The 137,222-nt window shown below is 61.1% G+C and overlaps 2 protein-coding genes across 5 annotated transcripts in view; one reads left to right on the forward strand and one right to left on the reverse strand.

Moving 5' to 3' along the window:
• The first annotated feature begins 20,366 nt into the window (after positions 1 to 20,366).
• SRCIN1 (SRC kinase signaling inhibitor 1) lies at positions 20,367 to 89,082 on the forward strand. Of its 3 annotated transcripts, XM_062216540.1 has the most exons (23): positions 20,367 to 20,827; positions 44,168 to 44,469; positions 47,689 to 47,787; positions 54,069 to 54,092; positions 58,089 to 58,284; positions 58,677 to 58,875; positions 59,161 to 59,254; positions 59,717 to 60,570; positions 61,329 to 61,421; positions 61,615 to 61,658; positions 61,964 to 62,151; positions 63,072 to 63,247; positions 67,575 to 67,705; positions 67,827 to 67,974; positions 68,255 to 68,501; positions 69,308 to 69,542; positions 70,903 to 71,057; positions 71,336 to 71,488; positions 71,921 to 72,043; positions 75,103 to 75,639; positions 76,398 to 76,544; positions 80,807 to 80,914; positions 81,217 to 81,564. In XM_062216540.1, exons 1-23 carry the CDS (start codon positions 20,680 to 20,682, stop codon positions 81,304 to 81,306), a joined length of 4,491 nt encoding a protein of 1,496 aa, XP_062072524.1. In that variant the 5' UTR covers positions 20,367 to 20,679; the 3' UTR covers positions 81,307 to 81,564. The 3 variants fall into 3 exon arrangements, 2 of the variants coding, with proteins under 2 accessions (XP_062072524.1, XP_062072525.1); XM_062216541.1 differs by lacking the exons at positions 75,103 to 75,639; positions 80,807 to 80,914; positions 81,217 to 81,564 and adding exons at positions 88,105 to 88,243; positions 88,806 to 89,082; XR_009868486.1 differs by lacking the exons at positions 76,398 to 76,544; positions 80,807 to 80,914; positions 81,217 to 81,564 and having other exon boundaries at positions 71,921 to 73,182; positions 75,103 to 75,189.
• A 1,430-nt stretch (positions 89,083 to 90,512) lies between these two features.
• Positions 90,513 to 137,222, reverse strand: part of ARHGAP23 (Rho GTPase activating protein 23) — a 71,073-nt gene continuing 24,363 nt past the window's right edge. The window contains exons 3-24 of one of the 2 annotated variants that reach the window (XM_062175696.1): positions 135,355 to 135,382; positions 134,331 to 134,426; positions 134,087 to 134,165; positions 133,894 to 133,948; positions 130,405 to 131,572; positions 128,409 to 128,564; positions 128,142 to 128,253; positions 127,919 to 127,976; positions 126,715 to 126,858; positions 121,266 to 121,583; positions 120,121 to 120,182; positions 119,774 to 119,904; positions 118,211 to 118,332; positions 117,819 to 117,974; positions 114,295 to 114,373; positions 107,544 to 107,617; positions 107,303 to 107,392; positions 106,617 to 106,742; positions 100,209 to 100,250; positions 99,763 to 99,859; positions 97,997 to 98,028; positions 90,513 to 92,793 (exon numbers count right to left, since the gene is read on the reverse strand). In XM_062175696.1, coding sequence (XP_062031680.1) covers positions 91,798 to 92,793; positions 97,997 to 98,028; positions 99,763 to 99,859; positions 100,209 to 100,250; positions 106,617 to 106,742; positions 107,303 to 107,392; positions 107,544 to 107,617; positions 114,295 to 114,373; positions 117,819 to 117,974; positions 118,211 to 118,332; positions 119,774 to 119,904; positions 120,121 to 120,182; positions 121,266 to 121,583; positions 126,715 to 126,858; positions 127,919 to 127,976; positions 128,142 to 128,253; positions 128,409 to 128,564; positions 130,405 to 131,572; positions 133,894 to 133,948; positions 134,087 to 134,165; positions 134,331 to 134,426; positions 135,355 to 135,382 — 4,221 coding nt within the window. In that variant the 3' untranslated portion in view covers positions 90,513 to 91,797. Of the gene's footprint in view, positions 92,794 to 97,996; positions 98,029 to 99,762; positions 99,860 to 100,208; positions 100,251 to 106,616; positions 106,743 to 107,302; positions 107,393 to 107,543; positions 107,618 to 114,294; positions 114,374 to 117,818; positions 117,975 to 118,210; positions 118,333 to 119,773; positions 119,905 to 120,120; positions 120,183 to 121,265; positions 121,584 to 126,714; positions 126,859 to 127,918; positions 127,977 to 128,141; positions 128,254 to 128,408; positions 128,565 to 130,404; positions 131,573 to 132,486; positions 132,583 to 133,893; positions 133,949 to 134,086; positions 134,166 to 134,330; positions 134,427 to 135,354; positions 135,383 to 137,222 lie in introns of those variants that run through there. The other variant, XM_062175697.1, reaches the window with a different exon arrangement.

A 137,222-nucleotide genomic window follows, 5' to 3' on the forward strand; every position in this document is an offset into this window, starting at 1 on the left:
CCCAGACCATAGCAGAGAGCTGGATTGGAAGTGGAGCAGCCGGGTCTTGAACAGGCACCCATATGGGATGCCGGCGCTTCAGGCCAGAGCATTAACCCACTGTGCCACAGCGCTGGCTCCAATAGTTTGTTGTTTTCTTAGTAAAGTTACAGATACAAAAGAAGACTTTCTATAAGTGGGAGTTAAATAAAACAAATATACAAAACCAGTTGCTGGGGGCTGGTGTTGTGGCACAGCAGGTTAAGCCACCACCCACGGTGCCAACATCCAATATGGGCACTGATAAAGCTCCTGGCTCCTGGCTTCAAGTTGGCCCAGTCCAGCTGTTGCTGCCATTTGGAGAGTGAGCCAACAGATGGACAGTCTCTCTCTGTCTCTCTGTCTCTCTGTCTGTCTGTCTCTCTCTGTAACTGCCTTTCAAATAAATAAATTGATCTTTTTTTTTTTAAAGGCCACACAAAACCAATAGTTTTCTTTTTCATTATTATTTTGTTTTCATATTAGAGGAGTGGGCATTTGGCCTGGCAGCTAAGACACCCTCATTCCACGTTGGAGTACCTGGTTTCAATTCCTGGCTTGGGCTCCTGGTTCCAGTTTCCTGCCCACGCAAACCCTAGGAGGCAGCACGAGGGGCTCAGGTAATTGGATTCCTGCCCCTGACATGGGCTCAGCGGACAGAGTTCCCAGCTCCTGGCTCTGACTCTGGCCCCGTCACTGTGGGCATTTGAGCAGTGAGCCAGCGGTGAGAGTTCTAGTGTGCTCGCCCTCTCTCTCTTTCTGTCCCTGTCTCTGCCTTTCCAGGAGGTAGAAAATGACAAAATGTTAGAAAAAAGTGATTTAATTCATAACAAAATATGCAGGAACAAACTTTATCAAGGACACACAAGATCTGAAGGCGGCCGGCGCTGTGGCATAGCAGGTAAAGCCCCCGCCTGTGTTGCTGGCATCCCATATGGGTGCCGGTTCTAGTCCCAGCAACTCCACTTCTGATCCAGCTCTCTGCTGTGGCCTGGGAAAGCAGTAGAAGATGGCCCAAGTGCGTGGGGCCCTGCACCCAAAGTGGGAGACCCAGAAGTGAAGAAGCTCCTGGCTCCTGATCTGCAAAGCTCTGGCTGTTATGGCCATCTAGGGAATCAACCAGTGGATGGAAGACCTCTCTCTCTCTCTCTCTCTCTGTGCCTTTGTCTCTGTAACTTTGACTTCAAATAAACAAATAAATCTTAAAAAGAAGAAGAAGAAGAAGACCTGAGGGCCTGACACTGTGGCATAGTGGGTAAAGCCACCGCCTACAGTGCTGGCATCCCATATGGGTGCCAGTTTGAATCCCGGCTGCTCCATTTCCAATCCAGCTCTCTGCTATGGCCTGGGAAAGCAGTGAAGATGGCCCAAGTTCCTGGGCCCCTGCATGCTTGTGAGAGACCCAGAAGAAGCTCCTGGCTCCTGGCTTCAGCCTGGCCCCACTTCGGCCACTGCAATTGTTTGGGCTTGGAATAACCAAGTAAACAGATGGAAGATCTTCCTGTCTCTGCCTCTTTCTACATCTCCTTTTCTCTATATAGAACTCTGCCTTTCAAATCAATAAATAAATCTTTTTTTAAAAAGAAGATCTGCAGCTCTTTGCTATGGCCTGGGGAAGCAGTAGAAGATGGCCCAAGTCCTTGGGCCCCTGCACCCACGTGGGAGACCCGGAAGAAGCTCCTGGCTTCTGGCTTCGGATGGGCACAGCTCTAGCCATTGTGGACATTTAGGAATGAACCAGCGGATGGAAGACCTCTCTCTCTGCCTCTCTGTAACTCTGACTTTCAGATAAATAAAAATAAATAAATCTGTATTTAAAAAAAAAGATCTGAATAAGTGGAGAACTGTATGCCATTTTCCCAAATGAAGAAACTTCCTGTGATGAATCTGTCAGGTTGCTCCAAACTGCTCTACAGATTCCACACAATCACACATCAAAACTCCAGTGGAAGCCTTTCACTGAAACTAGAAAAGATAATTCCGAAGCTCATCTGGAAGAGTAAATGGATACCAAGAGCAGAAAACAAGTTTTTTTAGGAGCCAGCGCTGTAGCATAGCAGGTTAAGCCTCTGCCTGTGGTGCCTGCATCCCATATGGGTGGGCTTGGGCCCCTGCACCTGCATGGGAGACCTGGAAGAAGCTCCTGGCTCCTGGCTTTGGATCGGCACAGCTCTGGCCATTGTGGCCATTTGCGGAGTGAACCAGTGCATGGTAGACCTCTCTCTCTCTCTTTCTGTCTCTCCCTCTGTTTCTGTGACTCTGCATCTCATTGAAAAAAAGAAAACAAGTTTTTTAAAATAAAACAATGAACCAGAGGGGAATTACTTTCGTTACAACTATAGCAGAAAACATTTGGGATTACAGTAAGAAGAGGCTTTACCTTCACACAGAGCAGGTATTTTGCAAACGTGTGTGGAATAACCAAGTAAACAGACAAACAGAGCAATACAGCAATTTGTTCAGAAAGAGTAACAGCAGTATCTTTCAGATAGCAAATGCCTTTTTAAAGTTTTTACATTCATTAGTTAGAGAGAGATGACGAGAGCGCCCATCACTGGTTCGCTCTTGAATGCCTACAATGGCAGGGACAAGGTCAGGCAAAAGCCAGAGCAAGGAGGTTGGTCCAAGTCTCCTCTCTCACTCACGAGGGTGGCGGGAGCTTCATTACTTCAGCCATTCTTGCCGCCTCCAGTGATTGGAAGCTGGAGCCTGGAGTCCGAGCTTAGGATCTTAGGATGTAGTAGGATATAGGTGGTTTTTTGTTTTTTGTTTGTTTGTTTTGGACACAGGCATCATAACCACTGGGCTAAATGTCAATTCTGGTTTTATTTTTTTAATTAATTATGTATTTATTTGAGAGGCAGAGAGAGAGAGAGAGAAAGGAAGAGAGATCGTCTATCCACTGATTCCCTCCCCAAATGTTCACAACAGCTAGAGCTAGGTCACACTGAAGCCAGAAGCCTGGACTCCACCCAGGTGTCCCACATGGGTGATAGGAACCCAAGTCCTTAGACAGCATCTGCTGCCTCCTGGGTGGGAAGCACAGGTGCAGCTGGACCCCGGGTACTCCGCGTGGGGGATGTGGACATCCCAAGTGGGTGGCTTAACCTGCTGGGCCTCAGTGCCTGTCCGTTGCACCCGTGTTGGAAATTGCATCATTTGTTTTATTTATTTATTTATTTGACAGGCAGAGTGGACAGTGAGAGAGAGAGACAGAAAGAAAGGTCTTCCTTTTCCGTTGGTTCACCACTCAATGGCCGTGCGGCCAGCACACCGCGCCGATCAGAAGGCAGGAGCCAGGTGCTTCTCCTGGTCTCCCATGCGGGTGCAGGACCCAAGCACTTGGGCCATCCTCCACTGCACTCCCGGGCCACAGCAGAGAGCTGGCCTGGAAGAGGGGCAACCGGGACAGAACCGGCGCCCCGACTGGGACTAGAATCCGGGGTGCCGGCACCACAGGCGGAGGATTAGCCTCGTGAGCCATGGCGCCGGCCGCATTGTTTGTTTTATTACTGAGTTTTGGTGGTTCTTTGTAGATTCTGGTTAAGTGTCCTTTACCACACGGATGCTTTGCAAAGACTCCTCTCTAACCTGGGGCTTACGTGCTCATCCTGTTCGTGGTGTCTTTCAAACAGCAGAAGTCCTTAAATTTGATGAAGTCCAATTTTTCAATATTTTCTTTCATCTAAGAAATCTCTGCTTAACCCAAAGTCACAAAGATTTTCTCCTATATTTTATTCTAGAATTTTAAAATTTGTTGGCTGTATATATAGATCTGTGATTCACTCTGAGTTAATTTTTATATGTGATAGGAAGTATTTGATTTGATTTTATATATAGATACCCATGGGTTCCAGAACCATTTGTTGAAAAGCCTATCCTTCATCTACTAAGTTGCCTTTTTTTTTTTTTTTAAGGTTTCTTTTATTTCCTTGAAAGGCAGAGTAACAGAGAGAGGGAGAGAGAGAAAGTCTTTCATCTGCTAGTTCACTCCCCCGATGACTGCAATGGTCAGGGCTAGGCCAGGCCAGGCCAAATCCAGGAGTCTGAAACTCCATCCAGTCTCCCCTAGGGGTAGCAGCGGCCCGAGGACGTGGGCCGTCCTCAGCTGCTTTCCCTGGCCTTAGCGGGGAGGTGGCTCTGAAGCAGAGCAGCCGGTAGCGCCTCTGGACGGCCTTCCATCTGCAGGAGGTCAGCTGAGGGGCGGGCACCTGGTGCGGTGGTGCCCTTTGGGACACCCACATCCCACACCGAGTGCCTAGTTCAAGTCCCAGCCCGGCTCTGACTGTGAATCCAGCTCCCTGCGTAGGGGCACCCTGGAGAGCAGCAAGTGATGGCCCGGTAGCTGTGTTGCTGCCACTCGAGTGGGACATCTGGATGGAGTTTCTGGCTCCTGGCTTCAGCCTGGCCCAGTACTGGCTGATGCAGGCATTTGGGGAAGAACCAGCAGATGGAAGATCTCCCTGTGTCACTATTTCTCTCTGTTTTTAAAAAATTAAATAATCTTTTTAAAAAAGAAAGATCTTGGGGCCAGCGCTGTAGCACAGTGGGTTGACGCCCTGGCCTGAAGTGCCGGCATCCCATATGGGCGCCGATTCAAGTCCCAGCTGCTCTTCTTCTTCTTCTTCTTCTTCTTCTTCTTTTTTTTTGACAGGCAGAGTGGACAGTGAGAGAGAGAGAGACAGAGAGAAAGGTCTTCCTTTGCCTTTGCCGTTGGTTCACCCTCCAATGGCCGCCGCGGCTGGTGCGCTGCGGCCAGCGCACCGCGCTGATCTGAAGGCAGGAGCCAGGTGCTTCTCCTAGTCTCCCATGGGGAGATGGAAGAGGGGCAACTGGGACAGAATCCGGTGCCCCAACCAGAACTAGAACCCAGTGTGCCGGTGCCGCTAGGTGAAGGATTAGCCTGTTGAGCCACGGTGCCGGCCTGCTCCTCTTCTTATCCAGCTCTCTGCTGTGGCCTGGGAAAGCAGTAGAAGATGGCCCAAGTCCTCGGGCCTCTGCACCCACATGGGAGACCTAGAAGAAGCTCCTGGCTCCTGGCTTTGATTGGCACAACTCCGGCCATTGCAGCCAATTGGGGAGTGAACCAGTGTATGAAAGACCTCTTTCTCTCTCTCCTTCTCACTCTGTGTAACTCTGACTTCCAAAGAAATAAATCTTTAAAAGTAAATAAATAAATAAATCTTTTTTAAGAAAAGAAAGTTAAAAAAAAGGAAAGATCTTTTCCTTTTAAAAAAAGAAACTAAATTGGCTATATTGTGTAGGTCTATTTATGATTTTTCTATTCTTGTTCTCTTGATCTATTTGCCTGTCTTGATGACAAAATACCACTGTCTTGATTGGTATAGCTCTGTAATAATCATTAAGTTAAGTAATATCAGTCCTCCAATTTCTCTCCCTTTTTGTTCTTTTTTACAATCTTTAAACTTTTTTAAAAATTTTGTTTATTTATTTATTTGGAAGGCAGAGACACAATCATACACAGAGACAAACCCACAGCGATCTCCCAGTCTCTGGTTCCCTCCCCAGATACCCACCTTCGCTAGGGCTGGGCCAGGCTGGAGTCAGGAGCCCTGCACTTCATCTGGGTCTCCCTCATCGGTGGCAGGGACCCAGGTACTTGAGCCGTCACCTGCTGCCTCCCACAGTGTCCTTTAGAAGGAAGCTGGAATTGCAACTGGAGCTGGGACTCCAACCTAGGTACTCTGGTACAAGATGTGGGCATCCCAAGTGGTGACTTTTGTTTTTAATTAATTTATTTATTTGAAAGGCAGAGTTAGAGAGAGAGAGGGAGGTCTTCCATCTGCTGGTTCACTCCCCAAATGTCTGCAATGGCTGGAGTTGGGCCGATCTGAAGCCAGGAGCCAGGAGCTTTTTCCAGATCTCCCACGTGTGCACAGGGGTCCAAACACTTGGGCCATCCTCTGCTGCTTTCCCAGATGCATTAGCAGGGAGTTGGATCAGAAGTGGAGCAGCCGGGCCCCGAACAGGCACCCATATGGGATGCTGGCCTGTAGTTAGCAGCTTCCCCCATTATGCCACAGCACCGCCCCCCCCCCCCAGTGGTGTCTTACCCACTGCACCAGTCACCCTTTCCTCCTTCTCAAAGCTGTTTTGACAATTCCAAGTCCATTGCACTTCCATATGGATTCCAGGGTCAGTTTGTTAGTTTCTACCAAAAAAGTCCACTGGGAATTTGGGGTTGTATTGAACTGGGTCTATTGACTCCTTAACAGTATGGAGTCTTCCGATCTGAGAGACCAGTGTATTTCCCCATTTGTCGGGGTCTCTTTAACGTCTTTGAGCGGTGTTTTGTCATTTCCTGTTACAGGGCTGGTATAGCCTTTGTCAGACTTAATCCTAAGTATTTCATATGTTTGATGTTATTGTATAAGTTATTTTTTAAGGTTCCCATTTCAGTTGTTCATTTTCCAGTGTGTAGACACAGAACTGATTCCTGTGCGCTGACCTTATACCCTGTAGTCTTGCTAGACTCACCCACCAGTTCTCGTAGTCATCCTTAGATTCCATCACATTGCCCACTTGGAAGTTCACGCTGTCTGTGAACTTTCCTCCTTTCAAAGCTTTTTCAAATCTTTGCTTTGTCGCCCTGGCTACAGCCTCCAGGACGGTACTGAAAAGGGACCGTGAGGGTGGACACCTCTGCCTGGCTCTGTGCTTGTCAGGAAACCTAAGGTCCCTTCAGGAAATTCTTACTTTTAGTGGAGCCCTCCTCTTCTCTGCTGGGTTCCGCCATCCATATAACCTCCCGTGCTTTGGAACTCCTATGTGCCTCTTCTCCATCGTTTCAAAGGGTTCCCAGGAAGCCTCGGTAGCCATCTTCAGTCAGGAGTTCAAGGCCAGGCAAGTGTAAGCACGGAAGACCGAGGGTGGGGAGCGGAGAGGATCCCGTAAGTCAGGGATTCTGGGAAGAGCAGGGGAGGAAGTGAAGATGAGAGAGAGCAGGGGGCGAGGTAATGGGCAACTGAGGACACTTGTGTGAGGACTCGCCGGACAAAGGGAGCAGAAGCAGCAATCAGGGAGGAAAACCTGGGCACGTCCGGATGGGGCGAGGCTTGCGAAAGTTGCAGGACCGAGAGGTTGGGATGTGGGAGTTTCCCAGGATGCACTAGGAACTAGGATGCCAAAGGAGAGGTAGTGCTGGCTGGTGAGGGGCAACATGGATGAGGGGCTGGAGGGTGGCCCAGCTGGCCCAGGAGGCTATAAGAGGTTGTTCTGGATGCAGCAATGTGCAGCTAAGAGAGGCTCGCTCCTACCTCCCAGCTCCAGCCCCGTGTCAGGACCCTGAGGTCTGGGCTGAGAGAGACAGGGCTGTTGCCCCAGAAGCCATGACAATGACAGAGGCAGCAACAACCATGACCATAAACTTGGGGAGGTGTAAGGTTCTTCCTCCCCAGTTTATGGCCCCAGCTCCCCCCCACACACACCTAGTGACACGTGGGGCCTGGAGTCCAGCCGTGGTCTGGAAGTTGAACGCAGGCAAGGACCCATAGGACCAAGATGGAGATGAGCAGGGTCTTGGGATTTCTTGGGTGACTCCACTTTTTTGTGCCTTGGTTTTCTCAGCTCTGAAATGGGATTTTATACACATGGATTATAAATAAATGATTATAAACAATAATAATATAGTTATAATAGTAAATATCCCAAGTGAATAAGTAATTATAAATAATAATTAATAAATACTTATAAATAAATAAATCCTAAATGCTTAAGAATGGCCCCCTCTGCCAGTGGTGTGGTGTAGAGGGTAAAGTCGCCACCTGCAGGTCCGCCATCCCACATGGGTGCCGGTTCTAGTCCCAGCTGCTCCACTTCCGATCCAGCTCTCTGCTATGGCCTGGGAAAGCAGTAGAAGATGGCCCAAGTCCTTGGGCCCCTGCACCCATGTGGGAGACCTGTAAGAAGCTCCTGGCTCCTGGCTTTGGATCGGCCCAGCTCCGGCTGTTGCGGCCAATTGGGGAGTGAGCCAACGGATGGAAGACCTCTCTCTTTCTCTCTCTCTCTCTCTCTCTCTCTCTCTCTCTCTCTCTGCCTCTCCTTCTCTGTGTGTGTGTATAACTCTGACTGTCAAATAAATAGAGACTTGGAAGAAGCTCCTGGCTCCTGGCCTTGGTTAGGCCCAACTGCAGCCTTTGTGGCCTTCTGGGGAGTGAACCAACAGATGGAAGACCTCTCTGTCTCTTCTCTGTCTGCAATTCTGCCTCTCAAGTAAATAAACAAATCTAAAAAAAGAAAAAGAAAAAAGAAAAAGGCCCCCTCTGATTTCCTGTCTCTCTACGAGGAGGCCCTTGGTTTAGTCCAGAAGCTCACCCCAACACCTTCGCTGATCCAGGCTGAGTCTGCCCCACCCCTTGAAGGTGAGCAGCTGGAGGTCCCCCCACTCAGGGCAGCGTGAGGGTCTCAGTGGTGTCCCCTGAGCCCCAGCTTTTCCACCCCCTGTAAGATGAATAAGATAGATGCTGCTTGGGACGCCCACAGCCCGTATTTGGAGGTGTGGGTTCAATCCCAGCTCTGCTTCCAAATGCAGCATCCTGCTCATGCGCACCCTGGAAGGCAACAGGTGATGGCTCCAGTGCTTGGGTCTCTGGCACCCACAAGAGAGACCTGGACTGAGTTCAAGGCTCCCTGCTTTGACCTGGTTCAATTCTAGCTATTGTGGGCATTTGGGGACTGAACCAGCAGGTGGAATTTCTCTCTTTCTCACAGTCTGTCTGCCTGTCAAAACAAAACAAAACAAAAAGACTAGCATCAGATTCAGGGCTGGACCTGGATGGTTGGCCATACAGTTGTTAGTCTGCAATGGGACAACGAACAGAGCCTGTGGGTCCCGGGAAGAGAGGGAACATGAAGTGTAGTGTGCACCTTCATCACCCGGTCCAAGCCACTGGTGCTACCTGGCCAGACATGGCCAGAGAGCTGGGGCCAGTGCTGTGGTGTAGCGGGTAAGGCCATTGCCTGCAGTGCCAGCATCACGTGTGGGTGCCGGTTCGAGTCCCGGCTGCTCCACTTCCGATCCAGCTCTCTGCTATGGCCTGGGAAAGCAGTGGAAGATGGCCCAAGCGCTTGGGCCCCCGCACCCATGTGGGAGACCTGGAGGAAGCTCCTGGCTCCTGGCTTCAGATCAGCTCAGCTCTGACCATTGCGGTCAATTGGGGAGTGAACCAGCGGATGGACGACCTCTCTCTCTCTCTGTCTCTCCTTCTCTTTGTGTGTAACTCTGACTTTCAAATAAATAAATAAATCTTTAAAAAAAAAAAAAAACTGTTAAAAAAAAGATAGGGAGCTGCGAGCTCTCAGGAGGCGGCGCCCAGCTGAGGGCTCCCTCCTCTCGGTCCTCACCCTGTTCTCGGGGGGGGGGGGGGGGGGGGGGGCTCGGTTTTCTTCCTGGTTACAGTGCCACACCCAGAAGGCGCTCTGGCCCCCAGCGGCTGCTCAGCAAGCGTTGCTGAGTTGAGGCAGCATCAGGCACTTCCCCAAGTGATCGGTGAGTGCCCTTGTGCTAAGCCGCCCAGGTCTGTTCACAGGTGAGGAGACTGGGAGCCAAGGGGTCCAGGGCCTGGGGAGGCAGAAGGCCGTGTGCCCGGGGTGAGAAGGCATCTGGGCCTGGCGCCTGCTTCCTCCACGCTATGATTTGGCTGCAGACACATGCAGATGTCTGAGCCTCAAAGTCCCAAATTCTACCCTCCTAAGAGGGTGGAAACTTTTTTTTTTTTTTTTAATTTTTTATTTGAAAGGCAGAGCAATGGGAGAAAGTGAGAAAGAGTGATCTTCCATCTGCTGGTTCACTCCTAAATGGGCACAATGGCTAGAACCAGGGGCCTGGAACTCCACCCCAGTATTCTACATGGTGGCAGGGGCTCAAGTACTTGGGCCATCTCCCACTGTTTTTTTCTTTTTTTTTTTTTCAGATGCACTAGCAGAGAGCTGGATTGGAAGCAGAGTACCCAAGACACCAGCCAGCACCCCGGTATGGGATGCTGGCATTCATTCCCCAAGTGACAGCTTAGCCCATAACTGGGGCCACAGCCCTGGCTCCCAGGAGAATCTCTCTCTCTCTCTCTCTTTTTTTTTTTTTTTTTTTGACAGGCAGAGTGGACAGTGAGAGAGAGAAAGACAGAGAGAAAGGTCTTCCTTTTTGCCGTTGGTTCACCCTCCAATGGCAGCCGCGGTAGGCGCACCGCGCTGATCCAAAGGCAGGAGCCAGGTGCTTATCCTGGTCTCCCATGGGGTGCAGGGCCCAAGCACTTGGGCCATCCTCCACTGCACTCCCGGGCCACAGCAGAGAGCTGGCCTGGAAGAGGGGCAACCGGGACAGAATCCGGCACCCCAACCGAGACTAGAACCCGGTGTGCCAGCGCCGCAAGGTGGAGGATTAGCCTGTTGAGCTGCGGCGCCGGCCTTCTCTCTCTCTTTTTTTAAAATATTTATTTATTTATTTGAAAGTCAGAGTTACACAGAGAGAGAGGAGAGGCAAAGAGAGTTCTTCTATCCACTGGTTCACTCCCCAATTGGCCACAATGGCCAGAGCTGTGCCAGTCTGAAGCCAGGAGCCAAGAGCCTCCTTCGGGTCTCCCATGTGGGTGCAAGGGCCCAGGGACTTGGGCCATCCTCCACTGCCCTCCCAGGCCACAGCAGAGAGCTGGATCGGAAATGGAGCAGCCGAGTCTTGAACCGGTGTCCATATGGGATGCCAGCACTTCAGGCCAGGGCGTTAACCCACTGCACCACAGCACGAGCCCCAAGAGAATCTCTTGAAATGCAACCCTCACACCTTGAGCTTGGGCTTTTCAAGTGGGTTAGGCACTGAGACACCCACGGGGACTTGACTTCTCACAGTGGTGCCCTCCTAACCAGGAGAGGTCCCCTTGCCAGCCAAGCGGAGGTCAGGAAGCCTGGGGTCTGGAGGAGAACCCTCCCCCACCGCACCCCTCCCCCTTCCTGCCCTCAACCACAGGCTGGATCTTAACCAGGTCACCTGCTGTGTGCCCCAAGCACCTGAGCAGGTACTCTGGGTCCACAGTGTGTCCAGCCCCGGCCCAGCCCACCCAACCTCTTCTGCCGCTGTGGCTCGGTCAGTCCTCCGACCTCTTCCCACCTCCGAGGCCTTGCCAGCTCCAACACAGCCCGAGCTGGCCCTGGCCTATGCAACGGCTTCCCTCAGCCAGGAGCAGCCTCCTTCTCTTCTTCACCCAGCAAAACCCCACTCCCCTTTTGAAGCCTCAAGTCAGATCTCAGCCGCCTCTCCCATAGAGTTTGTAGCCCACTTCCCCAGCGCCCTCCTTGGTGCTGCCCCCAGCCCGGGTGAGCCTGTCCTGAGGTAGGGGGTTGTGGGCGCAGCCTCCAGTGGTCCCCCTCCGGCTCCTCTGGGAAAACAGGCTGCTGTCCTGGACAGCGCAGTCCAGGCTGCTGGGCGCTTGCCCAGTGCCCTCCGGGGTCCCCACGCCTGTCCGCAGCCCCAGAGGTAGCAGGTGTGTGTCTCAGCCAGAAGGCAGGCCCGGGCTCCACCCTGCTCGTCTGTGCGTGCGCAGCTCGCATGCAGATGGGGATGTTGAAAATATCCGTGACATATTCAAACTGGCCTACTTTCCTGCCACAGGAGCCTGAGACAGAGATGGGCGAGGACAAGTGAGAGGGGAGTTTGGAACCTGCTCCCACCGCCTTCCTCCCCAGTTCACTTGCTAGACACCAGAGCGACTGGCAGTCTTCCCCACAGGCCCCGCCCCATTCTGCAGCAGTGTGGTGGGGGCCTGGGTCCCCATGAGGAGCTTCCAGCCCAGGAGTCACCTCCCTGGGTGCGGTGACCGAGGCCCGGGCTCAGGTCCTGGGGAAGGACTCCAACAAATTTCTTGTCTTTTCTTTTTCTTTCTTTTTTTCTTTTTTCTTTTTTTTTTTTTTTTTTTTTGACAGGCAGAGTGAATAGTGAGAGAGAGACAGAGAGAAAGGTCTTCCTTTTTGCCGTTGGTTCACCCTCCAATGGCCGCTGCGGCCGGCGCATTGTGCTGATCTGAAGCCAGGAGCCAGGTGCTTCTCCTGGTCTCCCATGCGGGTGCAGGGCCCAAGGACTTGGGCCATCCTCCACTGCACTCCCAGGCCATAGCAGAGAGCTGGCCTGGAAGAGGGGCAACCGGGATAGAATCCGGCGCCCCAACCGGGACTAGAACCCGGTGTGCTGGTGCCACAAGGCAGAGGATTAGCCTGTTAAGCCACGGCGCCAGCCTATTGTCTTTTCTTTTTCTTAAGATTTATTTATTTGATGGCCGGCGCCGTGGCTTGGGCCCTGCACCCTCATGGGAGACCAGGAGAAGCACCTGGCTCCTGCCATCGGATCAGCGCGGTGTGCCGGCTGCAGCGCCAGCCGCAGCAGCCATTGGAGGATGAACCAACAGCAATGGAAGACCTTTCTCTCTGTCTCTCTCTCTAACTGTCCACTCTGCCTGTCAAAAAAAAAATTTAAAAAAAATATTTATTTATTTGAAAGGGGGGTGGAGAGAGGAAGAGACAGAGACCTTCCATTTGCTGGTTCTTCACTCCCCAGATAGCCACAATGGCCAGGGCTGGTCCGGGCTGAAGCCAGGAACCTGGAACTCCACCCCGGTCTCCCACGGGGGTGCAGGGGCCCCTGCATCTAAGCCATCCTCCACTGCTTTCACAGGCACATTAGCAGGGAGCTGGATCGGAATCGGAGCAGCCGGGGCTTGAACCGGTGCTCCTATGGGATGCTGGCGCTGCAGGCGGTGGCTTTACCTGCTGTGCCGCAGCACCGACGCCCAACAAGTTTCTGAACTTCCGTGGGCCTCAGTTTCCTCAGCAGTAGAGTCACAATCCTTTCCTGCCTGCCTCTGAGTGGTCACAGGGTGGCTTTGAGGACTGGAAGGCTGGGCCCTGCCTCCCTGGTGCGGCTCTTAGCCTTCTGCCCTCACTGAGGCTGCGCCCTCGCAGGGCGGCTCACCTGCTCACCTGCTCACCTGCTCCGGCCTCTGCCTGCCAGCGGCCCTGGCTGGACCTCCACCCTCCGTCCTGCTTGGTGGTCTCTGAGTCAGGAGTCGCCCAGAAGTGTCCCCTGGTGCCAGGCTGCCCCACCCCCTCTGCGTGCCCAGGAGGGTCGCCCTCTCTGCTGAGCTGCATCTCCCGCTGGCGCCCTTGGCCCCCCTTGGATGCTCCCAGCTCGTCCCCATCTTCATGCGACAGGAGTTGCTGTGCTTGCCTCTCCTGCTCCAGGCGAAACTCACGCCCTCCTTCCCTCTGTGCCTTCTTTCTTTCAGGTCCCTTGTCCACCTGTAGGTTCCCGGAGGCCTTTCTCTGCCTCAGTTTCCCCAACTGGCACACAGCTAGAATAGGGGCAGTGGCTGGGAAAGTCACCTGCTATGGGTCGAGGAATCCGAGCAAAAGAAGAGATAATGACCCATGAGCCAAGCACCTCTCAGGCCCGTGACCTTGAAGCAACTTCAGGAACTGATTCCACCGAAACACCTCCCCCCCCCCCCCCCCCCGTGTGAATGAAGCAAAGCAGCCACCAGCCCATCGCCTGCACTGGAACAGCCCCACTACCCATCACCAGGGCTCCTTTCCTTGCCATGCGGCAGAACAAGCCTCAGCCTCTCCTGGTGAGTGTGTGCCAGACGCGCCTGTGCATGGATACCACGATGCACAGAAAATGCCGGGAAGGGGGGGGAGGGGTGCTGGTCCAAGCCGCCCACATCCGTACTGGAGTGCCTGCTCTGTGTCCAGTCCAGCTCCCTGCTAACGCGTGTGCTAAGGCAGCCAGGTGATGGCTCAAGTCCTTGGGTCCCTGCCACCCATATGGGAGACCCAGATGGAGTTCTGGGCTCCTGGCTTCAGCCTGGCCCAGTGCTAGCTATTGTGGCCATTTGGGGAGTGAACCAGCGGATGGAAGATCTCTCCACTATATCTCCTTTTGTGCCTTTTGAATTTTGAATCACACATCACATGCGAATAGGATTTCTGTTGAAAAAAAATTAGTCCTGGCTGGTGCCGCAGCTCACTAGGCTAATCCTCCGCCTGCAGTGCCGGCAGCGTGCCAGCCGTAGCAGCCACTTGGAGGGTGAACCAACAGAAAAAGGAAGACCTTTCTCTCTGTCTCTCTCGCGCTCACTGTCTAACTCTACCTGTAAAAAAAAAAAAAAAGTCCTTAATATGTTGCATGTCGCCAATTTTGGCCCTAGTCCTGTGCCAGCCGTGACTGCTGAGAAAGACCCCCAGAAAGGAGGGTGACATGAGGGGTGGGGCAGGGGGGTATGCAGGCCTTGCTGAGGTGGACATGGAGGGCCACTTCAGGACAGTAGACGGCCCATGCACGCACAGGGCTGGCTGCTTGTCCTCTCTACCCACCCAGGAGGAGAGAGCCGGCCATAAGGAAAGCTGAGTGGGCGTTATGAAAGCCCAGGCAGGAGGGAAACTGAGGCAGAGAGGCTGGGAGTGGGGGGAGGGCAGTGGTGGAGGTTGGGAGGGCTTTGCTGAGGAATCTGAGCTGGGCCTCCAAGTGGGGACTGGGTGTCGGCAGGTGCAGCGGCAAGAAAGGACAGTCCCAAGATGGGGAACAGTATCAGCAACAGCCTCAGGGCAAGGGGGGGATACATGCACGTGTGTGCAGGTGCACCTGCATGTAGGTGCACGAGGTAGCCAGAGACAAGGCTGGGGGGCTGGGGGCAGGGCCACAGTTGGCCTGGACGGTTTACAGAGGTCAGGCCTCTCCTGAGGGGAATGGGGTGATGCTTCTCAAACTGTCCGTGACGGAGGCAGGTGCTGTGGCCGGGTCTCCCACGTGTGTGGCAGGGACTCAGTCACTCAAACTATCACCCGCTGCCTCCCAGGGTCTACACTGGCAGGAAGCTGGAAACAGGACTCAAACCCAGGCGCTCCAGAGTGGGCCAGCATCCTAACCAGTAAGTCAAATGCCCACCCCAACCATTTAAACATTCTTCCAATCGTCAGCGCACCCAGAGTTTTGTAAAATGCGCTAAAAATGGCCTTGTGTTCAGACGTGGTGGCAACATCAAATCACCATGGAAGTTTCTTGCACGTACTGCATTTCCGTACTCTTGCTTATTTTACTTTTATCTTTTGTTTTTGTATTTGAAAGGCAGGATGAGAGAATCAGACAGACAGACAGAATGAGAACACCTATCTTCTGGTTCACTCTTTTTTTTTTTGACAGGCAGAGTGGACAGTGAGAGAGAGACAGAGAGAAAGGTCTTCCTTTTTGCCATTGGTTCACCCTCCAATGGCCGCTGTGGCCGGCGCATCTCCCTGATCTGAAGCCAGGAGCCAGGTGCTTCTCCTGGTCTCCCATGCGGGTGCAGGGCCCAAGGACTTGGGCCATCCTCCACTGCCTTCCCGGGCCACAGCAGAGAGCTGGCCTGGAAGAGGGGCCACCGGGATAGAATCCGGCACCCCAACCGGGACTAGAACCCGGTGTGCCGGCGCCGCAAGGCGGAGGATCAGCCTGTTAAGCCATAGCGCCGGCCTAGTTCACTCTTCAGATGCTCACGATAGCTGGAGCTGGGCTGAACTGAAGCTGGGAGCCAGGAACTCAATCCAGGTCTTCCACATGGGTGGCAGGAGCCCAAACACTTGGGTCATCACTGTGGTCTCCCAGGGTCTGCATTAGCAGGAAGCTGGAGTCAGGAATCGGAGCTGGGACTTGAACCCAGGTACACATCCCAACAGGAATCTTAACCACTAGGCCAAATGCCTGCCTTGTGTACTCTTGCTGTGACTAGTGGCTGTCTGTCCCAGAAATCACGCCTTGAGAAGCTCTGTGCTTCGGGGCCTCGGATGGACTGCAGACATCGGGGGCCCACGTGTTTCTGGTGGATGGCACGTGTGTTCACTCACCTAGGCGGAGAGAGCAAAACTCTCCCCAGGACCTCAGCGAGTTCAGGGTCTACAAACTCCTAATGCAGGGAGCAGGGAGGTCTTGGAGCGCAGGAGTCTCCCAAGAGTTTTAGAGCTACAGAAGAGGCAAAGAGTGTGCCTGGTTCACCCTGCACCCTGAGCAGCCAGCCCCAGCCCCGGGCACAGGGGGACAGCCTGGCTGCACTGTGAGATTCCAAAAAGCAGCAGCAGCAGCAGATCCACTTAGGGGATGGGGAATAAAAACAACTAGAGGGCTTTCAGAAGCTGAGTGGGGTGCAAGACACTCAAGGAGGGGCGGCTGCCGCTGGGCAGATGGCAGGATGGTAGGTGAAGACGGAAGCCGAGCTCCTGAGCCGATCGCACGTCTGCCACCTGCTCAGGAGGCGGGAACCTGGAAGGCAGGCGCCCGCCCGTGCAGGAGAAGAGGCAGCGGCAAGCATTTTCCCGGGCTTCAGAGCGGGTGCCCCGTACCCCGGGGCTCGGGGGCAAGGCTGAGACGCATAGAGGCACAAGCTTCCCATTCCCAAGAAGGTGGCCTGGAATTTCCAGAGGGGCCAACTCCAGAACCGCCCCTCCCCGCAAACTCCTGCTTCCATCATGACTTTCATCTGTATTTGTTTTTAATGTTAACTGATCCATCAAAATTGGACGTCCTTATGGGGTTCTGTGCAAAGACTCCAGGCATATATACATGGAGTCATGTTCAAACCAGAGCAAACAAATCAATGCTCTCAAACACTTATCATTTTTGTAAATGGTGAAAACACTCACAATTCCTTCTTCTAGCTTTAAAACAATTCTGTTTTCTTTGTGAGAAAGACAAAAAAGGCTCCCACCAGCTGGGTCGCTCTCCCAAATGCCCACAATGACCTTGGTCTCCCAAGTGGAAGGCAGGGACTCAACCACTTGAGCCAGCCCCTGCAGCCTCCCAGGGCACACATCGGCAGGAAGCACACAGTGTGGGACCCTGCCACTGGCTGCTTTCACAGCTGACCCTGTGGAGCACCGGTCAGTGCCCATTCCTTTTCACGGCTGCATAGTATTCCATTGCTCAGATGCTCACCTGCCGAGGGACATTGGGCTGGGGGACGGGGTGGTCGTTTTCTGTTTCGGGACCTGCCGGGCTGTTTCCCATGGGTGCTGAGCCGGCCTGCAGTCCCAGCTCCTTCCATCATTACACAGACAGCTACTCGGCAGGCGGAAAACAGATCAGCGAGGCCTGCCCCACGTGCCCCCTGGTTCACCACAGCTTAGCAGGCTGCGTGGCCGGGCTGGGAAGGCAGCTAGCTGGGGCAGGAGGACAGTGTCTTTCCCTTGTCACCATGACATCGGAGCAGATGATGGGACTGGAGAGCGGAGCTGGGTGTGGCCCCGGGAGCCCCTGTGTCCACTTAGGGGGGTGGATGCTGGCTGCCTTCCTTCTCCCCTCTGCCCTGGCCTCTCTCCTCTCCTCTCTGTCCCGGCACCCCCACAACCTTCACTCCTCTGTTTCCTCTCCCCTCCTTATTCCACCCCGTGCCCTCCTCTCCCCTCTCCTTCTGCCTGCGCATTCCCACGCCCACGCCCTCCAAGGCTGCCATTTGCTTCCCCGATGGAGCTGCGCGCGGGCTGCCGGACTCCCGGGCGAGCCCCTCTCTCAGCTTAGGGCCTGGCCGCCACCGCTCCCTCCTCCTCCTCCTCCCTGAGGAGGACCTGGCACCCAGCAGAGGCCCGGGAGCTCCAGTGGTGGCAGGAACCGGCCTGGAGCCCGGAGGGGGCTGAGGGGAGGAGGGGAGAGCCGCCTTCAACCGTGCCCGGAAGTCTTCGCGGACACTGCCATGTGCCGGGCCCTGCTACCCCTGCCAGCGACGCCCCAAGCTGGCAAAGCGGAGACGGCCCCCACACCTGTGTGCTTCACCGGGCAGCGGCATCACTTAGGAACTTGCTGCAAACCCAGACTCTCGGGACCTCCCTCAATGTACTGCCAGAAGCTTGGGGCAGCGGGGGAGCAGTCCCGTTCCAAGCCCCTCTGGGAGCTCTGCTCTTCCTGTCGGTTTCACAGCCACGGCCCTGCCACGAGGGGGCGCCCTCGCTCAGCGAGGGAGGCGTGCAAGGTCTGACCTTCGCTATCTGACCGGGAGGTCGGCGGCTCTGGCTCAGAAAACACCCCCGAGCAGGGGATACACGGGCTTCTCACCGCGAGCCCCTCCACGGGGTCCCTCCCTACGGAAAACACCAGCATGAGGTCCTGGGGAGGGGGCTGGCTATGGTTCAGAGCCCTGAGAACCCCCCTCCACTTTCCCCATTCTTCAGAGGCAGGGTTTGATGTGCTAATGAGGACATCAATTATTGAGCGCCATTAGCATTCATTACAATAACAAGTGGGGGAGGGGCCACAGGGACTAGAGGGTCTTTTGAAATGTCCTGCCACTCACTCATCCCCTGTGGAGTGGAATGGGGAATGGGAGAGGGAAGAATGTGAGGGGAGAGGTTTAGGGGCCCTAGGAGAGGAGGCTGTGGTCAGAGCCCAGATGCAAGCCCGGGGCCCTGGGGAAGCACGCCCTCCCTCCCGCTCCTCCTCTCCATCCTCCCCCCCACCCAGCCCTGCTTCTCCGCCAAACGCCAATCACTGCGCTGGCCCCTCCCTGGAGTAGGACCAGATCCCCGGCTGCCCTTGGCTTGCCCATCCTTGGTGGGGTGCAGGGGCCCAGGGAGTGCCCTGGCAGACAGAGGCCCTGCTAGCAAGGGGGCCTTGGGAAATGGGGGAGCTCCCAGACAGCAGAATGCACCATTTGGGGTGTCCCAGCCAGAATTCCCACCTCATTCTTTACCCTGTGCCTCCCTTCACCCCACCAACGCCCCAAGAGGCTCCCACACTCCTCTCTGGGCCCCCCAAGCTCCAGCTTCCTCTTCCTGCCCAGGTGCTTGCCCAGGTGCAGCTCCTCTTCCGACTGCATCTTGGAGAGAGAGAGGCAGGGCTGAGAATTCTCACCTCCGGGGAGCTCTCCCAGAGCCACCCTCCTGCAGGCCCCAGGAACAGGCAGGGGCCTGGGCCCTGGTCTGGAGAAGCATAAGGAGGAGGGTTAGGATCTGCCAGCCACCCCGTCACGGGGGAGGAGGGCCAGAGGGAAGAGACCTGTTGAGGAATGAGAGTGGGGGCGGGCTGGCACCTGAGGCGTCTCAGGTGGAGGCAGCTGGCACACTGGTTGTGCCCGGGCACCATGCCAGCTTGCAAGAGCAATGCTCGTTTCTCCACTGGAGCCGTCATACCTGTGCTGCTCGGATCAGGAAAGGGCATCCCCGGCCTCCCCCAGCCCAGGAGGCCTCCTCCGAGGATCTGAGGGGAAGGGAAGAGGCACCTACCTCCCTGGGCAGGGGGCAGAGCAGAGGGGCAGGCAGCTCCAGGAGGGGCTGACGGTGCCAGGACAGCTGCCCCCTGGACCACTATGGGGCCTGTTCCTGTCCCTTCTCACCTCCTGTCCGTGGGACCCATGGGGTCAGCTGTCGGGGGGCGGGGCAGGATGAGGTATCTTTGGAGAGTTGAAGATAAGAGGGAGTCCAGAATGTTCGGGACTTGTCATTAAAAAGTGAGCAAGACAAAGGAAAATAGTGCCCTGACTTAGGCTCCTCACCTTGGAAGGGGCTCACCTTGGGCGGGGTGGGGCGTGGGGGTAAGGACAGGACCAGCATTGCTCCAGCTGTCCCCTAGCGGAGAATGCCCAGTTACTTAGTGCCCACATAACCACACGCCTTAACTCTCAGCCACATCCCTGGTCTCAGCTCCCCGGGACCTTGTGTGCCAGGGACTGGTCCCTGCTGTGGCAGCCCCTAGGGTGATGGGAGGTGACAAAAAAGAGGCTGGGAGCTTTGGCATCAGGCAGGTCTGGGTTTGAATTTCACCTTTGCTGCTCTTGGAGTGGGCAGTTGGCTCTACTTTTCTGAGCTTCACCTGCTTTATGGCTAAAAGGAGCTGAAAACGCCTACCAGTGTAGGGTTGTTGAATGGATTAAATGAGGGATTATGGGTAAAGCACCTGCTGACTTCCTTCCCCCCCACCCCAGGCGGGCACAAAAGTGAGAGAGGCAAGAGGAAACTGAGCTGGAGGAAGGCAGTTGAGTGGGGAGCTCAATAGAGGAGCAGGTGTACCCGAGCCTGGGCTCCAGGAGACTTGAGAGCTGGTGTTGGCTGGCTGAGGGGAAGCTGCCCCTGCTGGCTCTGACCCCTCCCCTACACCCGGCCTGCTGCCGTCCATGCCCATCCTGGGCAGACAGCCAAGCAGGGAGCTGGACAGCTGCCCACTGTGTGCTCAGAGGCCAAAAGATGGGCACCATCCAGTTGGCAGAGAGGCAGCTGGCCCAGGAGAGGAGAAGTCAGGGTGCTGACTGCTGGGGTCGTGTGCCCAGACGGTGTGTCCGGGGCACAGCTCTTGGCTGCCCTCCTGAGCTGTCCACTGGAGCTGGGCAGGGTCTCCTCCTCCTCCAGCCCTGGCCCTGCCACCCGAGTTACTGCAGCTGGACGTTGATCTCGAAAGGGCATTTGGGACCTTGCCCCTGAGCTGGGCATGTGGCTAGCTCAGGGGCAGGCCTGGGGCAGGCAGGAAGGTGGAAGAGCCCAGATGAAGGCTGCAAGCAGGTAGATCAGGAAGTGGAGAAACCGGTTTGTGTTTCGGACTACTGGGGTGGGGTCTCCTCTGCTGGGCTCCCTGCCTGCCAGCCTACCGCGAAGAGATGCGCCGTGCCCCTTCCTCGCTCACCTGCACTGACTTGGGGAACGCCAACGGTAATGAAAGGGGCAGCCGGATCAGCCCACCTTGTACTCCCCCCGGAGAGGCTTGGAAAAGAAGGGACCGGCCTGCGAGCCGGAGAGAGGGAAGGAGGCGGCGTCCGGAGCCTGAGGAGGGGTCAGCGCGGCTCTGGGCCAGAGCCAACAGGTAAGCCAACCAAGGTGGGCAGAAGAGGTGCGGGCCAGGGATGCGAAGGAGCCAGCAATGGCGCCGCCCAGCGACGCGTGAGACGGGGCGATGGCTGGAGCGTCCTACTTTGGGGTCCCTGTTGGCAGATGAGCGCCCAGTAGCCTCGCTCGCGGCACGCGCCCCTGCAGTTCCCGCAGACACCTGCAGGCGGGGCCGAGACGCCGTCCAGCAGGGGGCGCCGGGGAACCGGGTGCAGGCTGAGCCTGATCGGAGAGGGGGAAGGCGACCCGGCTCGGGGGGCGCGCGGACTGGGACAGAGGAGGGCCCAGATTGTCCCCGCGCAAGGAGGCTGAGCTTTCCGAGGTCACCTTGGCTGAAGAGGGGCCCTCAGCCTCCCCGCCCCGCCCCCGCCGCGAGCGCTTCTCCATCCCGCCTGGGCGTGGAGACCCAGGGGTCCCCACCCTCGAGCTGCCCCCCTCTGCCCCGCGCCTCCTCTGATGCCGGAACCCCCCCCATCAATGTATTTGTCTCCAGGGTGGCGCGAGGACGGCTTGGGGTGGGGGGAAGCAGGTGGAGTAGGGAGGGGTGCGTGAGCGCGCCCCGCAGCCCCGCCCGGCCGCGCGCCGCGGGATCCCGCGCTGCTGCCGGAGGGCGCGAGGAGGCGCAGCGCCCCCTCCCCTCCCCGCTCCCCGCCACCCCAGGCGGCCCTTTGTACCACCCGGCCACACGCGCGTGCCCGCGCCGCGCGCGCCCCCGCCCGCAGTGACACACCCGCGCCGGCCCGCGCGCGCTCGCACACACTCACACACAGACTCACTCACTCGCTCTCGCACACTCGGTGACACGCCCGCGCGCGCGCGCACCCACACGCCCGGCCGCCGGCGCCCTCCCAGCTGGTCCACCCCGGCGGGGCCCGCGCCCCCGGCCCGCCCGCCTGGCACCGCGCCCCGGGGCTGGGGCCGAGAGAGGAGCCCGCGAGGCGGCGAGAGGGCGAGCGCCAGGCAGGCCGGCCCGGGGCCCCCGCCCCCCGCGCCCCCGCCCGATGGGGAACGCTCCGTCCCAAGGCATGTCCCTGTCTCTCTCCTCCCTAATGTGCCTCCATGCTTAAGTGGAAGGTATTTCTGTTTTCTTTGTGTGTTTTCCCCTCGGCCGGGGGCGGGGGCGGCGGCCGGGCCCGGGAGGCGGCGGCCGGCGGGGCTAGGGATGCTCGGGGCGCAGGTGCGTGGGGACAGGGGGCCTCGGAGCACCCCGGCGGGAGGCAGCGCTGGGACCAGGAAGGGGGCTGGGATGGGCGAGGCTGGGGCCTGGGCGGGGAGGGCCTCGCGGTGCCCGGGGGAGGGGGCCTGAGGGGTTAAAATGTGAAGGGCTTGGAGTGGAGGGGGAGGGGTGGGAGAAGAAGCAGGGGGGCGGGCGGTGAGAGCGCAGGGGGAGGGGAGTGGTCCATCCGAGCTGGAGGAAGAGGGGGATGCAGGGCCGGGGATGGGAAGTGAGAGGAGCCCCGGAGGCCTCTCCGTCTCCAGCTCCCGGAGTCGGGTGCCAGCGAGGCACCGGGGTGGTGGTGGGAGCCTCTCTCCAGCCCCCCAGGGAAGGAGGGCAGGCGTGCGTTCTGGGGCCGGCGGCGTTGCCGGGAGACAGGCCTGTGTTCCACACCCCACCCCCTGCACGCGAGGCCCTGGCCCTGGAGACCTCGGAGGCTCGGCAGCAGTTGTGGAAACTGGGGACCTGAGCCCCGCTCGCCTGGCGGCCGGGAGGGCCCGGGAGGGAGGGGCCGAGGGAGGGACTATTTGATCTTAAGCCCTCCCCCTGCGGAGGCCAGAGGGCAGGGGAGGGCGCCCCCGGCTGGGGAGGGAGTCTGGGGTGAGTGAGGGGGTCCGGGCTGCAGGAGGCTGAGGGGCAGAGGGCGGGGCTGGGGAGGGGACGCGGCCCCCCCCCCCCCGCTCCCACGCACCCCCCTGCTACGTCAGAAGCTCCCGGGCCAGCTCCGAGTCCTGTCGGCGGGGGCAGCAGGATGCTGGTGGAAGCAGAGGGGGCCGGCCGGGTGCCTCCGCAGCTCGGCTGGCTGGGCCCGGCGGGGCGTGAGCGGCTGCTGGCGAGCGCCCCCCGCCCCACGCCTCCCCATGCAGCCCTGGCAGTGCCTGCGGCGCTTTGCCCTGGCCTGGTGGGAGAGGACCGCCGAGGGCAGAGGCCGCTCTCCCCGGGAGGAGGCTGGACCGAGGGACGCTGGGGGCCGCGGGGAGCCAGGTGAGAAGGAAGAGGGGTGTTACAAGAAGGGGGTCCAGGATCGTGCTGCCCAGCCCCTCTCCTCAAATTCTGCGGCCCCAACTCTAACGGATGGCGCTCCCCTCGCTCCGGGGTTTCTGGCTGAAGCCACTGTGTAAGGCGGCAGGGGAAGGGGGGGGGGGCTGGCCTGAGTTCCGGGTTGGGGGGTCTCAGTGGCCCTTTGGGTGGGCTTTGAGCACTTTTGGGGAGAGCTTAGGGTGCCTTCTTCCGGACTCTGAGTGGCTTGGTCTGGGTGACCTTGAGCCAACTGCTTGGCTGTCAGAGTCCGTGCCTCAGTGTCTCTCCTTCCCGTCCCTTTCTCCGTGACTGGTCTTAAAGAGCTGACGATGCGTGTGGTGGACTGTCACTGGGAGCGCGCAGGGCTCTGCCATCCCTGGTGGCGGCCGTGACGGCGCGGTCTCTGGCTGCTGTGTGTGCGTCTCTGGGGGGGCAACCGTGGTGCGGGTGTGCTGAGGGGTTTCGCCGCTTCTGGTTGGTCCTGGGGCCACTGGTTCACACGGGAAGGAGTCGTCCAGGGAGCTGTTGTGGGGGCAGAGACGTAGCTGGTGTCCTGGTGTAGAAGCAAGGGATGGGAGTGAGGGCTCTGGGCACAATGGGACCGGGCTCCAAGAATAAGATCCCCCACCCCACCCCCCACACTGCTCCCCACCCAGACTGCCTGGCACCCAGGCACCGTTGGCAGCAAGCGCAAAGGCATTGCCCTGGCTCCCTGCCACCCTGCCGTGGGGACAAGAGGGGCTTTGTCCAGTACCCCTCCTCACTCCTTCCGCCCTTTCCACGATGGCTGGTTCTCTTCGATGACCCTCAGGGCTGGGATGGAGACTTGATGGGTCCCCTTCTGGCTAGCACTGTCTGCGCTCTGGACATCTCTCTGGGAAAGGCACTGTGGTCCTCAGACAGTGCTGGGAGGACAAGGCCACTCCCCTGGGGCAGAAGACCCTAGACTGAGCTCCCGCCCAGCTATTTGCCTCCTGGCCTAGCACAGGGGGCCTGGGGTCTTCACGGCCTGATTCAGGCTGGGCTCCAGACTTCTTGATGTACAGAGTCCCATGTCGGCCACTGGGATGGGGCCACCTGATACGCTCCCAGTCTGGCCAGGGACCCACCCTGGAGAAAGGGTTTAATTAGAACCATTGATTCCTTTGGCTGCGGGCATGGATTTCAACAGTGTGGTCAGAGCTGGGGGGCAGGGGTGGTCCGGCTGCCATCTGTCCCAGTGCCAACCTTAGTGCTGTCTGCTTTGGAGGGAGGGACCCGGCTCTTTGAGGCACCTGTTCTGTTTAACCCTGCACCCCCACCGCAGCTTAGGTCTTGGGAAAAGAAGGGGAACAGAGCTTAGGATTTGAACCAAGGGAGCTGCACTTGGGGTTGGAGGAAGAACAGCTCACGGTGTCTCCCGTCCTGAGTAGAGGGCCCGTGGCCCCTGAAGAGGCAGCTGTGGTGGGGGGAGGTCCTGCCAGTAGGCTGTTCCGAAGCAACTGAGGGGACCTGTAGGTGCTGGGGCGGGAAGGGAGCTCGGGGAGGGATCCAGGGCTTGCCATAAAAGCTTCTCTTTCGAGGAATCTCAGGCACTTGTCTTCTCCTGGCCCTGGCAAGGAGATCTGTCTTCTTCCTTGTTTGTGTCCTCAAGGCCCAGAGAGGGACAGAGACTGCCCTGGAGGCCCAGTGGGCCCCTGGGCCTGGCTCCCTGACCTGGTGGCCCCTGCCTGGGCGTGAGGTGCTGCTGAGGATGAAGCTCCTGGCTGCCCAGGCTCTGGGGGGTAGGACTGGGCGGGGGGGACGGCTTGTGCCCCCCGAGCCCTGGCTGCCTGCTGTGGGTGGGCCTGTGCAGGTGCAAGCTTCAATGAGGCACTCAGACGCTCTTTGAAGAATCACTCGTTGCCTTCCCAGGGCCCATTCGAGCAAAGATAATAAAAATCTGGCCGTCAGCGGGTTTGAGGGCTGCACTTGCTTCCCCTTCTTTCATTCCAGCCTCTGAAAAGCAGAGATGCAAGGCTTTGGATTTGGCTGGAAAGCATCGCTTGCCTGCCCCCGGGGAGGGAGGGAGGGAGGGAGGGAGGGAGGGAGGCAGAGAAAGGGGAGGACTGATTTCCTGGCAGCCAGGGGAGCTGCTGGGGAGGTGGGCATAGCAGCAGGGCCAGGGTCTCGACCCCTGCCAGACAGCCTAGACCCTGGGCTCAGGGCTCCAGTTCCCAGCACCTGGGCTCCAGTGTAGCCGGCCCTGCCCTGCCGCTGCCCCTACCGCCCCCCCCCCCTCCTCTCTGCCGTTCAGCGTCCTCCTCCCACCCTCTTCACCCTGGTCTCTCCTTTCGCTGCCCCTCTATTTCTCCGCTCTGCCCTTCTTCCTTCCCCCCTCTCTCTGCCTCCCCCCCCCCCCCCCCCGATCTGTCTGTCCACCTTCCTTTCCCCAGCATTGGTCCTGCTTTCTAGAACTCTCCGGAAGGTTGAGAAGCCGAGAGGGTGGGGGGTTGAGAGGCAGCCAGAGCCACAGCCTTGGAAGGCCAGGCCTGGGCTGACTATTATGGTCTGTCAGGTGCTACAGTGATCCGAGTCGAGGCAGACAGGGCTGGTTGAGCACTTAGGGGGGTGTGTGTGTAGTGAGGGTGCGTCCCTGTCCCCACATCCCAGCGGGCACCTTGCCTTCCCTTTGGACTCTTCCTCCCCTTCCCCGCCCCCTCCCCCCAGACACCCCTGTTACTCTGCTGGCTTCCTGGCTTCCGCCTCCTTGCCCATGGTCTTGGGTCACTGGCTTCCCCACCCCTGCCGTCCTCTGGATGTGTGCGGCTTTGCACACGGTTCCCTGCCACCCACCCACCTGTCTCCAGGCTCAGAGTGGGAAGGGAGGGATCCAAGGAGCCTCTGCTGTCCGTCGGGTCTCTGATGGGCCCGCCTGGAGCTCCATGCAGGCCCCGGGCCCCCTGGCCATGCTGTCACCCCCTAGGAGAAAGAGTGCTGGGCTGAGTTAAGAGTCCTCCGTGCCCAAACGCCTGTGTGACCTTGAGCAAGTCCCTTCCCAGCACTGCCTCGTTCCTCACCTGTGAAATGACGGGCTGGGGGCTGGATGGTCTCCAAGGTCTCTTCTGACATTCCAGCGACGTTGTGTCTCTCTTCTGGGTGATTTGCATATGCTTTGCATATATTAATGGTGCCGGCTTGAAGAGGGGGAGGGCGACGCCCACACCCGGCCCAGAGTCCCACCCACCGTCCTGGCTCCCCTTGCCCATTGGCCCAGGCTTTCCGTGCTCGGATTTCCCAGAGGGTGAGGGCAGAGGCCTGAGCTTTGCTAGGGCAAACCCTACCAAGGCCCGATCCCACAGTGGGCACAGGGTTGCAGGGTCTCCCTCACGTCTTCCAGGGCCTGAGCACCGCCATCTATGGAGCAGCTCAGCTAGTGCCAGAGTTCCTCCTCTGGCTTCAGCTCCTACCCTCAGTCCACAAGTCCTACTATCTGGGCCCCTGCCCAGGCCACAGAGCCCTGGGTATGTGAGGGCTGGAATGTGGGCTCAGAGGTGGCCACTAACAGAGCCCGGGTCATTCCCTGCCTTGTGCTGCAGGTGGAGCCCCAAGCTGCTGCGCACATCACACACCTCATCAGTTCTTCAGTGGTCATCAACCCAGCCCGACTGACCTCACTGGGACTTCCCCCAGGGCCGCCTTCCCTGCCACCTGCTATGCACTCAGTGTCCTGGACCCCAGCCTCCCACCCCCACCCAGCGGAGTCCCTTCCACCCACACCTATTCCAGTACGTGAGGCCAGCAGGCTGTGGTAAAGGGTGATAGCCTGGGGAAAATGCTGTAGGGCCACTGAGTGAAGATGCAAATCTCTAATGACAGGAACTAAGTCACCCTCCACCAACAAGGAGGACGGGGCCAGGGCAAACGCAGCAAGAGGGCGCAAGGTTAGACTTGGTCGTAGGGAAGGACTGTCCTGGGGGGCAGATTAGTTTCTGATCATGGCACTGTTGTGGAGATGAAATGAAATAACACATGGGAACACCCAGCGTAGTGCCTGCCCCATTGTGACCCCTCCCTGCAGGGCAGGGGGGAGGGACAGATGTCTCTGAACCCAGAGAGGGTCCTCCCCTGAACCCCGTGACCCAGGATTTTGCAGGGGCTGAGGGGTTGGAGGACAGTTCCTGGAAGAGTCCTTTCTCCCTCACTCAGGCCGCCCCCACCCTTCACACCCCACGCAGGTGCTGGGCTTGGGGCTCAGCCACCCTGGGACACCCTGCACACATCCTCTGGGGGGGGACGGCAGACAGAGAGTCTGGAGGCTGGAAACCTGCTCCTCCCCCTCTCCCATCTCTGCACAGGACAGCTTGAGAAGAACCAGGCCCACGCGCGGAGGGAGGTTAGAGGGGAGGCACAATTCCCCATGTGTGTGCGCCGGCCACTGCTTCCAGAAGGGAGAGGGCTGGCTGCCCTCAAAATAGGCCAGTGTTGAACCCCGGGGCAGGAGACTGGTCAACTTGACCTTTCAGATGACCTTTGGGCAGCCTGAGGAGTCTGGCTATAGCGGTTGGAGGGACGCAGGGGCTGTGATGGAGAGGGGTCCAGAGCTGCCAGGGAAGAGTGGGCAGGCAAGTTCTGATGCACCCCCAGGCAGCAGGTGCAGGGCAGTGCCCTTACCGCCCCCTCTGTCTCCAATGTCCTTGGTAGAAGGGGAAAGGGTGGGACTGGAGGATCTTCTGGCTCCCTTCCAGCTGTCCCAGGTTCTACCCACCTCCTCGTCCTTAGGAGGATCTATGCCTTGCTATGTGGGGGGCGGGAGGAGGAAGAATATTTTCCAGCCTCAGCTAAACCAGGGAAAATGGAGATTTGGCCCAGGGGACTATCGGGCATACGCAGGTCTGTGCATACACCACCCCCACACACACACACACATACATCTTGCACACAGCCCCTCCTGTTCCAAAGACACACCTTGTCTGACTCCGTCCTCCCAGCTGGGGGTTTCAGCTGCGCTCTCAACCCTGAACTCCCGTGTCCCTGCCACCCACACTCCATTCCACCCAGGGGCTGTAATCCAGTCCGTGTTTTCCTCACAAGGCTCGGCCAGCTGGTGGCTCCGCTCTCACAACCCTACCCTGTTTCGCCGGTAGCCTCAGCCACCTGGCTTGGTTGCCTGCATGTCCTGGCCTGGAGCATGCCAGGACTGGAGAGGAGCTGGGTGCCTGCAGCCCCCGTTGCTGTCAGAGCAGCACCCTGACTGCTTGTCCATCCCAGCCAGAGCGTGCTGCAGACCCAAGAGCCAGGGGCTCCCAGAGGAGCCCTCAGCCTCAGTCTCCAGAGAGGCCCCAGACCCAGAGCCTCCACAGAAAGGCAGAGCGTGGGAGGGGCGTGCGTGTCCTGCTGTCTCTCCCCACCCCCGGGGCGCGTGATAATTGCCGACGCAGCAGGCATCCCTGGCGTCACCCCAGGCACCGGCATCTGCCTCATTGGGGGAGAATTAACGATCCCGGCTCCCTGAGAAGGCAAGCGTGGCTCCTGGAAGCATCCCTGCTTCTTCCAAGGGAAGAAGGGGCCTTTGAGGGGCTTCCTGGGGGCTCTGAGAGGCAGGATAAGGGCTCAGAAGCCCTGTCCCGCACCCCGTCTGCTTCCAGCCAAGGGCGAAGCTCAGGGAATCCTGCATCTGACAGCTCATGCCCCTCCCCTGGGCCGCCTGGCACCCCAGGGTGAGAGCCACTTCCTGCCACCCCCAGGATGTGGCAGAAAGAGACAGAAGAATTCTTCTCCCCCACGTTGTTGGCCTTAGGAAAGAGTTTATGCCAGAGCACTCAATGGGAAGAGATTAGACTTCAGGCAGAACTTCCCAGAAGGAGCAGGTCAGCGGGTGGGTCAAGAGCTCGGGCTCTCAAGTCAGACAGATCTGGGCTGGCATCCCAGCCCCGACATTCCTTTGCTTTGCGATGCCGGGCAAGCTGCCCCACCTCTGTTTCCCCATCCGTAGACTGAGCGTATTAACACTGGCTTCTTCCCAGGGTGGGTACTGGGATTGAATGAGGTGACTTAGGCAGAGTCGGCACATTGTGAGCATGCAATGAGCTGATCTTGTCTTCCTCCTCCAGCCACCTAGAGAAGAGGGGAGTCCCGGCCAAGGAAGCAGGGGCGAGCGTGGGAAACTTCTGTAGAGTTTGCCTGAGCCCATCTGGGGCTGAGTCCCTGGAGCTACCACTTCGGGCTGGAGTTCTATGGAAGCTGGGTTTCCTGTCCTCACCCCTCGCACCCTGTGCCCTCTGACCTCCCAGCCCCCAGCCCCCCACTGCCTCATCCAGGAAGCCTTCTGGGGCTGGATCCGCTAGTGAGCATTCTCAATTTCTTCCCCTAGTCAGTGGCCCAACATCTGCGTATGACAGCTGTTTCTCCCTGGGACGTCCGCGTCTTGGGTAATCGGTGGGAAAATTGGAACCATGAGACTGGCAGGGGGCTCTGAGAGGCTTGCAGCCAGACGTGACGTGGGTGTGGATGGGTCTGAGCCATCTAGGTGAGGGCTGCACCCCGGTGAGTGCCAGCAAGAGGGACCTCAGTGCTGCGTGCCCCCCCCCCCCCGCCATGGGGGGAGGAGGAGGCTGTAGATGGGTCTTGCAGCAGGAGGGAGATAAGGTAGATTTAGAAAGGACTTCCCTGCATGCTGGACAGGTGCAGGGGACCCTGCTGTGGCGGTTTGAGGCAGGAGCAAGGTGAAGGGTTTCACCCAAGTCTGGGCAGGGGTGCCAGGGTCCTGCACAGCCCCCGGGTGAATGAGCGAGTGCCTGTGGGTGTGAGATGCCTGCAGCCTCTGAGGCAGGCAGGGGAGGGCCAGGCAGGCGGAGCAGGTGGGGGAGGGTCAGCAGGGCCAGGATGGCCGGTGCCTCCGACCTGGGACCCACCCACCTTCCAGACCGGGGCTGCCTTGGGTGGGGGAGTGGATGGGCCCTGCAGGGGCTACCACTTGGGATCTCGTGTGGGCGGCACCCAGTGGAGACCGCCCTGGTGTCAGGGAGGACTAGTCCTAGCTTGGCTGTCTGTCCTGGGAACCCGATTCTGGGGACCCCACGTTTTCCGTGTTGTCCTGCTGTCTGTCCTCTTGTCTGTCTCCCACCGGTGTCTCTGCCCCCTCCGCCCCCGCCCCTCCCCCAACACCCAGCCTCTATCCTGCCCGCGCCCAGCTGCGGGTGACCACTCAAGGGACGGCTGCTGAGGCTCTGCCTTGCCATCCCTGTCCCTCCTCACCGTAGTCCCAGCCCAGCCCGCTCTGGGAGCCCTGTCCTGTACCCCTCAAGGGACGGCTGCTGAGGCTCCACCTCGCCGTCCCTGTCCCTCCCCACCGTGGCCCCAGCCCGCTCTGGGAGCCCTGTCCCGCACCCCGTCTGCTTCCTCTCGTCCTGGCCCGGGGCCTGCCATTCACTGCTTTCCTCCTTTCCTGTGCCTCACCCAGGGCTCCAGCGTGCAGCGGGAGGGAAGCCTCCAGGACTCTGTTCCCTCTGTTTAAAGTCTCCAGGTTAGTAAGCGGGAGGGCGGCTCCTAGTCAGAGCCCCTCCCCAGCCTGCAGGACCAGAGGTGGGGAGGGCGACCCTGCTGGGCGCAGGCCTTTGCAGGGGAGGGCACCTTGCCTGGCAGAGAACGGTGTCTGTGCGTGCATGTGAGTGTGTGCATGTCCACGCGTGTGCGGGCTGCAAGGCCTTGTAATCTGGGGCGGGGGGGAAGGGCGGGGCTGGGGGCCCTCGTCAGAAGGGGAGCCTCTTCCAGGAGGGGGCGCTGCAGCCCGGAGCTGCGTGGACCTCAGGACCGCTGAGTCCCGTTCTCAGGTGCTGTGAGCCTGGGCTCCCACTTCATTTTTTCCACCGCTTCCTCGCCATTCATCTTCTTATTCCCTAAAGGTTTACTGAGCTGGGCTGGGCCCGGAGTCCGGGCGGATGAGGCTCCTGCACTCTTTGTTTGAGTGGTGAGCACATAGAGGTGTAGGGGTTGACTGAGGTTGCCCGCTGTGGGGCCTCAGGCTGAGGCCAGGCCAACCAGCTGTAGAGGCCCTGCCCCCCCTCCAAGGGGTGACTTTATGTCCACTCGTGCCTGCAGCTCCCTCGTCCTTCATGTCCCTGGTGAGTGTCCACCCATCCCCAAGCAAGCAGTGACCTGGGCCCTAAGTCCCTGGTGACCTGGGGGGTGTGGGCGGCACTGTAGAGCTACCACTGAGGTCACCTGGAGGAACACACGGAGCCCAGGCTGGGGGAGGGTGGATGGGCAGGAGAGCCCATCCCAGACCTGCACCCAGGACCAGCAGCCTGGAGCACTGGCCTTCAGGGTCAGCCCGACCTGGCTTCAAAACTCCACGTAAAACATTTCCTAGCTGTGTGGCCTTGGCCAAGGCTCTTGCCCTCTCTGAGCCTCAGTGCTCTTGCCTGTGGAGCGGTGTAAGAGCACCTCCCAGGCAAGGCTGTTGAGCAGAGTGAAGGGAAGGCAGAGGCTGGTCCAGACCCTGGGCCCGTCCACACTGCTGCCGGGCCCTGGGGTCCCCTCTACAGGACTCTGGGCTGTGGCTCTCTGAGCCGAGGTGCCGCCCCAGTCCGGGAGGGCAGCTGGGGGAGGTGGCTCTCCTTGCCACCCAGGCGCCGCTGCCTTGATGGCTTTTTAATAACTTTGCTCGGAGACGATCGGCAGAGCGCTCTCGTCTGCCTCTTAATTAAAATTACCGTTTTCCTAAAAGAGCAGCGGCGTTGCTCCCTCCCTCCCCTACCCCTGGCTGCTGCTGCGGCTGCGCTGCGGCTGCTGCCCTTCCCTCCCACGCCCCCCCCCCCCATTCCCACACAGACACAGAGGGGCTGGGCTGGGGACAGGGAACCCGGGAAAGGACCCTGGCCTGCAGCAGGGGCCTGAATGCTCTTCTCTTTCTCCCACCGCTTTCTGGAACACCCCCAGCACCGCACCGGGGACCTCAGAACCGGTTGACTGTAACTTCCTATATCCGTCGGCAGGTGGCGCAGCCCCCGGCTGGAAGAGCAGGTGTGGCTGTGAAGGATTGTCCCAGTGTGGGCGGGGCTGTGGGCGCCCCTGTCTGAGGGCAGAGGCTGCTGGCCAGAGCGTGCGGGGGCTCATCCAGTCCTGGCTGATTGGTTGTTGGTGTTTTTAAGATATATTTATGTATTTGAAAGGGAGAGAGGGATAAAGGGAGAGAGGGAGAGAGAATCTTCCTTCTGCTGGCTCACTTCCCAAATGGCCGCAACAGCCAGGCCTGGCCAAAGCCAGGAGCGTGGAACACCTCCCAGGTCTTCCATGTGGTGGCGGAGGCCTGAGGACTTGGCCATCTTTTGTGAGCTGGATGGAAAGTGTGGAGTGGCCGAGACTCGAGCTGGCGCTCCATTATGGGATGCTGGTGTCGTGTGCAGCAGCTTAAGCCGCTGCACAACGCCCAGTCCCCACTGCGGGTTTTGAAGGAAGACATCCTCCCTGTAATAGGGAAATAGTAATGAGCCAGGGTGAGCTCTGGTCACCTTAGTTCCTCGCACCCTCTCAAGGGTCCTGGCAGCTCCGCGCTGTCTCTCTTACCAGGGGTGGGGGGGTTGGGGGCGGGGAACAGAGAGAACTGAGGGTGTCAGTAATGTGCCCACGGCCACACAGATAATCCCAGCCCCTGTACCTGCACACCCCAGATCAGATGTCTGGGTTCCAGCCTCAGCCGCAGCCGCAGCCCTGCACCTTCTTCCGGTTTGCCTTCCCCACCCCAAGCCTGTCTCGGGTCTAGCCCAGGCGTGGGCAGGGTGCAGGGTGCTCCCCTCAGCAGGGTCCCGTGTGGCTCAGCACTGGGATTGCTAGAGGCCCCTCCTCCCTCCTCCCTCTCCAGCCCTGACCTCTGAGACAGAGGGGCCAGGTGAGAGCCCCCCAGGCACCACCCTGTGAACTTAACCTTTGCTTCTGCACTTCTCCCCTGGGCACACCCTCCCTCCCTCACCTCCCAGTCCTGCTCCTCCCTTGGCTTTGAAAATATTTCACTTAATTCCATTTTATTTGAAATGCAGATAGACAGACTTCCCCCACCCCCCACCCTGGTTCATTCCCCAAATGCCCCCAATAGCCAGGGCTGGGCCAAGTGAAAACCAGGAGCCCAGAACTCAGCCTGGGTCTCCCATGCAGGTGGCAGGGACCCAAGTACTTGGTCCATCACCTGCTGCCTCCCAGGGTGTACATTAGCAGGAAGCTGGAATTGGAAGCAGAGCTGGGACTCGAACCCAGGCCCTCTGATATGGGGTGTGAGCATCCCAAGCCGCATCGTCATCTCTGTGCCAAACACCTGCCCCCCGTTCCTCCCGTTACCAGGTCTGTCCCCGAGCACCCCTGGGCCTGGCCCTCTGAGCTCCCAGAGCTCCGTGCAGTCTCTCCCAGCTCCCGAGCTGTCATGTGGTCTGGTCATAACGGAGTCTGCTCGTCAGCCTTTGCTCTCGGAGGCAGCACACTCAGTGTTTCAGGGGTAGAAACTGAGGGAAGCAGCGGATGAGGACAATAGGGAACGGTGGGGATTGAGGCGAGGAGAGGGCACACTTGCTCCTAAGAGGCACTGAAATTCAAGGAAAGGGGCTGGCATGTGGCATAGCTGGTAAAGCTGCCGCCTGCAGTGCCGGCATCCCACATGGGCGCTGGTTCGAGTCCCAGCTGCTCCACTTCAGATCCAGCTCTCTGCTGTGGCCTGGGAAAGCAGTAGAAGATGGTCCAAGACCTTGGGCCCCTGCACCCACATGGGAGACCCAGAAGAAGCTCCTGGCTCCTGGCTTCAGATTGGCCCAGCTCCGGCTGTTGTGGCCAATTGGGGAGTGATCCAACGGATGGAAGACCTCTCTCTCTCTCTCTCTCTCTCTCTCTCTCTCTCTATATATATATATATATATATATATATATATATATATCTGACTTTCAAATAAATAAATAAATCCTTAAAAAAATTCAAGGAAACAAGACCAAACACAACCAACCAAGCAGAACGCCTGTGCCCAGTGTGGTCGCCAAGCTTATCCTATCTACCTGCACACACTGCCTTGTACTTTGGAGGTGTGTACTAATTGTTGAATGAATATATGGCCACACACACCTGCCAGGCACAGTGCTAGACACTTTACAAACCTATGATCTTCCCAGGTAGGCACCGTTTTTCCCCCTTGGGCCACTGGGGACAGCGGTCTGGAGAAGTGAAGTGACCGACTCAGGGTCACACGTGCGGGAAGTGGCTGAGGTGAGATTTGAGCCTTGGCTCACTCTGTCCTTGCACCTCCTCTCTTTGGCCATGGGTGACACATGACACCTGCATCTAGTACCTGCCCCAGGGTTACAGGGAGCACCTGAGTGGCTGGTGGCATTGCTCGGCTTACGGGGGCGGGCAGGCGCCCTTCACCCTGCACGCCCCTCCTTCTCAGCTTCCGGTCCCAGCCTGGGGATGGCGGCGGCGTGGTGACAGGTGCCGAGCTGAGAGATGACAGTGCTGCTGATTCCCCCATAATTACTGTCTGATGAGACGCCAGAATTAGCCACTGCGCAAGCATGGGATGCAGACGTGGGGCACTGCAGGGAAGCAGCTGGGGGTGGGGGAGCCTTTCTTCCCAGGCCTCAGTCCTCTGGCAGCAGGGCAGGGTCAGCACGGGGAGGAAGAAGCAGGTGAGCAAGGAGGAAGCGCTGTGTGGTTACTATTCATTGGAGCTCACTGTGTGGGCTTGTGGTTTCCCAGTCCTCAGGGTGGCTGGGCATCCCCCTGAGATGCCTGGGTATCCAAGGCCTCAGGCCATAGCCAGAGAATGATAGCCTGAGCAGGCCGCTCAGACACCTGCGCAGCCCTGCTGGTAATGAGCTGGAGCTGAGAGGGGCGTAGGTGTGAGGAGGAGCTCTGGGTCAGAGCAGACTCCTCAAGCCACAGCAGCGAGTCCAGGAACCCAAAGGCAGGTGGAAGCTGAAAGCCACCCATAGCAGGCCGAGGAGTCCGCTGGGCCCCCAAGGTCCGAGGCTGAGTGAGGCCTCCGGGTAGGGGCAGGAGGCAGGGAGGGCGTCTGGTTTCCCAGGGGCGGCGTGGGGTGGGGTGGGCAGAGGCAGAGTGCGCTCATGTGGACAGCTCAGACCTCACCGGGAGCAGGGGAGCAGCTCAGAAGGCACCAGCTGGGAGGGGCGGCCACTCCAGGGGACTCCCCCACCGCAGGGCTGTGCAGATGGCCAGGGCGCTGGGAGCAGGGCCGCACCGCAACAGCTCCAGAGAGAAGGTTCAGGTCTTAGGCTCTGCCCTCCCCCCAGGCCCTGTGAGGGCCACGGGTACAGAGTCTGGCTCATTTTAAGGAAGGTGGAGCCCTGGCAGCTCACTGGTGCCAGTGGAATGAGTTCGCCGTTCCTGGAGGCAACCAAGTGCCCGAAAGAGGGGGGGACTTGCACTCTCCCTGCGTAGCCTGTGGCAGCGGGGGATGGGGTGGGAGGTGGGTGCTGTGTCCCTGGCATGGGCTGCTGTGCTCCCTGGTCCTCCTCCCACCTCTGACCCCATCCCTTTAGCCCCCACCGTGGGGAGCAGACCCCCCAGGAGGGTGCAGCTGAGGGCCTGTGCCCGGGTGGGGGGTGCGAGGACCTCTGGCTCAGGGGCTGGGAGGCCTTGGGGATGACGGGGCAGAGTGGGGGTGGGGCCAGGGTCGCCTGCAGTGTCCCAAGTCTGCTATTGTCGGGGGTCCTTGAGGGTGGGATCCTTGCACAGCCGGTCTGTGCGCCCCACGGCATTTCAGCTGGGCTAAAACCTCGCTCCGGTTGGGAGCGTGGATCTGGGAGACCGGGTCAGAGGAGCCCTGAGAGTCTTCAGCAGATCCCAGGGGAGCCTGTGTGTCCCCCGCTTTCCAGCCTGCACGCCACCTTCCCTGTGTCTGCTCCACCCTGTTGGGAAGGCTCAGGTTAGGCGGCAGGCAGGACCCCCGTGCCATGCCTCTGCTGTCCGATGGGGTGGCCTTCTTGGGTTCTGGGTTCCCTCTGGCCTTCTTGGGACCACCCACCCCCCACTCCAGACTCTCACTAACCTTGGCCTTCCTAGAGAGAGAAGAGAATGGGAACAGCCAACTGGGCTGTGTGCCCGTGGAGGAGTGAGCACAGAGCTGGGCTGGAAGCTGGGGCCGAGGCCGCCCTGCCCCTGGTGTAGGCACCGGGCTCCTGGACAGGCAGAGCGGGGACCAGGGCTGGGCCAAGCTGAGTGGAGAATTTGGGGTACCCATCAGGTTTCGGTCAGAGTGGGGTGGCCATGAGGTCGTACCTGTGTTTCAAGACAGAATGGAAATGCTTAAGCAAGGAAACCCCACGCTTGGCCAAGCAGGAGGGCACCCAGGAGGTCGTGTCCAGGAGGAGGCCCAGCCGGACAAGGTGGGCAAGTGGGGGTCCCCATGGCCTTTCCCTGTAGAGGGAGATGCCCTGACCCGCACCGTGATCCTGCCAGGGTCCTCCATGGACATGGTGTGTGCGGGGGTGGGCACTGAGCGCCGTGTGTCCACGCGGCGAGTCAGGGCTGCGTCTGTGCGGTGCGTCTGGTCCTGGCTCGCTGCAGGTTGCTGCCCCTGGGGGAACAGGTGAGGCGGACTCTGCCGGACACTTGGGCGTGTGCTGGGCGCGGGGCACTGCGTGACGGCAGAAGCGGCAGCCTGTGGCGTGTGTGTGACGTGCGATGTGCGGGTGACAGGACCCCGATCTTTCCTGTGGCTGAGCACGCGCTCAGGATGCTGGGGCTGCGGGGGCAGGGACGTGGCCTCCCGGGCCCTGACCCCATCAAGGACAGTGTCTCTGAGGAGCCGTCAGGGGTCTGGGCCAGGCGGGCGGGGTCTTCTGCCCAGTATTTCGGAGGCCCAGGGCAGATGCTCGGTGCAGACTGGACTTCCGGGGTAAGAGGATGATCTGGGGGCTTCTGCTCATTTCTGACATATTGGGGTTCTCTCTCTGGAGCACGAGACACCCCTGTAGCCATGCCCTCAGCCAGGCTGCACCAGGAGCGCCCACACCTGCGCCCAGGCCGCAGTGCTCCTGGGTGGACAGGCGCTCGCCTCCCTCTCTTCCCTCCTCCCTCCCCACCCCTGCGTGTTCTTTCCTCCCTCCCTGCCTCTGTTCCTCTCTGCTGACTCTCCAAGGAGACACAGAGCTGACAGGACACCTTCCCCTGGCGGGCGGGCGGGTGAGATGCCACCAGGAGTTAGCTTGCTCGCACAGCTCCGTGTGGGCACACACCAGGGCTGTCCCCAGCTTTTCCAGCTCACTTGGCTCCCGACTGGGGGTGGGGGGGTGACAGCTCTCCACGTCTCCACCCCCTCCCTCCCCAGGGAAGCCAGCTAGCCTGATCTGCAGCAGCAGCTAAACATCAGAGCCCCCCAGGCCTGGCAGTGGAGTGGCCGGAGGCCGAGCTGCGGGGCAGACCAGGAAGGTCCTGGCCCCTGCGCTGCCGCAGCTGCCTGTTCTTGTGCAGTGCACAACCTGCATGCCTGGCTGTGTTTAGCATAAAAACAAAGAAAAAAGAAAAGAGAGAGGTCTGAGACTCAGGGAGGCCCCTGGTCCTGCTTAGGGTCACAAAAGCAGGCAGTGACAGAGCTGGGTCTCAGCAGGTCGTCCTCACCCTAATTGAGGAGTTTGTGGTGACATGGTGGCGGCAGCGGTGTGTCGGAAGGTCAGGGCCGGGAGGGGCGTGGATGTGTGCAGATCTGGCTTGTCGGCCCCTTGGCAGGGAGCGGGGTGGGAGGAGGGGGCTCGTGCGTACAGGAAGCCGGACTCCTGGGTGGGGAGCTGCCCACTGGCTGGGCAGGGCAAGGCACCTGCGTGCTGCTGGGCTGTGACCCCAGCTCTCCTCGGGTTTCTGCCTCACTGCTGTTGCCGCCCCAGGAGGTTGCTGTGCTGTGTCCTCCGGGACCTGGGGCCTGGAGAGGAGCTCCCCTGGCAGACGCTTTCTGGGAAGCAGCAAAACAGGCTGGAAAAATCGCATCCCTGAGCACTGCCACGGGCCGGGGCTTCATTCTCGGCTCCACCTCCAGCTCCTGTAGGGCCCCGGCCCGGCTTGCTCTCTGGGCCTCGGTTTCCTGCCTGTGAATGGTGTCTGTCTGCCCCGAGCTGGGTTAAGCAGAGGAGCACCCTGTGACATCACTCCTCCCGCCTAAGAGGCTGACCTGGCCAGGTGTGGCCCTGGGGGCCCTGGGAGTGGGAGAGCCAGACAGAAGCAAGGACCCCACAGGTGTGCAGCTGGGGCAGCCGGTGGAGGTGGCACCGTGGCCAGGCCTGGCACTTCTGACTGTCCCAGCCCCCACCCCAATCCTGAGGTGGTTTGTGAGTCTCCGCCTCCCACTTTGTTCTCTGAGATCTCCCACGCTAGCTGGGATGGCTCCTCTGCATCAGGAGACCCCCAGTCCGAGGGAGGAGACCAGGCTCTGGGGTCTGATGGGGGACACAGGGGTCTGGTCCAGTGTATGCAGGTCCAAGGCAGAGCCGCAGCTCTGTCCAGGGCCCACGCCCCATCTGAGCAGAGGACGGAGTGAGAACTGGAGTCCTCCATGCATGGGTGCAGGGGGGGAGCTGGGGAGCAGCTGCTGGGGGCAATGCCCCCACCTTGGGAGCCTGCCACCCTCAACCCTGCTCTCCCAGCAGAAGGCCCTGCCCCACCCTAACTGCTCCTCCCAGGCAGGTGTGCTCTCTCGCACCAGGCCCTGACAAGGTCCTTTAATTAGATTCCGACTCGTTTACCAACTAAGTGGCCTTTGGTGGGTTTTAAATCTGCACAAATTGGTTTGTGTTTTTCTGCCTGCGTGAAGCTGTGACTGGCAGCACCGTGCACCCCGCCCCCTTACTACCTGCTCTGCCCTCGCTCCCTCCTGGGCTCTGCACCCTCCCCCAGACCCCCACCCTGGCCCGGACTCCCAGCTTCCATGGGGCAGGGACAGGGAAACAGCAGAAGGGCACCCTGGCAGAGGGGGAGACGGAGGCCAGCACGGGTCATGGACCTCGGTCCCGGGGCAGCAGAGAGACCCTGGTCTGGCTCTGCTCCCTGGCTGCCCTCTGAGGGTCCACCTGCTGTGGGGCTCTCTGCCAGGGGCAGGGAGCGTCACCTTCCCTGCCACTGCGGTGCCCACGTGGTGGGAGGGAGCGGGCTCCACTTGATCTCGTTCCTCTCCTTTGTCCTCCATTCCATACCTGGGGGGAGGGGAGCTGGCCTTGCTTGGGGGCCCAGTGACCGCAGCCTGCCTGGACCTGCCCACCGCCTTGGTGCCTCTGTCCCAGGTCAGCAGGAGGTCACCCTGCTTGCCTGGCCGTCTGCCCTGTCTGCTCCCTCCCCTTTCCTGCTCTCTTCCCTCTCATCCCAGACAGGCTTTCCCAAGGGAGTCTGCGGGGGGCAGGTGCGTGGGGTCCTGTCCCCAGCAGGGACACACAGCAAGTCCCTGCCCCTGCTCCTTAGCCCAGCTGCCTCCCTCTTCCCCCGCCTCTCTGAGGTTCTTGTTGGAGTGACAGGGAGACTCAACAGGGCGCTGGGCATTAGCAATTTGGGGGGATATTACACAGGAATGTTTACAGAAAGGCAATTGCCCGGAAAATGACTTTGGTTGCTGTGGGATGGGGCGGAAAGATGGCTTTAGAAAACAGACACAGAGGGGCTTCTGTGCAGAGGCCCACAGACAGACAGCGGGGACCAGGGCACGGGCACGGGGGCAACACAGAGCCAGGGCACCCAAGACACATGCTGCTTCCTTCCCTGGCTGCAGGTTTCCAGAGCCTCTGCCAAGCTTGAGACATATTTGGCCTCTTGTCGACCTCTACCCTGTGGCCTCCGACCTCCAAGCATGGTGCACTTTGGTACTGCAGCAGGTGCCCAGCAGGATGGAGTCATCAGGCACAATTGCTGGTGGCAGCGCCTCGGGGCTGCTCCTGGGTGACTTGGGCTCCTCGCGCTGTGACTGCAGAGTGGGCCTGGGGACCTTGTGCCGAGTGCTTGCCTGTGTGCACACGTGCAAGGCATTCTGGGGCTGAGGCAGGCCCTCTACCCTTCTCCCAACAACGCCCATGCACACCTCCCCTGCCCTGCCAGTCCCAGGGCCCGCAGGCTCCTAGCTGCACTTCCTGCCCTCCCTTTGCAGCCCAGCTCCAACCTCTACCCTGGCCTGGGAGCAGTGGGCACCTGTGTGTCAGCCTCTCAGGTCCCCAAAGAAGGGACTTTGCCTAGCTTCCAGATCTCCACTGGGAGGGAGGCAGGGGCTGAGCTTGGGGCTGGCCAAGGGCCGCCAGCAGGCCACCCCCCCCCCCCCCGCCCCGCCAAGGTCTTCTGCCTTTCCCAGGCTTGTGGCTTCGATTTCCCCTCCACTTCCTCCCCTTTGTCTCTTGTGCCTTCCCCTCCCTCTCCTCTTCTCCCCACCCTCTCCCCCAGCAGATGATGTCATGTGTGAATGTTGTCCGGTGGCGGCGGCAGGCTGAGGACAGTCGATGGTGACATCTGGGGTAGACGCCAGGTGGGAGCGGGCTGGATGCCTCATGCGATGGTGTCATCAATCCCTTGGGGCTTAATTCTCATAAAGAGTTCCAGTGACATCAAGTAAAAGAATGCAGTGCGGATAAAAATAAAGCGGGCTCATAAATAAACGTGGAGTTTAGCGTCGCTTGAACACATCATGTCCCTCGCCAAGCACCTGCGTCGTTATCCCAGGCCGGCCACCAGGGGGCGCCCGCCTCTTCCCGGCACCCCAGTCACCTTCTCGGTTTCCCAGGTGGGCGAGGCTGAGCCGAGCAGGACAGAGCCCCCTTTTGCACCCTTCCTTTCCCTCTTTCTGTGTCTGGATTTCGCCAGCCCCCGGTGTGTTCCCTGTAGCTTTGAGTCTGACGGAGAGCCTTGCACATGGAGGGTCCTTGGAGAGAAGCCCTCGCAGCCTCTCCCTTATCTCTCTGGCTCCCCGAGTGTACCCCAGCTCTGCTTCCCAGAGTTCCCTGCCTCTGCCTCTCTCCCTCAGAGTCCTGCAGTTCCCACACCGCTCCCACACTGGGGCCCGGCTGAAAAGCGCAGCCAGGATCTCACCACCCTCCCCCGCCATGAGCAGAAGCATCCATGCGGCTCCTGTCTCTTGCCGCCTCCCAGTGGATCTCTGGGCTTGTCCCTGGGCTGCCGATCGGGGGAGGGTCCAGGCCTCTTCAGAACTTGCTGGTGGCTGGAACTTGGGGTGGGGGGCAGCCCAGCCCAGCCCAGCCCGGCCTCTGCCTCCGTGCCCTGGGAAGGGTTTAGAGTTCGATGTCCCCTTGTTACAGATTCCGTCCTGGGCAGCTCCCAGGAGGTAGGGGCTTTGTTTTCTGCCAGAATGGCCAGCCTGGGGCCCTCGGGGCGGAGCTGACTGAAGCCAGCATCTCCGGCCTTGGGTTCTCTCCAGAGCCTGCAGGGGGCTGAGCCGTGCCTGAGTGGCCAGGGCCCTGGCGGCCTCTGTTTCCTGAGGGCGGCCGCATGGCCCTCCCAGCCCCACTGGGGCCCTGCAGAGAGAATGGGGGCACCTGTGTACCCAGTCCCTGGCTCCTCTCCTGGGCTTCAGCTGCCTGTTCTCAGCGAAGCCAAGGATGCTGAAGGTGTGGAAACCGATTCCCAAGCTCTTCAGACGGAAGCCCTCCTCGCCACGACTCTGAGGCGATGCATTGCCTCTCCTGCTTCCTCCTCTCCCTGCGCCCCCGGCACTCACCTCCTGCCCTCCCATCGCACCGTGCCTGGGCACCTGAAGTCCACATGGCAGCCAGCGGCAGGGGGAGAGGGTTAGTCCCTGCTTCCCTCTCCCCTGCCAGCAGCACACAGCACATGGGGCTGCTCCCACGCCAGACCCCCTGCAACCGCCTGCCTCTGTGCGCCGGCTGATCCCTGGGTGCTGGGACGTGCAGACCCCAGGAGAAAGGGAGGGACCTGTGCCAGGGCTCCTGTGGGGCAGGAGACAGGGTCAGGAACCCCTCTTGGATCTGGAAGACAGAATTGGAGCCTGCCCCAGCGGCACCCACATGACCCGAGCCCTTGGCAGTGGGGAGCCTGGCTGGCTGGCATGAGGGGAGGGGGCTAGGAGGCGAGGGCAACCCCCGCCTTTGGGGCTTCTCTCCAGCTCCCAGCACTCCCAGCCTTGTCCTGGGTGTATAATTTGGATCACTCTCTGCAGCCGCTGGGGTCCAGCCACATTCGCCGGCCACCTCGGGTGGCCACAGCCCCTCGAGGGCAGTGGCTGGGCTCTCATCAAGATGGCCCCGGAGTTCCTCCATGGCAGGGGATTGCTGGCAGTGTTCACGCAGCACTTTCCCCCTTAACTAAGTCACTGTGAACTTGACAGGCTGCCTGTGTCGCTAGCACCGAGGAGCGCATCTCCCAGGTCCGTGTTCTGACTTTCTGGCTAGGAGTTCTAATCCTGAGAACTGTTAAACCCTCAAACAAAGCAGTGTTCTCCTGGAACTCCCTGCTGTGCCTCTGAACCTGGCTTTGGGGACAGCAAGAGAGGACGGTGACGGTGGTGAGGGACCCCGGAGCCGCGCCAGGGTGGGGAGAGCAGCAGGGGAGCTGGGACGTTCTCGCACTGCCCACGGCTGCTCACCAGCAGCTGTCTTCTGTTGAGGGAGGTGTGGTGGCGCAAAACCTATAGATACCGGGGTCAGATGCCACAGCGTGGGCTTGCCCCTGTCCCTCCCCGAGTCTCAGGAACCGCGTGGGAAATGACCATCCTAGCGACTCCCACCCCACTGCCGTGTTAGGAGGCTTGCGCCCCACATGGATGGGCCAGGAAGGTGTGTGTGTGTGTGTTCACGTGTGCGTGTGTGTGTGCGTGTGAAGCTGGCGGTGCCTTTTCCTGAAGTGTGGCTGAACCTCCTCTTTCTCCTGTGGTTGGGCAGGGCTGACAGTGGCTTGGCAGTCGGCCTGATGGGCAGTGGGTGTGTGCAGTGGGGAGGGGCACTGGCCATCCCTGCTGGGTTCCAGAACTCCCAGCCTGGCCCCCTTTTGCCCCGGTCAGCCTTTGGAGGCGCCTCTGTGAGTCCGGCAGGTGGGGCGCGACAGTGCCTGGGCCCACTGCAGTCCCTGCAGCCCAAGCCTAGGCTGCACGTGTGTGTGCGTGTGCGTGTGCATGTGCATGTGCGTGTGTGTGTGTGTGTGCTGCTTTGCAAGCGGCTGGTAGTTGTGGGGGTGGGGTGTACAAGGGAGATGGTGTCATCCCCCAAGGAGGGTGAGTGCTCGGCGTGGAGGACGGCAGCTCTGTGCTCAGGAACAGGGCTGGGGGAGGCCCCTGGCTCCTCCACCCTCTGGCGGTGTGGGTGGCCTCTTGGACCTCTGGGCACTCTCGGGCTGGAGGGTGAGGGCTGGCCCGGGGAGGCCAGGAGCTCGGGGCTGATGGGAACTGGGGACGGGAACCAGAGTTCCACATGGGGCCTGCACCCCCGGCCTTCTTTTTTCGCTTCTGTACTGTCCTTGTCCCCTGTGCGTCTCTTAGGGTCTGGAGCTTGTGTGTGTGTGTTGGGGGGGACCGAAGGGGTGACCTGTTCTGTCTGCTTTTTCCCTTCTTTAAGTTTGTCCCCGTCCATCTCTCACTGTCCTCTCTGTGCCAGCTCTCCTGTCTGTTCACCTGTCTGTCTTGGGGAGGGAGGGGAAGCGGGCCCTCTGCCCGACCCCGGGCCCCCTCTCCTCAGGATCCTGAAGAGCTCTGCCCTCACTGCCCGCATGGTTCCTGGCCCTGGCCCCTTCCCCAGCCTGGCCCAGTCTGGAGGAGGCTAGTCTGAGAGAGGAGGCCGGCCCTGCCCCTCTTCGGAGAGGGAGACAATGCTGGCTCCTGTGTCCCAGCTTTAGGAAGGGGGCTGGGGGTGTGGCCTGAGGGAGTCCATCTTCCACCTTCCCACCCCACTGTGGCCTTCTTTCTTCCAGCCCACAGCGAGGAGTGGGAGTGGTAGCCTGCCTTGATCCCCTCCTTTCCTCTGGGGCCTGGGGCCTTTTCCCACCCCATCCATGCTCCTGTCTCCTCCCGCCCCGCGTCGTCCTGCAGGTCCCACGGCCCCGCCTTAGGCCCACCCAGCCCCTCCCCGCAGGGCCTGGGACAGGCAGGGCAGCCCCCCGCGGAGCGCGCCATGACCCTTCCTTGGTCCTCTTCCCTCCCGCAGATCCGGAGCGGAGCAGCCCCCCCATGCTGTCTGCGGACGATGCCGAGTACCCGCGGGAGTACCGGACCCTGGGGGGTGGGGGCGGCGGGGGCGGCGGGGGCCGGCGCTTCTCCAACGTGGGGCTGGTGCACACCTCCGAGCGCCGGCACACGGTGATCGCCGCCCAGAGCCTGGAGGCGCTCAGCGGGCTGCAGAAGGCGGACGCTGACCGAAAGCGCGATGCCTTCATGGACCACCTGAAGAGCAAGTACCCGCAGCACGCCCTGGCCCTGCGAGGCCAGCAGGACAGGATGCGGGAGCAGGTGAGTGTGCGGTCCGGCTGCGGCGGGGGCAGGGCTGGGAGTCTGAGCTGGCGCTCCCAGAGCCCCCAGGCTCCCTGAGTTCAGAGGCATCTGAGGCTGAGGGTTCGGGGAGGAGCTGGGGGGCTGGCCCTTACGGTCAATGGCCCAGTTGGCCGTTTTTGGAGCCTGGGGTGGAAGTGGGCGTGGGCTCAGCCTCCAGGCCTCTGCCTGCTACCTGGGGTTGGGAGCATGTGATAGGCATGGGGCCCAGCCTCTGGAACTCAGGCTGCTTGGACAGAAGGAAGGCTTGGGAGGGAGGGGAGGAGGGAGAGGGCAGCCTGGGGGCACTGGCTGCTCCCAGCGTGGCCCTGTGTGACCTGGGCCCTGAGAAGTTGGGTCCTGGGAGCTGCGGTAGGTCGGATCTGATGGGTCCCCTGTCCCTGCAGGAATAGAGCCAAGAGGTGGGGGCTTTTACCTTCTTCCTCCCTGCTCCACTCCCCAAGACTCGCTGTGTGACTTTAAACTGGAGGCCTCCCCTCTCTGTGCGCTGGTTTCTCTCCTATGGTGACTTTGGCTTGGAGAGGTGCGGGGCTGTCTGCTGTCCTGGGTGGGATGCTTCCCCTTTGAACCCCGTCCCGCAGATCCAGGGGCTCCTGGGCGCATCGCCCACCCAAGCCCGAGCGTCTCTGTCTGTGAGCAAGTTCTATCTTTCTTGGAAGGGCCTCTGTGGCTGCTGTGTTTGGCTGGGGGGGGCCTCGGCATTGCGCCCTCCGGCAGAGGGGGGGTGGGGTGGGCACGCCCCATCAGTATCCTGTCCATCAAGCCTTGGGAGCCAGCTCCCGCTCCCACACCTGCCTGGCTGCGTCTCCCTTTTCCAGGCACTGGTGAGTTGGCTAGGGACCGGGAGGCGGCCCCCAGCCTACCCTCAGTAGGCACACTGGCACATTTCTGGTACCTTTCGATGGCCCCCGATGCACCTCCAGTTCTGCCTGCCTCTGGCCTTTTTCCAGCCCCAGCATCCTCCTGGGAGCAGGGTCCAGACCAGGATAAAGGAGAGGTGCAAATGGGATGTGGCCCTCACCCTCAGGGCTCCCCCGGCTGTGGTTTGTCCTGTGTGCTCTGGCTTGGGGAGAGGGGCAGGGACATTTGTCAGTTTCCTGGGGAGAAAGGCATCTGGTCAAGAAGGGGTTTAGAGGCGTGGAGACCAGGTGTGCAGGCCTGATCAGGGAAGGCCTCCCGGAGGAGGAGGTACCCACACCAAGCTTAGAAGGTTGAAGTCTGAACAGGCATAGAGGAAGAGAATGTTCTGGAGGGGTGTGTGTGTGTGTGTGTGTGTGAGAGAGAGAGAGAGAGAGAGAGAGAGTTGGTTTGGGGCCCACATAGAAGGTGCGGAAGGCTCAGGGTGGGAGGCAGGGGCTGGCTGGTGGTGGCTAGGAGAGCCACGGCTGTTTGTGTGGTGCACAGGAGGGGGGAGGGAGTCTGGAGGCAAAGGAAGGAGAAGAGGCAGAGAGTGGGGGAGGGGAGGAAGGGAAAGCAGTGGATGACAGGGGTGGAAGGAAGACTGAGCTGGGTTGCTGCTTCTGCATCCAGGAGGCCAGGCTAGACGGACCTGGTGACGGGGAGATGTCGGCACCTTGGAGAGAACCGGGAGGTTGCGGGAGCGGAGCGCGGGAGGTGAGCCGGAGGCGTGGGGAGGCTTTCCCAGGGATGCAGCTCAGGGCTGAGCAGTCAGCACAGTCACAGAAGTGGGAGCTGGGACCTGAGAGCGGACACCAGGCCGGAGGGGGCTGAGGAGCTGAGCGAGCTTGTGAGGCAGACGAAAGGCCTTGGAGTCGGGGCAGCAGGAGGGGGACCTGCACGTGCGAAGTCTATAGAGATGGGGGCCAGCAGGATCTGTAGGTGCACAGCGTCATGAGAGGCTGTTTTTCTTTTTAAGATTTATTTATTTATTTGAAAGGCAAAGTTACAGAGAAGCAGAGGCAGAGAGAGAGAGAGGTCTTCCATCCACTGGTTCACTCTCCAAATGGCCACAATGGCTGGAGCTGAGCCGATCTGAAGCCAGGAGCCAGGAGCTTCTCCCAGGTCTCCCACGCAGGTGCAGGGGCCCTAGGACTTGGGCCATCTTCTACTGCTTTCCCAGGCCATAGCAGAGAGCTGGATTGGAAGTTGAGCAGTCAGGTCTCAAACTGGCACCCATATGGGAATGCCAGCACTGCAGACGGTGGCTTTATTTTAAAGGTTTATTTGAGATGCAGAGTTACAGAGAGAGAAAGAGAAATCTTCCATCCGCTGGTTCATTCCCCAAATGGTCGTAATGGCCGGAGCTGGGCTGATCTGAAGCCAGGAGCTTCCTCCGGGTCTCCCACGTGGGTTCAGGGGCCCAAGCACTTGGGCCATCTTCCATTGCCTTCCCAGGCCATCAGCAGGGAGCTGGATCGGAAGTGGAGCAGCCGGGACTAGAATGGCACCCATATGAGATGCTGGCGCTGCGGGCCAGGGCTTAACCCACTGCACCACAGCAGCAACCCAACCTGTTTCCTGTGATGTGGCAGAATAATGGCCAATTTCAGGAGTGATTGGGGCTGGCAGAGGGGCGAGGAATCGGGAGCCCTGGCCACAGCCTGTCATCTGGGGAGGTTTGGCCAGAGGTGAAGGCGGCTGGGGTGGCAGCTTCCTGGGGGCACAGCTTCCTGGGGGCACGTCCGAGGGCTCCCCACCACTACAGAGCACAGCCACTCACTGTCAGACTCACTGTTCTCCTGTCACACATCCGACCCCTCGCTCAGCGTGGAATCCCGCAAAGCCACAGCTGGTTCCCTTGCCCTAAGCCTGGTGCTGGCCCAGTACCTGGGGGAAGAAGGCACGAGTGACGAGTGACGCAGAGAGGAGTGAAGAGGAGGTGGGGGGGCAGACCCTGGAGTCTCCAGGGGAGGACCTCCAGGGTAGAAGGGAGTCAGGGCGCTGCAGTGGTGGCCTGGGGCACCCGCCTCAGTGAGAAGGACGTGCAGAGTCAGAAAGGGGAGGCAGGAGCAGCTCCAGTGCCGGGGGCAGGGGCCAGGCACCGCAGCGGGTCGGGGAGCCGGGTCTCCCAGCAGAGACAAACAGCCAGAGAGACAGGGTTCCTGTTAGAGACCTGCTGCGCGCTGAGGGCCCCAGGAGTGCCCCTCCCTGCCCCAGCACCGTGCCCCAGCAGCTCCTGCCCGCGCCCCCTAATGGGGTGTCCCCCCTTCACACACACAGGTTGGCAGCTGGACCGTGGACCCCGTCTGCCTCCTCAGCTCCCTCTGCTCCCACCTCCATGGCGACTCCGCCCCCTCCGGGGCTGGCCAGCCGGCCCAGGTGAGTCACCCACCTCTGCCCCACCCCCAAGCCCACGGCAGAGTTCGCCTGTGGGGAGGAGTTTTTTTTTTTTTTTTGGAAGGGGGATAGTCACGATTTTTATTTTGCATCCTTTTCTCTTTCATGTAGAAACTCCCGTTTTCCAGAGGTCTCTGTGCCCTAGACTTCTGTCCCCCGATTGTCCAGACCCTAGCACTGCCTCCCCAAACCTGGCTAGCTTTGAGAGTGGAACTGTTTGAAAAGAATACTCAGGATTTAAAAAAAAAGTTACCCCTCTCTCCTTTAAGCAGGAGAAGCCCTGCTGTGCTATATGGGTTTTTGGGGTCTCTTATGCTCTACCCTCACCACAGACCATCTTATTCCCTGTCTGCACCCCACTCCGCCTCTGAGTAGCCCCCAGCTCTCCCAAAGGCTTCTCTTCAGGAAGTTCTGCGTGGTGTCTCTCTCCCAGCCCTCTTGCTTCCACATTTTGAGAAAGGCTTGCTGGACTAGCTCCTCCTCCCTCACCAAGCCTCAGTTTCCCCCATGGGAAGATGAGTCTCAGCAGAGGCAGGGGCACACTTAGACTATGGGGGGCTGGGCTCCCAGCTCGGACCTGGGCATCACTATGGGAGAAAAATGAGGCATCTGAGGCCCCCCAAGGGGAGGAGAGCCTGAGTCAGAGTTGCAGTGGGCAGGGGGCAGCCCCCGGAGGTCTGGCTGTTAGGAGGCGGGGGCAGGGCAGTGACCTGGGACTGCAGCTGGTAGCAAGAGCGCCCGGCTCTCCAGCACCCGCGCCTCTGGAGGACAGCGCTTGACTTCTTCAAGGGGAATCGAGAGAAGGGAAATTGCAATTGTCTCGGAAATGACAGGCCCCCAGAGCACGGGGCTCAGCCGAATGTAACCCAAGTCTAACAACAGATTGGCACGCTGGCATCGTTCAGCTCGTTCCCTTTCCCGGCTCCCAACCCCGTCTTGGCTGAACTTTGCAGAACTGGGCTGAGTCTGTCCCGCAGGCTAGAGGGCAGAGCAGGTGCATGGCGGAGGCCACAGGGGGTGGGGGCTGGCACGGGGCAGGCAGTGGGGCAGAGGAGAGGTGCCGTGAACACAGGCAGGTTCAGGGTGCCTGGGGCCGGCCTGAGCTCTTCCCCGGGTAGAGACCTTGGGGCTGTGATAGATTTAGGGTGCCGGACGGGAATGAGGCTGGACTTGGTGAGCTCAGTCTTCCCAGAGATGGTGAGGCCCAGGCCTACCCACATCTGGAGTCCGCTCTGATGGAGGAAGGCCAGTGGGAGGGGCCGTGGCCTCAGGGCTCTGTGACAATCTGGGAGAGGGACTGTGTATAGGATCTTTCATCACTGGCTCTCAGAGCTGACCCCACTCCCTGCCCCCAGCGCGGAATGCCAGGTTCCTTTTTTTTTTTTTTTTTTTAAGATTTATTTATCTATTTGAAAGGCAGAGAGAGAGAGAGAGAGAGAGCGAGGTCTTCCATCTGCTGGTTCACTCCCCAAATGCCACAAGGGCTGGAGCTGCGCCAATTTGAAGCCAGGAACCAGGAGCTTCTTCCGGGTCTCCCATGCAGGTGCCTTGGGCCATCTTCTGCTGCTTTCCCAGGCCATAGCAGAGAGCTGGATCTAAAGTGGAGCAGCTGGGGCTCGAACTGGCACCCATATGGGATGCCCGCACTGCAGGCAGAGGCTTTACCCCTATGTCACAGCGCCAGCCCCGGCAGGTTCCTTTTTGTAAAGAGAAGGACCAGAGACTCCCAGCAAAGGCCAGGGTCACACAGCAGGGCCGCATCAGAGACCATCAGGGAAACGGTGGTATCCTAGGCCTCCCGGACTGGGCTGCAGAGAGTTAAAGGGGCAGAGCGGCGAGGAGAGGCTGTGGGCTCCACAGGGGCAGTGGAGGGGCAGGAGGCAGGACACGTCCTCTCCCTCACGCCCCGCCAGGCCAGACCTTTGCGGAAGGGGCAGTGAAGAGGGCCCTGGGAGGCGTCCAGAGGTTAGCCTGGAGCCACACCATAGTCCCTCCTCCCCGGCCCCCCTTCCACTAGGCGGTCTAACCTCCCTCCCTCCTGCTGCAACCCGAGTCCCGGGCGGCGGGCCGGCGTATCGGGTGACCGCGGCGACGCAGCCACCAGCCGCCGCCGCTCCTCGGCGGGGCCGCGCCGGGGGAGGGGGCCGGGAGAGGGGATGTGCACGGCGGCGCGCCGCGCAGCGCCAGGTGGAGTCGCCGTTACCGGGGCGACCGGGGCCCGGGCCGGCGCGGCGGCGGCGGCGGCCGCTCTCGCACTGCAGCAAAGGGCACCCGCGGCGGCGGCGGCGGCGGCTGCGGAGGCGGCCGGGGGAGGGGAGCGCCCGAGAGGGTGGGAGTAGGGGGCCGCCTTCCCTCCCCCGCCCGACGCGGACCGGGGGCTGGGCTCTCCCCTCGTACACCTGTGGCCGCAGGTAAGGGGGGAACGGCTGTGAGGGCCTGTGGGGGCCGTCGTCGCTTTGAGTTCTGCGGGGGGCGCGGACACGGAGGTGGGGAGGTCCCCTCCGCGGCCCCGAGGGGCAGTCCATGGCTGGGGGGCGCGCAGGCCGTGCCGGGGTTCCCGATCCCTGAGAAACGCCCCCTCCCCGCCCCCACCGCATGAGGTGCCTTCCACGAGGGCCGGGTCCCCATCCCAAATGCGGCAGGCGCCCCCTCCCCCAACGGCGAAAGTCATGACCTTCCTGGGGTGCGCCCCCGCCCCCGGCGCCGCGCGGGGCCCGCAGCAGCCCCTCCCCCGGCCCGCGCCGCAGTAGGAAGGTAGGGCTGGGAGGTGAGGGTGAGGATCCGCACACCTTGGGGAGGGCCGTGCGGGTGCGTCCAGGCGGGAGGCTGGCGCCCGCGGGGGCGCGTTGCGTCGCCCCAGCCTGGGGGCGGGTGTTTACGCTGACTCGTGTTCACCGGAGCTGGGAGGTGGGTGTGTGCGCCGGTGCGCGCCGAGCCGGGGATCCGGGATCCGGGGTGCGGACGCTCAGGGTGTTCTGCTTCCCCGAGGAGGCTGCGGCGTCGGGGCTTGAGGTCAAGGAGGGGTCACGCGCTCGCCTGCCGGGCAGAGGGGAGACCCCGGCTTGCTCCCGGAGGGCTGGGGGAGGGGGGGAGGGAAGGAGTTGGCGGCTCCGGCGCACGGGGGAGAAGCCGCTTCGTCTTCCCACTGGGGAGATGAGGGCTCCCTGCGGCTTCCTGGGTCCCGGCAGAAGCTCCTCCTCCCCGGTTTCTGAGAGCCCAGTCCCCCGGGAGGCCGCCTTCCATCTTGGCCTCTTCCAGCCCTCTCGGCTGCCCCCTCCCGTGAGCCGCTTCCCCACAAGTGGTTGCCCCGGCAGGGGCTCTGCTGCGTAACCCTTGCTGCTGTCTCGGGCTCGCTGCTGTCGGGGTGCTGGGGAGAGAGCCCGCGCGGCCCCGGAGTGGAGGGTTTTGCTCGCGGTGGGGAGCCAGATCTCTCTGGGTCCCTTTGTGCCCTCTGCCCTCCTTGGGGGAGGGGGTGCTGGTGCCGGGAAATCGCCAGGGCAAGGGCGCTGAAGGCTGGGCGGTTAGAGACCCTCCCTCCTCCCCGGGCAGGTCCTATTGGATTGTATGTACCTGCTGTTTACCAGGCCCTGTGTCCTGCACTGTAGGGGACCAGGGGACCAGGAAAAGGGTCCTGGGAGCTGGATGGGCAGTGACTGGAAGGGTCGCACCTTAGAGGCAGGGGAGGAGCCCTGTGCTGTCAGCTGCCCAGGGCTGCCCCCAGGCTTAACAGCCGGCAGAGAGAGAGAGGGAGGGGTGGCCCTCCTTCCACTCTGGCCTCCCCCTGCAAGCATGTGGAGTTGCCGGAGCCTGGGTCTCCTTCCTGGCGGCCAGCGTGACAGGAGCGTTCTCCCGCTTTCTGGAGGGCGGTGGGAGGGCAGAGGGGCAGCAGTCACGCAGATCCAAGCCACAGGGCCCCGGGAACTCGTGGCAGCCTCGCTCATCCGTCCCAGTGCCCCAAGCGCCGGCACAGCTGCTCTTCCCTCTTCCCCCTGCACTGGGGGCTTGGCTGGCCTCTCCCATGACACTGGTGCCACCGAGTCCACACTAGTGACTGTCCCATGGAAGTGCATACCTTGGGGACCCCGGGGGCAGGCCTGATTGAGAGGGCATAGCCCCCAGCTCCCTCCCAGTCCAAGGTCCCAGAGTTCAACTGAGGCATTAATGTTGGTGGCGAAGTTAGGGGGGGGGTAGGACATCTCTGCCTCTTCTGAGTTGAGGTCACCTCTCTGACACAGGATGTCTGGGACATCACGGGCATGGGTTGGTGGTTAAGGTGGCCGGGGTACCCTGACCTGGCTGGTAGGAGCTGGGGTTGTTTGTCTGGGCCACTCATGTGCGCTGCACTGTGTGTGTGTGTCCGTGTGAACGGTGTCCGTGTCTGTGTGTGACTGACTCCGTGGGTGGGGGTTGAGGGTGTGCTTATGGCCGGGTGTGGCCCCCACCAGAGTGCTTGGGATCTCTGAGGGTGGGGCGGGTGGGCATGTGAGTGGGCGTGGTCTGTGCAGGGGCATCTCTGCTTTCCAGCGGCTGCAGAGAGCTCTCTGCTCGTGCCCCTTGGTGGGCGTGTTTTGGCTGCCCTGTGAGTGGGTTGTGGTGTCTCTACTGAGGATGCGCCTGGGAGCCGTGTGTCCTGGGGATTTGTGGGTGGTCCAGTACACTGCCTGTGCCCGTGTGAGGGTGGTGGCGGTGGGCCTTCTCTGCGGGGCTGTCCATCATCGTCATAAACCTTGCGGTGCCCTCCGCCTGTCCCCACTTGTCCACTCCTTTCCAAGGCCACAGACAGCTGTGGCTAGCACCTGCTAGCCCAGACTCTCCCTCCCTCGGCACCTGTGGGCATCCTCCGGCACCACAGGGTGGCCTGTGTGCCTCGATGATCCAGGAGCTGGCTGGGCTACACACGTTGCTGTCCCCTTCTGCCTAGCCCATGACTGTTCTGTTGTCTTTCCAAGCCAGAGCTGGGGACTGAGGTGCTGGTGGGGGCAGTCCAGGCATGTGACTCTCTCCCCAACCAAGAGGCACCTCAGGTGAAGTCTCCGTCCAGCTGTGCCCCTCCCCTCAGCCCGAGCCAACTCCTCCCTACTGTGAACACATTCGGGTGGCATAGGACTCCCTGGTGCCGTGTCCTTACCTGCACTGGGGACTCTGGATGTCCCTCCTCTCTTGCCAGTGGCTCTGAGGCCTGGGGAATCTGGTCTGCTCGTGCCAGGCACCCCAGGGCCAGGCCATCTGCTGCCTCTGTCTTCCCGCGGAGGCTGGCACCGGTCAGTAGGGTTCCCTCAGCTTTGCCAAGAGCCAAAGCTGCCCCTTCCTTGTCCCCAGCCATCTGCAAAGGCCTTCTGGTCTCTTGGGAAGGCAGAGCAGCTCCAAGTTACTGTGAATGAGGAGCCACCTTGGACCACCCACCCGTCTCTATCACCTATCCGGCCACGGGGCGATGCACAGGGCCCCGTGCTCCCCGCTGCTCCCCTCTGTTGGCCAGGGCTGCGCGGTTCCTGGTGTGATCCAGGCCTCCTTGCCCCAGCCTTACCTTGGCCCCCAGCCTTCCTCATCCACTCCCCGCCACATCAAGCTTGCTGGGGTCCCGTTCTGATCCCATGCTGCTCCACGCACACGCTCTCTGTCCACCCAATTCAGGATAAATAATTTCTCTGCATTCAAGGCTACCCATTGTCTGGCTTCAGCCCGCTTTGTAGCCCGATCTGCTGCTTCCCAGGCTGCACCTTGGCCACCCTGGGCTGGCTGGTGACTGCTCAACACACCCCCCGCCTGTCTGCCCCGCGCGCGTGCCCGTGCTCAGCACGCCTTTCCTCCCAGGCTCCAGCTGCACATTTCCCTGGAAACCCAGTTCAAATGCTGCCTCTTCTGGAACTCTTCCCTGGCAGGCCACGGCCAGCGCCATCTCTCTGACCCCTCCAGCTCTGATTTATCGCTGCCTCCATTTTCACTGTGTCTCAGGGGTTCCCCAGTCGTGGTCATCTCTGCCTTTTCCTACTTGTAACTCTCTGGGGGCAGTTACTGTAGTTAGCATGTATGGCCTGCAAACATCTGGAATGTTCTCTCCTGCCCCCGCCAGCAAGCCTGGAGCCTGCAGCAGGGTGTTCCAGGTCTCAGGAGAGGTACTAGGCATCACTTCCTGTTCCCAGAAGGGTAGAGGGCCCATGTCCCAGGGCTGAGCACTGAGACCCAAGGGTCTCTAACCCACCCCTGCCCCTCTTTCCCCTCTCAAGCCCCCTCATAACCATTTCTTCTCTTATTTCCATCAGCAGCCAAACTACTGGAGTTTCAAGGTCAGTGTGTGATGCTTCCGCTGCCGTGACATTGCATGTGCGCTCCCTCCTCTGCCCCCGCCCCGCCCTTGCACATGCTTTGCACCGGGGCGCGCGTCTGCACGGACACCACCTGGTACGGCCATGGGCCTTGGGCCTGAGGCTGCTGCTTTGGGAGAAGCTGGGGTGCACCTGCCAGGGGCCTGTGGATCCAGAGTGGGAGTCTGGGCCACCCCTGCTGGAGGTGTGGGCTGAGATGCTCCACGCCCAGGCTTTCTCGGCCCACCAGGGGCACTCTGGAATTCGAGGGGCTCCCTGACATTTCCCCCAGCCTGAGGACATTGCTGGCTCTGAGGCAGGGACCAGAATTCATGATCCTGTTCAGGGCCTTGTTCTCTGAACTCGAGTTTCACCTCCCAGATGGGCCCTGGCACTCCCTTTTTATTTATTTTTGAAAAAACTTAATTATTTGAAAGGCAGAGCAACAGAAAGAGAAGGAGAGAGGGAGGGAGAGGGAGAGAGAGAGGGAGGGAGAGGGATCTTCCCTCCTCTGGTTCACCCTCCAAATGATCCCCAGAGCCAGCTCTGGGCCAGGCCAAAGCCAGGAGCCAGGAATTCCATCCAGGTCCCCCACATGGTGGCAGGGGCCCAAGCACTTGAGCCATCACACGCTGCCTCCCACACACATTACCAGGAAGTGGGGTTGGAAGTAGAGTAGCTGGGACTTGACCCAGCAGTCCGATATGGGATGCCAGTGTGCCAAGTGGTGGTTTAACACCAATCCCTGTGACTCCCTCTTTAAACTCCTCACCATGGGGTGATGGCAGCTGGTCAGTGCCAGGAAAGAGATTTAGGACCCTGCAGCCCCAAACCTGTTGTCCACATGGAGGGCTAAGCTCTGAGGGGTCCCCCCTGCTTCTTCTGGAGTTGGGCCTGTCCAGAGTTCAGAGCTGTGTCCCCCCCACCCCGCCACCAGTGACACCCTGCTGACCCCGGGGAGCTCCCTCCACATCTCCTTCATCATGCCTGGCGTGCAGGCTCAAGGCTGAGCGACCGAGTGAGACTGCTGCTCATGCACCAGCGTCTCCAGCGTCTCCGCCCCTTGAGCCCCTCTTCTCCCGGCCTTAGTGCCTGGGGGTGGGAGGCACGGCCCCGAGCGTCTTGCTGGCATGCCTTCTGCCAGGGCACTGCAGTAGGGACTCAACGGCACCAGTTGTAGCTGCTACGGAGGAGGCAGGAAGGTGTGGAGTCCCATGCCTGAGCCCCAGACCCAGGCTGCCTGGGGGTGAATTCCTGTCCCCTGCCCCTAGCGTGGAGACCCAGGAAAGGTCTGTCACCCTCCGGGCGGCTTCTCCTCTGTGAAGTGGACAATGCGTGGTGGAGTGGTTGTGGAGATAGGATGCATGTCCTGGGCACCGTGTCCGGCTTGGAGTGAGCCCCACAGGGTAGCTAACGTCACAGCTGCCAGTCATGGGTGCCGGCCCGAGTCCCAGACCTGGAAATTCAGAGCCCCTCGGGAACTTGTCAAAAACTTAGAAACCCAGGCCCTGGTCCCCTGGTTTGCCAGAAGCGGGGTCTTGGAAAGAACGTTTCCAAGGGCTCCAGGAGGTTCTTCAGAGCCAGGTGTGAGCGCCCCAGCCACGGTTCCTCTGCCTGCACCTGAGCAGGAGTCGCCCCTCCGGTGGCAGGTGCTCCGGCCTCCCAGGTCTCTGGTTTCTTCTCTTGCTGTCTCCCTCACGGTCAGGAAGTCTTCTAGGTGTCTGACTTTCCTCTGCCCCCAGTCCGGGGATGGAAAGAGGTGCTAACGGGCTTTCCCTCTTCTCCAGGAAGTTTCTGTAAAAGCTGTGGGGACGAGAAGGTGCTGTGGGGCCAGGACAGAGCAGGGCGTGGGGACGCCTCTCCTCCCAGGCTCCTGCCTCCTCAGCAGCACAGCCCTGCTCTCCTTCATGCAGCTTCACTTCCTTCTCCTTTTTTTTTTTTTTAAGATTTATTTATTTATTTGAAAGGCAGAGTTACAGAGATGTGGGTGTATGTGTGTGTGTCTTCTATCCGCTGGTTCACTCCCCAAATGGCCGCAATGGCCAGAGCTGGGCTGATCTGAAACCAGGAGCCAGGAGCTTCTTCTGGGTCTCTCATGCGGGTTCAGGGGCCCAAGGTCTTGGGCCATCTTCTACTGCTTTCCCAGGCCATAGCAGAGAGCTGGATTGGAAGTGGAGCAGCCGGGACTTGAACTGGCGCCCATATGGGATGCTGGCACCACAGGCAGCAGGTGCCTGTGGGGACCACAGCATCGATCCCTCTTCTGTCGTCTTGCTGCCACCTCACTGTGCCCCTTCCTGGCACTGTGGTCGCCACCCACGTTGCATTCCTGCTGCTGCCTCATCCTGGCACACCAGCCTGGAAACACTGACCTTTCAGTTGCCTGGCAACCCCGTGACCACCAGACCAGACCTTTTCCCCACACTGCCCAGGAGCTCCTCGCCCTTCAGCTGGGGCTGAGGGCCAGAGAGGGGGCACAGGCTGGCACTGGTGGCCTGCTCAGAGCTGAGCCGTGGCTCTAAGGTCCGGCCACAAGCACGCCCCAGCTGATCCAGTTCTGTGCTGTTCCCCTCCTCCCAGGAACCATGCTCACCTCCTGGCCGAGGCATTGCGAAAGCCCTGCGGAGCCCCCAGATCTGACCTTCTGCCTCCCCAGGGTCTCAAGGTCACCATGGGGACCGCGGGGTACACTGCCATTGCAGGAAGATGCTGTTTTTTGAGAAATCTAATCCAATTGGAACACTAAATTGGGTTATTACGAAGATGGAGATTAAGGGTTAATTAGGATCTGGGGAAAGAGGGAGTTGAAGGAATTCCTTTCAAGAGATACTTTTATCACTAGCTCTTTTAAATGATAAAAGTAACATATTCTATGCAAAATTCATACAATTTTGTACAGAAATGTATAAAGTAAGAAAGCTCTCTCAACCCTGAGAAAAACCAATGTTAATGGTTTTGAGTGATTTGTTTTTGTTAAAAAGAGACTATGTTACAGAAACATATAATTGGGCAACATGATTTTTCCTTGATACTACATGTAATACAGAAAACCTGTGTATGTCGTGGCCCTATCAGAGCGCTACAGGTGTGGTTAATTACCATACGCCATTGCGTCAGGAGTTTCTGTGCAGTCACAAGGTTTTCGGGGAGGGACGGGGCAGAATGACAGGGGCTGTTATCCTGAGTGACAGCCCCAGGCCTCAGCCTGTGACATCCCCGCCTACTCCAGCCACACAACACCCTCAGCTTCAGAGAAGGGACTGTCAAGCAGGGCCTGGGGGGCAGCCAGCTGGGCCGGTGGGCTGTGTGGCAGCATGTGCTTGGGGGCGGGGGGTTTGAGGCCTGGCACACGAACAGCGTGCTCACTGGGCTTAGCATGCGCATTGTGTGTGCTCAACACTGGGGTCCGGCTGGCTTTGAGGGGCTCGGGATAGTTTCCCCGGTGATCCTAAATGAATGACTCTGGGCCCAGCTCTGCGAGTGCCCACACATCCCAAAGCTGGGAGCCCAGGGTCCTGTGTTCTCTTTGCTTTCTCCCCCCGGGCCCTTTCCTGGCCCCCAGCAAAACCCTCTGAACTCCACGAAGACTAAATTGCTGCTCACAAATGCGCCGCTTAATTAATGTCTGGAACTAATGCCTCAATTTGCTCAATGATTCTGCTGCTCACCTCGGTGACAAATTTGCAGTGTTGTTCTCTGGAAACCTAAAATAGCAGGCGTGCCCATGGCTCCCGCTCAGATGGTTTCTGGTCTGGATCCCCAGGGTGCCTGCCCTGGTCCTTTACCCACTGCACACCTGCTGGCTGTCCCTGGGGAGCCCAGGGCCCCTGAGAGGTGGGGGACTCTCCCTCTGGCCACACAGCGAGTCTGGAGCCCTGGGGACCTTGCTGGGAATGTGTGGGCGTGCCCCCTGGCCCAGCCGAGGAGGGCTTAGGCTTGCTTCCCCTCCCCCCTCCCCTCCTGTCCTTGCCCCTGCAGACCCGCAGCTCACGTCACACTCAGGGAGCCCAGCCGGGGCTGGCAGACCAGGCGGCCAAGCTGTCCTACGCCTCGGCTGAGTCGCTGGAGACCATGTCGGAGGCCGAGCTGCCCCTGGGTTTCAGCAGGATGAACCGCTTCCGACAGAGCCTGCCGCTCTCGCGCTCGGCCAGCCAGACCAAGCTGCGCTCGCCAGGTACGGCCCCCGCTGGCCCTCTGCCGCCGCCTCAGGCTCCTCCCCTTGCCGGCCCTCCGCCTCCGTCCCTCAGCCCTGGAGCCGTTCCCCGGCAGGCCCCTCCCGCCTCTCTCTCTCTCTTTCTCTCTGCTCCTATCGCCCCGCTTCTGCCTCCAGTCCTATTTTCTTGGCCAGGCCCCAGCTCGAGGGAGTGCGGCGAGAGGCCTAGGGCTGGCCTGGAGCCCCAGCCAGCGGCATGAGGGGCGCCTGGGTGCACCTGCACACGGGGGAGGCGTCCAGCCTCAGGCCCTGCCGCTGTGACAGCCGCGCAAGACCCGAAGGCCCCCCACGCGCTCCCGGCGGGCGGCATGGAGGTGGCGGCAGTGACCGCGAGGGCAGCGTCTCCTTCGCAGGGGTGCTGTTCCTGCAGTTTGGGGAGGAGACTCGGCGCGTGCACATCACGCACGAGGTCAGCAGCCTGGACACACTGCACGCCCTCATCGCGCACATGTTCCCGCAGAAGCTCACCATGGGCATGCTTAAGTCGCCCAACACCGCCATCCTCATCAAAGACGAAGCTCGAAACGTCTTCTACGAGCTGGAGGACGTCCGGTGGGCGTGGCCCCGGGGGCACGGGGCGGGCTCCCCTCCTCCCAGCTGTGCGTGACCCCGCAGGCCCTGCCCCGGCTCCTTCCCGGGCCGTACCCAGCCCTTTGCCGCCCAGCCCCTCCCCCCAAATCATCCACTGCGGCTGCACGGCTAGTGGCTGGGGGAGGGGGGGGAGCGGCAGGCAGCGAGAGACTTGGGAGGGGGCGGGGATTCGGGTCCCTCCTGCCGCGCCCTCCTCGCGGTGCCCCCGGGGACTGCCTGGTGACCCTCGCACATCTCGCCTGCCAGGGACATCCAGGACCGCAGTATTATCAAGATCTACAGGAAGGAGCCACTCTACGCCGCCTTCCCCGGCTCACACCTCACCAACGGCGACCTCCGGGTACGTAGGGCTGCGGCGGGCTGGGCAGACGGGCTGGACGAGGCGGCAGGGGTGCCAGCTTCGAAGAAGGGAACGCAGGGGCGGAGGCTTCCACCGACGATAGGGTTCCGCGGGCGCGCCTCCCGCTCCCTGGCCATCTACCCCCGCAGGCCGTGCGGAGCGCGGGGACTTCGCAGCGGGCCCCGCATTATTCTGAGGCTCCCTTCGGGTGCCACACCTTCCCCGCGCCGCCGTCGCGTGGGCTCGGGATCGCCCCTCTGATGCCTCTCCATCTGCCACTTTTCCCTCCCTGCTGGGAGCCATGACGGGAAAGGAGCCCTAGGGGCAGCGGGAGAGGGCGTGGGCAGAGCACAGAAGGGACTTCCTTAGCTCCAGGGGGCAGACGCTGGCTCCTTTAGCCACGGGGGAGGGGTCTCCTTTGTGACCAACCCTGTGGGGGTTCCGGGGCTGTCTTCTGCGCAGAGAGAGATGGCGTACGCGTCGCGGGAGTCGTCGCCCACGCGGCGCCTCAACAACTTGTCGCCGGCCCCGCACCTGGCATCCGGCTCGCCGCCGCCCGGGCTGCCGTCGGGGCTGCCGTCGGGCTCGCCGTCGCGCTCGCGCCTCTCGTACGCCGGGGGGCGCCCGCCCTCGTACGCCGGCAGCCCGGTGCACCACGCGGCCGAGCGGCTCGGGGGCGCCTCGGCGGCCCAGGGCGTGAGCCCCAGCCCCAGCGCCATCCTGGAGCGGCGGGACGTGAAGCCGGACGAGGACCTGGCGGGCAAGGCGGGCGGCATGGTGCTGGTCAAGGGCGAGGGCCTCTACGCCGACCCCTACGGGCTGCTGCACGAGGGCCGCCTGAGCCTGGCCGCGGCCGCCGGCGACCCGTTCGCCTACCCGGGCGCGGGCGGCCTGTACAAGCGCGGCTCGGTGCGCTCGCTCAGCACCTACTCGGCCGCCGCGCTGCAGTCCGACCTGGAGGACTCGCTGTACAAGGCGGCGGGCGGCGGCGGCCCGCTCTATGGCGACGGCTACGGCTTCCGCCTGCCGCCCTCGTCGCCGCAGAAGCTGGCTGACGTGGCGGCGCCGCCCGGGGGACCCCCGCCGCCACACAGCCCCTACTCGGGGCCGCCCAGCCGCGGCTCGCCGGTGCGCCAATCCTTCCGCAAAGACTCGGGCTCCTCGTCCGTCTTCGCCGAGAGCCCGGGAGGGAAGACCCGCAGCGCGGGGAGTGCTTCGACGGCCGGAGCGCCCCCTCCGGAGCTCTTCCCCGGGCCCGGGGAGCGCTCCCTCGTTGGGTTCGGGCCGCCGGTGCCAGCCAAGGACACGGAGACCAGGTGCGGGACCCTTGGGAGGCCTCAGGACGGTGGGGGGTGGGGTGGGAGAGAGGCAGTAGCGTCGGCGGCAGGGGTGTGCCCTGGACTCGTGGAGCTCGTGGAGGGGAAGAGGACTTGGAGACCTGAGTTTGCCTCCCTTACCCAAGCCGGGTCTTCCCAAAGTCCAGGGGTCAACTCTGTAGCACCTTCCCCGCTCAGAATTTGCAGCCGTGAGAGCTGTCCAGCACAGGGCCGGCTGAAGTCCGGGGGGAGGGGGTGTGGCCAAGAAATAGACCCGCAGGAAGCCCCGCGCCTTGACGCTGGCTAAGCCAGCTGCAGGTTGGAGGAGGTAACCGGGCAGGAGGTCATTTCTGCCCTCAGGCGTCGCTGCTGAGAGGTGAAGAGAGCCACTGGTTTTCACGCAGCACTGCTGTGGCCCTGGGCCTGCTGCTGCACCGGGTTCTTCCTGGGGCCGAGTTGTGCAGACCTGCCCGGGTCTAGCAGGTCTACAAAGTCCTTGCTCTTCCTCTGGGTGGAGCAGGAGGAGAAAGTCCTTAAGGCTGCTGGGGATGGGGGGGGGGGTGACCTCAGAGAGGAGGGGGTGAGGAAGGCCTGGCAGGTGGGGACTGGAGGCAGGCTGTGGTGGGCGAGGCATGGGGGCTGGAGGCTTGATCTGTAGCACCGGGGCCCTTTGCATTGTCTGCACTGCTGGCCAGGGAGGAATCAGAATGGGAACTGGGCAGGAGCGACCCCAGAGCTCAGTCCGCCTTCCTCCCCAGGGAGCGCATGGAGGCCATGGAGAAGCAGATTGCCAGCCTCACAGGCCTGGTGCAGAGCGCCCTACTTCGAGGCTCTGAGCCCGAGACCCCCAGGTGAAGCCTCTCTCCCAGTGCGGTCGGCGTAGGAGGCAGGGGAGGTGGGCATCGGGAGCCCTGGGCTCAGCTTCGCTGGTGTCTCACTCTGAGACCCCATCCTGAGGTGGGGCGGGGCCAGATCGCATCCAGAGCCCCACCCAGTCTTGAGGCTCTGGACCACCTGACAGCCATCTTTTCCCTCGGGCCACAGTGAGAAGATTGAAGGCTCCAACGGAGCGGCCACCCCCTCAGCCCGTGAGTGACCCTTCCCTCCGCCCCCGCAGGCCTCTGTTTCCTGACCTGTGAAAGTGCGGGTTAAACAATAGCCACGTCCCTGTGCTTTCAGTGGACGAACGCGTGATCGCCTTAGCCCGAGATGTCTGCGCGCTGGCGCGGTGCTCCCCGCAGTGAGGGCTGACCGCTGGCCACCGCGTGGGGCAGGGAGTCAGAGCGGGGCCTCTCTGGCTGCTGTGTGGAGCAGCCCGTAGCAAGAACCCTGCCCCAGCCCCTCCAGGCTCCCTCATTGACTTCCCTTGCTCCCACCCTTGTGGTCTCTGCAGCCTGCGGGTCAGGCAGCCGGAGCAGCGGGGCCACGCCGGTGTCCGGCCCTCCCGCGCCGCCGGCCAGCAGTACCCCTGCAGGGCAGCCCACGGCCCTCAGCCGCCTGCAGATGCAGCTGCACCTGCGTGGCCTGCAGAGCAGCACCAGCGACCTGCGCGGCCAGCTTCAGCAGTTGCGCATGCTCCAGGTACCGCCCCTTCCCTGCCAAGCTCCACCTACTTTCCCAGACCCTTCCCAAGTCCCGCCTCATCCCCTGCCGCCGCCTCCTTCCCCCAAGGCGCCCCCACGCTGCTTACTGGTCTCTCTCCAGAACCTTGCTCCCCTTCCCTTCCCTGGGGCTCCCTCTCCCTCGCCAATCCCCCGCCTTCTCCGTGGTCCCCCTTCCCAGTCCACCCTCGAGGCCCTGCATCCCTTTTCTCTCGGTGGGGCTGGAGCCCATCCCCCGCGTCCCCCCAGCTGCCTCTTCCTGCACCCGGGCAGGCTCCCCTGCCCCGCCTGGCAGATGGTCCCACCTGTCAGGAGCCTGGCATCGTGGTGCCCGCTCCTCGAGGGGGCCCAGGGCCCGTCAGGTGAGGATAATGAGCAGAGACAGGCTGGGGAGGGGGTAGAGTTGCCATCTGGGCAGCGGGCAAGGTCTTGCCCAGCCCCGCCCTTCGGGCAGGGCACTGGGTTGGGTCAGTAGCCTGCTCTTGCCGTCCCAGCCCCAGAGCTTGAGCCCCGGTGCGGAGCTGCGGGGAGCCACAGCCATGCGGCCGTCCAGGCAGCAGGGCCCCACCCAGGACCACCTCCTGCACCCCACCCCCGATATTCTTATCCCTTCTCCTCCTGCCTCTATTGCCCCAGCACTTAGCCTTGTCGCCCGCCCCCACCATCCTGGCCTTCGAGCCACGCAGCCACACCTCCGGTACGGCCCCGTATAACACCCCTCCCTGCACCCCCAAATCCCCACCGCTGCCCCCCAAACCCCGCCCGTCCGCTCTCGCTGGAGGCCGAAGCCGAGCAGCCGCATCCTCGGTGGGAGCCCCGCCCCGCCTGGGTCCGCCGTCTCCCGGCCCCTCCCCCGCGGCCACTCGGGTCCATTCGCTCGTCTGTCCGCGCGTCCCGCAGCTGCAGAACCAGGAGTCGGTGCGCGCGCTGCTGAAGCGCACGGAGGCGGAGCTGAGCATGCGCGTGTCGGAGGCGGCGCGGCGGCAGGAGGACCCGCTGCAGCGGCAGCGCACCCTGGTGGAGGAGGAGCGGCTGCGCTACCTCAACGACGAGGAGCTCATTACCCAGCAGCTCAAGTGAGGCTGGGCCCGGGCGGCGGGGGTGGGGGGGCGGGGTGGCCCGCAGCCTGGTTTCCCCTGGGAGGCGCCGCTCCCTTCCTTCTGAATCATAGGTGACGTCGGCCTGTTCTGTTTTTTCGTCCTCCTCTGGCGGAGTGCTCAGGGACCCACAGACCTTTGGTGGTGTGACTCCTGGTTTCTTGTTTTCTGGCCTTGGTCTTGCCTCCCAGTGATGCAGTCTGTGCTTCCCGGGGCCTGCAGCCTCACTCCCACGCACCCAGGGTTTGCCCCCTGCCCCCCGCTGTTTTCCCGGTGGCCTGTGGGCAGTGCAAACTGACCCCTCGAGAGTAGAGTGTGCAGGTGAAGCCATCAGGGTTTTGCGGCCATTCCTGCTTGGTTGCTGGCAGCCACCTCTGCCACCACTCCCGTTCACTGATGCCTGAGATCAGGAGCACCCTCCTCCTGTGCTCGTGCAGCCGAAAGCTGGGGCTGGTGTTGTCAGCAGGAGGGAGGACTAGACGGTCGGCACACGACCGTCCGCTGCGCAGCCGGGGAAGGGTTAACAGAAGACAGGCTTCTGAGCCAAATTTAGCCCAGAGCTATCTGGCCACAGCCCCACTGTCTGGCACCTTTGAAGGGAGAGGCTGCCTGTCCCTGTCCAGTGGGGAGCAGCCCTCCTACCCCACTGCGGCTTCCCCCGATTTGTTGGAGCCTGGAGCAGAAGCCCTGCTCCGTCCTCGGTGCAGCCAGGACAGGGCTGCCCACAGGAGCTGCATCTGCACCTGGCAAGGGGCTGCTCCTCACGGTGGGACACGCGGCTGCCAGCAAGGCGCAGGGCATGTGGCTGAGATGAAGTGAGGGGCTAAGAAGCCAATGCAGCGGGTCTGCAGGCAGACAGGCGGCTGCCGTCCCCCCTCACCCGCGGCTTCCTGTCCTTTCCCACTGAGCATGGAGGAGCTGGGTCGGGATGTCCCTCGGGATGTCCCTCGGGACCTTTATTGCGACGCTAACAGAAATACAGAAAAGCAGAGGTGGAAGAGATGATAGGCGGTCAAGGGTGTCTGGTCCTTGGCCTCCTGGGGGCTTCGGTTCTCTAGGAACACACAGATTCCCCACCCCAAACTCCGCTACGGAACCCGTTACTCAGACCGTGCACTTCAGAACCTTGGGGACCTGAAACATTGCTTTAGGCAGGATACTCCGTCCTGGAATGGGTCTTCTGAATGGGTGGTCCCGCCCTGTGGTGGCCGTGGCCGGGCTATGGAGGCCCTGGGCCAGCTCCTGCAGCTCCCTGGATCATCCCTGGATGCCGCTAACCCCGCTCTGGCTGCAGTGCGGTCTCCCTCCCTCAGGCCCACCCCTTCCCCTCTGCTCGCCTCTCGCTGGAAGCTACGGCCTGCGCTGTTTCCTACAGCTACATCCACGCACCTGTCAGCCCTGAGCTCTGCCTGGACACCGGCCTTAGGGCAGCCCCTGCTGACCGGAGCCTGCCTTAGCCTAACCCAGGGTCAGCTCAGTGGCCCCGCTTCAGATAGGCCCCATGCTTGGTTTAATGCTCTGCCGTTGCTGCCTTGACATTCTTCATGGTTTCTGAACCAGAGGCAAAATTTTCGTTTTGCCCTGGACCCTGCCGCTGACCCAGCCGCCTCGGTTCTGGCCCTCCTGTCGCAGCAACTCCAGGGTCAAACCTAGGTCTGGAGAGCGCTCGGCCACTTCCTGCGCTGGCGTCCACGGCGGCTGGCCTCGGTCACGGTCACGCTTGCAGACTGTTGATTTAGTCCCGGGGCCCCGGCCTCCCACCGAGAGGTGCAGGGTTGGGTCTTCCTGAAGGCTGTGCTGAGTCCTCAGCTTTGTGTCTGGAGCCACTGTATTACCAAAGGGGACGGCCTGGGCCAGCCGGGTGCCACACACAGGCAGAGCGAGGCCTGGGGTGGGACGGCTGCTGGGGCTCGTGGGAGGCACTAATCCCGTGTGCCGCGTGCACGCGAGGTGCAGCAGAACCAGTGGCTGAGGCCAGACGTGAAAGAGCCCGCTTTGCTACAGAATAGTTGTTGGACCCTGGACTAGCTGATCCCTGAGCCTCCTCCAACACCCTTTTTTAAATGCCAAAGCCAATTAATTAACTAGCTAATTGGAGTAGCTGTTATAATAAAGAAGCCCTTAAATAGTGTGCTGGCTGAGAAGTCCCAGGTTCAGCATCGAGTGGCTTAGCAAGGTGGCTCCATGCAGTGGCTCAGGGCCCCAGGCTGATGGAGCTCCTGCAATTATTTATTTATTTTTTTAAAGATTTTATTGATTTATTTGAGAGCTAGAGTCACAGACAATGAGAGGGAGAGAGAGAGAAAGAAGGGTCTTCCATCTGCTGGTTCACTCCCCAAATGGCCGCAATGGCTGGAGCTGCGCCAGTCCGAGCCAGGAGCCAGGAGCTTCTTCCTGGTCTCCCACATGGGTGCAGGGGCCCAAGGACTTGGGCCATCTTCTGCTGCTTTCCCAGGCCATAGCAGAGAGACAGATTGGAAGAGGAGCAGCCAGTACTAGAACCAGCGCCCATATGGGATGCTGGCACCACAGTTGGAGGATTAACCTACTGCGCCACGGAGCTGACCCCAACTCCTGCCGTCTTTAACACGTGCCTTTCGAGATCACCAGAGGGTTGCCCCCTTTCTAAGCACCCAGAACGGGGAGCGGGGACAGAGGAGCTCACCCAGGAGGTGTTTATGGGCCAGGCATGGAAGTGGAATGTACCCCTTCCACTTGAATTCCGCCGGGTAGACCTCAGTCGACTGGCCGCTGATGGCTGCAAGGGAGGCTGGGAAATGCCGTCTAGGGGGGGACACTGTGCATGTGTAAACCAGAGGTAATCAAGGGTCCCACCTCCAGGATTTGTTTTGAGGTTAGGTAAGGGACTGAAAGGCAAAGGCCGGAGCAGCCTCTGGCGTACCCTAGGGACTCAGGCGAGATCACGATTTCACTGGAAGTGCTGAGTCACGGGACCCTGCCGCTGGCTCCGGCTTGGGCTGTGTCCTCCCGCTAGTTGGATGACGCTGTGTAAGGCATGCTGATAAGATCTGCTCACGACACGGGGCTTTCAGGGGAGCACATCTGTCCAGTGGTAGAACAGAGACCCAACAGTAGCTTGCTCCAGGATCGCTGAGCTGAGATCCAGCAGATGGGAGTTGACAGGAACGCTTGTACTGTCACGCATGTGGGTCAGCGACGGCGCCGACTCCAGTGCAGAGCTGAGGGGACCGACCCGGACATAATGCCTGCTTTCACTCACTCATTCCACAACTACTCACCAGGCGTCCGCTCCGTACCAGGCCCCGTGCCAGGCGCTGGGACTCGGAGATGGATCTGGAAGGCATAATCCTTGCCTGCCTGGAGCTGGTGATCCAGAACTCTGCACAACTCAGCAGACGGGATCGCTGGGGACTTGAGGGGAGGCAAGAAGTAGACCCCCAGCCCCTAGCCCAGGGGCTGAGGGAGAGCTTCCCATGGACATTGTAAAGGGCCAGAGAAGGCTGGCAGCTAGAACCTCAGATGCAAGCCAGGTGGGGGTAGGGGCCTCACCTGGAGGGAACGTCAGGCAGCCTCCAGGGCTGAGCCCTGCCGCTGGCTTTCCCGGCAGCGTTACCATGGAATCCCTGTTGCAGTCCCATGAGCCAGGAGCTCTTGCCATTCCCTTTTTTTTTTTTTTTTTTTTTTTGAGGTTGAGGCCCAGGCATATTGGGTAACTCACCCAAGATCTCTGTGCTGTGGAGGGCAGAGATGGATCAGAGCTGGGATCTCGCTGACTTAGCCAAGTTTTCAACGGCTGCCCTCTTGGCCTTTGACTGCCATGAGTTTGGAATTTTAGCCTAAAATGGGATCCAATGAGGGCTCAGCACAGTGGGCGGGGCCCTGGTCTGATTGATGTTTTAGACAGATGTGAAGCTGAGCATAAACCTGCCAAGAATCTGAGTGCCTGGACCACGGAAGGGAAGGCAGCGGGGCGTGGCGGTGGTCTCTGGACCTGAGACCCCCGGGGGCAGCCGCGCCTGGCTCCAGCCCTCTGAAAGGCTGCCAGGGTCTCTGCTGCTCCCTTGCAGAATGAGAATCAAAGGCCGCAAGTTCCAGCACAGGGGCATGGGGCTGATGACGCTGAGGACCGAGTCTTCCAGCCGCGCGCCCTTTTCAGAGCGCTCGGTGTCTCTGAGATTGGGCGTTTCAGATTCCACTTGGGCACGTGGCTTGGTGGATGGCTTCATTTGGATCTGACTGGTGGCCTGACTTCTTTCCAGCTGCCCAAAGCTCAGGGGGCTGGGCCGGGGCCGGAGGGGCTGAGCGGGTCTCTCTGTGGCTGCAGTGACCTGGAGAAGTCGGTGGAGAAGATCCAAAGGGACATGGCGCACAGCCACCGGCTGGTGCCCGGCCCCGAGCTGGAGGAGAAGGCGCTGGTGCTGAAGCAGCTCGGGGAGACGCTGACGGAGCTCAAGGGTGAGGCCTGGGCCAGCAGCGGGGCGGGGCGGTGGTCCAGGCGGGAGCCTCTGCTGCCCACCCTGCCACCCTGTGCTCCCAGTCCCCGCCCTGACTCCCTGTCCCCCGTCCCATCCCGCAGCTCACTTCCCGGGCCTGCAGAGCAAGATGCGGGTGGTGCTGCGCGTGGAGGTGGAGGCGGTGAAGTTCCTGAAGGAGGAGCCGCAGCGCCTGGACGGGCTCCTCAAGCGCTGCCGCGGGGTCACCGACACGCTGGCCCAGATCCGGAGGTCAGTGTCTCCCGGGCCGCTGGCTTCCCACGGGGGAGCACGCTCGGCCCAGGGCGCCCTGAACCCTTACAGTGCCTGTGAAAGCCACCGGCTCTGTCCCTCAGCCCTGACCTGTGACCCCTGACCTGTGACCCATACGCTGGATGTAGTCACTTCTTCCCAGTCCCTCCTGCAAGAGCTCCCCCCCTACACACACACACACACACACACAGCCCCAGGCAGGCTCCCTCCAAGGGGCTGCCTACTGGTCTCACTGCTGCTCCTGACTCTCCGGCTCCAGGCAAGTGGACGAGGGTGTGTGGCCACCCCCCAACAACCTCCTGAATCAGTCTCCCAAGAAGGTGACGGCCGAGACGGACTTCAACAAGGCCTTGGACTTCGAAATGCCACCCCCTAGTCCCCCGCTGAACCTGCACGAGCTGAGTGGACCGGCTGAGGGCGCTCCTCTCACCCCCAAGGCGAGCAACCCCACCAAGGGCCTGGAGACCCCTGGCAGGAGGAGCATGGACAAGGCAGTGTCTGTGGAGGTGCTGGGCCCGGGACTGGGGTGGGCACAGGATGGGGTCCCTTCATTCCTGGGGTGTGCTGAATGTGTGGGTCTCTCTTCTTATGGGAGGAGGCTCTGGCCCCTAAGGGAGGTCTGGGAGGTATAACGAGGGTGCCACAAGTTCTGCCCCACAGAAAGCATATTACAAAGCTACCGTCAGTGGCTGGCACTGCGGCTCAATAGGCTAATCCTCTGCCTGCGGCGCCGGTACCCCGGGTTCTAGTCCTAGTTGGGGCGCCGGATTCTGTCCCGGTTGCCCCTCTTCCAGGCCAGCTCTCTGCTGTGGCCCGGGAGTGCAGTGGAGGATGGCCCAAGTACTTGGGCCCTGCACCCGCATGGGAGACCAAGAGAAGCACCTGGCTCCTGGCTTCGGATCAGCGCGATGCGCCGGCCACAGCGCGCTGGCCATGGCGACCATTGGAGGGTGAACCAATGGCAAAAAGGAAGACCTTTCTCTCTGTCTCTCTCTCTCTCTCTCTCACTATCCACTCTGCCTGTCAAAAAGAAAAAAAAAAAAAGCTACCATCAGGAAAGCAGTGTGGCGTTAGTTAAGCATAGTCCATGCGGTCAGCAGCCAGAAGCAGGCCTGGGCCATCAGACAGCTGGTGTATCCTGAAGGTGGCCCCTTGACCCTGGGTGTAGCGTGCAGTACCCAAGAAGGGGAAGGCCGAGGGGCCTGGGGGTCGCTGGGTCAGTGCCCAGGATGTGTGGCTGGGGGAGTGGGCGGAGACCCCGGACGAGGGCCCCATGCAGGTCCTCAGCCCTGAGTCAGCCCCTCCTCTCCAGGCTGCTGAGAGAGACTGGGAGGAGAAGCGGGCAGCCCTGACCCAGTACAGCGCCAAGGACATCAACCGGCTGCTGGAGGAGACGCAGGCCGAGCTGCTCAAGGCCATCCCCGACCTGGACTGCGCCAGCAAGGCCCACCCCAGCCCGGCCCAGACCCCGGACCACAAGCCCCCCAAAGCTCCCCACGGCCAGAAGGCAGCGCCCCGAGCGGAGCCCAGCGGGAGGAGGGGCTCAGGTATGGGGAGTCGCTGGGGCAAGGGGAGAACCCAGAGTTGGGGAGCCTGACCCCCAGGAGCTGCCAGGCTGGTGGGGGAGGCAGCACCAGGTGAGACTCACGGTGGCCGGGCTGCCAGAGAAGGGAGGCGCTGGGCCTTCCACAGCCCAGCCCTTGGCCCACTGATGGGAGCCGGGCCCAGAAGCACAGGTACGCTGGACTCATCCGGGGCTTCCCTGCTGTCCCCGAGAGACACTGAGAGGGCCACACAGGAAGGGTGAGCAGAGCCAGGGCCGTGCTGAGGGCCAGGCTGTGCCGGGAGCTGCCTGCAGTGCCCGTGGGTCCTGTGTTCAAGGCCGTGGCGGCCGTCACTCACATGTGCCTGCAGTGCATTCTTGCTGAGCACCTACTGTGTGCCAGGCGCTGGGGATGGGGAGATGAGTCGGGGCTGGCTTCCAAGCAGCCCAGTGTGTGTGTGTGTGTGGGGGGGGTAATGCCGAGCCTTGGGATTCTCACGCACTTCCTGTGGGCTAGGCACATCCCAGATGCCTTCTGTGTGATCATCCGTATCATTTCACGACAAAGCCCAGGGGCCAGGGATGTTAACTGTCCCCATTTTATAGCTAGGCCACCCAGGCTTAAAATGGTTAAGTCACCTGTCGCAGGCCAGAGAGCTAATGCAGCGCCTGCCTAGGTGCTGGCAGAGGGCACCCTTGGGGTGTGTGGACCTCAAGGAGGCCCTAGGAAGGCAGGAGGGCTCCCCAGAGTCGGGCGGGGGCTTTCTTGAAAGCCAGTAGGGACTTCCCCGGCCAGTGAGAGAACATTCCAGGGCAAGGCCAGCACGTGCATGGCCAAGGAGGTGTGTGTGGTACCCGAGCAGGGCGTGGCGAGCTGAGCTGAGGCTGAAAGATTGGCAGGTGCAGAGGGTGTGGTTCCAGGTGACAGGGTGCCCCAGGAGGATCAGAGGCAGGGGAGTGTCACAGTTGGACTGGCCTTTCTGCAGGTTGCCCTGGGAACGGGGCTGGAGGAGGAATGGGAGCAAGAGAGAGCCTAGCTCTTTCCCTGGGAAAAGGCGGAAGTTCGGGGCCAGGCAGGCTGGGCGGGCAGGAAGGAGCCGCCAGGGAAGTCTTGAACTTGAACTTGGTCAGGGGCGGGTTCAGGGTTCACAGTGCAGGGTGGAGCCTCTGCTGCATTCTTCTAAGCACCCACACTTGGAGCAGCAGGAGGAGGGGTGGCAGGGCTGGGGCTGGGCCATGTCCTGCCTTCTAGTGACCCTCTGGTCCTCCCTGGAGGAGGAAGCAGGGAGGTTGGCCTTGAGGTCGGATGCAGTGGGCTGATTCCCAGGCTGCAGGCCCTGACCCCGCCCCTTGGCTGCCTGCAGATGAGCTGACAGTGCCCAGATACCGCACCGAGAAGCCCTCCAAGTCGCCCCCGCCGCCCCCTCCCCGCCGCAGCTTCCCCTCCTCCCACGGCCTGACCACCACCCGCACCGGGGAGGTGGTGGTCACCAGCAAGAAGGACTCGGCCTTCATCAAGGTACGGTCCTGCCGGGGCTGGGGCCAGGGGCGGGGGGAGCCCGAGGGGACTCTCCCTGGAGTGGGAGAGAGGCAATGGGGGCAATAGGGGTGGCTGGGTGTCTCTGGGCTCCTGGCTTGGCGTCCTCGCTGTGTGTCCTTGCTCCTTCCTGTTGGGGACGTCCTGGGGGCAGGCCGTGAGAAGGCGGGGTCAGTGGGAGAGGACCTAGCCCTCATCTCAGGGGGCCCGGGTGTGGGAGGGGCTGGGCCCGGGTGTGACGGGGGCGTCCTGGCCGGCAGAAGGCGGAGTCCGAGGAGCTGGAGGTGCAGAAGCCGCAGGTGAAGCTGCGCCGCGCCGTGTCCGAGGTGGCCCGCCCGGCCTCCACGCCGCCCATCATGGCGTCCGCCATCAAGGACGAGGACGACGAGGACCGCATCATCGCGGAGCTGGAGGTGGGTCAGGCAGGGCCGGCCCTGAGGCGCAGGCTGGCCCGGGGCGGGGGTCTCACGGCTCTGCTTGTAGGTTGGTTTCTTTAGCGCAGTGGCCGAGACCCCTACCACATGCCCCTCAGACCACCTGACCCCGAAAGCCCCGGACCCAGATATTCCAAGGTCACTGAGTGCCAGTGCTCGAGACCCACTGGCCTGAACGCTCTGAGGACTGAGGGCTGGGAGACCCTCGCAGAGGGCCACCCCTCGGGAGCCCTCTCAGCACCCAGCCCAGAGCGCGCGCTGACAACACCAGGGCCCCCGGAGCAGGAGACAAGGTTGGGGGCGGAGCCGGCCAGTGGCCATGGTGAGGGCCACCCCCCAACCCCTGTCGGCCAGCACCCTCATCCTCCTGGCGCCCCCTCCTCCAAGCCTGCTCCCACCTCTGCTCCCCAGGTGTTTGAGAGAAGCTCAGTGTCTTCCCTCCCCCCCACGCCCCGCCGCCAGCCGATCCCCATCCTGCTGTCCCCCCAGGACCTGGGGCCCCCCAGGGGCTCAGCCCCGGGCCCCACACGGAAGGTAACGGGGCTGCCCACCTCTCACGGCTCTCTCTCTCTGCCTGCGCCACCTCACCTCTCACGCTAACCCGACACGGCACCAGCCAAGCCCCAGGCCCTGCACTGCCACGCGGTACTCACGCGGACTCACCCCTCCTGGACCTGGGGCACAGCCCGCCTTCCCGGCGCCTCCCAGGTGGGCTTTCCTGGACACGCCAGCAGCCTGGGCATCTGGCAACCCCTTGCGTCTGCCTTATCCCACAGATGTGAATCCCAGTCTGGCTGGTATTTAGTCTGTGGCCTCGGTTTAGGTCTGGCCTGAGCCCGAGTGTCGGCCAAGGTCGAGGTTTGGATCTGGCTCACAAGCTGCCTTGGGGTCCAACTCAAAGTCCGACTTTGTCCTGATGCCATTGTCCCACTAGCATCTCCACCTTGCACTGGGGGTTAGGATGCCCCGCCCCGGGGTTGGGGACAACTCATCTGCAGCCTCCCCCACCCATCTTGCCCCCTGGTCAGGGAGCTTGGAATGAAGAAGCCAAGTCTCTCCTTGGCTGCTGGTTCTGTCTGTCAGCACTGGGAAGTTCTTCCTTATCTCTAACTTCACTCCTTGCTGCTGTCTTGCTGCACTGATTTCCTCTTGGTTTTTCCTTGGGAATTTGGGGGTGGGCCTGCTATCTGCCCCCGCTGCGGACTGTGCTTGGGGCCTGGGGAGGAGGCTGGGGAGAGGCCGGGATGGGGCAGGAGAGCCTCTGCTCCAAGCAGGGAACCCCCCACCCCTGCACACACACTTCACCTGCTGTGTCCGGTTCTCCCGGCCCTCAGGGGGCCGCACGCTGACCGCCACCTGATTTCCGGCCTGGCTGGAGGCCTGGTGGTGCCCTGGCGGGGTGGGGGTAGGGGGCACAGTGCAGTCTGCTGGGCAGGGGGCAGCACAGAGACGTCTGAGGAGCCCTCTGGGGAGGAGCCCCGTGGAAGGGGCACCCCCTGAGCTGCTTGTGCGCCGGGTGCCCCGTCCCTGGCCCTGTCTGGCTCTGGGAGCTGGCCCCCGTCTGGACTTGGGGGCCTGACCGACCCTCTGCATCCCGAGGCGCAGTCAGGCCATGGAGCCAGGCGAGCATGGGGCGCCTTCCCAGGCTCCCAGTCCGCACCCCCCGCTGCCAGGTAAGCAGGTGGCAAGGCTGGGTAGGTTGCCTTGGGAGGGGGTGGCTGGGGTCCCTGCTCTCCCCCGTGCATCTGCCCCTGGCTCCTTTTTAGTGGCAAGAGCACTGGACTTGGGCTGTCTGACTGTCTGGGTTCAAATCCTGGCTCTGCCACTAATTAGCTGTGAGCCAGCGACTGCGGGTGAGCCCCTGACCTCCTCCACCCTGGGCGCCCTCGCCCGTTAGGTGAGGTCAGTGAGAGTGGGTCATTCGTGGCTTTCCAGCAGAGCTAAAGACAAAGACGTACGCCAGTGCTGGGGTTCGCTCGAGCTGGGGCTGGAGGCAGGGCTGCTCTGTGCTCACGGCGCTCTGCTCTGCCGGCGACGGGTGCAGCCGAGCAGCTCCGTGGAGGCCAGGCCCCTCCCCTGCTGGCTGTGAAGCCATAGGAGGCAGCTGGAAAGACAGGGCAGGGCCGAGGAATCCTAGGCTTGAGATGGGGGAGGTGGCCCCACCCAGAGAGGCTGACATCTGGGCCCTGCCCACGCAGGACATGTGCCGGGCACCCACACCGCGCCAAGCACTGACTGAGCAGGTGCCCGTGTGAGCTCATATAACTTTCCACCAGCCCACACTGTTGACTCCCATTGCACAGATGGGCAGATCTAGGGGTGGCCCTGAGACCTGCCCCCTGACTTAATGTGAGCGATGAGAAACCAACGCCTGTGTGTGCTTTTGAGGGAAGTAGGAGGCCTGGAAGGAAATACTGCAAAGATTTATTTGTTTATTTGAAAGGCAAGGGGGGCCAGCTCTGTGGTGGAGCGAGCTAGGCTTCCGTCTGTGGTACCAACATCCCATATAGCTCCTCTTCCGATCCAGCTCTCTGCTATGCCCTGGGAAAGCAGTAGAGGATGGCCCAAGTGCTTAGGCCCCTGCACTCATGTGGGAGACCCGGAAAAAGTTCCTGGCTCCTGGCTTTGGATCAGCCCAGCTCTGGCCGTTATGGCCATTTGAGGAGTGAACCAGTGGATTGAAGACCTCTCTCTCTCTCTTTTTTTTTAAAAATATTTATTTATTAATTTGAGTCAGAGTTGCAGAGATAAAGAGAGAAAGGTCTTCCATCCAATGGTTCACTCCCCAGATGGCCGCAACGGCCGGAGCTGTACCAATCCGAAGCCAGGAGCCTGGAGCCTCTTCCTAGTCTCCCACGTGGGTGCAGGGGACCAAGGACTTGGACCATCTTCTACCACTATCACAGGTCATAGCAGAGATCTGGATGGGAAGTGGAGCAGCTGGGACTAGAACCAGCACCCATATGGGATGCCAGCGCTTCAGGCCAGGGCGTTAACCGGCTGAGCCACAGCACAGGCCCCAGAAGACCTCTCTCTCTCTCCCTCCCTCTCCCCCCCTTTCTTTCTCTCTCTGTAACTCTACCTCTCAAATAAACAAATATTAAAAAACAACAACCACAGGACAAGAGAGAGAGGAGGAGAAACAGATGAGCGAGTGAGAGAGCACATGTTTCCATCCACTGATTCGCTCCCCAGATGCCTGTGACAGCCAGGGCTAGGCCAGGCTGAAGCCAGAAGCTGCCACGTGGGGGGCAGGGATCCAGGCACTCGGGCCATCATTCACTGCCTTCCCAGGTGCATCAGCAGGAAACTGGCTCAGAAACAGCATGGCCAGGACTAGAAGCAGTGCCCCAGTAGGACATGTTGGTGCCGTGTCCCAAGTCCCAAGCTGTGACTTAACCCGCTGCGCCACGACGTCCCGCACCCTGAGATCTGGAGTTCTAGATCCAGATTCGTTGCCCGGGACTTCCTGGGCTGCCTCAGTGTCCCCATCCGTGGAAGGAAGGGGCTGAGCTCACTTGTCTCCAACCCCCCTCCCGCGCGGGTGTGGTGGGCAGAGACCCCACGCTTCCTCATCTTCCTTCTCCCCCCAGGCTGCCACAGGACCCAGGGCCTTCCGTGTCCCTCGGATCACCTTGACGGAGTGTGCCCCCAGCACTCCCTCCCCACCAGAAGCCAGGCCTGAGGAGCTGGACCCCAGGACAGCCCCAACCCCACGACCCCGGACCCTGGCTGGCAGGGGGCAGGGCTGGATTGGCCCACAGGCCTGGCCGGGGCTAGTGGCAGGGGCTTCCCGGCCTGAGAGCACCTCCATGCCCGAGAAGGAAGGGGCAGCAGGAGGGGGCTGCAGCCCAGTGGGTGCAGGAGCCGGGGTCCCGTGTCGCCAGGGACCCGCCCCCGAGGGGGCTCAGGAGCCTTCCTCTGCTGGGGCCCTCCCAGAGGAAAACCCCAAGGACTGTGGACGTGATGCGGCGGCTGGCCCGGGGCACACAGCACGGGGCGTCGCCCTGCAGCGCGTGGACAGCCTGGAGGAGACGCTGCGGGAGCTGGAGGCCACCCTGAGCGAGATGCGTGGAGCCCCAGTGGCGGGGCCCCCTGGCAGTTCCCCACCCCTGCCCCCCCGCCCCCAGGTGGCTGCCTCCACTCCTGTCCCCCCTGCTGCCTTCACACTCCAGGCTGTCTGTCTGCAGAGCTGGAGGGAGTGGGGGATGGCAGGAACCCCACGCCAGCCCCCTCCTCCCACTGGCCTTCTCTCAGTTCCTGCCGCCCTCCTGGAAGCCGGGTGCCTGGCCAGGGGGTGCGGCCAGAGCCCCAGGGAGGCTGGGAAGCCGGCCTACCCAGGGCGTGGCCCTCCCAGCCTTGGCAAGACCCAAGCCTCTCCCCTCTGCTCTGTTTCTGTGAACCAGCAAATAAAGTTCTCTCCCCGCCCCCAGCCCGTGACCCCTCCCCGTCTCTGACTCTCTCTGTCTCTGTCATTTCTCTGCTCGCGCCTCTGAGTCCCCTGAGTCCCTCTGGGAAGATGTCACCCCCACCTCCTGATCAGAGGATGGTGGGGTGGTGGAGGGGCTGCCAGTCATGCCCTGGCTGCCTTGGGCCCAGGATGGCGCCCCCTGCTGGAAGAGGGCCTGGTGCTGGGGACCTCACTTCGGAGGGCCTCCCTGGGAGGGGGCATCAGCTGCCCCCAGGCTACTCCAGGAAGCCATCAGAGGCTCACTCAGGAGCTGGGGCTGTGCCCCTCCACTGCAGAGAGCCCCAGAAAGCTGGGCTGGGGTTCTTGGGTGAGGGAGGGATCTGCAGGTCTTAGAGGGCCCACCCCAGAGACTGGCCTGCCTCCAGGTGCTTCGGGCTCTGCAGGGACTCTAACCTCACGCTGTCCATCTTTCCTCAGAGTGGCGGTGGCGGCGTGCCGCCCATGAAGGTGGTGACTCCAGGGGCCTCTCGGCTGAAGGCGGCCCAGGCCCAGGCGGGCAGCCCCGACAAGAGCAAGCACGGCAGGCAGAGGGCGGAGTACCTGAGGACCCAGGCCCCGCAACAGGTGAGGGCAGGGCTGGAGGGCTGGGCTTCCCCTGCCCCAACCCTGCGGTCCCCGGCTGCCTGGAGGGGCCCTCCCTGCCAGGACTGCCCTGCGGACCCCTGGGACCACCCTCTCCCTCCCTCTCCTCCAGTCCCAGCGCTTTGGATCTGCTTGGGAACCTGAGTTCCTGGCCAGTGCTCACCCCCAGGAGTGTGCAGAGGAGGGGAGAGGCAGTGGATTGCCGGCCTTGGTGCTTTCCGTGGCCCTGCCTACCCTAGGGTGCGGGAGCAGGGACTGAGCCCCCCCCCCCCCAATTCTCTGGTTCCCCAGCTCCCCTCTCAGCCTGGCTCCTAGCTCCAGGGCCATCTCCAGCTGAGGGAGAAGCCAGCTTCCCATCTGTCTTTGGCTGTGGGTCTGGGGTCAGTGGGTCCATTGCTGACCGTTGTTGGGGGATGAGACGAGGGAGGGGTCCTTTGGCCCCCCAGGTGGGGTAGGGGTGTAGCCCAGCCTCTCTGGTCGGCTTGGGGGCCGTGTGTGGAGTGCACAGACCTCACCCGTGGGTGTCGACAGTCCCTGTCCCCGCCAGCACGCTCTCTCGGCTCAGGAACTTTCTCAGCAGCTTCTGCACGCAAGGCCCGTTCTGCGTGCTCGTGGGACTGGGAGATGCCCGGATGCAGTGACTGGAATGAGGGTCTGGGCTGGAAGGCTGGAGGTCAGAGGTCAGAGGTGGGCGTGTCCAGCCAGCTCTGTTTCCCACGAGTAAGCAGCACACAGCAGGGCAAGGTCTTCCCAGAGGCTCACAGAAGTGTGGCATCTGAGCCAGAGAGCCAGGCCTGGGGCCCCCATGTCCCAGAGTCCCCCCTACCACCTGGCAGCCTGCGCACACCAGGCCATGGCTGCCTGCAGGCCCGCCCCCAGCCACTTGTCACCACCCCCCCTTCCCTGTGGTCCCCAGCCACTCCCCAGGAGGCCTAGCCCAGGTTTCTCCGTTTGCGCCTCGCCCAGCTCCATGGGGCCCTCTTTTGTGTAAGTGTGAGGGGCAGGCACCCCACATTTCCCACTTCCTACCCTGCAGTGGGTCCTCAGTGTCCACATTTGATACCTGGGGATACTGAGGTTTACCCAGGGCCACACAGTTCGGCTGTTGTGGGTTCCTCCCATCCCAGTCCTGATGCCTTCCCACCCCCAAAACCCCATGCCCTACCCTCCATTTACCCCTCAGCCCTTGCCCCGGGCCACGTACCTCAAGCCTGGCAAGGTACCCAGTGGTCCCCTCCCATCGCCCACTGCGGCACGCAAGCCGCGTGGACAGTCCTCCTCCTGGCAGCCTCCCCGTCCCCTGCCCCTTCCCACGCCAGACGCCCCGCCTGTGCCTCCAGTGCTCCCCACGGGCTCACTCAGCCTGGCGGGCTCACAGCACACTCTCTTTGGGCTAAGCTCCAGCCTCCACGCGTGTGCCTGTCTGGACATGGAGTCCCCGTCCCCTCACAGCCCCAGCTGCTTGTCTTTTCTGGCCCGGCCACACCTCTGTCGCTGCCACTGCCTGCCTGCCTTCTGACCCGGGAAGCCTTGTTTCTGGTGGCCGTATTTCACGTCACCGCTGCAAAAGCCGGGGGGCGGACCCTGTGCGTCTCTAGGTGTCCCCGACTCTCCCACCTCTAAGCCATTTTCCAAGAGCTGCAGGCTGGGGCAGGGACTCTGGGACACGTAGACTCATTGCCCTCTCACACACGCGCTCACTGCCCGTGCTGTGCAGCCCCTTTTGGGTGACAGTCCTGATGCCTCTTGGCTAAGCCAGGGCTCTTTCTGGTGAGCCTCGGTCACTCAGGAACACGAGCTGGTACTCCCGTGACCCTCCGCGTCCATGCTCAGCGCTGGCCTGGGACACCATCGCACGGCAGCAGCGCCTGTGGCCTTGGTGGAAGCCCTCTCTCTTCTCGGTCTCTGAGCTCGTGTGAGTGATGGGGGAGGAACCGGGGTTCTAGGAGGAGCTCCCCAAGGAGGAAGCGCCGTGCTCGGGCTGTGCCTGCGCAGGGGTGATGCTGACACGTTGGCACTCAGAGCTGCCTCTGACACTGTGGACACGCAGGAAGTGAATGAGGAAAAGCCCCTAGATGTGTGCTCGAGACCCAAGGCAGGGGTGGGGTCCAGACGGCCAGGGGCACAAGGTCCAGGGCTTGCTGTCCGTGTGAAGCCAAGGATGCCCCCTTCAGTTCTGGGCCAGGAAATCTGTGGCGCACCTTGGAGACCTTACTGAAAGGAACACCCCAGAGGGTTGAGAGAACAAATCAGGGATGTTGGAGGCACCTGGGGACCTCCCTGGGGGAAGGGCGAGGGCTGCAGTCACTGGAGGAGGCAGCCAGCAGCCCCAGGAAGACAGGTACCTGCACCTGCCTAACCCATGTCCCTGGGAGTGTGGAGGGACATGGTGGCTTGCTGCGGGCGTGGGGCCTGTGGCAATTGAGCCCCAAGCAAGAGGGAGGTGTGGGGTGTAGCCCTCGGAGGCCTGGCCAGGTGTTGCATGGCTCCCCCAGATTTCAGCCACAAAGGTGCCAAAATTCTAATCTGGACAAAATTGGGACCAGCAGGGTAGGGCCGACAGGTGAAACGGAAGTGACAGAAACTGTCGAAGACAGGACAATGTCACCTGAGAACTCGGAGCAGCGGCCCAGGACGGGGTTGGCAGGTGCAGCTGCACCTGTGCCCGTAGCTTCAGGAGAGCGGGTTTTGGGCGCTGCTGTGGCTGGAGTCTCCTGAGGGGGGGAGGGGGCCCACGAGCACCATGCTAACAGATGCCTGCAGAGCGGCGCAGAAGGGGTGGCGCCCGGCTCTCAGGGCTCTGCGTGGCTCGGGGAGGGAGAAAAGCCTCATCACGCGGCTGAATCCAGGACTCAAGTGGCAGTGCGGGCTAGCAGGGGGCAGGTGCTCCAGAGACCAAAGCTTGGACTAGACAGAGGCTCTCGAGAAACACCAAAGGCAAGGAACAGAGAGAGCTTTTAACTTGAAAGGTTGGTGGAGAACAAATGCGAGCCGGGAGGGACTGGACACCGTGTGCGGGGACGTGGCAAGTTGCCAGGAGACTGCGGGGAGAAGGCGCAGGGCTTTGGGAGAAAAGAACTTCGAGTGGAAAAGGCTAGAGCGAGGGAGGGCAGGACTGGGCCCAGGTGAGTGACAAAATGGCAAGAGCGCGTGGTTGCCTTTGAGTGGCTGTCTCCCGGCTCAGGGAGCAGAGCCTGGCGAGAACACAGCCAATGCCCGACACGTGGCACGCCGCAAAGGACTGTGTGACGCTGAGCCCGGGGCTGGGAACCGCTGAGTAACGAGTGGGAGGCTCCCAGCCAAGAGGAGAGGGCTTAGAAGACCTAAGTGGGGGGCTTTGGCCTTGGTTTGCATAAAGGGGGACATGGGCTGCCGTGTGTGTGCCAGACGAGCCACTGACTATGCCCTGTGTGCACCTGCGGGGAGGGGGGTGGCCACTCAGCGGGGAGGGGTCCCTGTGAGCCAGCACAGGGCGGGCCGCTGGAGGCAGGGCTGGCTTTGGACCTTCGCCTCCCCACACACCTCCCTGGCAAGGCATCCAGGAAAGTGCCTGGTGGCTGGGGGACAGCTCAGGTCCCTGGGAGTGGAGCGGGCCTGGCCAGACCTCCCCTCAGGCAGGGCTCTGGTGGGGTCTGAGCAAGGCCGGGTGGGACAGTGCCTGGATTTCAGGGCTGGAGCCTGCCTGTGTGCAGCAGCCCCCAGCACCTGGCTGAGGCAAACGTCCTCAAGGCCACCCGGGAGCTGGGTTCTGGAGGGGGCCCCTGGAACTACCTTCTCCTGCGGCCATCGCCTTCCAAACCACACCATGGAGACCAAAACTTGAGGCTGAGCCTCCAGGGCCCGTACAGAGGAGGGCGGCTGCTGCAGGTGTGTGTGTAGGGGGGGTACACGGACAGCCCAGACTCCCGGCGGGGGGTCCCCCTTGTCCTCAGTGGGACACTTGCTGGGGGGGGGGGGTGGAGGGGGCGGGGAGGGACTCAGGAGTGCTTCTGGGGACCACGGCCAGGCTCCGGGTCTGCTTAGGGCCGGCCTTTAGTGGGTGCTGGAGGGGCCTGGCTGGGCCCCTGCCCCCTGCCCGTCCCCGTGCTTTCTGCCCACCCCCCACCCCCGCCCTCTGATTTCTTGCCTTGGCAGCCACTTCTCTCTCGCATTGGTGGAGTTTTCGTTTTTTGAAACTTCAGCTGGGGGCCGGAACGCAGGCTCTCCCTTCTCGCGCTGACCTCTGACCCCTGTTTCTGTTCCAGGCCACTAAAGCACCCAAAGAGATGAGCGGGTCGAATGAGACCTCCAGCCCAGTCTCAGAAAAGCCATCGGCTTCCAGAACCTCCATCCCCGTATTGACTTCCTTTGGGGCAAGGAATTCTTCCATCTCCTTCTAGAAGCCCTGCGGGCACCCGCCCTCTCTCCTTGCCACGTCTCCCCCTACTCTTCCCTACATTGCCAACCCCCGATCCAGGTGCCCCCTGAAGGCTCAGCTCGCCACACCCCATCCCCTCTTGGTGTTTTTGGTTTTTTAAATGATTCACTTTGAATTCTCCTTTTTAAAAAGCAAAGCAGTACAAGTGAAGGCCAAACACACTTCCCCCTCCTTGCTCCCGGTGCCCCCTTCATGGGTTCCCCCTCTTCTCTCTCACGGCTCTCCCTCCCCTTCCAGGCTCCAGCTCCCGCCTCCACCGCCCTTCCCGCTTTCCCTCAGCCCCCCAAGAATCCCCACTCTGAGCCGAATCCTCCCCACTCACTCTGAGCCTCGGTGACCGGGAAGGCGAGCGCCCTCTCCCCGCCCTCGCACCTTCCTGGAGGACCGCGCCACGTGGACCAACCCCGGCAGCAGGCTGGACAGCAGACGGGGAGGCTCGGGCCTGGAGACCCCTCCCCGCCACCCTGGGACAAGACTGTGGCCGCTGCTGCCGCGCGCTGGGCCTGGGGGACAGAGGGGCTGGGGGCGGCCCTGGGGCGTGTGGGCTAGCCAGCTGCGGCACCGCCCTGGGAGAGGGCAGCCCTGGGCAGGGGGCTTTGGTACTTTCAGTTCCTAATTTAGCACTTTCAATGCCATTAACTTATTTACTGAGGGCAGGGGGGGGGAGGAGTGTGAGGGGCCTCGCGGGGGGGGGGGGCTGAGGACAATGGGAGGGAGGGGTGGGGCTGGGGGAGGCAGTGAGGGCAGCTCGACCCCGCGGAGGGGTGGGCGGAGCTGCTCCGGCTTCGTCGCCATCCGAGTTTTCAGGGAAGCCGTGAGATGTGGCTTTTAGATGGGGACCTGGCGATCCTGGTGACCAGCCAGCCGGCGACCCTGGCATCGCGGTGCCCGGCCCGGGATCGCAAGGAGCCGGGGGCGAGCTAACTTTGCTTCCAGTCCCGGCCCCCCAGAGAGCACAGCAGGGGCCAGCGGGGAGGCTTTGGACGAGGATGGAGTGGGCCCCGGGAGGGAGCGGGGTTCTGCCGTGGAGCACAAAGGAGAAGGCACAGCGGGCGCGGGCGCGGGTGCTCCCGCAGCAAGCACACAAAGCAGGAGCCGGCGGCGGCGGACCGCCAGGGGGCGCTGCTGGGACGGGGGCGGGGAAGCTGGGTTGTGTGTCTTCATTTCTTTCTTTCTCCTCTCTTTTTTGTTGGTTCGTCCTTATTTTCTAGCTTTGGATCATTTTTGTACCAAGGCAAGCAAGCCTTTTTGAAAAATAACAAAAGAAGAGGAAAAAAAATTCCCCTCCTGGAAAAAAAAAAAACCCGGAAAATAGAAAAAAAAAAAGGACCTCATAAATGATGCAATTACTTCTAATTGCAGGCAACTCTTTACATTTAAGTGAAGTGTCTTAACATTTTATATTGTTTTAAAAATATATTTACATATTATATATATAATATACGTAATATAAATATATATAAATATTTAAAAAAGGAAAAAAAAAGCCGCAGCACTCTCTCCCTGCCGCTGTTTCGGCGGGGGAGGGGCTGGGGCTGGGCTCATCGGCCTGGCTCGTGTGGTCCAGTGAAGTGGTTCCGGTTTGATTTGGCTGTACAGAGACCCTGACTTGGTGGGGGAGGGGAGTGGTGCCCCCTCTCCCCTGCGCTCCATTCCTCTGCTTGCTTCTCTTCACTCGCCTCTCCTCCCAGCCCCGGCCCTGTGACCTGGATGTGTGCCCCGCTGTCACCGTCCCGAGTTGAATGTCTCTTCGAGGGGAGGGGCAGATGGGAGAAGTGTCTGTCTTGGAAGGAGCAGAAGGAGGGAGCCACGTGCCCCGCACCGCCTGCCCTGGTGGAGCGTGTGGGGTGTACGTGTGTCTTTCGCTTTGCTTCCTGCACAGGGCTGGGCTGGGAGGCACCTGTGTGGACTGTGTGCAGGTGCACGGGATGTGCGTGCGCAGGCGTGGCCTGTCGCGTGTGTGGGAGGAGGCGTGTGCTCACCTGCCTAACTGCAAGACATTTGTTGGCGTGGACGTGGAGGTGCATGTAACGTGTGCGGGTGCGGTGGTGCACGGGTGCTGGTGCAGACCCAGGCGTGTGAGTGGCTCTGTGCGTGCGTGTGTGTGTGTGCGTGTGCTCCGTCGTCCCGCACCACTCGCTCCGGCTCCCTCCCCCAGTCCCACCCCCGGCAGCACGTGAGTCCCCCCCTAGCTGCATGCGCCTTGCTGCTCTGTCCATCAGTGTGTGCTTGACCAAGAGAAAAAACTGAGACATCCCCGGGGGGCCCCTGTACCTGGTCCCCCAGCCCCCACCCACTGTGCTGTGTGACTCGCATGGGGGGTTCCTCTCCCACCCCTTCCACAATATGCTGTTTCCCAGGGGCCTCAGGCTCTGAGAGGGGTCCCAGGTGGGGCCCCCAGGCGAGCCCCGGCTCCACACCCGTAGGGCCCGTGGTGGTGTAGCAGTGATGGCTTCTGTGGATGTTCTGTGACCTCTGTCGGTGTAACTTGACAATTTCTAAATGCAAAGGGTTGCTGTGTTTTCTCTGTCTCTCTTTTCTAATGTCCTTTCTCCCCCCTCCCCCCATCCCGCTCTCCTTCCTGTTCGGTTTTTCTAGCCGGGTGTTTGGGGCTTTAATAAAACTTGTTTCTTTTTCCTCTCCTGGAGCTCCTTCCTTCTGTGCCTCCTCATTATTTCTCTTCTCCTCCCTGGAGGGCCTGGACGGTGCTGGGAGGGACGCATGGGGCTATAGGGGCTGGCGGGGGGGGGGGTGGGTGGGTGCGGGGTGTTGGCTGACGCTTTCCCCAAAGACCTGTAAGGCCGACACCATCCAGGATGCTGAAGGGGGACCAGCTGTCAGCTTGGCAATCCAAGGGGGGTCCCAACCCTCAGCACCTTCACAGCTCCGGCCGCCCCACACCCGCCTGTGACAAAGCCAGAATGCCCAGGTGTCAGGTGTCTGCCCTAGAGCCACACAATCAGGAAACGGCAGACTCTGCCTGACCCCAAAGCCAATGCTTTTACCCCCAAAATCAAGTAGGGTCTGCTTCCCTCCAGCAGCCCCCGGGCTGGGGTTTAGCCTCCTGCCCTCTGGCTGGAATGACCCTTCATCATGCCCACTCAGCCGTCCCAGAGCAACAGCGTTCCGCCTTTAAGTGAGCACCACGGGCGGACAGTTAGCCTGGCGGTGAAGACGCCTGCGACCCGTGGCTGAGTGCCCAGGTTCAGTCCCCGGCTCTGGCGCCTGACTGCAGCTCCCCGCCCATGTAGACTGGGGGGCAGCAGGGGAGACTCGGGCACCTGGATCCCTACCACGTGGGAGACCTGGTTGAGTTCCTGGCCTGTGACTTGGCCCAGCCCTGGCCGTTGTGGGCATCTGGAGAATGAGCCAGCCCGTGGGAATCCTCCCCCTGTCGCTTTCTCTTTCTCTCATTCTCACTAATAATAGTAATAGTAATAATAACCTGTAACACGGAACAAAATGCATTTTCATCTCAATGCTTTGGATATGTATACACACATATACAAACACTTGTAATGAAACAAAATGGCATTTATTACATACAAGGCACCGGAAGTGGGGCCAGATGCCCTGTTTGGGTTTCTCAGGTTTTCCTGACCCGAAGGCAGTGCCACTGTTCCAGCATGTTCTAAGGGAATGGGGCTGCCCTTCCAGGTTCTGCTTGGCTGAAGATTGGGAGGTTACTGGATCTGTCCACCCAGTCCTCCCTCCCCCCACCCGCACAAAACACCATCGCTTTTACCCCATGAGGCAGCAGCAGTGTCCTGGGACTCCAGTCTGCCAGTCACCCCGGAGCCCTCGTTGCATCTTTGGAAACAGGCTAGGAATCTGCCGAGTGTTTTGAAGGAATGCTGGCAGCGGGAGCTGCCCACCTGCCACAGGCCCCAGCCCACACACTCACAGCCTGCCAGGCCTCCTCCTGCCCAGAGGCCCACCGTCTCCTTTCTCAGCACATCTTGCCGTCTCTCTCCCATCCTCTTCCCACAGAACTGGGAGAGCAGCCCCAAACCACCTCTTCTCCCTAAATCATGCCAAGTGATCCTCATTCTCTGACAGCCAAGGTCAAGGGGCAAGGGAGACAGGGGCATGCTGGGAATTGTGCCAGGTACTGCCTCCACCCCGCGCGTGTCTGTCCGGCTGAGTGTGCTCATCGGCTTCCTGCCTGTGGTTTCTAGCAGTTTCCAGCAGGGCAGCCAGACAGCAAGCAAGAGCACGTGTACCTGGGCACACCTCTACCTGGGCACACCTGTGATGGGTGGCAGTGCAGACCGTAAGAATGAGGCTTGGCTTTGTGGGAGCTGGTGGCTGAGGGACCCAAGCAGAAGGCCCAGGGACAGGAAATAATCTGTGGGTTCTAGAAAACGAACGGCAGCTGGGTAGGTGAGGAAGGGAGAGGCCGGAGTGGTAGCAGACAGAAGCCAACCCTCTGAAGTCTCACAGGCTGGGCTAAGGACGATGGGTTTCTTCTCAGCCACAGAAAACAACTGGAGGGTTTAAGTAAGAAGATGTCATGATCTGATATTTTATTTAGCTCAGAAATTATTTACTCGGGTCCAGCGTCGTGGCATAACAGGTTAAGCCACCACCTGTGATATGGGGATCTGGTCTTCAAGCACCAGTTCAGGTCCCAGGTGCTCGGCTTCTGATCCAGCAGCCTGCTAACGCCCCCTGGGAAGGTACTGGAAGGTGGCCCACGCGCTTGGGCTCCTGCTGCCCACATGGGAGACAAGGGTGGTGTTCCAGGCTCCTGGCTACAGCCTGGCCCAGCGCCAGTGGTTGTGGCCATTTGGGGAATGAACCAGCAGATGGAAGACCTCTCTCGGTCTCTATCTTCCAAGTGTCTCTGCAACTCTGCCCTTCAAATAAATAAATCTGTTTTATAAAAAATCATACCCTTTAAAATCCGAGAGAGCTCTCACCTGCAAGTCCACTCCCCAAACAGGCTGCAGGGACTCCAGGCCAGGGCCAAAGCAGGAAGCCAGAAATTCATTCCAAGTCTCCCACATGTTGCCGGCGCCATGGCTCACTTGGTTAATCCTCCGCCTGCAGCGCCGGCATCCCATATGGGCGCCGGGTTCTAGTCCCGGTCGCTCCTCTTCCAGTTCAGCTCTCTGCTGTGGCCCGGGAGTGCAGTGGAGGATGGCCCAAGTGCTTGGGCCCTGCACCCGCATGGGAGACAAGGAGAAGCAGCTGGCTCCTGGCTTCAGATTGGCACAGCACCGGCCATGGCAGCAATTTGGGGGGTGAACCAGTGGAAGGAAGACCTTTCTCTTTCTATGACTCTACCTGTCAAATTAAAAAAAAAAAAAAAAGTCTCCCACACGAGTAGCAGGAACCCAGTCTCTTGAGCTGTAACCACCACCTCTGAGGTCTGCATTAGCAGGAAGCTGGAGTCTGGAATGGAGCCGGCACCAAACCCAGGCACTCTGATGGGGCCCAAGGGCACCCCAGCAGCTCGGACAAATGCCCACCCTGGAAATATCATTTTGGAAGTTACCTCTAGGGTCAGGATTGTGGCACAGCGGGTCAAGCTGTGCAATTCCAGCATCCCATATTGGATCACCCGTTCGAGTCCTGGATGCTCCGTTTCCAAGTCAGCTCCTTGATAATGTGCCTGGGGAAGCAGCCAACAATGGCCCAAGTCCTTGGGTCTCTGCCACCCGTATGGGAGACTGGAGTTCCCTGGCCAGTGCAGCTATTTGGAGAGTAAACCAGCAAACGGAAGACCCCCTTCTTCCCTCTTCCTTCTCCCTCTCCCTCTCCCCCTCCCCTCCTCCTCCCTCTTCCCCTCCTTCTTCCTCCCCTCCCCCTCCCTCTTCCCCTCCTTCTTCCTCCCCTCCTCCTCCCCTCCCTCTTCCTCTCCCCTCCCCTCTCTCTCCCTCTTCTCTCTCCCCTCCCTCTTCCCTCTCCCCCTCCCCTCCCCCTCCCTCTTCTGTCTCCCCTCCCTCTTGTCTCTCCCCTCCCTCTTCTCTCTCCCCTCCCTCTTCCCTCTCCCCCTCCCTCTTCCCTCTCCCCCTCCCCCCCTCCTCTGTTGCTCTGCCTTTCAAACAAATCTTAGAGAAAAAAAGAAGTTGCCCCTGGCTGTAGCGTGGAGTAGAGATGGGGAGGAGGAGCAGGAATGAGTGCAGCGTGATCATTTAACGCCAAGTACAAGGGCAGCTTCCTGGACTCACAGAGGAAGGAGATGGAGTGTCAGAGGCTCCACAGCCGTGGCGGGATGGGGCCAGGGCTGGAACCAGGACTTACCGGTCAGTGATGTTTTACAACACCAATTGCTCCCCCGTGTGGCCTGCTCAGTTCTGCCTCTGTCTCACTGGCGTGGACGGCTGAGCCTGGCACAGGTTTGCAAGAGGCCAGGCTGGCTTCAGAGCCGATGGACAGGAAATGACGGGAGATGCCGGCGGACAGAGAGCAGCCACGTGCAGGAAGCCTGGTTCTTCCCCTCATCTTCTGCCCTGGCCGGGGTGATTCCTTTCTCTGCCCTTTGATGGTGTAAGGATCCCTGAGCTCATAGACTGAGCTCACACACAGGGTAGGGGCCTGGCCTGTGGCCTCCATGCCCCCAGCTAATAACAAGCTCCCTGGTGGCTCCCGGATATGAATGGCTGAAGTCATGCACAGTGACACACCTGCCAGGAGGCTGCGTCCCCTAGCCCTGGTGGCTGGCCCAGCCTGAAATCCACTCAAAACCCCCAGGCTCGCTGCTGGAGCTCCAGGCCACCGTTATGGCTCCTGTATGCAGCAATGCCAGGCTGGCGCGGGTGGGGGGCGACTGAGTCCTTTGACTTTGACCTAATAGAGCTGGGTCTTCCTGAAAAAAATGTTTTCTGTGGAACGTGTATTCCCAGTGGGCAGCCAGAGCGCGTCTTAGAATGCAGAGTCTGTGGTTTGTTTTTGACAGCTTTATTGAACTAGATTTCCCACGCCATGAAGGTCAGGCGCTGAAGGCGTGCAGCGCCGTGACGTTTTGGACAGCCCGGATACCGGCAAGCACCACCCCAATTTCCTTTTAGAACGTTTCCACACACAGCGGAAACCCTGACCCATCAGCAGGCTTCCCCTGCTCCTGCGCCCGCCTCTGCCAGCCCTTGGTGGTTACTAACCTACTTTCTCCCAATGCAGACAAACCCGTTCTGGATGTGCCGCACGAATGGAAATACACAGCATGTGAACTTTCGTGACTGGCTTCTTCCTAGCACAATGCTCTCCCCGTTCCCGGATGTCGCAGCACGCAGCAGTACGTCACTCCTTGGATGGCTGGGTAATTTTCCATGCTACGAATCTAGCACATGTTACTTTTCCATTCCCCAGGTGATGGATGCTTAGGTTAATCCAAGGGCACTGTTGTACCCTTGTTTTTGGTGTGTGGAGGTGTGTGTGCATTCTCTGGGGTGTACACCCAGGAACAGCACTGCTGGGTTTAACATTTCGAGGAGCTGCCACCCTGTTTTCCCAGCCGCACCGCCTTACATCCCCACCTGCCATGTACACGGGGGGATCCACACTTGTTTCACTTTGGCCACACGCATGTGCGTGAAGCAGTATTTTGCTGCGGCTTTGATTTGCATTTCCCTGGTGACTAATGATGCGGAACAGCTTTTTGCATGGTTTTGGTCATTTGCATATCTTCTTTGGAGATATTCACATCCTCTGCCTATTTTACATTGGATTGTTTGTCTTTTTATTGTTGAGTTTTAAAAGGAGGGTACTTCATGAGGTTCATGGTGGGCGTTTAGCCTAGGGCTTAAGATGTTTGCAGCAGGAGCCAGCGCTGTGGTGGTAGTGGGTAAGGTCACCACCTGAAACACTGGCATCCCATACAGGCCCTGGTTCAAGTCCTGGCTGCCCCACTTCTGCTCCAGTCCCTGCTAATGGCCTGGGAAAGCAGTAGCAGACGGCCCAAGCGCTTGGACCCCTGCACTCATGTAGGAGACCTGGAAGAAGCTCCTGGCTCCTGACTTTGGCCTGACCCAGTCCTGGCCATTGCAGTCATTTGGGAAGTGAACCAGCGGATGGAAGATCTCTCTTGGTCTCCCTAGCTCTCGCTCTCACTCTGAACTCTACTTTTCAAATAAATAAAGTAAATCTTAAAAAAATAAAAGGTCCACAGCCCGCATTGGAGTGCCTGAGTTCTGTTCTTGGCTCCCGATTCCAGCTTCCTGCCTTCCTGCCGATGCAGACCGTGGGAGGCAGCAGTGATGGCTGCTCAAGTGGTTGGGTTCCTGCCGCCCACATGGGAGACCTGGGTTGGGTACCTGGTTCCTGGCTCCTCATTTTGGAGAGCGAACCAGGGCATAGGAATTTCCACTTTAGCTCTTCCAAATAAACTTTAAAAACCTTTTAAAGTTAATGGAAAAATGAATTAAGATATTAGTTTGTGCAAAATATCTGAAAGGCATGTCTTTCCATGATACACATATTTCATGAACTTTTTAAAGATTTATTTATTTGAAAGGCAGAGTTGAGAGAGAGAAAGAGGGAGAGAAACAAGAGGTCTCCATCTGCTGGTTCACTCCCCAGATGGCCATAACAGCTGGAGTTGGACTAGTCTAACGCCAGGAACCAAGAGCTTCTTCTGGGTTTCCCACGTGGGTGAAGGGGCCCAAGCACTTGGGCCATCTTCCACTGCTTTCCCAGATACATTAGCAGGGAACTGGATCAGAAGTGGAGCAGCCAGGACTTGAACCCAGCACCCATATGGGATGCTGGCATCACAGGTGGCAGTTTTCCCTGCTACACCACAGTGCTGGCCCCTTTCACAAACAGTTTGAAGACTTCTTGTATATTCTGGATGAGCACTTTGTCAGATATATGAGCTACAAATATTTCTTCCCATTCTCTGGTTGTCTTTTCACTTTTTAAAAGAACTATTTACGTCTTTATTTGAAATGCAGAGTGACAGGGATCTTCTGTCACTTGGTTCACTCCCCAAGTGACTTCACGAGCTGGGGCTGGGCCAAGTTGAAGTCAGAACTCCATCCGGGTCTCCCATGTGGGTGGCAGGAACTGTCTCCTAGGTGCACTGGCAGAGAGGGGAATGGCTGGGACTCAGCCCAGCACTGACACTGGGTGCGGGGGGGTTCCAAGCCTGGCTGAACCTGCTGTGCCACGCCTCCAGCGCCTGTGGTTAGAGGCGCTCTACAGTCTGGGGCTGGGTGGGGACTCAGGGAGCAGCGGAATTCCTGCGGGCCTCCACCCCAGAGCCTCAGCCCCACCCCTTGGAAGCTTACACCGTAAGACCCTGTCCTCTGGTGATAGCATCCAGGCCTCGGGAGTACCTATGGCGGCCACGGGCCCATATCTGCTGTCCGCCAGGCAGCACGTCTGGGGCCACTCTGCCAGCGCCTGGGCTCTGCAGCAAGGAGGGCCAGCGGTCCTGCCAGCGTGCAGCTGTGTCGCTGCTCAGACCCGTCTCCCGGACAGGCGGACAAAGCCACCGGAAGAGGCTTGCCTGCACCCAGCCCGGCCCCTGCTGCCCTCCTGCCATGGGTCAGGGACATCACCTGCCCCCTCTCCTCCCTCCAAAACAAGTGAGACAGCCGACTCGAGCCTCAAGGAAGGCCGTTTATTTCCAAGATATAGACTGTACTTGAAAGACAGGATTCTCAGAAGCAGAAAATCTTAGTTGCCGCCTAGAGGGACACTGTGACAGGAGCCATGCGGACGTGGGGCGGGGCGTCAAACAACACTGTTACAACACTTTCTTAAAGGAGCAAAACATCTTTAAAAACCCTTATAAATTCTTTATAATATGTTACACATTTAGAGACAGTATTTACAATAGAAGGCAGGGGGAGCGGGAGAGACAAAGAAATCTACTTTACAGCAAATTGCATAAAACGAGAGGACTGACAGATGGGGCGGTGGGTTCCCTGGAATGAGTGAGGGTGCGTGGGGGGGTGTGGGGGGTGATCTGAGGCCTATGTACAACGTGTGGGGAGAAAAGGGGCAGCCTCTGCCCGTCCTGCAGGTACAGCCCAGATCAGATCCCATTCATGTGAGACAGAGGCGCCAGCCACCCCTGCCCCAGGGGCATAAGGTGGGGGTCTGTGTGCCCGAGTTGTGGAAGGAGGGGGCCAGGGAGGGACCAGCAGGAGGGACCCTGTCTAGGGAACAGCCAGCTGCTCAGGGTGAGAGGGCTTAGGGGGGTGACGCATAGATTCCCCAAAGGACCAGAGGGTGACCCTGCAGATGGCGTGAGCCCTGCCTCTGTGGATTGGCCCCAACCTGCTTCTCTGGCTCTGACCAGGGGCAGGAGGGCAGGATCCTGTGTGCACCGAAGGCAGGGAGCCCTGAGCAGGGGGGCGGGGCGGGGACAGCAGAAGTTGCTACAGAACACACCTTCGGACAGTGAACGACACACACTCGCACGCACAAGTCCCGCCCCGCGGACAGCACCACCCACACCTCCTCCCCGTAGCCTGGCGCTAGGAGCTAATTGGGGGGTGGGGCCAGGGAAGCGGCGAGATGCAGGAGCCGGCTTCAGCCAGCATCTTTCCTTAAGTCTGAAATCGGGGGGTTCCCTACCCACACCCAGTGGTCAGCAGGGATCCCTCAGTGCAGCCACGGAAAGGCCCAGAGGGACGCGTTTGGCCTCCCAGAGGACGCACATCCCAGCAGCCCAAGCCTCTCCACTGCTGCTCTTGACCGCGGGCACCCGCCTCCCACTCTGTTCCGCCTGCCGGCCCCTGCGAATTCCAGCACCCTAGCCAGGGACCCCACCCCGCGGCACCCAGGGTAACAGAAGAGGGGGCGCAGGCCAGGGCAGACGCCCGTGCCCAAGGGGCTCCGGGGAGGGGTGGGGCCCGAGGCAGGTCACAGACACTGCTGCAGGCGGGAGGCGGCCGAGCGGCGCGGGGGCTGGCTCTGCAGGGCCCCCGGGTCCCCCGGCGACGAGGAGGCCCGCGCCTTGGTGGACTCCAGGCTGCTGAGGCCGGAGTCCTTGTTGTCGCTGTGGGTCCGAGGGCCCACGGGCTCCGGGGCGCCCCCTCCGCCCAGCTCCTTCCACTCGTTGAAGTTGAGGTCGGTGAGCGGGCTCTGCACCACCACCGTGTGGCGCCGCCAGCTGCTCCGGCGCCGCCGCGTCTCGGGCGACAGCGGCCGCCGCAGCCGCACGGCCATGTCGTCGGCCGTGCCGCGGAGCCGCAGCCGCAGTGCCTCGATGCGCGAGGGCCGCGAGCTTAGCGCCGCGGCCGCGGCCGCCGCGGGCCGCAGCGACTCCTGGCTGCTGGACGAGGCCGAGCCCGGCGGCTCCGGCGCGCGGGGGCCGCCCCGGCCCACACCCGCGCAGGTGCCCGCGCCCTCGGCGTCCGGGCGGCTGCGGGACAGGCGGCGGCGCGCCAGGGTGTCGCAGGGAATGAGGTGGTGCGAGCTGAAGGAGGGCCGGCGCGCCAGGCGCCCCGCCGGCCCCGCGCCCGCCTCCGTGTCCGTCTCCACGTGGCTCAGCTCGCTACGCTCGTCGTCCGCCTCGTCCCCCGCGCCCGCCCGCCGGCCGCCGGCGCCCGAGCACACGCTGCGGTCCATGGTGGACAGGGTGGAGTAGCCCGAGACGATGGAGCGCGCGTCGGCGGCCGGCCGCTCCTCCGGCGCTGCCGGGGGGCTGAGGCGGCCGGGGGCCTCGGCGGCGGGCGGTGGCCCCTCCGGCCGCTCCGGGGCGCCGGGCTTGTGCGCCTCCTGCTCCGAGTCGTCGTCGGTGCTGCTGCCCAGCCCCCGCGCCTCCCGCCGCTTCTTCCGCTTGCGGTTGACGGCCGAAATGAAGGAGATCGCCAGCATCTCCCGGGCGTACGGCTCCTTCTTGGGGGCCCACGAGCCCTGTGCGGGGAAAACGTGTCAGGCTGCAGGGGGCGTCCCGATCCGCGACACCCCCCGCACCGGCGCTCCCACTCGCACCAGGTCCAAACCGAGCCCGGCAACTTAACACGACCCTCCCCACCCCTGTGCCGTCCATCCGGAGTCGACCTCGGCGCCCCCACCCCACGCTGACTCAGCCCCCGAGGCGCTGGGCCTTCTGCGGGAGCTGGGGCTGGTCTCTGGGTCCTGGGCCCCGCCCACCCTCGGCCGTCCCAGTTCCCAGCCACGGTTCTGGGAATAACAGGCTCAGCTGTGCGGGACCCCTTCCAATCCACTGTCCTGGGGGGTGGTCCCCAGAGCCCTGGCAGGGACCTTGCTCTGACCATAGACTCCTGCCCCCTCCCTCTGCACTCCCGCCCACCTGGGAAACCGGCTTTTCACCTGCTCTTCATCCTCACTTCCCCTTAGGAGTCAGGGTTCCCACAGCCTTTCAGGTCTCTGTTGGGCAAACTCCATCCCCAACAACAGGGTTCCGGGGCCTCTGTCCCACACCGCTCTCTTGAACTCCACAACTTTTCATCCAGTTGTGAACCCATCTCTGCTTGGGAGTCCACAGGCACCTAGAGCTCACCCAGCTGGACCCACGTTACCCTACAGCCCCCCCCCCCAAACTGCCCCCATCATGCTCCCCACCTTAAGGGGATCTTGGAGCCAGCCTGTCCTTTCTGCCCCTTTTAGGGTTCCCTGCTCCACCCCTGCCCCGCCCCGCCCCAGCCTCTCTTCCTACAAGCAGTCACTCTAAAGCAGGTATCCGGTCTCCTCGGAGCTTTGCTGGCCCACGGATGGCCCGGCATGGATAAAGCACGCGGGCCCTGGCTCCGTACCCAGAGTCCTTCACAACCAGGCCCCAGTGTCTCCAGCCCTGCCCCAGCCCCAGCCCCAGCCCAGGCTTTCTGGAGCTTGGGACCTATGGGCCCTTCCTAGGATGGGGCCTGCCCTTTTACAAGCTACAAGGCCCGCTCAGGGCGGCCTCCCTCCCTGGAGCTGGGCTGGGAGCTCCCTTCCTAGGTTCCCATTGTCCCTGGGAAATGCAGGGGCACCAGCTCTGCTCCCACCATCACATTTGTCTCAGTTCCGAGAGTGCATGGCCCGGGCCTCCCTATGTGTGCCTCTGTGACAGCACGGTGCCAGGCACACGCTGGGCGCTAAGTGCTCAAGGAATGAGCACGGCGGTAGGTGGAGGCTGGGAGGCCTGGAGCCTCTGTTTCCTCAACAGCTGTGGCGTAGCCAGGTAAGCTACCACTGGGAGGTCAACATCCCAAGTGAGCCCTGGGTCAAGGGCCACCCACGTGGCATGGACTTCCATCCTGGCTTCAGCTGGCCTAGCCCCAGCTGCTGTGGCCTTCTGGGGAGTGAACCAGCAGACAGAAGACCTCTCTCTGTCTCTCTTTCAAAAAAATAAATAAATTATAATATATAAATAAATATATAAATATATATAAATATATACTAAAATATATAAATTATAAATATATATAATTTATAATATTATATATATATAAACCAGATTCACCTCCTTTTGAAAAAGATAAGGGGCCTTCTGAGCTCTTAGTGATGTGCTCCACATGTCTGCGACACGGGGGCCGGCCACGCCCCGGCTGGGAACAGCCAAAGCCACCCTCAGAGGGAGGTGGGGTCGAGACAGGACTGTCCTGGAGGGGGTCGCTGCCACCTGGGTGTTGAGGGCATAGCCCGTGGCAAGCTGCCGGCGCCCGTGCAGCAGGATCTGTCCACACCCTTGGGAGCTCAGCTGCCTGGAGTCTTCTGCCCCAGCACCTGCAGTCTCCATGTCCCTGTCCCATGATAGTTACTCTATTTCTCCAGCCTGGTCCGGGCCTCGGCCTCTCAGGACTCGGATGGTGGGGCTAGGCTCATGCTATGGAGACCCCAGGCATGAGCCAGAAAAATCAAGAACCGCTCTGAGCTGAAAGCAGAGGACCACAACAAGGATCCCAGGGCAGTCACCAAGGAGAGAGCTCATCTACTGAGGGCCCCGCCCCCCGATGCCTGAGAACACACCCGGCCAAGCTTCTGGTCACTCCAACTCAAGCCTTGGCTTGCCTGTCTGTAAAATGGGGATGATACAAAACTCAAGGGTCTTCTGTCAGGCTGCAAGAAGACAGGCACTGGAGATTAAAACCCCACACTGTAGCCGGCATCTAGCAGGTGCTCAATGACCAGGAATCCCCTTTGCTTGGGTGACTCTGAGTGACTGCCCGGGGTCTCGGTGAAGCAGAGACAGGGTACGGCCAAGGCATCTTCCTGGGCAGCATGTTCTACCTCGGAGGCCCTGGGACTGAGAAGGACCTCCTGATGGGGAGAATGCTGGGGGCGGGGGCGGGGTGCAGAATCTGTGCAAGCCCCAGGAGACCGGAGGCTTCAGGGAGGAGGCGGCCTCTGGGCAGGGGAGTGGGGGAGTTTTCAGTGCTGAGTGCCCTGGGGAAAGGCCGAGGTGACTGCGTGGGGGCTCCCCTGGCAGTGGGGAGGGGCAGAGCCAGCACAGCTAGGAGCTGGCTCCTGAGAAGGGGCCCCAGCCACACTGCTCGGCTCCTTTAGCAAAGTCCTTGCTTCTCCAACCTGCCCTGTCTCCCTCAGGCTCAGCCGAGGCCCCCACCACCTGCTGCACTGGGCAGAGAGCCCCGTATGCAGCGGCCCCAGCTCCTGTGTCTCTTGCTGGCACAGCCCAGGGCCGCCCCAGGGTCTCGGGTTCAGCCTTGTCTCCCCCTCTCTCTGGGCCGTGGATCATCGCTGCTGGAGCCCGGTCTGTCTCCCAGCAAAAGCTCCCCTCCACCTGTGCTCTGCTGGTCACCTGTTCGCAGTCAGCTTTCTCCTGCCCACGCCGTGCTCTCCCGGGGTGCCCTCACCAACTCGCCCCGCCTGGCTTCTGCCTCCGACGCCCCCCACACCCGACATCCGTGTCCCACTACTGTCCTCAGGGGCCAGCACAGTGGCTGGGCACCAAGCCAAATGAGTTAACCCTATCTTTTCCAGAGATATCGTTGGGTTTTGGTAGCATATGACGCTGACCTCATAAAAATCTGAGCTGTCAGCCGGCGCCGTGGCTCACTAGGCTAATCCTCCGCCTTGCGGCACCCGCACACCAGGTTCTAGTCCCGGTCGGGGCACCGATCCTGTCCCGGTTGCCCCTCTTCCAGGCCAGCTCTCTGCTGTGGCCAGGGAGTGCAGTGGAGGATGGCCCAAGTGCTTGGGCCCTGCACCCCATGGGAGACCAGGAGAAGCACCTGGCTCCTGGCTTTGGAACAGCGCGGTGCGCCGGCCGCAGCGCGCCTACCGCGGCGGCCATTGGAGGGTGAACCAACGGCAAAAAGGAAGACCTTTCTCTCTGTCTCTCTCTCTCTACTGTCCACTCTGCCTGTCAAAAAAAAAAAAAAAAAAAAAGTAAAAAAAAAAAAAAATCTGAGCTGTCCCTAGGCCCTGGGAGGATGATGGAATTAACCTCTGATGTCACTTCCTGTCGGGTAGGGCTAGGCAGAAAATGTCAGTCCCCACTTCCTTTAAAGACACTATATCAGGGTGACTGTCACTGGACGCTCATTTGCCCATAAAAGGAGCTGGAAAGTGGCCCTTGCTCTTCCGTGTCTGGAAGAGACTGGGGAGAACTGGCATCATTTCTAAAATCAGTATTTAAATGGTTTGCCTGCTTTCTATGAGTCTGCCCACCCTAGTTACTGCACAAGCACATGCAGTGTCTTTGTGTGCCTGGTTATCTCACTCAGCCAACGTTCTCAAGGCTCACCCACGTTGTAGCACGTGTCAGAACACACATGGAAATAACTGCTTAACTATTACACCAGGAGCAGGTGCGTGGCCTGTCAGGCCTGGGGATCAGAGTGCTTGGTTTCCTGCCTGGCTCCGGCTCCTGACGCCAGCTTCCGGTAACGCACACCATGGAGGCAGCAGGGTGTTGGTTTCCGCTGGGTCTCTCCACGTGGGAGACCCAGATGGAGTTCCCAGCTCCCAGCTTTAGCCTAGCCTACCTATTCCCAGCCATGTAGGCATCTGGGGAGTGGGCCAGTAGACCAGAGCTGGCACTCTCTCTCTGAGAAAATCTTTAAAAACTTTTAATATGATACACCAATAGAGTCGTGGGCTGTGTATCAGGGGTGTTCTGGGAAGGTCACTGCTGTCAGCGCATCCGAGTGTACGTCCAGACGCACCAGCCACCACACGGCTACGCCGGGGGCCACTGCCAGGGAAACTTCATGATGCGGTGTGTGTCTATATGTTAAAGGCATTCTATTTTAAAGTTAGAACAATGGGTTAGAATTATTTAAATATAATAATTTAAAATAATTATTTAAATTATTTTAAAAATAAATAAATTATTTAAATATTTGGTAGAATTCACAGGTGAAAACCTCTGACCCTGGGATTTTCTTCATTGGAAGGTTTTCAAGGACAAATTGATTTCTTTAGCACAAACTGGACTAGACAGGAGTTATCTGTCTCTCCTTCCGCGAGTTTTGGGATGTTGGGTCCTTCCGAGAACAGACCCACGTCACCTACGTTGTTGAGTTTATGGGCAGAGTTTCTCAGAGCATTCCCGGGGGGCTGTGGCGACGCCCCATCTCTTTCCTGGCACGGTATTCTGTGCTGTCTCTTTTTATTGGGCCAGTCTGGCTAGAGCTTTATCAATTGTATTCATTTTCAAAGAACCTGCAGTTAGTGTCACCGTTTTTCTGACCTGTTTTCAATTTCACTTCTTATCGTTCTTATTTCCTTCTCTCTGCCTGCTTTGGCCTTGCCAGACCCTTAAGGAACATTTACTATATCAGACACAGTTACCCAGAGTTCACAGAAGAGGAAGCCGAGGATCAGAGAGGTTAAAGAATTTGCCCAATGTCCCCAAACTACAAAGTGGCAGAGGCAGGACTCAGATCCAGGATCGCCTGACCCGGCACCCTGTGCCTCTAGCCACTGAGCAACACTGCTGCCCTGCCCGCCACCCCCAGCAGGCCAGGTCTCTCTGCGGCACCGGGCGCCTCACCAAGCCCCACCAGGCGAGTGGCATCCCGACCCCCCCATCAGCTCATCAGCTTCCCTCGCGGCTCATCTGCCTTTCTCCCACTTCCCCTGCCCGACGACAGGCAAGGCGGGCTGGCTTGTGTGTGGACAAGGCCTTCGGAGCTGCCCTGGCCCTTACCTTGGACTTGGCTGAGCTACAGGTGGTGGAATCTGTTGGTGAGAGAGAGAGAGAAACGGAAGTTGGATCGGGGCAAGAGGGGTCTGACCTTGTAAACACAATTCCCTCTCAGAAGCTTCAGAGAGCAGGGGTTCAGAAACCTGCGCTGTCCCCAGGCCCGGGAGTAGCACGGATTTGGACCTCTGATGTCACTTCCTGTGGGCTGAGGCCAGGCAGAAAATGACGTCAGTCCCCACTTCCTTCAGAGACAGGAAGTGACATCAGGGTGACAGCCACGGGACCCTCACTTGCCCAGGGTTAAGGGCAACGGGGGCTTTGCTTTGGGCGTGGCTTCTGTCCCCTCCTGCGCCTGTCTCTGTCACTCTGAAGCACTGGAGAGAAAATGCTGGAGACCAGATGCAGTCCACAGAGGCCACGACAATGAAACACAGCACCACAGATGCTCAGGGGATGGGGCACACGGTGCACACAGGGGGTGCCCTCACTCCCCCACCCCACCGCCAGGCCCCAGGAGGAAGGCAGACACCACGGATGATGGAGTGGTGGGAGGGGCTGGCTGCCGAGACCTCACAGGGAGACCCCCAGTCACAGCACAGAGGTGATGGACAGGAAGCCCCGGGCGGGGCTCTGCCCCTTCATTTCACTGGGTGGATTAGGACCCTGAAATAGGACCCCGCAGCGTCCTCTCCAAGGCCGGAGAGGGGCGGGGGAGCCAGGGCCGCCGGCCCCCACGGGCTCGTGGTCAGCGGTTAATCCACACTCTCTGGCAGGCAGGCGGGTTAGAGACCCCTCCCAGCCCCTTCCCCCGCGCGCGGTGAGATGGGCTGACCACACACGACACACAGGGGCCGGGCAGCAGGCGACTAGAAGACACCGGGGCTCCTCTCTGCCTTCCCACCCCCACGTCCTCTGGCCCCTGGCCACCAGGGCTCGCTGGGCCTCGGTCAGGGGCGGGGCCCCACACGGAGGGAGGGGGTCGCACGGGCGCCAAGCCGCTGCTGGTGTGCGAGCGCCTGCGTCTGGACACCATCCCTCCTCCGCCGACACGGGACAGGGGCTGAGTGACCAGCGGAGGCGGGGAGGGCCGGCCCCGTGGGGCCACGGGGGCAGGGGCTGGAGATGCAGAGGAGCTTCTGGTGTTCCGAGAAGCTGGGTCCCCAGCCAAGCCCAGCCCAGCCCAGAAAAGGAGAAGCCGACAGGCTCCGCAGAGACAGAGGGCCCCGGAGCCTGGGGGTGCAGGGGCGGCCACGGGTGCCCACACTTCCGGGCAGCGCCGCCTTCCTCCTGAGAAGGGGCTTGGGGTGGGAGGGGGCTGGGGACCTGCTGCCTGCCCCGGCGTCTTATAATCACCCGCCGCTGTTAGTGACCCAGGCCGCGACCCCACACTGTACCCTTTAGAGCTCCAACAGGTCCGCTGGAGGAGGGCGGGGAGGAGGAGAGAGGCGGGGCGAGGGGCGGGGAGGAGAGGGGCGGGGCGAGGGGAGGGCGGGAGAGCAGGGGAGGCGGAGGCAAGGGCAGGTGCGAGGAGAAAAGGAAGAGAAGTTAACAAGAGGAACAGCCCGAAGCGCACAGCCAGCCCGCCGCAGATCAGAGGCTCAGCCAATACACCAGGGACGGAGCGGACGGGCCAGGCCTCCAGACTGCGACAGACCCAGTCTCAGGGGCCCCTGGGGCAGGAGTAGAGAGCGTGGGCATCTGGCCAGGCACTCGGGGCCCTCAGGAACACAGAGCGCACCCCCACCCCGTCCCCAAGTCCCTGCACTCACCTGAGCCTGGGTCACCAGGGGGCACCGTCCTGCCGATGTTGGGCAACAGGTACTCGATGTTGGGCACAGACTGGGGCTCCTTGTCATCCACGGGGGTCTGCAGATCAAGCAGGGTTCAGCAGTGCGGCCCACACAGCCTTGCAATGGGGGGCCCTGATACAGGGCGAGGTCTCCTCCATCAGGCTGGGGCTCGCCAGGGCAGAGGCTGTCTCCCTTGGCAGTCGGGCACTCAGGGCAGGTTCTGCATGTCCCCCAGTAGACTGCTCTGTGCCTTCTCCCAGAGGCCCGGGCAGCTCCCTTAGCTAGAACAGGACCAGAGCCTCCTCCATCAGACTGGAGCTCCCTAAGACCTCCCTCCCTCTGCTACTGGCCTCCGTTGGACTGGAGGTAACCAGGGGCAGGGACCTCCCCCACTTGGCTCTCACTGCCCGCTCTGCCCCACTTACTCGCTCTCCCTTGTCCTCGTCGTCGCTGAAGAACCAGTCTGACTGTGGAGACAGAAGGAAGACAGAGGGAGGCCACATCAGCACGGGCAGGGGCAGAGGGAAGACGCCCAGCTGCTGGAGACGGCTGAGAGGGAGGCCGACGGCTCCCCAAGCGCAGGGGAGCCTCGGGAGAGAACACCGGGACCCCCTGCAGTGGAGGAGCCCCTCTTTCTGCCCGGCCGCCCTGGGCACACGCGGGGCCAGCAGCGCCCTCTAGTGCCAGCCAGGCCCCCTAGCAGGAGGACGCCCCGCCCAGGCACCGCCGGCCCCACACGGGCGCAGGGCTGTCTGGCCAGGCCCAGAAAAGGCCACCGCCTGGACAGAGGTGTGACGAGCGAGCCAAACAGGACAGAAAGCAAAGGCCACACTCTCACACACACCGTGGAGACACCAGAATCCGTGGATGCTCCACTCCCTCACACTGCAGGGCACAGTGTTTGCACAGAGCCTTTGCACATCCCCTTCTACTTTAAACACCAAGACGACAGAGGGGCAGGCACTTGCTGCAGGGTTGAGACGCATGGCACATCAGACTGCCTGGGTTCTAGTCCCAGCTCCACTCCTGCTGCCGACTTCTTGCAAATGGGCATCCTGGGAGGCTCCCTGCCACCCCTGTGAGACCTGCATGGAGCCCTGGGCTCCTGTCTTTGAGCTGGGCCAGCCCTGGCTGTTGTGGGCATCTGGGGAGTGAACCAGCAGATGGGAGATCTCTCTCTTTCTCGACTTCACTCTCTCTGCCTTTCAAACAAATAAAAATTTAAATATACCTAACACAATGTAAATGCTACATAAACAACAGTTCCTCTGTACTGCCCAGGTAAGAATGACAAGAAAAAAGACTGAGTGTTCAGTACTGCAAATTTTTTTTTCCGAATATGTATTTTTTAAAGATTTATTTCATTCACTTGAAAGTCAGCGTTAGAGACAGAGAGAGGGAGAGATAGAGATCATTCCCCCAAATGGCCACAATGGCCAGGGCTGGAACAGGCTGAAGCCAGGAGCCAAGAGCTTCCTCGGGGTCACCCACATGGGTACAGGGGCCCAAGCACTTGGGCCATTCTTTGCTGCCTTCCCAGGTGCATTAGCAGGGAACTGGACTGAAAGCAGAGCATCCAGGACCTGAACCGCCACCCGTATGAGATGCCCGTGTCACAAGCGGCAGCTTGAACCACTAGGCCTCAACCCGGGTCCCTCTGAATATTTTTAAGCCACCACTGGTTGAGTCCACAGAGGTGGAATCCATGGATCTGGAGGGCCGACTATATTTGGTGAAATTTAAGAATCCTGGAGATAAAGTTCTAGAAGTCTTCTAGAAGCATAGGAATGCACAGCAAAGCAGACGGTTTACAGGTTCGAGTCCCGGCTGCTCCTCTTCTGATCCAGCTCCCTGCTAATGTGCTTGGGAAAGCAGTAGAGGATGGCCCGAGTGCTTGGACCCCTGCACCCACATGGGAGACCTGGAGGAAGCTCCTGGCTTTGGCCTGGCCCAGTGCTGGCTGTGTGGCCATCTGGGGAGTGAACCAGCAGATGGAAGTGCTCTTTCTCTCTCTCTCCCTCCCATCTCCCTCCCTCTCTCTCTCTCTCTTTTTCTCGCCCCCTGTAACTCTGCCTTTAAAAGACATAACACTAATCTTTTTTTTTAAAAGTTTTTATAAAGTCAGTGGAAACTTTCAGGAGGAAAAAATATGCGTACTTCTCACACCTGGAACATAAAAACCAATCTATCCAAAGCAAGGTGGGACAGACAGACAGGAATGAAACTGAAAGTATAGTAAGCAGAAAATGAAGTTTACCATGCCAGAAATAAGTCACACAGGAGAGAAAGTACAATAAAATGATCAAAAGTTTGAGATGCAAATTACAGTTTCAATTAAACAATATGTAGTATATAAGAGGCATTTAAACAAAACAGCATAGGAATATCCAGTCTTGAATGAGAAAGGGACATTATACCAGGTAAGTGAACAATATATCCAGAAATACAATAAATTGGGGCTGGGGTTGTGGCACGATGGATTAAGCCACTGCTTTCAACACTGGCATCCATATTGGAGTGTTGGTTCGAGTCCCAGCTGCTCCACTTCCAATCCAGCTCCCTGCTAATGTGCCTGGGAAGGCACTGGAAGTTGGCCCGAGGGCTGCCCCTCACGTGGGAGACCTGGCTGGAGTTCCAGGCTCCTGGCTTTGGCCTGGCCCAGCCCTGGCCATTGTGGCTGTTTGGGAAGTGAACCAGCAAAAGAAAGGTATTTATTTTTCTCTTTCTCTCTGTCACTCTGCCTTTCAAATTAAAAAAGAAAGGAAAGAAATCATAGCATGTACATATTTAACATGTCTTAAAATTTAAGCAACAATTGGTAGAACTACAGGGAAACCAGGAAAATGAAACACTGCAGCTGATCAAGCAGGTTAAAAAATAAGCAGAAGAGGCAGGAGCAGCCTGGGGCTTAAGATGCAGGTTAATGGGGTGGCGCAGCGAGTAAAGCCACAGCCTGCAGTGCCAGCATCCCATATGGGCGTGGTTTGAATCCTGGCTGCTCCACTTCCAACCCAGCTCCCTGCTAACAGCCTGAGAAAGCAGTGGGAGATGGCCCAAGTGCTTGGTCCCCTGCACCCACGTGAGAGACCCAGAAGAAGCTCCTGGCTTCATTCAGGTCCAGCTCTGAATCTTGCAGGCATTTGAGAAGCATGCAACTCAATTCACAATAGCTAAGGCATGGAATCAACCCAGACGTCCATCAGCTGAAGACCAGATAAGGAATATGGTACATGTACACCACAGAATACTACACAGCAGTCACTGTGGGGAGGCAGGAGCAGGTGGCACTCAGCGGGGGGCAGGTGGCACTCAGTGGGGGGCAGGTGGTACTCAGGTGGGGGAAGGTGGCACTCAGGTGGGGGCAGGTGGTACTGGGGGGGCAGGTGGCACTCAGGTGGGGGGCAGGTGGTACTCGGGGGGCAGGTGGCACTCAGGCAGGGGTAGTGTCATCGTGGGAGGTGGGGGCGGGGGTGTGTGGGAAACCTCCACGCCCGACCCTCAACTTTGCTATAAAACCAAATCTGCTCTAAAAAAGGTAAGGCTTAAGGGGACTGCAGGATAAAAGGTACAGTGAACTTAAAGGCAAACGTGTCGCTTTGATAAAGCTGTCAGAAAACGGACGCGCCAAGCACTCCACTGATCAAGCTAAAAAGCCAGAGAGAAGACAAGGCCGAGTCACTGTAAAAGAGGGCAAAAGGCAGTCAAACAGCACGGAGACGTTAGACACGGGCAGCAGGCGCCCGGCCGGGCAGTTGGTGCCGGTGAGGACAGCGGCGTCCCGTATCAGCGTGGCCGGGTCTGCGTCCAGGCGCCGCTGCTGGCCCAGCAACCTGGGAGGCAGCAGGTGGAGGCTCCTGCCTGGCCCGGCCCTGGCCATCGCAGGCACCGGGGAGCTGGCTGGCAGATGGGCGCTCCCTCTCTCTCTGCCTCTCAGATGAATAAATGAACAAGTAAACATTGAAAATAAATTTAATTAAAAATTAAAACTGCTTGTGTTTTGAAAAAAATAAGATAGACAAATCTGTGACAAGTCCAAACAAGGAAAATGAAGAAAGGGGGGCATCGCAGGGCAGTGGGTCAAGTGGACCCCAGTGTCCCACACCAGAGTGCTGGTGAGAGTCCCGGCTTCTCCACTTCCTATCTGGCCCCCCACCAACCACGTGTGAGGCCGAGCAGGACGGCTCAGGCCCTGGGTCCCCGCCATTCACGTGAGAGCTCTATGTGGAGTTCCTGGCTCCCGGCCGCCCTCCCCTGGCTGTGGTGTTCGTTTGGGGAGTGAACTGGAAGATGAGGCACCCACTCCCTCTGCCTTTTAGGTAAATACATAAATAAACCACATTTTAATGACGTAAATAAAACACATGAGGAAAAGGAGCTAATGACCACAAGTTCAAGATATGCAGAAGTAATAAAGAACATCAAAATACTCATCACCCTGAAAACACAGGTGAAGTCTGGATCTAGACTGACAAGAGCAAAACCAACAAACAGAAGGGGCGGTCACCACTGCACTAGCCAGGGTCGCCACAGGCACCACTGTGCTAGCCGGGATCACCACGGTCACCACCACACTTCCCAGGGTCACTACCGCACTAACCGAGCTCACCACCGTCACGACACTACCCAGGGGCACCACCGTCACCACTGCACTAGCCAGGGTCACCACCGTCACCACACTACCCAGGGGTACCACCGTCACCACACTACCCAGGGGCACCACACTACCCAGGGGCACCACAGTCACCACCACTACCCAGGGTCACCACTGCACTAGCCAGGGTCACCACACTACCCAGGGGCACCACCGTCACCACCACTACCCAGGGTCACCACCGTCACCACCACTACCCAGGGTCACCACTGCACTAGCCAGGGTCACCACACTACCCAGGGTCACCACAGTCACCACCACTACCCAGGGGCACCACCGTCACCACCACACTACCCAGGGTCACCACCACTACCCAGGGTCACCACCATCACCACACTACCCAGGGGCACCACCGTCACCACTACTACCCAGGGGCACCACCACTACCCAGGGTCACCACACTACCCAGGGTCACCACAGTCACCACACTACCCAGGGGCACCACCGTCACCACCACGCTACCCAGGGTCACCACCACACTACCCAGGGTCACCACCGTCACCACACTACCCAGGGGTACCACCGTCACCACCACACTACCCAGGGTCACCACCACTACCCAGGGGCACCACCGTCACCACCACACTACCCAGGGTCACCACCACACTACCCAGGGTCACCACCACTACTCAGGGTCACCACAGTCACCACACTACCCACCGTCACCACCGTCACCACCACTGACCGCCAACGTCACGGCCTGAGGCTGGGAGCAGCACCCAGCGCAGAGGAGCTCCCGTCAGACACACAGGGGCTTCCGGGCGGCACAAGGCGCGCGCTGTCACAGCGCAGGAGCGGGCACGAGGCTGACTGTGGAACGGCGCGGACCCAGGAGCCTTTCACAGGGCCCTGGGGGCACGAGCGCCCACCCCTGCCAGGCCCCCCCAGGCTGCATTCCTCCAGGCCCACGAGGCCACTGCACCGCCTGCCCACGGCCCAGCCGGCCCCTGACTCCCTGGCCACAGCGGCTCCCGGCAGCGCCCCGACTGGGCCAGCCACCTGTCTCGGGCACATCTTTCAGTGGCCCCAGCTGGGGGCATGCTCCGGGCGAGGGGGTGGGCAGGTGGCGGGAGATCTGGACCCAGGGTCGGTGCCCGGGCGGGGCTGCCGTGGCCGCTGAGCGCAGAGACCTCGCATGGTCTCGGCGCGCGGGGAACGTGTGGCCAGCGCCTGTGCCTGGCCTCCCACCTGCCCTGCCCCACCTCGCTGTGCCTCTCCTCGCCTCAGCTTCCCCTCTCTGTGCCTCCTGAGACAGGAAAGGCGCAGCCTGACATGACCTCGTCCGCCCGCCCGCTCAGCCAACACAGAGCTCCCTGCGTGCCAGGCTGCAGGCTAGTGGCTACGATACAGGTGTGCTCCTGCCCCACGCGGCACGGCGGGACCCGCCCGGGGACTCTGGGGGACAGCTAGTGGCCCTGCTGTCTCCCTAAAGGCTGCGGTTCCTGACCACGGCCTCGTGCTGGCAGCAGCTTCTCCGGGGGCCCCAGCACCAGACGCCCTCTCTCCCCCACCAGGGCACCCAGCGCGCACTCATGGGACGGCCCCGAGCCCTGAGCCCCCAGGGCAGGAAAGGTCCAGGTCCGGCCCTTGCGGCCATTTGGGGAGTGAACCAGCGGATGGAAGACCTCTCTGCCTCTCTGTAACTCTGCCATTTAAATGAACGGATACATCGATCCTTTCTTTAGGAAAAAAAAAAAAAAAAAATCCCTGCGCTCCCCAGAAGGGGGCGGTGCCGGCCAGGATTTGGCTCTGGAAGACCACAGGCTCCTGCGCCCTCTGCTGGTCAATCTGGGTTCTCCTGCCCTCGTGGAAGAGGAACAGACAGAGGCTGGGAGCAGGCTGCAGCCTCAGGCCACTCTGTGCCAGCCCCATCCACTGCCCCTTCTCCTGGGTATCACCATCGCCTCTCAGGCTGGCAGGGCGAGTGTCAGATGCCGGGAGGCGCTCCGCCTCCATCGTGCCCGACACGCACCTGCCTGCCTCCTGGATGCACCACTTCGCCCTCCCTGCCCGTCCTCCTCCCTCTGACTCTCACCACTGCTTGGAAGCTCCGGGTTCTCCCGGTAGGCGCTGGGCATCCCAGAGCAAGAGACCCTGGGAGGCGTCGCTGTTGTGCCTTGAACGCAGCCCCCCCGCCCCCAGCAGCCGGCCTGAGCCCACCCACCAGTCTCGCGTGGCTTACGTGCTGGATCAGCGTCTCCACGATCTTGTAGCGGTCAGGCATGTGTGTCACCATGTCCGTCATGTTGTCTTCGGACGTCCTCACCAGCGTGGGCCCGAAGACCAGGGCCAGGTTCCGGGGCTCCATCTGGGCGGGAGGCAAAGCAGGTCCAGGTCAACTCAGCACCGACCTCCTCCACGTCCGGTCCTCCCTTGCTGCAAGCCCCAGAGGCCTTTTGTCCCCGAGCACGAGCTGGGCCGGATGCGCCCCCCCCCACGGGACAGGTTTCAGCACTACTCATCCTCAGGGCCGACAGTCACGGGCAGTGCCCAACCTGCACACCTGTACAGGGCAGCCCCGAGCAGTCCCAAACTCCCCGTGCTAGCAGCGGGGATCCTGGAGTGGGAGACACGTGGGAGGTCCCCAGGACATTTTAAGAGCAGGAAAACCTATCGCTCCCCTCATTTTCCCCGCTGCAGACCCAGAAGACAGGAGTCTGATCCAGCAGGATGCGCCAGATCGGTCGCGGGACCGGGGCTCTCTGCCCTTGGATGCCCTCAGGGGAGGGCTGACGGGAGGGAAGCACCGGCCGCACTTAGGGGCTGGGCCGGGCAGAGGGCCTTGGGAGGGCGCTCAGAGAGCCCTGGGGAGGCCCTGGGGAGGCCTCTGCTGTCCTCCCCCAGACCCCATGCCCAAGCCCCAGGCACCTTGTTCTTCTCCGAGTGGTCAGCGATGGTCTTGAGATGGCCCACGAGGAACTTGAGCGTTTCATAGTAGTGTCCTGGGAGGTCCCGGATCTGGGGGTGGGGGGCAGAGAGCAGGGGCATGGACCAGGCCGTGGCAGCCTCTCCAGGCCCTGCCCCCCTGCCAAGCCTCCGGGAGGCTGGAGCCACCCTCTACCCTCCGTCCCCACCCAGCCTTCCCTTGAGTCAGCGGCCCCTCCCTCACCAGCTTCCGCAGCGTCTTCATCCGCTCCCTGGCGTCCTCGATGCGATTGGCCTCGATGAAGTCGTTGTATTTGTCTAGAGGGCAGGAAGAGTCCTTAGGGAGGCGGCGGGCAGCCCCTCCGGCGCTGGGGCGGGGGCTGCTTCTGCACTGAAGGCCCAGTGCTCTGTGCCCCTGCTGCTGCAGTCTGGGGTCCCCGTGGCCTAGCATGTGGTGGGACCACACCCACTGCGGCTGGACGAGGTGTGCACCTGCCCCGGGGCACCCAGGGCTGTGCACGTGGGACAGAGTCAGACCCGAGCTGCGCTGCACACTGCTCCCAGGTATGGGGTCCCCGCCCCAGGCTCTGGGACAAGGACACCAAGTCTAGCAGATCAGGAGGCAAGGGACCTGGGGGGGACCTCAGGATCCCCTCCTCTTGAGTCTCAGGGAAGTCCAGGGGCAGCTTCCAGAGAGGAACCTTGCAAGAGAAGCCGATTCGCAAGCTCGCGGATGAGGTCGCCAAGAACGCCTTGAGAAGGCAAGGGTTTGCCGGAAGGCGGCGAGCGTGGCAGGTGCACAGGGGAAGCAGAGCCAGTGAGGGCAGGACAAGGGAAGGGACAAGGTCAGCGCTGTCGTGGGCGGGGCTGTCAGGGAGTGGCCCTGGGACAGGCGCCTGTCACTCAGGGAAGGGCGGGGGACCCCACTGTTGCCGTCCCATTGGTGCACATGTTCAGCTGCTGCACGGAGCCAGGGAGGCACCGGGTGAGTAAGAAACATCTGTGCAACCCTCAGGCTGAGCGCGAGACGCAGAGTCTACTCCAGACACGGAGTCTACACCAGAGACCACTCCAGACACGGAGTCTACACCAGAGACCACTCCAGACACGGAGTCTACACCAGAGACCACTCCAGACAGAGTCTACTCCAGACACAGAGTCTACACCAGACACAGAGTCTACTCCAGAGACCACTCCAGACACGGAGTCTACACCAGAGACCACTCCAGACACGGTCTACTCCAGAGACCACTCCAGACACGGAGTCTACTCCAGACACGGAGTCTACTCCAGACAGAGTCTACTCCAGACACAGAGTCTACTCCAGACACAGAGTCTACTCCAGACAGAGTCTACACCAGACACAGAGACCACTACAGACACGGAGTCTACTCCAGACAGAGTCTACTCCAGACACAGAGTCTACACCAGAGACCACTCCAGACACGGAGTCTACTCCAGAGACCACTCCAGACACGGAGTCTACTCCAGATACGGAGTCTACACCAGAGACCACTCCAGACACGGAGTCTACTCCAGACACGGAGTCTACACCAGACACGGAGTCTACTCCAGACAGAGTCTACTCCAGACACGGAGTCTACACCAGAGTCTACTCCAGACACGGAGTCTACTCCAGAGACCACTCCAGACACGGAGTCTACTCCAGACACGGAGTCTACTCCAGACAGAGTCTACTCCAGACACGGAGTCTAAACCAGAGACCACTCCAGCCACAGAGTCTACTTCCAGAGACCACTCCAGACACGGAGTCTACACCAGACACGGAGTCTACTCCAGACAGAGTCTACTCCAGACACGGAGTCTACACCAGAGTCTACTCCAGACACAGAGTCTACACCAGAGACCACTCCAGACACGGAGTCTACTCCAGACACGGAGTCTACACCAGAGACCACTCCAGACACGGAGTCTACTCCAGACACAGAGTCTACACCAGACACGGAGTCTACTCCAGACACGGAGTCTACTCCAGACAGAGTCTACTCCAGAGACCACTCCAGACACGGAGTCTACTCCAGACACGGAGTCTACACCAGAGACCACTCCAGACAGAGTCTACTCCAGACACAGAGTCTACACCAGAGACCACTCCAGACACGGAGTCTACTCCAGACAGAGTCTACTCCAGAGACCACTCCAGACACGGAGTCTACTCCAGACACGGAGTCTACACCAGAGACCACTCCAGACACGGAGTCTACACCAGAGACCACTCCAGACAGAGTCTACTCCAGACACGGAGTCTACTCCAGACACGGAGTCTACACCAGAGACCACTCCAGACACGGAGTCTACACCAGAGACCACTCCAGACACGGAGTCTACTCCAGACACAGAGTCTACACCAGACACGGAGTCTACTCCAGAGACCACTCCAGACACGGAGTCTACACCAGACAGAGTCTACTCCAGACACGGAGTCTACACCAGAGACCACTCCAGACACGGAGTCTACACCAGAGACCACTCCAGACAGAGTCTACTCCAGACACAGAGTCTACTCCAGACACGGAGTCTACTCCAGACACGGAGTCTACACCAGAGACCACTCCAGACACGGAGTCTACACCAGACAGAGTCTACTCCAGACTGAGTCTACTCCAGATTTAGAATCTACTCCAGACACAGAGTCTACACCAGACTGAGTCTACTCCAGACACGGAGTCTACTCCATAATCTACTCCAGACAGAGTCTACTCCAGACACAGAATCTACTCCAGAAACAGAGTCTACTCCAGACACAAGTATACTCCAGAGATTATTCCAGTAAAAGATTCTACTCCAGATTGAGTCTATTCCAGACACAGAATCTACTCCTGTGGGGAGCTACCCCCACGTATAGCACTGTCATATGGAATTTTCCATACCTAGCCCTAACCTCGGGTTAAGGCGACCTGTTTACGCCAAGACTTGCCTGAGATATGCAGGTGTTCTAGACCTCTAACTGCGTAACAGGATGTTAATGATGTTATCGGTTGTTTGAATTTTATGTAACCTTTTGTTTGTTACGCTATGCTGACTCTGTGTAACCATCTTTGAGCTTGTGGGGCTGTGGGTATATATACTCGTTTCTTGCTGTGCTCGGGCCGGTGGTTGAAGAGCCTCTCAAGAAGGCAGCCTCCGGTCCCTTGTCGCCAAGCTCCCTACCTTGGCTTGAAGGCTTCAAGGCATTAAATGCTGATGAACGGACCGAGTACTGTGTCTTTGCTTAGTTTGTCGAGTGGCCGCCAACATACTCCAGACACAGGTCTACTCCAGAAACAAGTCTACTCCAGGAACAGGGTCTACTTCGACAGAGAGTCTACTCCAGACAGAGTCTACTCCTGACAAAATCTACTCCAGACAGAGTCTACTCCAGACACAGAATCTACTCCAGAAAGAGAGTCTACTCCAGACACAAGTATACTCCAGAGATTATTCCAGAAAAAGATTCTACTCCAGATCGAGTCTATTCCAGACACAGAGTCTATTCCAGACACAGAATCTACTCCAGACACAGAATCTACTCCAGACATACAGTCTACTCCAGACAGAGTCTACTCAGGCACAGAGTCTACTCCAGACACAGAGTCAGCTCCAAACACAGAGTCTACTCCAGAAACAGTCTACTCCATACAGAATCTACACCAGACAGAGAATACTCCAGAGTCTACTCCAGACACAGAGTCTACTCCAGACAGAGTCTACTCCAGACACAGAGTCTACTCCAGGAACAGTCTACTCCAGAAACAGTCTACTCCAGAGATTACTCCAGAGTCTACTCCAGAGACAGAATCTACTACAGACACAGAGTCTACTCCAGACAGAGTCTACAGAGACAGAGTCTACTCCAGACACAGAGTCAGCTCCAGACAGTCTACTTCAGACACAGAGTCTACTCCAGACACAGAGTCAGCTCCAGACACAGAGTCAGCTCCAGACAGAGTCTGCTCCAGACAGAGTCTGCTCCAGACACAGAGTCTACTCCAGAAACAGAGTCTACTCCATACAGAGTCTACTCCAGACAGAATCTACTCCAGACACAGAGTCTATTCCTGACAAAGAGTCTACCCCAGACACAGAGTCTACTCCAGAAATGTGGCCCGCTCTGTTGACATTCTAGAAACTGCCCTCAGCCTGGTAATCAAGACACCCATGTTATAGTCCAGCAAGCTGGACCTCCACCCAGCTCTCCTACGTGAGTGTCAGGGTCCAGGACCCCGACCATCTTCTGCTGCTTTCCCAGGCCTGGTTCGTACTGGGAAGTGAAAGGACTCATGGCAGACCAGAAGAGCCTGCAGCGCTCACGAGGCGTGCATCTGCGACACACCTGAAGCTCATCTCCATCGGATTCATAGAAGAGAAAACGGCCCAGCACAGAAAGAGGCAGGCACACAGGGCAGGCGCTGGGACAGAGTTTAAGACCCGTATCTAGTGCCTGGGTTGGAGTCCAAGCTTTGCTCTGGATTCCAGCTTCCTGCTAGTGCACATTCCAGGAGGCAGCAAGCAATGGCTCAAGTACCTGGGCCCCTGCCACCCGTGGGGAGGACCTGGATGGAGTTCATGGCTCCTGGCTTCAGCTTGGCCCACCCTGGCTATTGAAGGCATATGGGGACTGAACCAGCAGATGGAAAATCTCTGTCTATCTTCTCTCTCTCTCTCTCCCTCTTCCTTTCAAATAAGTAAAAATACATTTAAAAAGCCAAAGAAAATGGGTATATAGTATGATTAAGCAATTACAGAGAAAACAGAAATATGGATAAAAATCAGGGACAGAAACGTGATCTCCTGCCACTGTCCCCTCTTTGGGTGGCCACGACGTCCAGAGCTGACACAGCCAGGAGGAGACGAGCCCTCTCCAGGCTGGGCTGTGGCTGTGAACTCGGCCTCCTTCCCATGGCGGCCTGGCGCCAGCTTTCACAGAGGACGGTGCTGGTGTGGGGCGCAGCGGGTTAAGCCACTTCCTGCAGCGCCTGCATCCCATCCCGAAGCAGCGGTTCAAGTCCCAGCTGCTCCACTTCCGATACAGCTCTCTGCTATGGCCTGAGAAGGCAGTGGAAGATGGCCTACGTCCTTGGGCCCCTGCACCCAAGTGGGAGACCCAGAAGGAGCTCTGTGCTCCTGGCTTTGGCCTGGCCCAGCCATCTGGGAAGTCTCTCTCTCTGTCATCCTGCCTTTCAAATAAATTTTCAAAGTCCAATTTTAAAAAAGACCGTCTTGGCCAGCGCCATGGCTTAACAGGCTAATCCTCCGCCTTGCGGCGCCGGCACACCGGGTTCTAGTCCGGGTCGGGGTGCCGGATTCTCTCCCAGTTGCCCCTCTTCCAGGCCAGCTCTCTGCTATGGCCTGGGAGTGCAGTGGAGGATGGCCCAAGTGCTTGGGCCCTGCACCCCATGGGAGACCAGGAGAAGTACCTGGCTCCTGCCATCGGATCAGCGTGGTGTGCCGGCCGCAGCGCGCCTACCGCGGCGGCCATTGGAGGGTGAACCAACGGCAAAAAGGAAGACCTTTCTCTCTGTCTCCCTCTACTGTCCACTCTGCCTGTCAAAAAATAAAATAAAATAAAAAGACCGTCTGGGGCTGGCGCTGTGGTGTAGCTGGTAAAGCCCGCCACCTGCAGTGCCAGCATCCCATATGGGCAACAGTTCGAGTCCCAGCTGCTCTACTTCTGATCCAGCTCTCTGCAATGGCCTGGGAAAGCAGTAGAAGATGGCCCAAGTGCTTGGGCCCCTGTACCCGCATGGAAGACCCTGAAGAAGCTCCTGGCTCCTGGCTTTGGATTGGCACAGCTCTGACCGTTGCGGCCAATTGGGGAGTGAACCATCAGATGGAAGACCTCTCCTCCCTCTCTCTCTGCCTCTCCTCTCTCTGTGTAACTCTGACTTTCAAATAAATAAATAAATCTTTAAAATAAAAAACAAAGAGGCCTGAGTGTGGGCCCACTGAATGTGGTAGCGGAATGAGCAGAACGGCCTCCAAGGCCTCATGTTTATAAAAAAAGGCCGTCCAGCAGGCCGCCAGCCCACGGCAGGGGTGAGGCCCCGGGCGGGGACGGGGCCTGTGATCACTGACACGTGACAGCCCCGTGGCAAGTACAGAAATCCCAGTCTCCGGGCCGGGAACGGGCAGCCACGGCGGTGGGATCTCTGCCGACCCCTGCAAGCCTCGAAGTGGCAACCTTGCTTCTGGGGACAGCAAGGCCCGTGCCGGCTCCCGACAGCGGACTGCGCACTCTGCCCAGTTTTGTGCCGGAAGCCTTCTGCCGGGGCCTTCCCATCAGCCATGATGGCAGTGCTTATGCCACGATCAGGGCTGTGCCCCCCCCACCCCCGCCAGATGTTAAGCGGCCAGCAGCCATCTACACCCGGGGGGCCGGTGGGGGTCTTCCCCGCGGTCACAGGAGGGCCAGGAAGCAGGTGGCCAAGAGCCGCCTGGGCAGAACCCGGCTCTGTGGCTGCCAACCCTAAGCCTCGGTCTCCCCATCTGGGCACAGGGAATGCAGAGAAAGCCACAGAGGCCACCCTGGAGGAGGGGCAGAGGGAGGACAGGGACCTTCACCATTTCCTTCATTCACACAGGCACGTGCTTCAGGGTGTCTGTTTGCTTTTCTGAGAGGCAAAGAGAGAGAGAGAGACTCCATCTGCTGGTTCATTCCCCAGTGCCAGCGACAGCCAGGGCTGAGCCAAGGCCAAAGCCAGGAGCTGAGAGCACCAACCACGTCTCTTCCAGGGTGGAGGGGACCCAAGGACCCGAGCCATCACTGCCACTTCCCTGGGCTGCACCCGCAGGAAGCTGGAGTCAGGAGCCAGAGCTGGGAACCAAATCCAGGCCCCGGATGTGGGAGGGGGTGTCGTAATCACTAGGCTGAACACCCGCCCCTGTGTTTCATTTGTAATCAAAAGGTAAAGCCAACCACCCAAAAGCAACACCGCAAGCAATGGAGTGGGCAGCGTGCGGCCGAGACCCCCGCCCCGCCCCCACCCCCTACTCACCATCAGTGAACAGAGGCTCGGGCAACTTCCGGAAGAAGGACTTGAGCAGGCTGCTGATCACATTGAGGTCCTGCCAGCGCTGGGGATGGGACAGAGGCGTCAGGCCCAGGGGCATCCTCTCTGCCCACAGAGGGGTCTCTGGGCTGGGGCCTTGCTCCTCGGGCGCTGGCAGCAGAACCCTGTGCTCAGTTAAGGTCCCGCCCCCACCAACCCCCAGGATTCACAGAAAGTTCAGGTCAAGCACTGTGGGCACAGAAGGGAGCAAGGGCCACCCCCAGGGGCTGCCCACAGTCTGCCATTCGGTTCCGCAGGCGCCAGCCTCTGTCTGCCCGTGCGCCAGCCTCAGCGCCTGCCCACCAGTGCACCCAATCAGCAAAGAGCCACTGGCTGCCCTCCCCTTAACCCCAAAGTCTAAGGACCCCCGGCACGGCAGGGGTTCCCTGACTCGGGCCCTGTGCACCTGCTGGTCCCCACCTAGAATCCTCCTTTAAGTCCTGCCTGACCATCGCGGCTGAAGCAGCTCCACCTCCGCGGCCCGAGCCCAGCTTGTCTGTTTTATGTTCTGTTTCCTTCACGTCCACACCCGGTCTCTCTTATTCCCACTGAGTTCCCCTCAGCCAGCTGGGCCAGCCAGCCTGCCATCTGCAGAAAGCAGTTATTTATTTATTTATTTCAAAGGCAGAGTTACAGAGAAATAAAAAGAGACCCAGAGAGGGAGAGGTCTTCCATCTGATGGCTCACTGCCCAAATGGCCGCAACAGCCAGCACTGGGGCAGGAGCCTAGAACTCCATCTGGCTGGTGCCGCGGCTCACTAGGCTAATCCTCCGCCTGTGGCGCCGGCACACCGGGGTTCTAGTCCCGGTCAGGGCGCCGGATTCTGTCCCGGTTGCCCCTCTTCCAGGCCAGCTCTCTGCTGTGGCCCGGGAAGGCAGTGGAGGATGGCCCAAGTCCTTGGGCCCTGCACCCACATGGGAGACCAGGAGAGGCACCTGGCTCCTGGTTTCAGATGAGTGTGGTGCGCCAGCTGTAGCGGCGGCCATTGCGGGGTGAACCAACGGAAAAAGGAAGACCTTTCTCTCTGTCTCTCTCTCTCACTGTCCACTCTGCCTGTCAAAAAAAAAAAAAAAAAAAGAGCTCCATCCGGATCTCCCATGTGAGTGGCAGGGGCCCAGGCACCCAGACCATCCTCTGCTGCTTTCCCCGGTGCATCAGGAGGGAGCTGGATCGGAACCAGCACTGGCACTCGGGTGGGATGCCAACGTCACAGGCAGGGCCTTCACCCACTGTGCCACGGCGCCATCCCTGGCTACGTGGGGGTGGTTTCGGCCGGGGAGGACATCTGGCCACATTTGGAGCTCCTCTGGTGTTCACGGCTGGGGGTTGCCACTCGCATGCAGTGGGCAGAGGCCAGGGATGCTGCTACACTTTCTCCAGTGCAAGACAACGCCCAACAGCAAAGAGCTATTCTGCCCAAAACGTCAACCGTGCAGAAGTGCAGGACCCTGGTCTGAAAGGTGGTTGCTGGAGGCACGCGTGCTGCAGCGGCTGAAGCTGGCTGGGACCCTGCATCCCATAGGGGAGCGCCTGGCTCCGGGCCCGGCGGCTCTGCTTCTGACCCCACACTCCTGCAGGCGCACACCCTGGGAGGCAGGAGATGGTGGCTCAAGTGTTTGAGCTCCTGCCAGCCGTGTGGGAGACCTGGATAGGGCTCTTGGCTCCTGGCTTCATCCTGCTCCAGCCCTGGCTGTTGCCAGCATTTGGGGAGTGAACCAGCAGATGGAAGATCTTTTTCTATGTCTCTCTATGTGTGTATCTATATGTATATGTATATGTACATTTTTTTTCTTTCTCTATGTTGCTCTGCCTTGCAAATAAATAAATTTTTGTGGGGCCGGTGCTGTGGCGTAAAAGGTTAAGCCTCCGCCTGCAGTTCCAGCATCCTGTATGGTCCCCGGTTTGAGTCCTGGCTGCTCTACTTCCAGCTCCCTGCTAATGTTGCTGGGAAAGCAGCAGAAGATGGCCCAAGTGCTTGGGTCCCTGCACCCACGTGGAAGACCCGGAAGATGCTCCTGGTTCCTGGATTCTCCCTGGTCCAGCCCTGGCCGTTGCAGCCCTTTGGGGGAGTGAACCAGTGGATGGAAGATATTTCTCTGTCTCTTACAGTCTTTCTCTGTATCTCTACCTTTTAAATACTTAAATAAATAAATCTTTTAAAAAATTTGTAAAAAAGAAAACTGAGCCAGTTATTGCTCCTTCTGTCCACTAGGTGGCACTGTCACCCCGCACGGCCACAAAGCCGGGCACAGCCACTTGGCTGGGAACCGCCCAGAAAGCAATAGAAGATCCTTCACAGTGACACAGCCTGGCAACACACACACACACTCCTTGCTAACGTCCATCACCCCCACCGCAGGCCACAGGGTGGTGCTAGGACACAGGGGCCGCCCAGTGCACATGGTGCGCTCCTCCTAGGGCCGGGCCCTGGCCAGCAGCCCCTCGGCTCTGGTCCCTCTCCCCCGGCTAAGGTCAAACAGATGCACTTTGAAGCATCCACTGCCCGCAGTGCTCACTCCATCACTTCCTGACCCCCAGGGGTGGGCTCTCATCTCCCAGTCGCTCCCTGGGGCCCCTGACCCATCCACCTCCGCCAGCCCCACCTCCCCTCCTCCTGTCCACTCCAGGTCCAGACCTGGGTCTCCTGCAGCTCACCCTCTCCCCCAAAGAGCTGCTTTCCCGGCCACCTCACCTCCCAGCCCAGCTTGACCCCACACCCATCTCCAGGCCGCCCTCAGCCCGGGGACGGACTGCTCCATCCCCCAAGCAGGTGGGCCTCCGTTGCGCCCAGCCCAACAGGCCGCTGCCGGACTGTCCCCTCTTCAGCGCCCTCGCCCCAGTCTGTGGCGGGAGCAGAGACCACCAGCACCCAACTCGATGCCAGCCTCGCCTTCCGTCCTTCCCCAGGGCAATGCGGCCTTTCCCGAGGCCCTGCCGAGGCCTCCCTGGTTCCTCGCAGTCGGGCAGAAGCCAGGCTGCTCTTGCTCCAACCCTTGCCTCGTCCACGCCTCCCCAGCGCCAGGACCATCGCGGGCTGCCTACTGTCCATCGGCTCAAGGCCGGCGGCTTCAGGGGGGCCAGCCAAGGCCTGGGTGTGGGGAGTGACCCAGCGGGTGGGGCCATTCTCTCTCTCTGCCTCTCAAAGCAGTCATCAAGAGTAAAACGCACACACAAGTGACCCAGTGCCCTGGTCCTGCTCTGCTCTCCTCCCCGGCCCGACAGCTGCTCCACGCACGGTGCTCGGCGTGGCGGCTGTTTGCCCCTTCCTGCCACGATTCCACCCACGGGACCAGGGCCCGGGCCTCTCGCTGCTACAGCCCTAGCTCCTAAATCACAGCCAGGCAAGGGGAGGGACCCGCTGTGAAAAGCCCTTGGCGCCCGGCACATGGCCAGGGCAGGATGTGGCACAATGACCTTGACCCAACAGACCGCAGGGCTCCCCGCCCCCGGGGCCCCCAGGCGCGCCCACCTCGTCCTGCAGGTTGATGTCGCCGGGCCCGCGGTTGAGCTGCTCCTGCAGGCTGGACACCACTGCGTTGTTGCCGGGCACCCGGTAAATGCCGGTGGACTCCAGCCCTCGCGCCTCCACGATGCGACAGCACGCGGCCACGATCAGGGGCACGCGCTGGGGACACAGGCAGGGCCGGGGGTCAGAGAGGCAGAGGCCCAGCTGGGGCAGCTCAAGGACCCCATGGGAGGGCAGGAGTCCCTCGCTGCCTCCAGACAGCACCAAGGACTGGCAGGGACTTTAGCTCGTAGCTCCCTGCCCCGGGCACCGGCGCCAGGCGGGGAGCTGGTGCCAAGGCCTGTGCAGCCCTGAGCCCCTGTGCCCTGGGCTCCCCTGGCCTGCCCGGGACCCACCTGGTTCTCCGTGGCCGGCTGGCACTCCTCCAGCCGGACCCCAAACGCCCGCGGGGCTGCCTTCTTGTTCTTCTTGATGATGTTGATGCCCCAGGGGGTCTTGGGGGCGGCGGCATTGTCATCTGGGGTGGGGGAGGCAGAGTCAGGCAGAGCTGGCACCCAGGACACCGCACGCACAGTCACTCACACAGGGCCTCCCTGCGAGGGTGGCGGGAAACCACTTCCGGCCAGAAGGCGCGCACCCTGCAGGAGACCTCAGTGCCACCGATGGGCTTCCGTGTGCCCTCGAGAACTGAAACTACCAGGGCCACCACCAGGGCGCCCGCATCCCACATCAGAGCGCTGGGTTGAGTCCAAGCTGCTCCGTTTCCGATCCAGCTCCCTGCTGACACGCCTGGGAAAGCAGTGGAAGACGGCCCAAGTCCCTGCACCCACGTGGGAGACGTGGAAGAAGCTCCTGGCTCCTGGCTTTGGCCTGGCCCAGCCCTGGCCCTTGCAGCTATCTGGGAAGTGAACCAGTGGACAGAAGATTTCTCTCTCTCTTTGTAACTCTTTTTTTTTTTTTTTAATATTTATTTTATTTATTTGAAAGACAAGAGTTAGAGAGAGAGATAGAAACAGAGAGAGGTCTTCCATCCGCTGGTTCACTCCCCAGATGGCCACAATGGCCAGAGCTGAGCCGATCTGAAGCCAGGAGCCAGGAGCTTCCTTCAGGTCTTCCATGTGGGTACAGGGGCCCAAGGACTTGGGCCATCTTCTACTGCTTTCCCAGGCCACAGCAGAGAGCTGGATCGGAAGAGGAGCAGCCGGGACTAGAACCGGCACCCATATGGGATGCCAGTGCTTCAGGCCAGGGCTTTAACCCACTGTGCCACAGTGCCGGCCCCTGTAACTCTGACTTTCAAATAAAATAAATAAATCTTTAAAAAGAAAAAAGGAAATAGAGGGGCTGGCACCATGCCATAGCGGGTCAAGCCGCCGCCTGTGGTGCCTGCATCCCATATGGGCACTGGTTGGAGTCCCAGCTGCTCCACTTCCAATCCAGTTCCCTGCTAATGTGCCTAGGAAAGCAGTGGAGGATGGCCCAAGTGCGTGGGTCCCTGCACCCGCGTGGGAGATCTGGATGAAGCCCCTGGCTCCTGGCTTCAATGTGCACCAGCCCCAGCTGTTGCAGCCATCTGGGGAGTAAACCAGGGGAGAGATGATCTCTCGCTCTCTGTGTGTGTTTCTCCTGTTCTCTGTCACTCTGCCTTTCAAATAAATAAACAAATTAAAAAATGCTAAAATTATGCAGTGGGAGCCATAGACTCAGATACAACCAAAGGAAGAAATCTCTAACAGCCAAAAGTGTGTGAAGATGTCAAAGGCTGCCTCCGAGGGTGTGGGCCTTCCGCCCATAAAGGGACACCAGCAGAGACCAGAAGCCTCCCAGGCAGGGTGCTGGCTCACAGGCCCTCACAGATGCACACGCGCACACACACACACCCTCCCCTCTCCACGCAGACCCACAGGACAGAGCCCCCAGCCCCTAGCCCCCAGCCCCGTCCCTGGGTGCCTTCCTACCCTTGCCTGCTGCAGGCAGCTCCTGGGTCCTGAGGCCGCGGGCAGCACTCTGTTTGAGGAACTCAGACTTGAGGCCCCCCAGGCCCCGAGAGCCTTTAGGGGAGGAATCAGCTTTGGGCCCAGAACTATGGCTGCGTAGAAAAAGGAAGAAGGAGGGGTCTTCATCTGGGGTGGCACAGCAGGCCCCCCGTCCTGGCCTCCTGCCCCCTGGGACCGCCCCTTCATCCAAGCCGAGCCCTCCTGGGCTGCAGGGGAGTGCAGAGGCTCCACACCCGGCCCCCACGTGCAGGGACACCGGAGCCACCTCTGCTACCACCCAGGGGACCGCTCCCGGGGCCGGGCCTCACCTCACTTTGCGGTACTCATTAAGCTTCTTGCTGATCAGAGCTTGGTTGGCACAGCCGGGGTCCTGGGCAGCAGAGAGGAGACAGCAGCCACATTAGTGCCCACTGCCCGGCCTCGTCCTGGCCTCACCACCCCCCCAAACCTGCTCAGGGCAGGGCACAGACCCTGGGTCGGGAAAGGCCAGGGCTGGACCCCGTGTGACCCTGGGTAAGCCATCGAGCCTCTCTGAGCCTCTGAACCCTCAGCAACAGGCACGTGGAGCTAGCAGGTTGAGGCGCACTCATCACACACATGGCGCGCAACAGTCCCCGCAGGAGCAGCGGCTGCTGTGACAAAGGGAGCGCAGGGCCTCCCTGACCACGCCCTGCCGGGGACAGCCCCGCCACACTCCCGACTGCAGTCAGGAGACGCTGTCCAGACGGTCAGCGAGAGGTCACGTCTTCCGCAACAGGGATGGGCTGTGGCCGGGAGCTGAGCACAAGCGCCCGGCTCCCACGGCCAGAGCAGGTGCCCGTCTGGCCCGGCGCCCAAGCCCAAGCCCCTTCTAATTTGGCGCAGGTGTGCCAGGGCACCTTTGTGTGGGAGTGCACGGGGTCCGAGTGGAGAGAACCCCGCCCAGGCCCCTGGAGGGGCTCTGGCTGTCCAAGACGGGATGCTATTTTTCAAAAATTTCCCCAAATTCCCGCCAATGCCCTTGGCTCATCCCCTAACCGTCTGCTGCCAGAGGCCAAGCCGCTTGGCCTCCCCTCAAGGTCACTGTGCTCAACCCCCTGCAGAGGGGCCAGCCTCATGCAGTTCTGGTGCAGGGCACCCGGGCCTGTAACACAGCGAGTGGGGACATCCCGGCCTGCGCCTGCTGGGAGCTGCACTGGCCTGCAGCTGACCTGGCTGCACCGGAGCCCGCCCAAGGCAGGGCTCCAACAACAGTGGCAATTACTGTCGTTACTGCAGCCACTCCTGGGACTGCCAGGCGCTCGGTGCGTTTTCCTTGTACCAAAACCCACGAGTGCGGGTGCAAGGGGCACTCCTGTGTGCTCCACTTTCTAGAGGAGAGGGTGAGGCTCAGAGAGGTCGCCCGAGGTCACGGTGGCCGCAGGGTAGCCCTGGCCTGCCCCCGGGGCCCGGCTGGGGCGAGCACGGGCCTCACCTCGCCCTCGGCCCTGCTGTTCTCCCGGATCGCTCTGATCCAGCCCAGCATGTCATCCCGGTCCTCAGCCTGAAAGAGATATTCACAGAAGTCAGCGGTGGTCAGCCGGAACACGTGCCTCCTCTTGGTCTCGCTGTAGGAGATGTCCACCAGGCAGGAGCCGATGCAGACGGGCGCCGCCTCGTCCTCACCTGCGCCGGCCGCCGCAGCCCCCGCCGCCGCCGGCCCGGGCTCCCGCCGCTCCTTGCTCAGCGAGAGCGAGCGCGCCCGCAGCGCGGCGTACACCCGCTTCCACTGGCGCAGGCCGCTGCCCGCTTTCTGCAGGGAGACACGGGTGGGGGGGGAGAGACGGGGAGCGGTGAGAGCTGGGCCTGCCTGCCCGCCCAGAGCCAGAGGCACGGGAAGCAGCAGGCAGCAGCCAGCAGTGAGGACAGACCCCAGCCCACTGCCTGCCAGGGCCTCCCTGTTCCACCTGCACCTGCACCTGCGTCTGACTCCCTGGCAGCCCCCACCTGCCTGTGCACCCCAGCCCATCTCCTCCAAGTAGCCATCATCACCCCTCGGGGCTCAATGATGCCCCAGGGCACTGCAGGAGACCCCGGGAGGCCTGGGCTCCCTTCCCAGCAGGACCCATCCTAAATCAAATGCTCAACAGCCATGCTACTGCGGCCCTCTCAGGTGAGCGGCGTCCCCAGCGCTGGGGAGCCACCTCTCACTGGACCCCGATCAGCACGCTGTGCCTGGGGGCGGCTCTCACGGCCTCCCCGGCCCGCCATGTGGCCAATCCAGCAGCCACCTCTCTGCCAGTGCCTTTGTTTCTTTTTAAAGATTTATTTATTTATTTGAGAGGCAGAGTCACAAAGAGAGAGAAAAAGAGAGGTCTTCCATCCACTGGTGCACTCCCCAGATGGCTGCCAAGACTGGGGCTGGGCCAGGCTGAAGCCAGAAGCCAGGAGCTTCCTCTGGGTCTTTCATGTGGGTGCTGGATCTCAAGGACTTGGGCCATTCTCTACTGTCTTCCCAGGCCATTAGCAGGGAGCCGGATCAGAAGTGGAGCAGCCGGGACTTGAACTGATGCCCATATGGGATGCTAGCGCTGTAGGCTACAGCTTTAACCCGTTGAGCCACAGCACCAGCCCCTTCTGCCCATGTCTTAACCATCCTTCCTGGTTCTCCTCCTAACTGGGCTGGCCCCTTCTTTGTCTCCTCCTCTGCACCCCATCCCCCACGGGGCAAGCCGGCCTGCAGCGACACTTGTCTAGAGCCCTGGGGTGGAGGTGCCATGGCATCCGCAGGTAGAAGTGGGAGCTCTGCTAAGACCCCACAGCTCCCCCCAGTAGAATCCCCCAGCCCTGAAGGTCAACACAGCTAAGATTGGGAGGAGGGGGAGGAGTTTCAGAGCTTGGCCCCAGTCCCTCCTCTCCCTGCAGCCACCCTCAGGGGCGTAGTCCACGGCCCCTGGCTTTAAACCCAGCCCTCCATCGCTGTGCACAACCCTGGCCCTCCCGGGCCGGCTCCACCTCTCCCTCCACCTGCCGCTCTCAGGGGCTTTACAGGCCACTGCCACTGCGCCACTCACCATCCAATCTGCTCCCTGCCCCCACCGCCATCTTCCCCAGCTCAGTCCATCCGCTCCGTTGCCCAGAAACCCGAGAGAGGTCCTTAATTCCTCCTTTTTTGTTGCTCTTGACATCCAACGCATCAACCACCACTGTCCTGCTTCCAAAACATTCCACCTCTTGGGGTGGGCATTTGGCCTCGCAGGTAAGATGCCCGTGTCTCGTATCGCAGGGCCTGGGTTCGGTTCCTGGCTCTGGCTCCTGACTCCAGCTTCCTCTTAGTGCAGACCCTGGGAGGCAGCAGTGATGGTGCACGTGCCTGGGTTCCTGCCCTGGCCACTGTGGGTGTCCGGGAAGTAAACCGGTGGACCGGTGAATCTTCTCTGCCCCTCTGCCTCCGAAATAAGTGACTTGAAAAACTTGGGCTGGCGCCGTGGCTCAACAGGCTAATCCTCCGCCTTGCGGCGCTGGCACACCGGGTTCTAGTCCTGGTTGGGGTGCCGGATTCTATCCCGGTTGCCCCTCTTCCAGGCCAGCTCTCTGCTATGGCCCAGGAAGGCAGTGGAGGATGGCCCAAGTCCTTGGGCCCTGCACCCCATGGGAGACCAGGAGAAGCACCTGGCTCCTGGCTTCGGATCAGCACGATGCGCCGGCCACAGCGGCCATTGGAGGGTGAACCAACGGCAAAAAGGAAGACCTTTCTCTCTGTCTCTCTCTCTCACTATCCACTCTGCCTGTCAAAAAAAAAAAAAAGAAAAAGAAAAACTGTCCCTGTCTCCATCTTTCCCGCCACTTCCTTGTCCGCACCACAACACCTCCAGCCAGGACAGGGCATAGCCGGCCCCGTCTCCACTCTCCTGTGCCATCTGCTTAGACGGGGGCAATGTCAGCTCCCTGGTGCAGAACCCCCTAAGGGGCCTGCGGCCCTTGCACTCCAACCTGAAGCCTCAGTGGTCTGGCTCAGGCTCGTCTCCCCCCTCCTTTCTCGCGAGCCCAAGCCACGCCTCCTGAGCTGTCAGCTCTGCAGGTGCGGTTCGTTCCCCTGGAGCCCCTCCTCTCCACCACCGTCTTGCCCTGTCACCTCCTCTGATCAGTGTTTTATTCCCCCTAAAGGCAGCTCTGCCTCCCTCCAGACCGGACGGTGACCCTCTCCTTGTTCATTCGCCAGTGTTTGCGGGGCAGGGAGCTGGGCCGCCCTCACCTGCATGTCCCAGGGCCGAGCGCCGTGCTCACCGGCTTTACTGAATATATGCGTTAAAGGTCCTCGCAGCGGCCTGGAGCCAGCGGCTCCACCTCCCACCCGATCCCAGGCTCCTTCCCACTGCTGCAGACCTACCCACTATACCCCCGGCACAAGCCTCTGCCTGCACAGCAAACCAGAGGCGGAAGCAGGGTGGCAGGCGGGGCGAGCACAGCCACGTGTGGTCTCCCACTGCGTGGACCCCGTGTGTGCACCCTGGCCACCATCACAGAACTGCCAGACAGGGACAAGGATGCTCAGAATGAGGGACAGAAGGGACCTCTGGGGAGGCTCGTAGTGTTAGGAATAGGAGGGGTCAAGGGCAGCCCCTGGACTAACCCAGCTGGACAGGGCCAAGCCAAGCCCCTCCCCACACCAGTGTCCCCTACTGGTCAACTGGGCCCTCAAGGCCACATATGGGCTCTGTGGCTACAGGCACGCGCCCCCCTACAGCTACCCCTCCCCTGTGGGTAATCAGGGTCCTCGGAAGAGACTGGGGGCTGGGGCGGAGGGGTGGGAGGCTGGGACCCCTGGAGCATACACCCACAGGTCCGAACTGACTCGGTCCTGGCCCCCACTCCCAAGGGCACGAGTGACCTCGGGTGCCAGCCAGCAAGTGGATGGAAGCCCCTGTCCTCCAGACCCGGTTAGTGAGCAGGAAGGGGCCCCCCAGGGCTGGGGACGGGCCACCTGGCAGGAGGCGTGCGCAGCTGCTACAGGACCATCCAGTCACACGTGGCCCCCGCCTGGCCCACACAGCGGGCCCTACCCTGCTGGCTCCCTGCCTTCCCGCTGGCTCTCCTGTGGTCTCCACAGCCAGCGTCACCTCCTCCTCAAGGCCCAGCTGGGTCCCTGGCCTTCTCCCTCGTGCTCCTGTACCCGAGGCCACCAGTGCCCACCTGAGTCTCCCCAGTCCCCTCAGAGCCGCTGTCCCCAGGACACCTGCTCTCAGGGCCCTGGACGTCACATGACCCCAATGCAACCCCCCAGCTTCTTCTCCCCAGACCTGCTCCTGGAGTGCCCCTGACTGGGGGGTAGAGTCGGGGTCTCACCACCCACGACCTTTCCCACAGCCCAAGCCAGGAACCAGGAACCCTGCAGCCTGCTCCTGCCTCTTCCTCTTCCTCACCTCCCGGTGCACCTCCCAGGCATCAGCAAGCCTAGGCTGGCCGTGCCCTGGGATCTCTCTCCTCAATTGTCCCCTGCCCCCGGCCCACACGGCCACCTCGGTCAGGCCCCCTTCGCTCACCTGGCCAGCGGTGGTGGCACTGTGTCCTCCTAACCGCTCCTCCCCTCCCTACCCCATCTTGCTCGTAGATTCGCACTCGTGTCTCAGGCCTCTGGACACCTCCCCTGCAGCCCCCCACCCACCCCAACGACCCATGCTAAGGTCTCTAAACTCCCGCACATCCCAAGTCTGTGCCCTTGGAGCTATCACGTGACACGCGTGCAAACCCAGCAGGGCGGGGCTGGGCCGGCTCCCTCACCACCACCTCCCCAGAACCCAGGAGAGACGAACGGACCACAGGCGACGAGTGCTGCCCAGGCCACGTGCCTCGCCGTCCTCTGCTTGGGGCAGGCAACCCTGGGCCCAGCTCACAGCTCGGAAAAGTGAGGCTCGCCGAACCGGAGGGAGTGTCCATAGCCAGAGGCTCAATCTGCGGCCACAGGGGCCCGGGGGGTCGGGGGCAACTCAGGCCCCAGGGGCCCGACCTGTGCCATCCAGTCAGGTGCAGACGAGGCAAGGTGCAGGTTACAGACAAATACCGCGCCACGTTATGCAAGGGACTCGAGCGTCGCCGGTCTGGGTACGTGTGGGGGGCCCGGGGCCGCCCCCCGCCGCGGGTGCCTAGGGCTGCCTCTGAGCAGCTGGCAGGAGCGCAGCTGCCAAACGCCAGGCCCTGGGGGAAGCCTTCATTGAGATCATGGCCTCCACTCCCCGGGATTATCACGAGCTCCCTTCGCGGGCAAAGACGCCGAGTCAGAGGGAGGCCAGGCGCGCAGACGCTACAGCCGCCGGCCACTCAGCGACCCAGGGGCCGGCAGCAGGCTGCTGCTCTCTGCCCTCTCCCCTGGCCCATGGGGCTGCAGGTCTCTACCCCGGGACACCCCCCTGCCCCTCCTTGTCCAACCCTGCCCCGCCCCCAGCACAGTCCACGCCTCTCATCTGCATCTCGGTGGGGGCTCCTAGCTGGCCATCTCGCCTCCAGTGAGGCCTCTCTAATTCACCCCCAGGACGCCAAGGCGGAGATGACAAAGCTGCAACCCTCCTGGGGCCCGGGGCCTTCGGTGCCCTCAGGATAAAGACTCAGCCCTCGGCCGGCCTCTGCCTCTGCCTCCTTGGGCCTCAGAGTCTCTGACGAGCACCCTGTCCTTGCTCCTCCTTTTTGTTGAGCCCCAGTGACCATTTTTGGGGTGATCGTCATTCTGGGATGGCTTTGTCAGACCTGGACGCACGACTTGATCAGATCCGTCCTCGGCAAAGCCCACCGCCATGGTAGGAGGCCTGCGGTTCTCCCTGGGGAGCTGGTGCTCGCCGCTAGCCTCTGTCCCTCAGGCTGCAGCCTGTCCTCTCTGGTCCGGGGCTGCGGGGGCCGGGTAGGAGCAGCTGGACAGCTGAGCCGGAGCCCCACGCCTCCGCACGTCTTACCTTGCCCTTCTTGGTGAGGATCTGCTTATAATACAACCAGCCCTCTCTCCTGATGTCGCTGAAGTTGGCATCCGAGAGGTCAGAGGTTGAAGGTCGCTTGGAAGGGGCCTCAGCATCTTCGGAGGTGCCCCAGCTATCCAAGGACTGTAGGGAGACAGCAGAGGGCAGTTTAGGGCGGCTCCCGCAGTACCAGCACTTCAGGAGCCCCATGGGCCGCTGGCAGCCACCGGGGCCCGGCCGACGTCCGTGCTGCGCTCCGCTGTGCTGTGTGACCGCATGGGTGCCACTTGCCCTCTCTGGCCCCTTGTGTGGAGATCACGAGATGTGTGCAAAGCAGAAGCCGGAAAGGAGGAAAGGCCACGAGCTGCCAGCAGGCCCTGGCCTCCCCACGCTGGAAGAGCCAATCGGAACCTCTTTTAACTTTACAGCGTTAGAGGAATCAAGGAAGCGGAGGAAACGGCTGTGTCACCCAGGAGTTAAACAAGCAGCGCAAGCGGGAACATCAACAAGGGCTGAGCTGTGGGAGCCGCAGCCTGGCCACGAGCAGTCAGAGGAAGTGACAGTGTCAACAGGACTCCCGCGAGGGGGCCCTGGCAAGTGTCAGGCAGAGTTAAGTAAGCGGAGGAAGTGATAAAGGAGGAGGCAGGTGGCCACACCGGCCAGGTGTCAAGCCCAGCCAGGCGTCTGGAAGTGGGCGGTGCAGACCTGACCCCGTCTCCTGGGTCTGAGGCTGCACACTCCAGGCTCTCCATCTGTGCGCCCTGTGTGCCCCCTCCCACACACCTCCATCCCCCAAGGCCCCATGCAGGCATGGTTGGTGCTCGGGACCCAGCAGGGAGCTCCACGCGTGGAACCCTGCGCTCAGGTTTCTATTCTATCTGGGGGCCAGGGCCACCGCAGAGCAGGGAGGGAGGGGGCCGGTGGGGGCAGAGGCCGCCATGCCAGGGGCGGGGCCTAAGAACCCTGGAGGAAGTGGGAAGGTGAGCCTGGCACGCATGGCGGGGAGGACCCAGAAAGGGACATCCCAGAAGGCGACGGCAAGTGGTGGGAGGCCCACGGGCTCCGGACGTGAAGACAGCGCCCACGTGCGGGTGGGGGTCACACCGCTGACACAGCCAGGGGAGTGGGTCTCGGGTCACAGGTATCCCGGGCCTGTGCCCCTCATCGAGGCGGGGGCCTGCGCAGGCGCACACGGGCTGCTCACCCCGTCAGTGAAGAAACTCCGCAGCATCCGCAGGCTGGGGACCCGGTTGGGCAGGCGCCTGGGGAGCAAGATGGGAGGGTGAGGAGGGTGGGGGACCCACCAAGGGCTCGCCTGCCACCGTCCAAGCCCTAGGGGCCACAGCGCCCCAGGGCCAAGGTCCCCGCCACAGCCCAGGCTAGGAGGGCTGTGGCCGTCGACCACCCCCGTCCGGAGCAGCCCTCACCGCAGCACCCGGCCCTCATCTCGGAAGGTGTTGAGCCCATCGTCGCAGGACTTGGAGCGCTCCGTGGTGATGGCCAGCAGGTAGGAGGAGCGGCGGCCGGCCTTGATGCTGCCTGCAAAGGCACCCATGGCGGGGCCCAGGGTCAGTGGGGAAGCGGGTCGGGGTCTCCCCAGAGCCCTCCCCTCCTGAGGACAAGCAGGTGACTCTGCAGGGGCCTCAGAGGGGGCAGGAAGCAGTGGGAGGGGCCAGGGCGGGGGGAGCACTTACTGCAGTCCTGGGAGTAATGGCGGCCGAGGGCAAAGGTGAAGGTCGGGGAGGACGGGCTGGTGCCCAGGACGGGGGCAGAGTTCATGGCACTGGAGACCACAGCGGAGGCAGGGACGTGCTTGGCTTGGAGGTCGATGCTGGGGCTGGTGGGCTCATCTGCAGCAGGGGAGGGAGGGAGGGGTGAAGAGGGCAGACAGCCAGATCCGCCTGACCCCAGTGCCTGCGCCCAGTGACCCCCTCCACGGTGATGCTGGCATCACCCTCCCTGCCAAGGGAGACCGGCCCCACAGACTGTGGCCATGCACCTCCCCCTCAGCAGAGACACAGCCTCCCCTGTGACCCCCAGGGCACCGGGAGCGGGGCTAAGCCGCCTTGCTTAGAGCAGGCTCCTGAGAGCACAGCCAACACTCCTCCATCAGACCGGGAGTTTCTCGGCACAGGGACTGTCTCCTCCATCAGACTGGGAGCTACTGAGGGCAGGAACTGTGAGCTCCCCCTCTCCATCAGACCAGAGCTTTTCAGGGCAGGGACTGTCTCCTCCATCAGACTGAGAGCTACTGTGAACCCCATCAGACCAGAAGCTACTGAGGACAGGGACTGTGTCTCCTCCATCAGACTGGGAGCTACTGAGGACAGGGACTGTGTCTCCTCCATCAGACTGGGAGCTACTGAGGGCAGGGACCGTGTCTCCTCCATCAGACTGGGAGCTACTGAGGGCAGGGACTGTGTCTCCTCCATCAGACTTCTCCATCACGGAGAAGTAATGGGTCCTGGCTACTGAGGGCCGGGACCGTGAGACCCCCTCCTCCCATCAGACTGGAAGTTTTTCAGGGCAGGGACTGTGTCTCCTCCATCAGACTGGTAGCCTCTCAGAACAGGGACTGTCTCCTCCACCAGACTGGGAGCTACTGAGGGCTGGGACTGTGAGACACCCCCCCACACACACCTTCAGACTGGAAGGGCAGGGACTATGTCTCTTCCATCAGACTGAGAGCTCCTGAGAACAGGGACTGTCTCCCCTATCAGACTGGGAACCCCGGAGGGTAATGGTCTCCTGCATTCGTTGGGGGCTCCCTGAAGCAGGGGCTGCACCCCCATCAGAGCGCCCAGAGGGCCCAGCCTCCCTGTGGCTCCACTCTGACTGAAGGTTGGTGGGGAGCCCGCGGCCTCGTCTACCCAGGGCCTCTTCTCCTCACTCCTCAGGCTGCCCTGGCATGAGCTCGGCTCCAGGTACAACACTGGGCGCTGGTCTGGCCTCCCGGGGCCATCTGTCTGCACCCTGGTCTTCCTCCTGGGCCCCGAGACCCAGCCGAGCCAGCTGCCTGCCCGCGCCTCACATCACCGCGTCCCAGACCTGCCCGCCCTTCCTGCCCCTCCTCGTTCCCAACATGGGGTGAGCACCCCTCGCGCGCCCTCATCTAACACCTACTCTTAGGGCAAGCCTTCATCAGGCCCCTCTGCTCCCGGGATAAATCCCAAACCCCTGGATAAGACCCTGGGCCGCGGGAGGGCCTCCCCGCTCCCACCTCAGGCTCTCTGCTGTTCCAGCCCCCCCCCCCCCATCATTCCCCAGACTTGTCCTCCTCGGAGCCTCAGCCAGCTGTCCTTGCTCCAAGGTTCTCTCTGGCCACCACACCCTGGGCCACGCGACAGAGCCCTTCTCAAACCCCGAGCCTTGCCTGTGTGGCCGGCTCAGCCCTGAGTGGCCCCCACTCCCCAGCAGAGCATGGGGGCCAGCACCGGGCCAGACACAAGTGCTTGTTGGAGGCATGGGCGGTGGACAGAAGGAACAAAGAGTGAAAGATACAAAGGGAGAATGGAGGAGAGGAGAGGGGAAAGACTGTGAGTGGATGGTGGTAGCCCGAGAGAAAGGGTGATGAAGGATGGGAGGCAAAACAGATCAACGGGCGGACGGATGGATGCACGGAGGAACCAGACCCCATCAGCACCCAGCTGGCAGACAGGGGGGTAGGGGACAGTGGGCACCACCACTCACCGATGAAGGGGATGGAAGCCAGAGAGTCCTCGGTTGTGGCCAGAGGGGCCACCTTCCTGCCCAGGCGTGGCCCTCGCCCACTGGGCTCCGGCTCCGGGGCCTCGTCGCCAATCCCGAGGTTCGCCTGTCTCGCGGGGGTCAGCTGGACCTTGCGGCCCGTCGGGGGCTTCTGCCTCAGGACCACCTCGTCACGGTGGTCCTCAGCGGGAGGCTCCAGGGCCCGGGGGCTGGGTTCCGGCCTGACGACCCTGGCTGCTGGTTCAGAGGCCTCTGGCGGAAATGGTGCAGGGGTCTGGGCCAAGCTGAAGGAGGGCAGCCCCCCAAAGGGCGAGTCCCGGAAGGAGAGTGCGTGCAAGAGGCCAGTCCGTCGCTGGAAGGAGGGGCTGTAGCTCCGGTACCCGATGTACCCGACGTCGTCCAGGCCCTGCAGGCCGGGGAGGGGCGCGGCCTGGGGCCCTGGCAGGTCCCGGGACGGGCAAGCAGAGGTGCGGGCAGCTGGGCGCTGGGAAGCCCAGCCACAGCGCTCAAGACGGGGCGAAACCAGGGCCCCTGGCCCCAGTGCCTCAGCGGAGCGAGTGGCCCTGCCCAGGTAGTCGTCTGAGCGCGCCCGGTGCCAGCCCTCCTGGCCCAGCTGGCTCAAGGCATCCTGGGAGGTGGAGCAGGGCCATGGGCGGTGGGCAGTCACGTCCTCCAAGCGGTCCTGTGAGGCGCTGCGAGCCCGGGGCGGCATGGCCGGGCACCATCTCTCCCCCGCCCTGCGGGGTACTTGGTTCGACAGCCAGTGTGACAAGGCCTGCTGGCACTGCCGCCTGCTGGGGGGCACCCGGCTGCCAGGCTCCGGGAAGGCACGCGGCGTCCGGGATTCCGAGGGCAGGTTGGGGAAGGCACCAGGGCTGGGGCGGGGCTGGCTCATCCCCAGGCAGGAGTTGTCCAGGTGGGCACGGGCGGCGGCCGGGACGCGGGGCCCCGGGTCACTCCAGGCAGCAGGACTCCGGGAGTCGTTGGGCAGTGCTGAGACGGGCTCAGGCACCATAGTGGCCCAGGCGGAGACCCGGGCTGGCGGAGCGTAGCTCTTGCGGGGGTAGCAGACGGGGGGCGGCTCTGGGATGCTGCGGGCCTCTCCGGTATATGGCTGGTTCCCCTTCAGGTAGGCGTCCTGGGAGTAGGCCTGCCGGAGACACAGGCAGGTGAGCGGTAGCGGACAGGCCCCAGGGCAGGAGGGCGAGCCCCCCAGCAGAGCAGCAAAGGCAGAGGTCAGAGCGGGGCAGGCCTAGGTGGAGGGCGGGCCAGGGCGCAGAGTGAGGGAGGACACAGGCCAGGGGCCTTCGAGAGACGCAAGCTCCGGGATGCTGGATGACTGTGAATGGGAGCCGCCTCCGGCCACACTCAATCTCCCATCTGTTTTCGGGGGTGCTCTCCCAGCTCCCCAATCACGTCCACAACCCCTTGGCAGGGGGCTGGAAAACCCCAACAGAGACTGGCCAAGGTGGCAGACAACAGAGAAGAAAGGGGCTAAGGGGTGTGTCCAGGGTGGGGTGGGCGGAGGCCGGGCAGCTGGGCAGCCTGGCCCCCGAGCCAGCAGCCTGAGGAGGAACTTCTCTCCCTCCCCTGCTCCCCACGGCCGGGACGGAGGAGGGGCCAGCCCGGCCCAGGGGCCTTGGGCCACCTCCTGCCACCAGCAGGCCTGGAATCTGGCGCTGTGAGCTGAGGCCAGGCTGCATTGCTGAGGAGTGACAGGGCCAGCTCCCAGGGCTGGCCAAAAAAGGAGGCGGCCCCCAAGGACAGTGGCCTGGTGGCCCCAGGCCCCAGGCCCCGGACCCCAGACGGACGAGCCGCAGTGGGCACTGATCTCAGGGCGCAGGATCCAGGCAGGGGAGGGTGAATCCCCCCCACATACCACAAAGAGACATAGGGAGACACTCACCCCAGACACTCACACACAGCGGAACACAATGAGACACATACAGGGACAGCCCCCCTCGCTATCCCAGGCACAAACATCACGTGACCAGGCCGGGCTAACCACACCCCCGCACACCGGCCCCTCCAGGCCGGCGCACACGGGGCCGGGGACTCACTTACCGCGCCCTCTTGCCATCCTGCCGGCTCGCGGGGCTCCCCGCATCCCTCTCGCTCGGCCCTCCCGCGCCCCTGCCGACCCCCTCAACGCTGACTGCTGCAGCTGGCCCCGGCCAGGGCCCGGGTGCCCCTCAGTCTGCCCTGCCCGCGGCTCCCCCTCGGCCCCGCCGGCTCTCAGGCTGGCTGGCGGGAGGAGCACGGAGGGAGGATGGGTGTGGAGGGGCCTCGCCGCGTCGGTGGTGGCGTCAGCAGCTGCCGCGGCCCGATTGGCCTCCAGCCTTGGCTCCCAACCACAGGAATGCCTGAGCCCCACCCTCAGGCCGGCTGCAGATGGGGGGGCCAGCGGAAGCGCCCAGATGCTGACATCTGGGGTCGCCAGCCCACCGGAACCTGGCAGCCGAGCTCACAGCTGCGGCCCTGGCCCCCCTAGCCCCAGCCACTGTGCACAGCGGGGGATACCCTGGGTCCCGCCCTGGCCACGCCTCAGCCTGGGGAAAAAGCGCTGGGGCCGGGCCTTGAGATGTGGGGTGAGCCAAGTTGGAGCAGGGGGACAATTGAGGCCAGGGGGCGGAGGCTCCCAGGGGGCACCGTGCCAAGCTGTGATTACAGTGATTATGGGAGTGTGACCAAGGCAGAAGGCAGAAAGCAGCGCGGTGGCTCCGGTGGCTCCAGGGCCTCCGGGACTTGGCCCTCAGCCGTCCCCTGAAGGGGCAGTGACCTCAGATGAGGCAAGCAAGCCGGCCTCTGGCTGGGACCCACATGGCCAGGGCGCCAGGCACTGCAGGTGCGAGTGTGTGTGTACACACCTCCAGTGCGGTGCATGCGTGACGTCAGGGTGTGTCTGGCCGGTGTCCGTGGGACAGGCTCCTCTGCAGGCGGCCAAGGAGGCTCAGGGGGCCCGGCCACATCACATCCGCTTTGGAACTGTGACGCTTGCTCAGGGCAACAGGAAGGCGGGCACGGGCCCCGCGTGGTGCTTTGGGGAGTGAGTGTGGTGAGGTCGCAGTGTTCGGAAACAGTGTCTCTGTGTGGCACGGCGGAGAGTGACTGTGAGCAGGCGTGGTGTGGCTGTGTCTGGAACATCCCTCATGTGTGTGGTGGTGTGCGTGATGATGGGGTACCGTGTGTGCGTGTGTGTGTGTGTGTGCTCACCTGCAGCCGGGCAGAGGTGCAGGGAGCGGGAGAACGTGCCAGCCCAGCAGGGCCTGCTGGGCCACCCGCCTTCCAGATACCCTGGCAGGAATCCTGCCCGCCAGGATCAGCGCCTCCCGTCTGCCACAGCAGAGCGGCCCAAATGAAGCAACCACCAGCCCCAGCCCAGGGACGGGCCTGGCAGCCCCGACTGGCAATGCCAGGCCGCGAGGCCCCCAACACTTCCTCCTCTGGAGCAAAAACCAGGGCAGAACTCACCAGCTGCAGGATGTCCTCGTCCTTGGGCATGATGGCCAGTTCCAGGGCGTCGTCGCTGCAGAGACGGGCAGAGGGTCAGGCAGGGCGGGGGTGCAGGCTCGGGAGGAAGGGGATGCCAGTCACAGGCACCCCAGGGCCCAGGCATGAGCCGGCTGGGAGCTGCCAAGGGCAGCGGGGGGCGGAGCTCACTCACCTATTCTGTATCAGAGCGATCACCTGGGAGTAGGTCTTCCCAATGACGCTTTCCCCGTTCACCTTCACCAGCCGGTCTCCTGGGGACAAGGGGCAGGGCCGCGTGTGAGGAGCCGAGGGGTGCCAATGGCCCCACTGAGAGCCCCAGGCACAGGTGACGGTGAGTGACAGGGGCCTCCCCAACGCCTGTGTCCAAGAATCCCATCCTAACTGGAAGGTAGGGCCAGGTAACTGGGACAGCTCACCTGTGCGGAGCCCCGCCCTGTGGGCAGGCCCATCCTCCTTCACGTTCTTCACAAAGATGGTGTCCATGGGCTCCAGCCGGTGCCGCGGGGAGGGCCCTGGTGAGCATCAGTCAGGTCAGCGGGGGGTGACTGCTGACGGTCACGGCCGTCACAGCTCCAGAGGGGCACACTCAGAGAAGGATCGCACATGTGCACACACACACACACAGACCCACACGTCCAGGGAACACACACAACCAGACAGGAGCGCGTACAGCTGGGAGATGACACTGAGTCGCTCCCTACCGCCTGTGTGTCCCTGCAGGTGCCGGACACCAGATGGACAAGGATGGACAGACCTTTCCAGAGCTCCCTGTCTCACGGAGGACAGATTCTCTCTCTCTGACCCCTCGTCTCCCACTTACTCCCTGCCCCAGGTTTGGGGGCTCCAAGCGGAACCCTGGGAACCCCAGGATGCGCACGAACCATATTTCACCCACAACACTCCTCTGCAGCCAACTGTCCCTGTTCCTGCCAGCCAGCTCCCCACCCCCACGGCCTCTGGGATGGGGACACAGAAAGACATTCCCATGGGCGCAGAGCAGAAGCCGAGTGGCAGAGCAGGATGGCTGCCTGTTCAATGAGCTCTCCCTTGAATGCCCGGGAAGTACAGCAACAGCACGGGCAATGGCAAGGGGTGTTAGGACCCCTGCAGGCCCCCCTTGCTCAGGACACCCCAGCACCAGCCCCCTGGCCACACAGCTCCTGCTGGGGCCGTGTCCCACATTCCCATGGACACCCACAGAGCACCACTCATGGGCCGCAGTGATGGACAGGCGTCTGCAGGTGTACAGGCCCCGAGGGAGACAGAGGTGCAGAGGACACGGGGGGGGGGGGGGAGGAGAGAGTGAGGAGGTGCACAGAGCGGGCTACAGTGGAAACAGAGACAGCAGTACAGCTGGGCAGAGGCGCGGGGGGGGGCACAAGAGAGAAGCAGGAGCTGGAGGGTGAGTCCCAGCGCAGCCCCCCCCCCCCCACTCCTTACCTCCTCCTCGGCCTCCATTCTCTTCCTCCTGCAGGGAACAGAGAGCTGGGTGTGGGCCCTGCCTGCAGCCCTGGCAGCACAGGGCGGGAGCCCTGGCAGGGAGGCCCTGCCCCTCCTGGGCGAGTCCTGCAGGCTCCCGCCACCCTTATCTCCTTCCAGCTAGCCCAGCAGCAGCGGCCAGCAGTGGGGCTGGGAGGACTGTCAGCTGGGGTGTTGAGCCCTGTCAAGTCCCCCAGTAACAGGTGCAACCCTCTCTCGTACCTGCCAATCGCACCACCTAGCCCCCAGCTATCTGGCAACCCCAGTGTAAAGGGGCACCCACGTCCCCTTCTCTGGGGCGCTCCCATGGCTCCATGGAGCTCACACACACAGAAGACCCCGGCAGATAAGCGGGCTTGACGTGAGCAAACAGCAGCTATCGGCCCCAGAGAATGGGAGGCAAGGTCTGATTAGTGTCCCTCGGGGCGGGGACTCTGGGGGAAGTTTGAGGGCAGCAGGGAAAAGCCATGGGGGTGGGGGAGGGCGGGAGGGGGTGGGCGGTGCAGACACTCGGCGCCACCAGTAAGCCAACACGTGGGGCCTGGACCCACAGGGAGAAAGGAGAAGGCTGAGGGGCAGAAGTCAGCCTGCAGCTCCCAGGCTCGAGGACAGGGGATGCGGGAGCCAGCAAAGACCCCTCCGTGGGAGGGGGCAGTGCGAATGCCAGGCAGGGGGGCATTCCGGTAGCCAGGTGCGGGCCCAGGGACCACCCTGGGGAGTCGGGGGAGTGTCCCGGGATTTGGGCAGGATCCAGGAGGTGGGGCAGGCAGCACGAGCCAGGAGGATGGGGCATTTTCCAGTGAGCCTGGGCTTTTGGCATCACCTCCTCTGATTTCTCTCCACAGATCCACCCACTGTACAGATGTCAGGGCGTGACTGTCCAAGGCTACTCAGAGACTCAAAGAACCTGGGACTGACTGGCACTCTGGCCTGGACAGGGTGGGCTACAGCAAGGCTGCGGGGCACTGCAGGAGAGCGGGCCCCCACCCTCACCTCCATGCAACTGTGCGCCCGCTGATGCAAGCTGACAGCACAGAATGCGGGTGCCAGAGGCAGGCACACACTGGGACACACAGCAGCAGGCAGGCGGGGAGAACACAGCCTTCTTCCGGCCTCCCCTCCCACCCCGGGCAGGTTCTAGAAAGAGGGTGGGGCCTGCCCTGCCACAGGGTCACCCAGTGCCCCGAGGGAGCCAGGGCTCCCCAGCCAGCGTGGTCTACATTGCACACCGCTTCTGCTGGGGTCACCCTTCAGCAGGGTCCCCTGAGAGATGGTAGCAGAGGCACTCTGCGGCGGGAAGGAAGGAGGCACTGGTGTCCATGGGTGTCCGGGGGCAGCGGCCCCTCCCATACACCATCAGCCCTCACAGGTTCCTCAGCATAGCTGCAACCAATGAGAACAGTTATGCAAGCACCCTCAGGACCAGACATGCGCAAGAGAGCTGCACGGTGAGGTCCACGCGACGTGTTCACAAGCCAGCAGATGCACACAGAGCACCAAAACATGCATGTCTGTGCCCAGGGGATGTGCACGCATGTGTGCACACAGACAGTGCCCCATCCCCAGGGGAGAGTCCCCCAACAGCTGTGCGGGCTGGTCCCAGCCTCGGTGAAGGGGAGAGGGGCTCATTGACTGTACAATAAGTCTGGCTCCTCCCCTGCCGGAGGAGTGGACTTTTACAGCGGGCTCTAAGGGCTGCTGGAGAGCAAGTCACCGAACGGCCTCGGGTGACAGCTGGACAAGCCGAGCCCAGAGGGTGGTGACCTGGCCCCAAACACAGGGAGCAGGACCAGGATCCAGAGCCCCTTCTTGCCAGTGCTGTGACCAGG

Source organism: Lepus europaeus, chromosome 18 (assembly GCF_033115175.1).
Source record: "Lepus europaeus isolate LE1 chromosome 18, mLepTim1.pri, whole genome shotgun sequence".
Lineage (NCBI taxonomy): Eukaryota > Metazoa > Chordata > Mammalia > Lagomorpha > Leporidae > Lepus > Lepus europaeus.

Coding starts and splice junctions, on each gene's coding strand:
- SRCIN1 (XM_062216540.1), top strand. CDS start 20,680: ATGAAAGGGGCAGCCGGATCAGCCCACCTTGTACTCCCCCCGGAGAGG. Junction 58,285..58,676: donor GACCAAGCTGCGCTCGCCAG/GTACGGCCCCCG, acceptor TCTCCTTCGCAG/GGGTGCTGTTCCTGCAGTTT. Junction 75,640..76,397: donor CCCTGCCCCCCCGCCCCCAG/GTGGCTGCCTCC, acceptor ATCTTTCCTCAG/AGTGGCGGTGGCGGCGTGCC.